Source organism: Salmo salar, chromosome ssa01, assembly GCF_905237065.1.
Source record: "Salmo salar chromosome ssa01, Ssal_v3.1, whole genome shotgun sequence".
Taxonomy (NCBI): Eukaryota; Metazoa; Chordata; class Actinopteri; order Salmoniformes; family Salmonidae; genus Salmo; species Salmo salar.
The window spans coordinates 938,743-1,082,921 of NC_059442.1; the positions used below are offsets into that span (position 1 = coordinate 938,743).

At 46.3% G+C, this 144,179-nt stretch overlaps 1 protein-coding gene, 1 long non-coding RNA gene and 1 other non-coding gene across 7 annotated transcripts; all 3 read left to right on the forward strand.

Annotated features, from left to right (window-relative positions):
• Positions 1-42,673: 42,673 nt before the first annotated feature.
• On the forward strand, positions 42,674-42,748 carry trnaa-cgc (transfer RNA alanine (anticodon CGC)). The gene has a single exon. It is a non-coding gene; the product is annotated as a tRNA-Ala (tRNA).
• Positions 42,749-46,352: 3,604 nt separating this feature from the next.
• On the forward strand, positions 46,353-110,625 carry LOC106565696 (uncharacterized). 5 transcript variants are annotated; one of them, XR_006761160.1, is made up of 7 exons: positions 46,356-47,032; positions 81,847-82,364; positions 86,921-87,437; positions 95,727-97,910; positions 105,202-105,346; positions 105,995-109,843; positions 109,881-110,625. XR_006761160.1 is itself a non-coding variant. In XM_045704379.1 (6 exons), the coding sequence occupies exons 1-6, from the start codon at positions 46,650-46,652 to the stop codon at positions 106,250-106,252; spliced, it is 3,603 nt and encodes a 1,200-aa protein (XP_045560335.1). In that variant the 5' UTR covers positions 46,353-46,649; the 3' UTR covers positions 106,253-109,891. The 5 variants fall into 5 exon arrangements, 3 of the variants coding, with proteins under 3 accessions (XP_045560335.1, XP_045560278.1, XP_045560308.1); XR_006761159.1 differs by having other exon boundaries at positions 105,995-108,436; positions 108,477-109,891; XM_045704379.1 differs by having other exon boundaries at positions 46,353-47,032; positions 81,847-81,962; positions 105,995-109,891.
• On the forward strand, positions 66,508-67,656 carry LOC123729543 (uncharacterized). Its single transcript, XR_006761167.1, has 2 exons — positions 66,508-66,946; positions 67,301-67,656. It is a non-coding gene; the product is annotated as an uncharacterized lncRNA (long non-coding RNA).
• Positions 110,626-144,179: the final 33,554 nt, after the last annotated feature.

Below are 144,179 nucleotides of genomic sequence, written 5' to 3' on the forward strand. Positions count from 1 at the left end.
TTAATAAAAAAACATTCTTTATGGGATTTAAAATATATATATATATATTATATTTATGAATGATGTTATGAATAGAAGTTATTGGAGTTGTGACATATGCAGTTATCAAAAATATATGGGAATATCTGCTCAATCCAATGCAGCACTACCACAAAATGGAGGAGGCAAGTGGAAAAGGGAGAAGGTAAGGAACTTGTTTGCCTGCCATATATTAAAGATACAAATTGGCTGAAAGGAACTGGCATAAATAGAAAATTATACCAGTTTCATCTGAGGACAAAAACGTTGACAGCTGTGCCATACAGGTTGCAAAATAAATGGAGATTTTCGATGTACCGAGTCCATGGCAAATGGTTTATGAACTGGTACAAAAAAACTACACTTGACTCAACACTTAGTTTTTCAATTTCAATTATTATATAAAATTCTTGCCACCAACATTGTCAATAGATATCCTTTTCCTACCCCCTCCTCCAGCTTTGGATGAATGGACCAACCAGACCCTCAAGACTGCCATGGGCAAGTCCCTTGATGGGTACCAGGAACAGTGGGAGGACAACCTGAAGGTAATTCAACAGCAGCGTCCAGGCCTCCATCGAGTATTCGCCTTATCGCCTGCTGTACGGACGGGAGCCGCAGTTGTTGACTGAGGTAAACAATGCAATTGTATATACAATTATATCATATACTGTAGTCTTTCAAATCTGTGATTGACATCATGTGTTGTTGTTTGCCTATTGCTGTTTTTTAAGAACGTACTTTCACATTACTGAAACTTAACCCTGATGTGGTAGAAGTTGTCTAACCAGATTAGAACGCCTTCGAGGACCACATTCAGGCATGGGCTGAGAAGGACGTGGAGGTTTTTGACCAGGTAAAAATGGTCTGCTGTTAATTCATTTTCTGGCCTTCCAAGAGATATGTAAGCAATGCATTTGTAATAATACATATTTGCATTTTATTTCTGTTTATCAATCAAGGTGAGACTGAACATGGACAAGGCGCAAGAGAAACAGAAGGAGAGCTACCGGAGGAGAATCAAGAAGAGGACCAAGTGCTTTGACATCCGGGAGAATTACTTGGTTTGGAAGAAAGACGAAAGGAAGGCGAGACCTGGGAAACCTCGCTGCTCTTTCACTCCTAGCTGAGGTCACCATCTGTTAAGGTGAATATAAAAAATTTGAATTTGCCCCCAAAATAACCTGAAGTTAGTTTTAGTTTCTCTAACAGTGACATTTTTATCTTTGTCTTCCTAGGGCTACCTCGGTGGAAGCCAACAATCTTCTACAGTTGGAGCAGTTGGACGGTCGACCACTGAAATCCCTGATGCCATGCACTTCAGTGAAGCCCAATAGACAAGGTATGTTAAGCTTTCATTGACATTTGAGAAAGCAAGATATGGTAGTTATGCTGAGCTTATAAAAATGTACCTCTCCAAATGACTTTAGGACCGTCAGCTCTCCGAGCCCCCCCCCAAGAGGTATCCCGTCCACCAGAACCAGTGAGTTCGGATCAGCCTGATTCTCTGTGCTCCGAGTCGGAGGGAGACCAGTTTGAAGTAGGCTATACTTTCAAAAACTGTTGAAAAGTACCTGTGTCCCATTCATAACACTGCACTCATCCATCAAGTGTTCTCACAGGTGGCTTACGTCGGACTGGAGGAACAGGGGCAGGTAAGGCCAGTCACTGGACTAGAAGACGCTAGTGAGGTTCTCATCACTAGTGTATAACAGGGACAGGTAAGGCCAGTGGCTGGACTAGAAGACGCTAGTGAGGTTCTCATCACTAGTGTATAACAGGGGCAGGTAAGGCCAGTGGCTGGACTAGAAGACGCTAGTGAGGTTCTCATCACTAGTGTATAACAGGGGCAGGTAAGGCCAGTGGCTGGACTAGAAGACGCTAGTGAGGTTCTCATCACTAGTGTATAACAGGGGCAGGTAAGGCCAGTGGCTGGACTAGAAGACGCTAGTGAGGTTCTCATCACTAGTGTATAACAGGGGCAGATAAGGCCAGCTGCTCTCGTTGGCTGGATGGAGGACCTTCGGGGGGGCCATTCTTCCGTCACACTCCTGGTTAGACAATTTTACAATTGATCACGCTTAAGCTCTTCTGCAGGTGCAGCAACCAGAAGTAGGAGGCTTCCTCGTGGTGGCTGCATCGCCATGCTGTCAGCAGTACCAACACTGGCCCAGGGGTTTGTCTAGATAGTTAATCTCAAGGCTAACCACTGGGTCACGGAAAGGAACCTCCGCTGCCAGGTAGGTACTGTTAAGGTGTATGACTCCAGTGGTCATGGAACCACCCTAGAGTTTATCTCACAACTCACCTCTCTCATCTTTTCTAGGGACCTCTGACTGTGGAGTGGCCGGTAGTCCAGGGACCTCTGACTGTGGAGTGGCCCGGCAGTCTAGGTATCTCTGACTGTGGAGTGGCCGGCAGTCCAGGGACCTCTCTGACTGTGGAGTGGCCCGGCAGTCCAGGGACCTCTGACTGTGGAGTGGCCGGCAGTCCAGGGACCTCTGACTGTGGAGTGGCCCGGTAGTCCAGGGACCTCTGACTGTGGAGTGGCTGGCAGTCCAGGGACCTCTGACTGTGGAGTGGCCCGGCAGTCCAGGGACCTCTCTGACTGTGGAGTGGCTGGCAGTCCAGGGACCTCTGACTGTGGAGTGGCTGGCAGTCCAGGGACCTCTGACTGTGGAGTGGCCGGTAGTCCAGGGACCTCTGTGACTGTGGAGTGCCCGGCAGTCCAGGGACCTCTGACTGTGGAGTGCCCGGCAGTCCAGGGACCTCTGTGACTGTGGAGTGCCCGGCAGTCCAGGGACCTCTCTGACTGTGGAGTGCCCGGCAGTCCAGGGACCTCTCTGACTGTGGAGTGGCCCGGCAGTCCAGGGACCTCTGACTGTGGAGTGGCTGGCAGTCCAGGGACCTCTGACTGTGGAGTGGCCGGCAGTCCAGGGACCTCTCTGACTGTGGAGTGGCTGGCAGTCCAGGGACCTCTGACTGTGGAGTGGCTGGCAGTCCAGGGACCTCTGACTGTGGAGTGGCCGGTAGTCCAGGGACCTCTGTGACTGTGGAGTGGCCGGCAGTCCAGGGACCTCTCTGACTGTGGAGTGGCCGGCAGTCCAGGGACCTCTGTGACTGTGGAGTGGCCGGCAGTCCAGGGACCTCTCTGACTGTGGAGTGGCCGGCAGTCCAGGGACCTCTCTGACTGTGGAGTGGCCCGGCAGTCCAGGGACCTCTGACTGTGGAGTGGCCCGGCAGTCCAGGGACCTCTCTGACTGTGGAGTGGCCCGGCAGTCTAGGGACCTCTCTGACTGTGGAGTGGCCCGCAGTCCAGGGACCTCTGACTGTGGAGTGGCCGGCAGTCCAGGGACCTCTCTGACTGTGGAGTGGCCGGCAGTCCAGGGACCTCTCTGACTGTGGAGTGGCCGGCAGTCCAGGGACCTCTCTGACTGTGGAGTGGCTCGGCAGTCCAGGGACCTCTCTGACTGTGGAGTGGCCGGCAGTCCAGGGACCTCTCTGACTGTGGAGTGGCCGGCAGTCCAGGGACCTCTCTGACTGTGGAGTGGCCGGCAGTCCAGCAGCAGAAAGGGGGCTGTTTGCTTTTGCTCTCTGCAGAGATGTGGAACCCTCCATGGCACGATACCATCAGAAAACCATAAAAAAACATATGTTCTCTTGTTTTCAGACTGGTTACTTGGCACCATTTCCCAGTCCCGATTCCAGTCTCCGTCCTGGGTCCAGGCCTCCCAAGGTGTCCACAACCTATACACAACAAGAGGTCAGCGTCCGCTGCTTCTGTCGGAAATACGTGAGAGAAGGTAAGGAGGTGGCCCGGTGCAGGAGATGCGGAAAGCATTTTCATGTGTCTTGTTTGTCTCATGTTGTCAATGTGTGTGAATTTGTCGTCTATCATGTCCATCGCCCGGCATCTGTTTTGTCTGACGTTTTCCCCACACTTGTTCTCACTGCTTGGCCGGCTCCCCACCTCAAGACGGTAGGTATTTTACCACTGCCTTGCCGGACCCTCACCTCAAGATGGTAGGTATTTTACCACTGCCTGGCCCGATCCCCACCTCAAGATGGTAGGTATTTTACCACTGCCTGGCCCGATCCCCACCTCAAGATGGTAGGTATTTTACCACTGCTTGGCCCGATCCCCACCTCAAGATGGTAGGTATTTTACCACTGCCTGGCCCGATCCCCACCTCAAGATGGTAGGTATTTTACCACTGCTTGGCCCGATCCCCACCTCAAGATGGTAGGTATTTTATCACTGCCTTGCCGGACCCTCACCTCAAGATGGTAGGTATTTTACCACTGCCTTGCCGCCTCCCCACCTCAAGACAGTAGGTATTTTACTACATTGCATCCTGTTGTAAATTGTATGTTATTGTAAATAACCTTAATGATGTAGTAGTATTGTTGTTCATTTCAATAAAGATGTTTTGTTGCAGACATTGGCTGTGAAGTTGGTAAGTTGATTGGCAAGTATATAGCACATGTATCTGTCTTGTATTGCAAGTAACATTTACAAGCATGTAAATATTTGTATATTATTCCATTTGTTTGCTGTTAAATATTTGAAACTTGCTTGAATTGGCTGTAAATGTCACATTTGCATTTTAAATGTATTCATTGCAAGTTACATTTTCAATTGACTGTTCAGTTTCCCAGTTCCTTACTGGTCCCCTTCTCCATAGCCATTCATCTTTTGTGTCCAATTCCAAATCAAATTTTAGGCCAGGGTTGGTATGGAATTGGACATTGGTTTTTAATTAATGTTTGTATCTCTGAAGGTTCTAGATTTGTGTTTGTAATAAGTCTCCCGGAGTCCATTACACAGCAGGGTGGAGTCATCACCGTATCGCTATACCTACCCAAGCCCCGTCAGGTCAAACACTACAAAGACAGGGTAGGGGGGTTAAAGGCCCTTCATTAAACTGGCCTGTACCTTGACGTGGTGAGAGGGCTTCCAACTCAACCAGGCCCATGTTATTGAAAATCAAGTATCCTTTATTTGCTTTTCCATCCCACCACACCTGACTGAGACTGGCTGCCTGTCCAGGACAAGTGGCCCCTGACTGAGACTGGCTGCCTGTCGAGGACAAGTGGCCCCTGACTGAGACTGGCTGCCTGTCCAGGACAAGTGGCCCCTGACTGAGACTGGCTGCCTGTCCAGGACAAGTGGCCCCTGACTGAGACTGGCTACCTGTCGAGGACAAGTGGCCCCTGACTGAGACTGACTGCCTGTCGAGGACAAGTGGCCCCTGACTGAGACTGGCTGCCTGTCCAGGACAACTGGACAGCCAACTGACACTTACTCTTGTGTTACTGACTTGTTGCACCCTCGACAACTACTATGATTATTATTATTTGACAATGCTGGTCATTTATGAACATTTGAACATCTTGGCCCATGTTCTGTTATAATCTCCACCCGGCACAGCCAGAAGAGGACTGGCCACCCCTCATAGCCTGGTTCCTCTCTAGGTTTCTTCCTAGATTTTGGCCTTTCTAGGGAGTTTTTCCTAGCCACCGTGCTTCTACACCTGCATTGCTTGCTGTTGGGGGGTTTTAGGCTGGGTTTCTGTACAGCACTTTGAGAATATCAGCTGATGTAAGGAGGGCTATATAAATACATTTGATTTGATTTGACAAGTGACCCCTGAATGAGAATGGCTGCCTGTCGAGGAAGGTAGAAAATCTCATCCACACAGCACCAACCTCTCTATTCCACACGCCAGAATTAAGTATTTCAGTCTGATTGCCATGCGAGTATACAACAACAACAAAAAAATCGGTGAAAATAAAATGAACTATCCCTGTACCACAAAAATATAAAAGTTTATATATTTAAATCGTAAATATTGCCAGCTTGGTTTTCACAGCTCTTTCACAAGGTGTTCATCGCTGTAAATTGTACCGTATCCCTTGATGATATTCTGTTAGTTCAACATCATTCATTGTTTTATCATAGGACCTATAATTTGTACATATATTTTCAACCACAGGGGTGTACTAATGAGCTATGCGAGACAGAAACATAATGAATCAGAGGAACAACAAGGCAAGAGCAGGTTAGAATAAAAACATGGCAGTCAGACAAGCCAGTGTTTGAAACAAACAGATTCACATATGAACGGAGTGGAAATTAGCTGACTTTGGGATCTGTAAGGTTAGAAACTTTAACATGTCAAGTAGGTTACACTTTCCGAAACATAACAACTTTGTAGACATGGATTTCATGTGGTAATGGTTACAAGTTACCCAAAAGTAGTTCAGAGACAGGGGCCCATCCCTTTAAAAAGAGAACATGAATCCTAGGGCCTTTATAGAGATAGGGGCCCATCCCTTTAAACAGAGAACATGGATCCTAGGGCCTTTAAGAGATAGGGGCCCATCCCTTTAAAAAGAGAACATGGATCCTAGGACCTTTAAGAGACAGGGGCCCATCCCTTTAAATAGAGAACATGGATCCTAGGGCCTTTAAGAGATAGGGGCCCATCCCTTTAAAAAGAGAACATGGATCCTAGGGCCTTTAAGAGACAGGGGCCCATCCCTTTAAAAAGAGAACATGGATCCTAGGGCCTTTAAGAGATAGGGGCCCATCCCTTTAAAAAGAGAACATGGATCCTAGGGCCTTTAAGAGACAGGGGCCCATCCCTTTAAAAAGAGAACACAGTGCTACCTACAGAACAGAAGCAGGTTAACAGCCAACAACATTTACACGGCTTTCGCCTTGACTGTATAAAACAAATAATAATTTAAAAAGGTTTGCATATCTTAATTAATTCCCACAACTGATGAATAATATGCGTAATAATATAAACACTTCCTACTAAAGGAGCGTCGCCTTTAACCAGGACTGGCAAAAATGATTCTTCATTTAATATTACAGCTTATACACTGTTCTCTGTCATTACCCCATAACAAGGGATGTGGGATGAAGACACTCCCACAAACACCTCTCCCCTTACACCCATAGTCTGACCTAACAACCACAGACACCCAGGTACACCCGACCACCAGCACAGGTGTTCCATCCCAGGTACACCCGACCACCAGCACAGGTGTTCCATCCCAGGTACACCCGACCACCAGCACAGGTGTTCCATCCCAGGTACACCCGACCACCAGCACAGGTGTTCCATCCCAGGTACACCCGACCACCAGCACAGGTGTTCCATCCCAGAGCCCAACTCAAGAGGAGACTTGATGTGTGAATGCGTAAACCACTGTAACTGTTTGAGAAGGCATGTCAAATTGAGCGGGAATGGGAATTTGATGGCATTTTTTTTAGGGGAGGGTGGGGTAAGTTGAGCCACCTTTCGTTTCTTGGAAACCATACACTACCGGTCAAAGGTTTTAGGACACCTACTCATTCAAGGGGTTTTCTTTATTTTTACTATTTTCTTCATTGTAGAATAATAGTGAAGACATCAAAACTATGAAATAACACATATGGAATCATGTAGTAACCAAAAAAATGTTCAACAAATCCAAATATATTTTATATTTGAGATTCTTCAAATAGCCACCCTTTGCCTTGATGACAGCTTTGCACACTCTTGGCATTCTCTCAACCAGCTTCACCTGGAATGCTTTTCCAACATATGCTGAGCACTTGTTGGCTGCTTTTCCTTCACTTTGGTCGACTCATCCCAAACCATCTCAATTTGGTTGAGGTCGGGGGATTGTGGATACCAGGTCATCAGATTCAGCACTCCATCACTCTCCTTCTTGGTCAAATAGCCCTTACACAGCCTGGAGGTGTGTTGGGTCATTGTTCTGTTGAAAAACAAATGATAGTCCCACTAAGCCCAAACCAGATGGGATGGCATATCGCTGCAAAATGCTGTGGTAGCCATGCTGGTTAAGTGTGCCTTGAATTATAAATAAATCACGAGATAATCATTTACATTGTTTACAAACATTAAAACAAGCTTCTATTCCGGTTGTGATGGACAGCTGAAGTGTCGTATCCCATCAATAATGAATGGGTATATATACACTGTATCATGAATTCATAAGTCCAGAAAACGGATGTAGAAACTAAGGGACTCGGGCATTAAATGTGATTTTGACTGTTGTATTGTGATTGCTCATCATGAATTGCCTCATCGAGGATATTAATGTTTTCTAAACTAAACGATAGAGGAAGAGAGGAAGACAGAACAAAACAAGGCATCTGTATATTCTGCGTTGAGTCTGGACCGCCTTGATAAGATGTAGTTTCTGTTCAGCCAGCCAGTCAGCCAGCCAGCCAGCCAGCCAGTCAGCCAGCCAGCCAGTCAGCCAGTCAGCCAGTCAGCCAGCCAGTCAGCCAGCCAGTCAGTCAGTCAGTCAGCCAGCCAGTCAGCCAGCCAGCCAGTCAGCCAGTCAGCCAGCCAGTCAGCCAGTCAGCCAGTCAGTCAGCCAGTCAGCCAGCCAGCCAGTCAGTCAGCCAGCCAGTCAGCCAGCCAGTCAGCCAGCCAGCCAGGCAGTCAGTCAGTCATTGAATGCATCCCAAATAGAACCCTATACCCTATAGTGAACAGGGCCCTGGTCAAAAGTAGTGCCCTAAGTAGCGAATCGGGTGCCATTTGGGACGCGTTCACTTTACTGAGTGACTGACTGAACAGAAACCCCCCTGAAAGGATCTGTGGAAGGAGATGAGAAACACCCAGCCCTTCTTCAACCACTGTCTTTAGTTATGACTCATTCTGACAAATCTAAACCCAGCTCTTCCCTGAACAAGGCAGTTAACCCGCTAAGGCAGCCCACCGCATCTCTCTGATTCAGAGGGGTTGGGTTAAATGCGGAAGACACATTTCAGTTGAATGCATTCAGTTGGACAACTGACTAGGTATCCCCCCTTTCCCCTTCCTTTCTTCAGCCACTGTCTTTATTTACGACTCATTCTGACAAAGCTAAAACCAGCTCTTCCCTGCCTTTCTTCAGCCACTGTCTTCAGCCATCGGATGTTTGGATGTATCCCAAATGGCAAGATGTTCCCTCTATAGTGCACTACTTTAGACCAGGGGCCATAGACCAGGGGTTAGGGTGACATTAGGGGGACACAGCCAGTGTTGTGAGAGGAAATACATGTCTCCACAGAAAAGGTCTTCTAAGAGCTATGATGAACAGAAGGCTACTCAGGCAGGTTGATATAACAGAAGGCTACTCAGGCAGGTTGATATAACAGAAGGCTACTCAGGCAGGTTGATATAACAGAAGGCTACTCAGGCAGGTTGATATAACAGAAGGCTACTCAGGCAGGTTTATATAACAGAAGGCTACTCAGGCAGGTTTATATAACAGAAGGCTACTCAGGCAGGTTTATATAACAGAAGGCTACTCAGGCAGGTTGATATAACAGAAGGCTACTCAGGCAGGTTGATATAACAGAAGGCTACTCAGGCAGGTTGATATAACAGAAGGCTACTCAGGCAGGTTGATATAACAGAAGGCTACTCAGGCAGGTTTACATAGCAGAAGGCTACTCAGGCAGGTTTATATAACAGAAGGCTACTCAGGCAGGTTTATATAACAGAAGGCTACTCAGGCAGGTTTATATAACAGAAGGCTACTCAGGCAGGTTGATATAACAGAAGGCTACTCAGGCAGGTTGATATAACAGAAGGCTACTCAGGCAGGTTTATATAACAGAAGGCTACTCAGGCAGGTTTATATAACAGAAGGCTACTCAGGCAGGTTTATATAACAGAAGGCTACTCAGGCAGGTTTATATAACAGAAGGCTACTCAGGCAGGTTTATATAACAGAAGGCTACTCAGGCAGGTTTATATAACAGAAGGCTACTCAGGCAGGTTGATATAACAGAAGGCTTCTCAGGCAGGTTGATATAACAGAAGGCTACTCAGGCAGGTTTATATAACAGAAGGCTACTCAGGCAGGTTTATATAACAGAAGGCTACTCAGGCAGGTTTATATAACAGAAGGCTACTCAGGCAGGTTGATATAACAGAAGGCTACTCAGGCAGGTTTATATAACAGAAGGCTACTCAGGCAGGTTTATATAACAGAAGGCTACTCAGGCAGGTTTATATAACAGAAGGCTACTCAGGCAGGTTGATATAACAGAAGGCTACTCAGGCAGGTTGATATAACAAAAGGCTACTCAGGCAGGTTTATATAACAGAAGGCTACTCAGGCAGGTTGATATAACAAAAGGCTACTCAGGCAGGTTGATATAACAGAAGGCTTCTCAGGCAGGTTGATATAACAGAAGGCTACTCAGGCAGGTTTATATAACAGAAGGCTTCTCAGGCAGGTTTACATTGCAGAAGGCTTCTCAGGCAGGTTTACATTGCAGACTGCTGCTAGTTGTCTGTCTCACATCTGTTATGGCATGTTCTGGGTTGTAATGTTTGTGTCCCAGTCTGCTCTTCCCTCCTGCCACCACAAGGTGGCACTGTTCTATTGCGTACTGTAGTGAGACATCTTCACCCCCTAATGGTGTGCATCATTTCAGTCTGCAATATAAACCTGCCTGAGTAGCCTTCTGTTATATCAACCTGCCTGAGTAGCCTTCTGTTATATCAACCTGCCTGAGTAGCCTTCTGTTATATCAACCTGCCTGAGTAGCCTTTTACCATCCTAATGTGCCTCGTTTGCCATATGTCCTTATAAGGATGTTTGGATTGCTGCAGATTCCCAGACCAATGCATGAGTCACCCCAGCAGGAGAGTTCATTCTACACATGCCAGTCCAGGTATCACGTGGGATGGCCAGCCATGTTTGTTAGCAAAAATAGGTACATCTGCACATCAGCCATTTCCAGACTACATTTTGGCTGTTGAATGGCCTCCTGATATGTCTCTAATAACTGCCAGATGAGAGGACTGATGGAGGGGGCCAATCCAGGACAGTTCTGGAAGATTCAGGGGAGGACTGATGGAGTGGGCCAATCCAGGACAGTTCTGGGATAGTCAGCATGGCATTGACATTGGAGAGGTGCAATTCCGTTTATGTAAAGGCCCACTAAGCAGATGGCATTTCTTGTTAGTGAGTGTCATGTTGTGTTTGTTCATTGTAGTGAACACCTGCTTTATGAGCTGTCATGAGTGGTTGCATCCTTCCCATACACCATAACGTCACCAAGGCAACTCCAGGGCAGACAACCAAGATGGTGGACATGGTTGTCTGGAAGAAGCAATGTGTCGGATCAACCCGAAACAGCACCAGAACATCCCAATGTGTCGGATCAACCCGAAACAGCACCAGAACATCCCAATGTGTCGGATCAACCCGAAACAGCACCAGAACATCCCAATGTGTCGGATCAACCCGAAACAGCACCAGAACATCCCAATGTGTCGGATCAACCCGAAACAGCACCAGAACATCCCAATGTGTCGGATCAACCCGAAACAGCACCAGAACATCCCAATGTGTCGGATCAACCCGAAACAGCACCAGAACATCCCAATGTGTCGGATCAACCCGAAACAGCACCAGAACATCCCAATGTGTCGGATCAACCCGAAACAGCACCAGAACATCCCAATGTGTCGGATCAACCCGAAACAGCACCAGAACATCCCAATGTGTCGGATCAACCCGAAACAGCACCAGAACATCCCAATGTGTCGGATCAACCCGAAACAGCACCAGAACATCCCAATGTGTCGGATCAACCCGAAACAGCACCAGAACATCCCAATGTGTCGGATCAACCCGAAACAGCACCAGAACATCCCAATGTGTCGGATCAACCCGAAACAGCACCAGAACATCCCAATGTGCATCACAAAATGTTGGATTCAAGACAGACGTATTAGACTAGCCATGAAACAAAGCTCGCGTATAAACGATAAGGAGGTGACTTAAGAGCCCAATCCTGGAGGGGTAAGTTGTAGAGCTAGGGAGAAAAGGATTAGAGTCATGGGGTGGATTTACAGTACTTTACATTACATCCTCCCAGTTGCCTCATTGATCCTCAAAGAGGCTTGTGACTGGGAATACTCGGTGTTGCCATGGAAAGCAGTCTGCTGCTTTTTCTATATCAGACAAAGGTGTTTGAGTGTCATTATGGTAGACCGGCTGGATTCCCGACATAGCTGAAGTACAGGTCATAAGTACAGTGCGCAAATTTGGAAAAAAGTGTCTCATTTAAAACGTGTACACACAGTATACAGGTGATTAAACCACCATTTAATGGTAATGTGGCAGCCATATTTGATTTTGTACGCCATAATGGATTTGCAGTCAAATCTAGTGGGGGGGAGGGCTAATGTAAGTTCAAGAGTAGGGGCTGCACGTATAAAATCCACAGAGGATCCTTTGACTGGAAAAAAAAAAGACCGTTTTCAGTGTCTGAGACCACTTGCCTTAGAGCCAATTACAATAGCCACAACATAAACACAACGTTTAGCTGTATGCATTCTGTCAGCCAGGACCATACAGCACTGAATGTGAGCACATTTGCCATGGAAAGTTGTCTATAGAATAGATGCCAAAAAGCTGTGTTATATATTCATAGTTTATATTTCCACCTATTGTATCTGTGTTTACAGGTCTATGTTTCCTTCATGTATTAAGATATCATAATATTGTTTGTTTGTGTATATAACCATATCATAATGTTTGTTTGTTTGTGTATATAGGGCAGACAGTTGACTACTTGTATTCCACATTTGAGCAATATCAGAGCTTGTAATATTGGGTTACATGAGTTTGTGTTGTCCAACTCTCTCCAGACAGGCATTATTCTGCACTTTTAAATTTAGGGGGTGTGTCACACACAATATCTATCAATTTAACCACTTTTGCAGTAAAATATGTATATTCAACGATCCATTTCATATATGGGAGAACTTAGAGATATGGAAAAACATGATTATGCTTTGTTATACCTCGGGTATCTAAAGCCCTTTTTGAGGATTGGGCCACTAGCCTGCAGACTAGTGTGCATCTATACGACGACGAGTGAAGGACTATGATTTTAGTCCTTCCTTTACCGGCTGAAAAAGTGTCACATCATAGACTAGTAAACAACTATATGCCACCATGGCCCCGAATAAGCGGAGCACAAAATAATTTCAAAATCAACCTTGTCCTCAATTACCGTGGCAAATGGATCACTTTAGATGGTCCCTTTTGGTAACTTTGTCAGTCTGAAACAACTTGGAAACGTGCAAACACTCACGCTGAATAAAGTTGGGTCTGGGGAGTGGGGGTCTGTACTATGCACATAAAGAGCAAAATGAAGAGGAAACGTGGTCGATGAAGAAAGAAAATACGTTCTTATTTCATCTAGATGAGCGGTATGTTCTCTCCTTTCCCGACGAGTCTAAATATGTTTGGATGTCTTTCTGCCGTTGTGCATAATGAAAACGGCTTATCACGATGGTGTCCCCGGGCGTGACTTCGACCTGTTCCATTTATCCGTGCTGAATTAAGTGACCAGTGAAAATCACAGCGGGACACCGTTTCACTCGTCTTCGGGGATTGAGAACAATAACGCTGAGAGAAAATAAAGAGTTAAATTGGAAAGCGATTAAAATGAATAGAAGCCATGTCTACATATTGAGACACATACTATTTCCTCATCTATTTAACGTTCATTGAATTGAATTATCCGTCCTGTTTGTCTTTAAATTGTCTGCATGTTTACCTTAAATATGCAAATGTATGTTTGCTGCAAGTGTTATATGCATACGGTACCGTCCCGAATTATTGGCACCCTAGGTAAATATGAACAAAAAAAGTCTGTGAAAAAAACGGTATTGTTCAAACATTTTTTGGGATGTTGTTATTAAGAAGTAAAAATTCTATTTAAAAAATATGAAGAATTCTTGGCAGGCCAGCATTTAGTACCTTGTGCCCCCTCCCTTTGATAACAGCTCTGAGTCGTCTCCTAGAATGTTTTGATGTGGTGAGAGAAAAACATAGGTTCTTGGTCCTCGCTTTTTGGTGTCTTTTCAGCTCACCCTACTGCTCCCCCTAATTCTGTGGTCAGTGAACCATTTTCGTGTGGATTTGGAGGTATGGTTTGGATCATTGTCCTGCTGGAAGATCCAACAACGACCCAGTTTTACTTCTTCTTGGCAGAGGCAGACAGGTTTTGGCCTAAAATCTCCTGGTACTTGGAGTCGATGATGCCGTTTATCCTGACAAGGTACCCAGGGCCTTTGGAAGTAAAACAGACCCAGAGCCCCACATCATCACAGATACACCACCATACTTCACAGTGGGGATTAGGTTCTTTTCAGCATGACCGTTGCTCTTTTAACACCAAACCTACTTCTGGTGTTTGTTGCCAAAAAGCTCTATTTTAGTCTCAATGACATTTAGCAAACTCCAGGCACTTACATTTGTGGTGTCACAGAGAGGTTTTTGTTCTCTATTTTGGGTAGGCCAGGGTGTGACTAGGGTGGGCATTCTATGTTCCTTTTTCTATGTTCTTTATTTTCTACGTTTTGGCCTTGTATGGTTCTCAATCAGGGACAGCTGCCTATCGTTGTCTCTGATTGGGAACCATACTTAGGTAGCCCTTTTTCCCTCCTTGTGTGGTGGGAAGTTGACTTTGTTTATTGGCACATAGCCTTTAGCTTCACGGTTTGTTTGGTAGTGTTTATTGTTTTGTTCGGCGTCTTTTCTAATAAAAAGAATATGTACGCTCACCACGCTGCACCTTGGTCCTCTCCTTCCAACCGACGTGACATTTGTGGTTTGGTGACAGCTGAAGCTTTCTTCTGGCAACACTTCCAAATAACTTGTTGTCATGGAGGCGGCATCCTATTGTAGTTCTGGAGACTTGGTGACCTCAAGATGTCATCAACTTCTGCAATTCTCCAACTGTAATCCTTGGAGATTGTTTTGCCACTTGAATCACCCTTCTCACTGTGCGTGGGGGCAAAATACACTTACGTCCTGTTCCAGGCAGGTTCATCACAGCTCCAGCTGTTTTAAATGTCTTAAGTATTGCCCTAATAGTGCAGATGGGTATTTTCAGGCGTGTAGCTATCATTTTATAACCATTGCCTGATATGTGAAGGTCAACAATATTTTGTCTCATTTCCTTTGTGTGTTCTCTGGCCTTTCCCATGTTGATGGCTGACTAAGGGAGTTTATCCCTGTGTGTCACCTCATATTTATACCCCAGGGAAACAGGAACTCATGGATGACCACGTAAGAGTTCCCAAAGACTCAGATGAACGTTAAAAAGTAAAAATCCGAATATACATCAATTAGATTTTGTTCCTAAGAATTTTTAGGGGTGTGAATAATTTTGACGCGCATGTTTTGAAATAAAACGATTTATTTTAGATTTTTTTTGTTTTGTTTTTACTCAATTAAAGTTTAGATTCATATGATATTAAGATCAAGCTGATAAACAACATTGCCATTTTTTTCACAGCCTTTTTTTGTTCATATTTACCTCGGGTGCCAATAATTCAGGAGGGCACTATGTCTCTCCGCTATTGCTATTTGAAGAGAGGAGGAGCAGAGAGAGATTAGTCTTATATTTGCTAATTGTTTCTTTAACTTTTCTATTTATTTTTCTGCACTTTGCCCAGAGCAAAGTCAGTTACATTTCAATCAAAATATTTAATTGTAAAGTCATTATACCAAACTATGCCCTGATAATTGTCTGTCACTACGCATAGCGGCGCCGTTCTCTGCCTCCAGGACAAACCACTGTGGCCTTTATCTGACGCTTTTAAGAAAAAAATAATGAACAATTTATCAATAATCTTCACTGGGAAATAATAACAAGTTAAATGTAATTTCCTGTTTTGTGCCTTTACAAATAGAGCCCCATTGTGGACGCGTAATAATGCCCATGAAAACTATCGGTCAAACACGGTAATGGTTCCAATCGTAAATACATTTTTTTCCCATAGGGGATTTTAGAACACCTCAAAACAAGGTCTGTTTTTTCATGTAGTCAGTAGCATGAGAACCCCTTTAAAACAAGGTCTGTGTTTCATGTAGTCAGTAGCATGAGAACCCCTTTAAAACAAGGTCTGTGTATCAAAAAGTTTCTACGTGTGCCAGCAAAGCCACTACACAAGACAACACAACACTAAATAGTACATTCATTGTACTGACAAATGGTGCCAACAAACTGTTAGGGGATCTATAAAGCTGTCTCAACAGCAGAGCTTTCTTTTCAGCACCATGTAGTGTCCTTACCACTGCTACACCTGGCTATCAGCAGAGCCTCATCTGGCAGCCAAACAGTTCATTACTGCCTTTTTTAAAAACATAGCTGATATGACTGACTTACTTAAACAAATGTGGTTTCTACTGGTAATTGAGATGTACAAACAATGGCATAAGGTGACGACGAGCGGATAAGAGGCGATCCGTAATTTAGATTAAAGTCCGACCTAGCTCACTCATTAATGTCTAAGTCAATAAAAATATTTGTTAAGAGATTAATTTTGAGTTAGTGTATGTTTCACCTCTGCGTCACGGTTTGTTGTTTTGTCATTCAGTTTATTTATGTATTGCATAGTTTCACAGTATAAATAAAATGTGGAACGACACAAACGCTGCACTTTGGTCCGCTCCTCCTTACGACAACCGTGACAGTGGAATTATGATTTTATTATATTTTCTACAAATTAATAAAAAATGAAAAGCTGAAAATGTAATGTCTTCAGTTAGTAAATATTCAACCCCTTTGTTATGGCAAGCCTAAATTAAGTTCAGGAGTATTTAATTTAATTTAATAATTTGCTTTACTATTCACATAATAAGCTACATTGACAGACTCAATCTGTGTGCAATAATAGTGTTCAACATGATTTTGGAATGACTACTAACAATATAACTAATCATTGATAATAATAATATCTAATCATTGCTAAACAGCCATTCTCAGGTCTTGCCATAGATTTTCAAGTAGATTTAGGCCTAAAATGTAACTATTCCACTCAGGAACATTCACTGTCTTCTTGGTGAGCAACTCCAGTGTAGATTTGGCCTTGTGTTTTAGGTTATTGTCCTGCTGAAAAGGTGAATTCATCTCCCAGTGTCTTGTGGAAAGCAGATTGAACCAGGTTTTCCTCTAGGATTTTGCCTGTGCTTAACTCCATTCTGTTTCTTTTGGCTCTGAAAAACTCCCCAGTCCTTAACGATTACAAGCATACCCATAACATGATGCAGCCACCACTATGCTTGAAAATATGGAGAGTGGTACTCAGTAATGTGTTGCATTGGATTTGCCCCCAAACATAACACTTTGTATTCAGGACAAAAAGTCAATTGCTTTGCCACATTTTTTGCAGTATTTAGTGCCTTGTCGCAAACAGGATGCATGTTTTGGAATATTATTCTGTACAGGCTTCCTTCTTTTCACTCTGTCAGTTAGGTTAGTATTGTGGAGTAACTACAACGTTGTTGATCCATCTTCAGTTCTATCACAGACATTTAACTCTGTAACTGTTTTTAAGTCACCATTGGCCTCATGGTGAAATCCCTGAGCGGTTTCCTTCCTCTCTGGCAACTGAGGGCACCCATCTACCAATAGATGCCCTCCTCTGCAAGGCATTGGAAAACCTCCCAGGTCTTTGTGGTTGAATCTATCTGTGTTTGAAATTCACTGCTAGACTGAGGAACTTTACAGATAATTGTATGTGTGGGGTACAGAGTCATTCCAAAAAAAAATTCTACACTATTGTACACAGAGTGAGTCCATGCAACTTATTTTGTGACTTGTTAAGCACATTTTTACTCCTGAACTTATTTAGCAAAGGGGTTGAATACTTAATCTAATGCAATTAAGTATTTGCATATGATCTCAGTGAACATTGTCCCATAGTATGTACTAGAGATACGAAACAGCTTAATACTAATCCTCGTTTAATTAAGAAGATAAAGTTTAAAAAGTATTCTACTCACAGGTTTTTACATGACATGTTCTACTCTGATTTAGACTCTGTCTTCTGTATTCCTGAACCTGAGTTGGCTCTAGAACATTTCTTCTGTATTCCTGAACCTGAGATGGCTCTAGAACATATATCTTGTATTCCTGACCCTGACATGGCTCTAGAACATTTCTCCTGTATTCCTGACCCTGAGATGGCTCTAGAACATTTATCCTGTATTCCTGACCCTGAGATGGCTCTAAAACATTTGTCCTGTATACCTGACCCTGAGATGGCTCTAGAACATTTATCCTGTATTCCTGACCCTGAGATGGCTCTAGAACGTTTCTCCTGTATTCCTGACCCTGAGATGGCTCTAGAACATGTCTCCTGTATTCCTGACCCTGAGATGGCTCTAGAACATTTCTCCTGTATTCCTGACCCTGAGATGGCTCTAGAACATTTCTCCTGTATTCCTGACCCTGAGATGGCTCTAGAACATTTCACCTCCATATTTATTCCTCTGGCAGTTAAACACGCCCCTTTTTTTAAACAATTCAGAGTCAAAGATAGAAAACCAAGGTATAGATCTTCGGGGCCATCTGAGCTCATTCAGATGGTAAATCAGACCAGGGCCAAAGCAAGGAAAACTGACACTGTAGTGAACTGGCAATCTTTCAGATAATTGAGAAACAGATGTACTATCTCGATGAAGGACGCTAAATCAACTTAGTTTTTAATAAGCTCTATCTCTGACTCGGTTGGTGATCCTTCTAAATGTTGGAAAACATTAAATGCACTGAAGCACTGAAGCGTACACATTCCTCTTCTTCCCCTGCCTAAGCAGGTTCTGTTTGACTCATAACTGAGGAGAATAGAATACGTGATACTTTCAATCATCATTTTATCTCGACAGGTTTTTTATTTGAGAGAAACAGTGGTTTAATTGACCCTGGTCAGTCCATCGACTGCTCTTCCCTCTGCCAGCCTCCAGCTGACTCAACGGTTAACCCGTCAACTTCTATTGAATCATTGTTTTCATTTCAACAGTGTACTATTTGTGATGTGCTAGATGCCTTGCTTAAGATTGATGTAAAAAATATATATATATATATCCACTGGGGCTGATGTGCTTGATCCATTGTTGCTGCTTTTCTCTGTCCCCCTGATAGCTGAATCATTAACCCATATTTTTAACCCAACGATTATATCTGGTACTATCCCCAAGGTTTAGAAGGTAGATCATGTACTCCCCCTTCACAGAGGTGGTGACCCTTGTGACTTAAATAATTGTTGACCTATTTGTCAACTTTCTTGCCTAGCTAAAATATTAGAATCCTTGATTAATTCTCAGCTAAGATCTTATCTTTGAACTGTATTCTAAATGTACATCAGTTGAGTTTTAGACCAGGTTATAGCTCCATCTCTGATGCATCCCTAGTTATAAACTATGCGGCTAACTATATGGATAAAAGGCAATGTTGTGCTGGCCTCTTCATTGACCTGTCAAAGGCTTACGATACTTCTGATCACTCGCTGCTAATTCAGAGGCTTTCCTCAATTGGTCTAGACCAGGCTGCATGTAACTGGTTAAAAAATGACTTGACAGATGGAACTCCATGTGTATCTACAGAGTTTTCCTGGATATTACGAAAGGTGTCCCGCAGGGGTCGATTCTGGGTCCTGTACTTTTTACTGTTTACATTATCAACTTGTCAGTAAAAATCTGTAACCTGCACTTGCATGCCGACGATACTGTTGTGTATGCTATTGACCCCACGGTTGACCAGGCTTAATCTGAACTACAGTCTGCCTTCATTGTATTACAGAAAAACTTTATTGACCTGAAACTAGTATTGAATGCAGGTAACACTAAGTACATGTTGTTCTCCAGAGCTCATCAAAATCACTCTGATGATTTAAGCATATGTACTGTTGCTGGTGTCCATATTGATCGTGTCCCTGCTTACCAATATCTGGGCATCTGGATAGATGAAAAGTTGTCTTCTAAAAAGCATATTGATGATTTAGTTAAGAAGCTGAGAATAAAATGGACATATTCTATAGGAATAGATCCTGCCTCTCGCTAAATAGTAGAATTCAGATCATTCAGTCGACGTTCCTATCTGTCCTAGACTAAAGCGACATCATCTATATGAATGCAGCTGCCGCTTCATTAAAAGCCGTTAGATGCAGTTTATCATAGCGCACTGCGCTTTATTACAGGTGACAATTTTAGTACTCATCACTGTATTCTCTACCAGACAGTTGGTTGGCCCTCTTTGATGTCGCGTAGGTTAATACATTGCTATGTTTTCATTTATAAAGCCCTTTTACAAAAAGTCCCATTGTACTTAACATCTTTACTAAGCTTTAAACATGCGAGTTACCACACCCGGCCTCAGGGACAGTTAACTCAGGGAATTATTTTGGTCTCTGCTGAGTGAGATAAATCAGCTTTTAGTGTTCTTGCTCCTTATTTGTGGAACAATCTTCAAAATGTTCTTACCTAGGGGAGGTCCCACACTATTCAACAGCCAGTGACAAATCAGAGCGCCAAATTTAAAACCACAAAATGTCAAAATTCAAAGTTCTCAAACATAGGACTATTTTACACCATTTTATAGATACACTTCTCCTGAATCGAACCACGTTGTCCAATTTCCAAAAGGCTTTACAGTGAAAGCAAAACATTTGATTATGGTAGGAGAGTACATAGACACAAAAAACCACACAGCCATTTCCAAGCAACTAGCACGCATCACAAAAACCAAAACCACAGCTAAATGCAGCACTAGCCTTTGATGATCTTCATCAGATGACACTCCTAGGACATTATGTTATACAATACATGCATGTTTTGTTCAATCAAGTTCATATTTATATCAAAAACCAGCTTTTTACATTAGCACGTGATGTTCAGAACTAGCATACCCACCGAAAACTTCCGGTGAATTTACTAAATTACTCACGATAAACGTTGACAAAATACATAACAATTATTTTAAGAATTATAGATACAGAACTCCTTTATGCAATCGCTATGTCCGATTTTAAAATAGCTTTTCGGCGAAAGCACATTTTGCAATATTCTGAGTACATAGCTCGGCCATCACGGCTAGCTAATTTGACACCCACCAAGTTTGGGACAACCTAAACTCAGAATTACTATTAGAAAAATTGGATTACCTTTGCTGTTCTTCGTCAGAATGCACTTCCAGGACTTCTACTTCAACAACAAATGTTGTTTTGATTCCAAATAATCCATAGTTATATTCAAATAGCGACGTTTTGTTTGTGCGTTCAGGTCACTATCTGAAGGGTAACGCGCAAGCGCATTTCGTGACAAAAAATGTCAAAATATTCCATTACCGTACTTAGAAGCATGTCAAACGCTGTTTAAAATCAGTTTTTATGCTACTTTTCTCGTAAAATAGCGATAATATTCCAACCGGGCAACGTTGTATTCATTCAAAGACTGAAAGAAAAAAATGGAGAAGTCTCGTGAACGCGCATCTCCAGTCTCACTGTCCCCAGGCTGACCACTTACAAACTCTGCTGCTGTACTTTGCCCAGAGACAGCAGACACCCCATTCCACTTTCTGGCGGCTTTAGAGAGCCAATGGAAGCCTTAGAAAGTGTCACGTTACAGCACAGATGCTGTAATGTCGATAGAGATGCAACAGAAGGACAACAAATTGTCAGACAGGGCACTCCCTGCATGGAATCTTCTCAGATTTTGGCCTGCCATATGAGTTCTGTTATACTCACAGACACTATTCAAACAGTTTTAGAAACTTTAGAGTGTTTTCTATCCAAATCTACTAATTATATGCATATTCTAGTTTCTGGGCAGGAGTAGTAACCAGATTAAATCGGGTACGTTTTTTATCCGGCCGTGAAAATACTGCCCCCTAGCCATAACAGGTTAAATGTGATCTTGTGGTACCTCGAGGTCAATTCAGAAAGCTGATTGAGGACCTTATTACTGATGAATGTTTGTTTTTTTATGAACGTGTTTTTCTCTCTGCTTGCATTTTGGATCTATATTTTGGATCTATATTTTGATGTATGAATTTTCTGTCATTTTTGTAATTCGGGGCTCATCAGTATAACTTACTGATTAAATATAGACACCCCTGTCTCAGTAGGACTAACTGATTAAATATAGACACCCCTGTCTCAGTAGGACTAACTGATTAAATATAGACACCCCTGTCTCAGTAGGACTAACTGATTAAATATAGACACCCCTGTCTCAGTAGGACTAACTGATTAAATATAGACACCCCTGTCTCAGTAGGACTCCCTGATAAAATATAGACACCCCTGTCTCAGTAGGACTAACTGATTAAATATAGACACCCCTGTCTCAGTAGGACTAACTGATTAAATATAGACACCCCTGTCTCAGTAGGACTAACTGATTAAATATAGACACCCCTGTCTCAGTAGGACTAACTGATTAAATATAGACACCCCTGTCTCAGTAGGACTAACTGATAAAATATAGACACCCCTGTCTCAGTAGGACTAACTGATAAAATAAAGGGTAAATAAACATACTGAACAAAAATATAAATCCAAAATGCAACAATTTCAACAGTTACAGGTCATAAAAGGACATCAGTCAATTGAAAAAAAATCATTAGGCCCTAATCTATGGATTTCACATGAACAGGGCAGGGGCACAGCCATGGGTGTTGGCATGGGAGGGCATAGGCCCACCCACTTGGGATGCCAGGCCAACCCACTGGGGAGCCTGGCCCAGACAATCAGAATGATTATTTCCCCACAAAGGGGCTTTATTACAGATAGAAACACTTCTCAGTTTCATCAGCTGTCCGGGTGGCTGGTCTCAGACGATCCCGCTGGTGAAGAAGCCGGATGTGGAGGTCCTGGGTTGGCATGGTTACGCACCATCAAAAGTTGTGTGGCATTGTGACAAAACTGCACATTTTAGAATGGCCTTTTATTGTCCCCAACACAAGGTGTGTAATGATCATGCTGTTTAATCAGCTTTTTGAAATGCTACACCTGTCAGGTGGATGGATTATCTTGGCAAAGGAGAAATGCTCACTAACAGGGATGTAAACAAATGTGTGCATACAATTTGAGAGAAATAAGCTTTTTGTGCATATGGAAAATTTCTGCGATCTTTAATTTCAGCTCATGAAATATAAGGCCAGCACTTTACATGTTGTGTTGATATTTCTGTTCAGTATAAATAAAAACTAGCTAGGTAGCCACAGCAGTCAACTAGCTAGGTAGCCACAACAGTCAACTAGCTTGGTAGCCACAGCAGTCAACTAGCTAGGTAGCCACAGCAGTCAACTAGCTAGGTAGCCACAGCAGTCAACTAGCTAGGTAGCCACAGCAGTCAACTAGCTAGGTAGCCACAACAGTCAACTAGCTAGGTAGCCACTGCAGTCAACTAGCTAGGTAGCCACTGCAGTCAACTAGCTAGGTAGCCACTGCAGTCAACTAGCTAGGTAGCCACAGCAGTCAACTAGCTAGGTAGCCACAGCAGTCAACTAGCCAGGTAGCCACTGCAGTCAACTAGCTAGCTAGCTGTTTAGCTTTCTACCACATTCACTAATTTGTTTGTAAACAATTAACAAGCTAGTTAGCTACCACATGTTCTTGTCAAACTGTCAACAGAGTAGCTAGTAAGCGACAAGATATGCCAAATAAGTATAAAAATCCCTTGAGTGCAAATAAATTCAATTTGACCGTTCAGACACAAGTCCGAAGTTGGTTTGAAATGTGGCTTGAAATATCAGATTCCATGTGCCTTTTGGCTTTTCCGACTGCAGGAAAAATAACAGATTCGAATCAGATATGCAAAGAAATTGGATTTGAGTCACTTCAAATGGCCAGTGTGAACACAGCTTAAGTACACTCTTAGGAAAAAAAGGGTTCCAAAAGGGTTCTTCGACTGTCTCCATAAAATAACCCTTTTTGGTTCTAGGTAGAAGAAGCCTTTTGGGTTCCTAATGTAGAACCCTCTGTGAAAAGGGTTCTACCTGGAACCAAAAAGTGTTCTTCAGCCCAAAAAAACTTTTTAGGTTCTAGATGTTACCTTTTATTCTAAGAGTGTAGGGTCAGGGTGTATATGTGGAGATGTGGTGTGAGTGGGGATGGGGATGAGGTGTGCGTATGGCTGGTGGCCCGCCGGGAGAGGATAAAACGCCAGGGCCGAACTCTTGTCCCAGTCCGCCCCTGTCTAGACCGAGCTGAGATTAGAAATTGGGATTGAATGTACAAGATGGGTTTGAGCAGGCCTACACTCTTTTGGTTTAATATGCAGGTTTAAATAGTTCACTCACCTCCTGTAAATTAAGCTGTGATAGAAAGTTTGTAATAGAAAATAAAACGTCATTTGGTCTGATGAAAATACTGCAATTTTCCAAATGAAAACATTTAAACCTTGGTGATTAGTATAACACTTTAATAATACGGTAACTCTCCTTATTTAACCAATGTTAGTCCAGTCTTTATTCAGTCAATAGAAGATGAATAAATAATTGACATGTGGAATGAGAAGGGGCATTATCATGTCTCCGAAAGGACGACATCCATTCCCATTCGATTACCGGATTACGTTCATTGCGAATGACGAGCGAGAATGACTCATTTAAAGGCAACAGTGGCCAGGGCGAACCTCTTTGAACAAAGATCAATGATCAGTCAGCCTATAGGGGACGACAGGCCCGTCACCGGGACGAAAGAACACTGGAGAAACAGAGATTAACAAAGCTATAAAAGTTTTGTTGACAAATAACCACTGAAATCCCGTGGGTGAAGGCACGCAGCCTCGTGGTTTTGGCTTTGACACTGGCCTGGCCAACGTGGCGACAGCGAGCAGTGCTGAAAGCTTCCTGTTGAAATAACAGGCCATACCAATCCTCATGGTTATTACGTGTGTGGTTGATCATCTGCTTCCATTTAGACACGTTTTCTCTCAATGATGATAGGATTTTAAGAGAAAATGAATAGTTCTGGGAACAGATTGGGAATATGACTGAATAATGAATAGGTCTTGGAACAGATTGGGAATATGACTGAATAATGAATAGTTCTTGGAACAGATTGGGAATATGACTGAATAATGAATAGGTCTTGGAACAGATTGGGAATATGACTGAATAATGAATAGGTCTTGGAACAGATTGGGAATATGACTGAATAATGAATAGGTCTTGGAACAGATTGGGAATATGACTGAATAATGAATAGGTCTTGGAACAGATTGGGAATATGACTGAATAATGAATAGGTCTTGGAACAGATTGGGAATATGACTGAATAATGAATAGGTCTTGGAACAGATTGGGAATATGACTGAATAATGAATAGGTCTTGGAACAGATTGGGAATATGACTGAATAATGAATAGGTCTTGGAACAGATTGGGAATATGACTGAATAATGAATAGGTCTTGGAACAGATTGGGAATATGACTGAATAATGAATAGGTCTTGGAACAGATTGGGAATATGACTGAATAATGAATAGGTCTTGGAACAGATTGGGAATATGACTGAATAATGAATAGGTCTTGGAACAGATTGGGAATATGACTGAATAATGAATAGGTCTTGGAACAGATTGGGAATATGACTGAATAATGAATAGGTCTTGGAACAGATTGGGAATATGACTGAATAATGAATAGGTCTTGGAACAGATTGGGAATATGACTGAATAATGAATAGGTCTTGGAACAGATTGGGAATAAGACTGAATAATGAATAGGTCTTGGAACAGATTGGGAATATGACTGAATAATGAATAGGTCTTGGAACAGATTGGGAATATGACTGAATAATGAATAGGTCTTGGAACAGATTGGGAATATGACTGAATAATGAATAGGTCTTGGAACAGATTGGGAATATGACTGAATAATGAATAGTTCTTGGAACAGATTGGGAATATGACTGAATAATGAATAGTTCTTGGAACAGATTGGGAATATGACTGAATAATGAATAGTTCTTGGAACAGATTGGGAATATGACTGAATAATGAATAGGTCTTGGAACAGATTGGGAATATGACTGAATAATGAATAGGTCTTGGAACAGATTGGGAATATGACTGAATAATGAATAGGTCTTGGAACAGATTGGGAATATGACTGAATAATGAATAGGTCTTGGAACAGATTGGGAATATGACTGAATAATGAATAGGTCTTGGAACAGATTGGGAATATGACTGAATAATGAATAGTTCTTGGAACAGATTGGGAATATGACTGAATAATGAATAGGTCTTGGAACAGATTGGGAATATGACTGAATAATGAATAGGTCTTGGAACAGATTGGGAATATGACTGAATAATGAATAGGTCTTGGAACAGATTGGGAATATGACTGAATAATGAATAGGTCTTGGAACAGATTGGGAATATGACTGAATAATGAATAGGTCTTGGAACAGATTGGGAATATGACTGAATAATGAATAGTTCTTGGAACAGATTGGGAATATGACTGAATAATGAATAGTTCTTGGAACAGATTGGGAATATGACTGAATAATGAATAGGTCTTGGAACAGATTGGGAATAAGACTGAATAACTAGAGATCTTTAAAAAAAAAAAAAAAATGTAAATGCTTTTTGAACAAATGGTAGGTTATATCAATTGTAGTTGCCCTGGCAACAACACCAGTAAAGTCGTTCAACGTGACGCTGACGATGACAGATGACGTGAAAAAATAATGAGAATTCCCGCTGAACTGAGATACATTTTTTTGTATTAATTTATTTCTCTATTCATTCGTATATATTTATTTTGTAATCTAATTGATCCTGCCCCTGGGTGCTGAGAGAACACCGCAGAATTCAATTACTGGGCTTCAGCTGTAACCTTCTCCGCTTGTCGCGGAACCTAACCGTTGATTATAATGGGAACCAACTACGGTTTATAATGGGATTGTTATTATGCTGTTATCACGAACAGCCTCAAAGGTTGACATGAAATGACAATAACTGCTTTGCTGTGGAAAATTAAAGTAGGACTTTCTTTGAAGAGGAAGTCATAGGTTAAAACCATAACGGGACAAATTGATTTCACTTCAATAGCCTAACTGTCCTCGATCATTTAGGGCTCAATATGTCATATTTTGTTTCTGTGTAACGATTGTTTCTAATTTTCTGGTTGAGAACAAATGTATGTTTCTCTCCAAATCACGAGGCTCCTTAGAAACGGCTAACCTTTCACAATTCAATGTTTCTGCCAAAGTTAAAACTTGACATCCTATAGGACAGAAATCAAATTAGGAAGTGAGTTAATGTTGATATTTATAACCATAAATATGCTATTAGTGACGCAGAAACCACCAAATTGAACAAGAGAGGTAACTAACCTTCCTATGCAGTTCCAGAGGAAGTGACACTGCATATTTACACAGTCTACTGTAGATCACACTGAAGGTTCATCTCTGAGGGTGAAGGTGACACCTCAGTCGCGGACTATCCTATCTCCATACTAATGCAGCCTTGATTTTTCATTAGAATGCGTGCATTTTCTCTAAACAGCCATAATGAATTAAGTTTAATTGGTCTAGGCTATTACCGGTAATTAACTAATTATAATATTATGGAAATGTCAAGGCTGCTAGCTGTAATAATTAGCTGAGAATTAAAAAAAAAAGAAACGCAGGCATTATTTGATGTTTGTCAGTGGATGGGTTGTTAGGTATACTATCCAGAATGAATCATAGCTCCAAAAGTACCTTTTATTTGGTTGAAATGAGGTTCGAGGATAAACAGGGAAACATAACATTGTAGTCATTTAGCAGACGCTCTTATCCAGAGCGACTTACAGTAGTGAACGCATACATTATTTATTTATTTATTGTATTTTTTGTACTGGCCCCCCCCGTGGGAATCGAACCCATAACCCTGGCGTTGCACATACCATGCTGGCGTTGCAAACACCATGCTCTACCAACTGAGCCACAGGGAAGCTAGCCACCGCCCTAAGGATTACCCCCCAAGGATTACCTCTGCTGGCCTTCAGCACAGAAGGATTTAAAAAGAAAATGGACCTAGTCATCTCTCCTTGTTACATTGTATCAGTCAGCTTCATGACCACAACAATGGCTGACCACCAACCGTCAGTGTGTCCGTTTGGGGGTCAATCGTCACGGTCATGACAAGGTGAAGTGGTGGACAACCCTTTGGTTCAGAGATGTCTGTGGGAGCAGGAACACAGGGACTGAGGGTCCTTTTGATCAGGCCCTTAGAGCAAGGAGATGGGTAGCAAACCCCAGGGACAGAGGGTCCTTTTGTTGGGGCCCTGAGAGCAGGGAGATGGGTAGCAGGCCCCAGGGACAGAGGGTCCTTTTGTTGGGGCCCTTAGAGCAGGGAGATGGGTAGCAGGCCCCAGGGACAGAGGGTCCTTTTGTTGGGGCCCTGAGAGCAGGGAGATGGGTAGCAGGCCCCAGGGACAGAGGGTCCTTTTGATCAGGCCCTTAGAGCAGGGAAGAGGGTGGTTATTGGACCCTGTCATGACAAATAATGTCCCCCAGACAAAAAGTGTCCCCAAGACAAATAATGTCCCCCAGACAAAAAGTGTCCCCTCCCGTGTCACAATGGGTTTCCCAAGAGTAATAAGACTTGTAATCCTGACCTTTCACAGCAGCCATGACATGAGGAGAGTTGATCGTGGTGGCTAAGGTGAGTATAAACATGATTAACACAGGACTTAAAACCAGGCCAAGCCCACGTACATAGACTTCTGGTGGGACAGGGACAGAAGCTGGGGCTGGACAGAAGCTGGGGCTGGACAGAGGCTGGGGCTGGACAGAAGCTGGGGCTGGACAGAGGCTGGAGCTGGACAGAGGCTGGGGCTGGACAGAGGCTGGGGCTGGACAGAGACTGGGGCTGGACAGAGGCTGGGGCTGGACAGAGGCTGGACAGTGGCTGGGGCTGGACAGAGGCTGGGGCTGGACAGAGGCTGGGGCTGGACAGAGGCTGAGGCTAGACAGAGGCTGGACAGTGGCTGGGGCTGGACAGAGGCTGGGGCTGGACAGAGGCTGGGGCTGGACAGAGGCTGGGGCTGGACAGAGGCTGGACAGTGGCTGGGGCTGGACAGAGGCTGGGGCTGGACAGAGGCTGGACAGAGGCTGAGGCTGGACAGTGGCTGGGGCTGGACAGTGGCTGGGGCTGGACAGTGGCTGGGGCTGGACAGAGGCTGGACAGTGGCTGGGGCTGGACAGTGGCTGGGGCTGGACAGTGGCTGGGGCTGGGGCTGGACAGAAGCTGAGGCTAGACAGAGGCTCTGAAGGCCAGGTCACCTGGATTCATGCTCCATCACGTTCATGTGCAACTCACTCACCCATGAGCAAGGCAGAATGCAACCCCTGGCCCTGCTCACAGAACGGGGCCGCCAAGTGCTGAAGTGCGTAAATGGTAAAAATCGTCTGTCCTCGATTGCAAAAATCACTACTGAGTTCCAAACTGCCTCCGGGGAGCAACGTCAGCATAAGAACTGCGCTTCATGAAATGGGTTTCCATGGCCGAGCAGCCGCACACAAGCCTAAGATCACCACGAGCGATGCCAAACGTCGGCTGAAGTGATGTAAAGCTTGCCACCATTGGACTCTGGAGCAGTGGAAACGCATTCTCTGGAGTGATGTGTCACGCTTCACCATCTGGCAGTCCAACGGACTAATCTGGATTTGGCGGATGCCAGGAGAACGCTACCTGCCCCAATGCATAGTGGCAACGGTAAAGTTTGGTGGAGGAGGAATGATGGTCTGGGGCTGTTTTTCATGGTTCGGGCCCCTTAGTTCCAGTGAAGGGAAATCTTAACGCTACAGCATACAATGACATTCTAGACGATTCTGTGCTTCCAACTTTGTGGCAACAGTTTGAGGAAGGCCCTTTCCTGTTTCAGCATGATCATGCCCCCGCGCACAAAGCGAGGTCCATACAGAAATGGTTTGTCGAGATCAGTGTGGAAGAACTTGACTGGTTTTTGGTCATGTAGTGTATCTCTCCTCAGTTACTGGGTTGACCGATCTCTCCTCAGTTACTGGGTTGACCGATCTCTCCTCAGCTACTGGGTCTACCGATCTCTCCTCAGTTACTGGGTGGACCGATCTCGCCTCAGCTACTGGGTTGACCGATCTCTCCTCAGCTACTGGGTCTACCGATCTCTCCTCAGTTACTGGGTGGACCGATCTCTCCTCAGCTACTGGGTCTACCGATCTCTCCTCAGCTACTGGGTGGACCGATCTCTCCTCAGCTACTGGGTCGACTGATCTCTCCTCAGCTACTGGGTCTACCGATCTCTCCTCAGTTACTGGGTCTACCGATCTCTCCTCAGCTACTGGGTCTACCGATCTCTCCTCAGTGACTGGGTCTACCGATCTCTCCTCAGTTACTGGGTCTACCGATCTCTCCTCAGTTACTGGGTCTACCGATCTCTCCTCAGCTACTGGGTCTACCGATCTCTCCTCAGTTACTGGGTCTACCGATCTCTCCTCAGTTACTGGGTCTACCGATCTCTCCTCAGTTACTGGGTGGACCGATCTCTCCTCAGCTACTGGGTCGACCGATCTCTCCTCCTTCTCACTCTCTTTCTCTCGATTTTTTCTCCTCTTTAACCCAGTGACTGACAGATTCCACCTCTTTAACCCAGTGACTGACAGATTCCACCTCTTTACCCCAGTGACTGACAGATTCCACCTCCTCCCCCCAGTGACTGACAGATTCCTCCTCCTCCCCCCAGTGACTGACAGATTCCACCTCCTCCCCCCCAGTGACTGACAGATTTGGAGGTCATTCCGCCATGCCCCCCAACCACAGTTTAGCGGATAATAAAAATATAAACCCAACCAAGACGACTAAGTCCTCTGTTAAATGGCACAAAGGATCCCACATCCCCGGGCTCTTAAACCAACACCAACGTTAAGTCCAGAAAGAAAAACACACCTCGTTCTGCATCCAGCTGCTCAGGACAAGAGTTCAGTGGCGTAGACGGGTCCCAGGCCGAAAGGCAGCAGGGAGGGGAGGCAGGGAGGGGGAGGGGAGGGAGGCAGGGAGGGGAAGGGGAGGCATGGAGGGGGAGGCAGGGAGGGGGAGGAATGGAAGGGGAGGGGAGGCAGGGAGGGGGAGGCATGAAGGGGGAGGGGAGGCAGGGAGGGGGAGGCAGGGAGGGAGGGGGAGGAATGGAAGGGGAGGGGAAGCAGGGAGTGGGAGGCATGGAGGGGGAGGCATGGAGGGGGGAGGCAGGGAGGGGGGAGGCATGGAGGGGGATTCAGGGAGTGGGAGGCAGGGAGGGGGAGGCATGGAGGGGGAGGCATGGACATGCCGCTCCGCTCTCCTCGGCGCCGGACGGATTCATCTGTTGTCCTGTTTAGACAGGATATCAGTTTTTATACCGACAGACAATGGTTGTGTCTCAAATGACACCCTATTCCCTTTATAGTGTAGTGACCAGGGCCTGTAGTGACCAGGGCCCGTAGTGACCAGGGCCCGTAGTGACCAGGGCCCGTAGTGACCAGGGCCCGTAGTGACCAGGGCCGTAGTGACCAGGGGTGGAGAAGTACAGCCTGGCTGAGAGTTGGAGAAGTACAGCCTGGCTGAGAGTTGGAGAAGTACAGCCTGGCTGAGGGGCAGAGTGCTACAGCAGGGCTGAGGGGTAGAGTGCTACAGCAGGGCTGAGGGGTAGAGTGCTACAGCAGGGCTGAGGGGTAGAGTGCTACAGCAGGGCTGAGGGGTAGAGTACTACAGCAAGGCTGAGGGGTAGAGTGCTACAGCAGGGCTGAGGGGTAGAGTGCTACAGCAGGGCTGAGGGTAGAGTGCTAAAGCAGGGCTGAGGTATGAATAAGTGGCAGGGTGGCGTCAGGCATGAATCATGGTGACGGGGTTAGGGGAGGTGAGGGGGTGTGAGGGGAGGTGAGGGGGTGTGAGGGGAGGTGAGGGGGTGTGAGGGGAGGGAGGGGGTGTGAGGGGGTGTGAGGGGGTGTGAGGTGAGGTGAGGTGAGGTGAGGTGAGGTTTGGAAGGACATCAGCTCCTACAAGAGTAGCAAGAATATTGTATGGCAGTTGATTCAATAGTATCTGTTAGTATTATATACCTGGGACAGTTGATTCAATGCAGTATCTGTTAGTATTATATACCTGGGACAGTTGATTCAGCAGTATCTGTTAGTATTATATACCTGGGACAGTTGATTCAGCAGTATCTGTTAGTATTATATACCTGGGACAGTTGATTCAGCAGTATCTGCTAGTATTGTCTTGCTAGGTGCTGTCTTTCCCTAGTAGCCTAGTTAATCCCTGCTGTTTGAACTGTTTGATTGTTCCGTACTGCCGGACTTAGATTAGTTGTAGGCCTATTTGTGTAACAGTCTTGCTAATTTGTGGGTGTGTTGTATTGTAGGGGGTGTTTTCTTCACCTGGGAGTGCTGGGAGGTGTCTTTCACCTCTGTTAGGCAGTTAGTGCTAGTACTCCAGTCTCCCCTGTTGTTCAGCAGTAGCTGTAAGCAGCGGTGTTGTCGCCAAAACGAAGACATTCTGCCGAGTTTTTCTGCGATGTTGTTTGAGGAAGGAAAGAAAGAGAGGAAGGCCTAGTTATTTACAGATGATCTAATTTTGCTCTTTTGTAGCTTTGTCAATTATGTGTGTGTGTTTTTCTATCCCAGTTTGCTTCTCTCCCTGCAGGTTTTACAGACAGGGCTGAACCCTTTCTAATTTAGTGTACTATCTGGTCTTTGCGGTGGTGTCACAGGGCTACTCATGCGCCGCCATAATATTTTCTCTATCTCCCAATACTCTCTCCTCTTCTATCCTCTTTCCCTTCTGCTAAATCCTTTTCCCTCTTATCTCCTGACTCCTGACCTGCCCGTTACTCCGGTGTGAAAACCTGAGATGAGGCTGACCGAGACCCCCAGACGTTCCATGAACGCTCTCCAGACCCTGGACGTGAACTGGGGACCCCGATCAGAGACTATGTCCTCAGGCACCCCGTAGTGTCAGAAGACGTGGGTGAACAGGGCCTCCGCAGTCTGTAGGGCCGTAGGGAGACCGGGCAAAGGGAGGAGACGGCAGGACTTAGAAAACCGATCCATAACGACCAGGATCGTGGTGTTACCCTGTGAGGGAGGAAGATCCGCCAGGAAGTCTACCGACAGGTGCGACCACGGCCGTTGTGGAACGGGTAAGGGTTGTAACTTCCCTCTGGGCAGGTGCCTGGGAGCCTTACACTGGGCGCACACCGAGCAGGAGGAGACATAAACCATCATGGCTATAGGCTACCAAGTTAATCTAAGCAAACCATGGCAACATTTAATTATAATCATAAACCCAGCCCTCCCTAGTGGTGCAGTGATCTAAGGCGCTGCATCGCAGTGCCACTAGAGACTCTGGGTTCGAGGCCAGGCTCTGTCGCAACCGGGAGACCGATGGGGCGGCTCAGTATTGGCCCAGCGTCGTCCGGGTTAGGGGAGGATTTGGCTGGCAGGGATGTCCTTGTCCTATCGCGCACTAGTGACCCCTGTGGCGGGCCGGGGGGCCAGGTGTAGGTGTTTCCTCCAACACATTTGTGCGGCTGTAACTACCAATTGGATCCCACGAAAGAGGGGTAAAAAAGAATTATAAACCCAGATTTATGTCTGTATTCTATGCCTATTGAAATGACAAGTCGATCTCTGAAATGGGCAATTTATAACGGTTCTTAGTCTTAACAACTGGCACATAACAGCACAATTTCCAGAAAATGCATTACGTGTTTTATAACATGATATTATTCAACAGCCTACAGTGTAAATGTTGATTGAGAAATTGTCATTTTATTTTATTTTTGTTCCGATACTTAAAGAAATAGCACTACATCACTGAGTATAATTGGTTGTCATTTTGTGTTTTTTGCTCCGGTACCTAAAGAAATAGCACTACATCACTGAGTATAATTGGTTGTCATTTTGTGTTTTTTGCTCCGGTACCTAAAGAAATAGCACTACATCACTGAGTATAATTGGTTGTCATTTTGTGTTTTTTGCTCCGGTACCTAAAGAAATAGCACTACATCACTGAGTATAATTGGTTGTCATTTTGTGTTTTTTGCTCCGGTACCTAAAGAAATAGCACTACATCACTGAGTATAATTGGTTGTCATTTTGTGTTTTTTGCTCCGGTACCTAAAGAAATAGCACTACATCACTGACTATAATTGGCTGTCATTTTGTGTTTTTTGCTCCGGTACCTAAAGAAATAGCACTACATCACTGAGTATAATTGGTTGTCATTTTGTGTTTTTTGCTCCGGTACCTAAAGAAATAGCACTACATCACTGAGTATAATTGGTTGTCATTTTTTATTTTTATTTTTTTTGCTCCGGTACCTAAAGAAATGAGTATAATTGGTTAAATCTGTAATGCCACTATAGTTACACATCTTTGTTTAGAATTTTACTTACTTTTAAAGTAAAGACTGAAAAGTCTCACCATAAAAGTATTTTGTTAAAACTGACTACTTGGCTCTTTGCTGGACATAATACATGGGATTTTACCTAAAGTGATGTGTTCAGGGCAGGTTTCCTGTAATTACATTTAAAAAAAAAAACAGAACAGAATATCATTATACAGTATATCATTGCAATCAGTAGAATCCAGGGAACACCCATATATATATGACTTTTTAGAGCATTTACATGTAAACTATTGGAACTAGGCATGAAAACGTTTACAAAAAACAGTAATTTGGCATGCGTTTTCACCACTAAAAGTTTAAAGGATACGTATAAATGGCATGTTGTGTTTATTGTGTTTTCCAGACCCCCTCAAATATTGTTTTATCATTGGGCTGTATGCACCTATTATTTATGGAGATATGGCCATGTAAATCCTGTCCAGTATGGCCCCATTCACCTGGTTGGTGGACATACTAGGAAAGGCCGCCAGGGGGGTAATGGACAAAATCTGTGACGGCACTATAGCCAAAAAGATACTTATTCAGACATACAGTAGCCCAGCTGTGTGTGAAATTTGGTAGCTCTTGTCACAAAGTCCAAAAAATGTTTCCCTGGACTGACCTCAATATGACCCACATGATGGTGTTAAGAGTATTTTATGATCACGATTATTGTCTATATTATCTGTGGGGTTTATTTAGTGGGTAGATAACATTAGAAAGTCCTTTGGATATTGTTCCGAATGAATTTAGCCAATTTTCTTCTAACAGGAAATACAGATGGCAGCCATTTTATTAAAATGGACACCATGGTTGACTGATAGGCTTCCTAGACTGCCTTCAGTCTTTAAAATGTTCCTTGTGGTACGATTAGACCCTTTTTTTTAAACCCCTGGTCCATCCAGCGAAAATCCGATCGCCATTAGGATAACGAAATTTAATATTTCTTTTTTTTTCAAATATAGGACTATGTTATATCGTTTTATAGATACACCTCTCCTGAATCGAACCACGTTGTCCGATTTCAAAAAGGCTTTACAGCAAAAGCAAAATATTAGATTATGTTAGAGGAGTATATCGTAAAAGTAGCCACATAGCCATTTTCCGACCAACCACATGCTTCACAAATAACCAAAAAACAGCTAAATGCAGCACTAACCTTTGACAATCTTCATCAGATGACACCCCTAGGACATCATGTTACACAATACATGCATTCTTTTGTTCGATAAAGTTCATATTTATATATAAAAACAGCATTTTAAATCGGCGCGTAACGTTGACTAACTATTTTCCCTCAAATGCATCCGGTGAAACAGCGCTACAATTTACAAAATTACTATTCGAAAACATTTTTAAAATGTAATATTGTCATTCTAAGATTTATAGATGAATATCTCTTGAAAGCACCTGTAATGCCAGATTTAAAAATAACTTTACTGGGTAATCACACTTTGCGATAAAAGGGGATGCGATACTCAGAAAATAGGCTTCCATTACAGGTCAGCGCCATCTTGGAACAATCGCATATCAAATCTAGTCTTGTATACTATTGTCAATAATCCCTTACCTTTGATTATCTTCATCAGAAAGCACTTCTAGGAATCCCAGGTCCACAACAAATGTATTTTCGTTTGAAAAAGTTAATCCTTTATGTTCCAATAGCTTGTTCTTGTTAGCGCGTTCTGAAGGCTGCACCAAAAGTTCCGTCGTGCGCGGGACTCCACTTTCGAAAAAAGGATATTTTTTTATTTATTTAGGTTCGTTCAAACATGTCAAACGTTGTATAACATAAATCTTTAGGGCCTTTTTCAACCAGAGCTCCAATAAGATTCGAGGAGGACGATTGCATTGTGTTTCAAAACGTTTCGAAAGGGGAGGGTAGCCAGGGGCGCCGGCGTCATAATGGAGATGGCCCTCTCCGTGTGACCACGTTCCACTGCGTCTCATTCATTCAGTTTTCACAGTAGAAGGCTCAAATCACTTTGTAAAGACTGGGGACATCTAGTGGAAGCAATAGGAAGTGCTCAATGAACCATTGCTCACTGTGTGATTTACAGGCAAACTGATGAATTTGAGTCCGCAATTCAGAATTCCACTTCCTGTTACGATCGGTCTCGGGGTTTTGACTGCCATCTGAGTTCTGTTATACTCACAGACACCATTCAAACAGTTTTAGAAACTTTAGGGTGTTTTCTATCCACAGGTATTAATTATATGCATATCCTAGCTTCTGAGTTTGAGTAGGAGGCCGTTTAAAATGGGCAGGAATTTTTTTCAAAAATCGCTTTAGCGCCCCCTATCCTAGGCGAATGACAAGAGGTTAAATTTTCGCCTAAACTGACATACCCAAATCTAACTTCCTGTAGCTCAGGACCTGAAGCAAAGATATGCATATTCTTGGGACCATTTGAAAGGAAACACTTTGAAGTTTATGGAAATGTGAAAGGAATGTAGTAGAATATAACACAACATGTGGTAAAAGATAATTCAAAGAAAAACCAACCATTCTTTTGTATTTTTTTTGTACTATCATCTTTGAAATGCAAGAGAAAGGCCATAATGTATTATTCCAGCCCAGGTGAAATGTAGATGTTGGCCACTAGATGGCATCAGTGTATGTGCAAAGTTATAGAATGATCCAATAAACCATTGCATTATTGATAGATTTTATATCAAGACTGCCCAAATGTGCCTAATTTGTTCATGAATAACTTTTCATGTTCAAAATTGTGTACTCTCCTCAAACAATAGCATGGTATTATTTCACTGTAATAGCTACTATCAATTGGACAGTGCATTTAGATGAACAAGAATGTAAGATTTCTGCCAATATCAGATATGTCTATTTTCTGGGAAATGTTCTTGTTACTTACAACCTCATGCTAATCACATTAGCCTACGTAAGCTCAACCGTCTCGTGGAAGGGACACCAATCCCAAAGAAGTCATTAAGGTATCTAGTATTAGCGTACCAAGTTTGATACTTGTATCATAAAGTGGAACGATCTTGGGTATATTTGGTTCTTATCCACTGTCAAAGTACCAGGCAAATAGACCCAGGTAGCAGGGAGGCCTTCATATGTCTACACAAATACCACAATGGCGAAGATCTGACTACTTTGTCTTACAAGTCATCTCCTGGTCATTCTAACTACAATAATTCATCATGCTTGTCTTGATCTATTCTGCACTCTATGCCCACATTCGCTTGCCCTACTATTCCGGAAATATTAACTGTATAATTCTTACAGGAAATAGAAAAGCTACATTGAGGCGGCAGGTAGCCTAGTGGTTTGAGCGTTGGGCCAGTAACCAAAAGGTTGCTGGATTGAATCCCTGAGCTGACAAGGTAAAAATCTGTCTTTCTACCCCTGAACAAGGCAGTTAACCCACTGTTTCCCGGTAGGCCGTCATTGTAAGTAAGAATTTGTTCTTAACTGACTTGCCTAGTTAAATAAAGGTTATATATTCTTTTTTTTTATGGATAAGGCCCATTATACCAGGGTTTCCTGATCTGAATGTAACCGATGTGAAATGGCTAGTTAGTTAGCGGTGGTGCGCGCTAATAGCGTTTCAATCGGTGACGTCACTCGCTCTGAGACTTGAAGTAGGGTTGCCCCTTGCGTTGCAAGGGCCGCGGCTTTTGTGGCGCGATGGGTAACGATGCTTCGTGGGGTGTCAGTTGTTGATGTGTGCAAGGGTCCCTGATTCGAGCCCGGGTTGGGGCGAAGAGAGGGACGGAACCTACACTGTTACATGAATTAGCTGTGTAGTGCTAGGGCAAAAACTGAAACGTGTTTGGGAAACCCTGTATTATGCCATAAAGAACTACAGTTAATATAAAGAACTACAGTTCCCATAGTCCTTTGCAGGGCAGGTTTAAAGCCAGTTTTAAGTGGCTCAAATCCTATTTATTGCATATCTGACTCGAATCTGTTCTTTGTCCTGCAGTCTGAACAACCAAAAAGCCACTTTTCTTTTGTAACCAAAATTATTTTCCAATCGTTTAGTTCTGAACAGAACCATTATTTGTTTTTGTTCCGTTCCACTGTTCCAAAAGCAAAATAAAGTTCTGAACCAAAACAAAGTACCGGTTTATATTCTTTTCTTTATGTTCCTTTTTAAACCTCTGAAATCAATTATTATTATTTTTTTTTACATTTAGCTCCACATTAAATTATTTCACCAATCAGTGAGTGCTATGCAGTCGGTAAGCAATTTAATCTGCATAGGAAAGTCGTTAAGAGCTAATTGTATTTTGCCATAGCTGCATGGTTTAATCATAATGAAAGTGTGTCTGTGCTGCCAGTCACTGTGTAGGGCGCGTTATTAACCGGTTCCCACACATTTAAAATAACGGTTCTGTTCCGGAACACTATAGATCACTTTAGTTTCCGGTTCGGGTTCTGTTCCTAAAATAATACATTTTTCGGTTCTGCTCCCTCAACCAGTTCCAACCCTTGATTTCAAGACACATTTCAAACCACCTTCGTAGGTGGTTTAAATTCAGAAACAAATCTGATTTCTGGCCATGCGACTTGTCAAATCGGATTTATTTGCCCTCAAGTGGTCTTTAGACTCTTATTTGGCATATCTTGTTGCTTACTAGCTACTCTGTTGACAGTTTGAAAAGAACATGTGGTAGCTAACTAGCTTGTTAATTGTTTACAAACAAATGAGTGAATGCGGTAGAAAGCTAAACAGCTACCTAGCTAGTTGACTGCTGTGGCTGCCTAGCTAGTTGACTGCTGTGGCTACCTAGCTAGTTAACTGCTGTGGCTACCTAGCTAGTTGACTGCTGTGGCTAGCTAGCTAGTTGACTGCTGTGGCTAGCTAGCTAGTTGACTGCAGTGGCTAGCTAGCTAGTTGACTGCTGTGGCTAGCTAGCTAGTTGACTGCTGTGGCTAGCTAGCTAGTTGACTGCTGTGGCTACCTAGCTAGTTGACTGCTGTGGCTAGCTAGCTAGTTGACTGCTGTGGCTAGCTAGCTAGTTGACTGCAGTGGCTACCTAGCTAGTTGACTGCAGTGGCTACCTAGCTAGTTGACTGCTGTGGCTAGTTGACTGCTGTGGCTACCTAGCTAGTTGACTGCAGTGGCTACCTAGCTAGTTGACTGCAGTGGCTAGCTGGCTAGTTGACTGCTGTGGCTAGCTAGCTAGTTGACTGCAGTGGCTACCTAGCTAGTTGACTGCAGTGGCTACCTAGCTAGTTGACTGCTGTGGCTACCTAGCTAGTTGACTGCTGTGGCTACCTAGCTAGTTGACTGCTGTGGCTACCTAGCTAGTTGACTGCTGTGGCTACCTAGCTAGTTGACTGCTGTGGCTACCTAGTTAGTTGACTGCAGTGGCTACCTAGCTAGTTGACTGCAGTGGCTACCTAGCTAGTTGACTGCAGTGGCTACCTAGCTAGTTGACTGCTGTGGCTACGTTTTGAAAGTTTGATCATTTTATCCTTTTGAGGCTTTCGTACAATATGATTTTGAGCATTCAAAGACACTTGGAAACGTCCATGGCAGGCATTGTTGTCACTTTAGCTTTAGCTATATAAATTCTGAGTGATAGAAAGCACGAGTACCACCACCAATCAGCCTACACCACTGCACATACACCTGTTGTTACTATGACAACTAGTGTAGACATTTCAGCAAATGACTGCTGTCTGAACACATAAATCTGATTCGGTCACTTGTAACTTGCTGTTTGGACAGTCATTATTCTAAAACAGATTTGAAAAACCAAACTGATTTGAGCATTAAAGCCTGCAGTGTGAACAAGGCTTTAGACACAGGCAGAAGTGCTGACACATAACATTGGCAGTACAGTACAGTATAGTAAAGGCCTGCAGTGTGAACAAGACTTTAGTCTCACATCGACCTCTACATGGAATAGGATTATTATACAACTTCTTTCCAGAAGAGCAGTAACTCTAGCAGAGGTCCAATAGAACTTCCAGAAGAGCAGTAACTCTAGCAGAGGTCCAATAGTCCTTCCAGAAGAGCAGTAACTCTAGCAGAGGTCCAATAGTCTTTCCAGAAGAGCACTAACTCTAGCAGAGGTCCAATAGTCCTTCCAGAAGAGCAGTAACTCTAGCAGAGGTCTAATAGTCCTTCCAGAAGAGCAGTAACTCTAGCAGAGGTCCAATAGTCTTTCCAGAAGAGCAGTAACTCTAGCAGAGGTCCAATAGTCTTTCCAGAAGAGCAGTAACTCTAGCAGAGGTCCAATAGTCTTTCCAGAAGAGCAGTAACTCTAGCAGAGGTCCAATAGTCCTTCCAGAAGAGCAGTAATTCTAGCAGAGGTCCAATAGTCCTTCCAGAAGAGCAGTAACTCTAGCAGAGGTCCAATAGAACTTCCAGAAGAGCAGTAATTCTAGCAGAGGTCTAATAGTCTTTCCAGAAGAGCAGTAACTCTAGCAGAGGTCCAATAGTCTTTCCAGAAGAGCAGTAACTCTAGCAGAGGTCCAATAGTCCTTCCAGAAGAGCAGTAACTCTAGCAGAGGTCCAATAGAACTTCCAGAAGAGCAGTAACTCTAGCAGAGGTCCAATAGAACTTCCAGAAGAGCAGTAACTCTAGCAGAGGTCCAATAGAACTTCCAGAAGAGCAGTAACTCTAGCAGAGGTCCAATAGTCTTTCCAGAAGAGCAGTAACTCTAGCAGAGGTCCAATAGTCTTTCCAGAAGAGCAGTAACTCTAGCAGAGGTCCAGTAGTCCTTCCAGAAGAGCAGTAACTCTAGCAGAGGTCCAATAGAACTTCCAGAAGAGCAGTAACTCTAGCAGAGGTCCAATAGAACTTCCAGAAGAGCAGTAACTCTAGCAGAGGTCCAATAGTCTTTCCAGAAGAGCAGTAACTCTAGCAGAGGTCCAATAGTCCTTCCAGAAGAGCAGTAACTCTAGCAGAGGTCCAATAGTCCTTCCAGAAGAGCAGTAACTCTAGCAGAGGTCCAATAGTCCTTCCAGAAGAGCAGTAACTCTAGCAGAGGTCCAATAGTCCTTCCAGAAGAGCAGTAACTCTAGCAGAGGTCCAATAGTCCTTCCAGAAGAGCAGTAACTCTAGCAGAGGTCCAATAGACCTTCCAGAAGAGAAGTAACTCTAGCAGAGGTCCAATAGACCTTCCAGAAGAGCAGTAACTCTAGCAGAGGTCCAATAGTCTTTCCAGAAGAGCAGTAACTCTAGCAGAGGTCCAATAGTCTTTCCAGAAGAGCAGTAACTCTAGCAGAGGTCCAATAGTATTTCCAGAAGAGCAGTAACTCTAGCAGAGGTCCAATAGTCCTTCCAGAAGAGCAGTAACTCTAGCAGAGGTCCAATAGAACTTCCAGAAGAGCAGTAACTCTAGCAGAGGTCCAATAGTCTTTCCAGAAGAGCAGTAACTCTAGCAGAGGTCCAATAGTCCTTCCAGAAGAGCAGTAACTCTAGCAGAGGTCTAATAGTCCTTCCAGAAGAGCAGTAACTCTAGCAGAGGTCCAATAGTCCTTCCAGAAGAGCAGTAACTCTAGCAGAGGTCCAATAGTCCTTCCAGAAGAGCAGTAACTCTAGCAGAGGTCTAATAGTCCTTCCAGAAGAGCAGTAACTCTAGCAGAGGTCCAATAGTCTTTCCAGAAGAGCAGTAACTTTAGCAGAGGTCCAATAGTCCTTCCAGAAGAGCAGTAACTCTAGCAGAGGTCTAATAGTCCTTCCAGAAGAGCAGTAACTCTAGCAGAGGTCCAATAGTCCTTCCAGAAGAGCAGTAACTCTAGCAGAGGTCCAATAGTCTTTCCAGAAGAGCAGTAACTCTAGCAGAGGTCCAATAGTCCTTCCAGAAGAGCAGTAACTCTAGCAGAGGTGCTGAAGTCTCCATGTTGGTTTAACTGTATAAGGACTTAGTACATCTGCTGAGCTTTCTACCAGCTATGTTATGCGCTTCACTACTTTTTTTTTTGCCCTAGAACTAACACTTGATTAAAATAATAAACTTATCATCAAGCATTTGATTTGAATCATGTGTATTAGTCCAGCCCTTTGGGTGCCCAGGACCAGGATTAGAACCAGGACCAGAATGCACTGCCTCTGTTATAACGTCACACGTTGGCGCTGAGCAGTGAGAGAACAGAACCCAGTAGCCAGCCACGCTTCACTGACCTGGTGGTAAAATTCTCTTCTTCCATAACGGCATAAAGACACTAATGAAATCAGCTAAATGATTTAAACCCTTCCTCACTACTCTGCTCTCTCACTCTTTCCCTCTCTGTCTCTTTTTTTTCTGCAACTCATCTGTCAGCTACAGCAGACAATAGGAATATAACTGACTGTCACTATACAATCTCACTGGATTCTCTCCTGCTGCTATATAGTAGACCTGGGGTGTCAAATTTATTCCATGGAGGTGCAAGTGCTGGTTTTTCTTTTTCAATGAAGCCCTAGACAACCAGGTGAGGCCTTCCCTGTGGCTCAGTTGGTAGAGCATGGTGTTCGCAACGCCAGGGTTGTGGGTTCGATTCCCACGGGGGACCAGTACTAAAAAAAATGCATGTAATGAAATGTATGCATTCACTACTGTAAGTCGCTCTGGATAAGAGCGTCTGCTAAATGACTAAAATGTAAAAAAAAAAAATGTAAAAAATGGGAGTTCCTTACTAATTAGTGACCTTCATTCATCAATCAAGGACAAGGACGGAGCAAAAAAACACAGACACTCAGCCCTCTGTGGAATGAGTTTAACACGTACTGTAGGCCACAGTGTGTGTATATATATATTTTTTTTATTTAACCTTTATTTAACTAGGCAAGTCAGTTAAGAGCACATTCTTATTTACAATGACGGCCTACCAAAAGGCCTCCTGCGGGGACGGGGGCTGAGATTAAAAATAAAATATAAAATTAAAATTTAGGACAAAACACACATCAAGACAAGAGAGACAACACAACACTACATAAAGAGAGACCTAAGACAGCAACATAGCAAGGTAGCAACACATGACAACACAGCATGGCAGCAACACAACATGACAACACAGCATGGTAGCAACACAACATGACAACACAGCATGGCAGCAACACAACATGACAACAACATGGTAGCAGCACAACATGGTAGCAGCACAAAACATGGTACAAACATTATTGGGCACAGACAACAGCACAAAGGGCAAGAAGGTAGAGACAACAATACATCACGCAAAGCAGCCACAGCGGTCAGTAAGGGTGTCCATGCACAAAGCATCCACAGCGGTCAGTAAGGGTGTCCATGCACAAAGCAGCCACAGCGGTCAGTAAGGGTGTCCATGCACAAAGCATCCACAGCGGTCAGTAAGGGTGTCCATGCACAAAGCATCCACGGCGGTCAGTAAGGGTGTCCATGCACAAAGCATCCACAGCGGTCAGTAAGGGTGTCCATGCACAAAGCAGCCACAGCGGTCAGTAAGGGTGTCCATGCACAAAGCAGCCACAGCGGTCAGTAAGGGTGTCCATGCACAAAGCATCCACAGCGGTCAGTAAGGGTGTCCATGCACAAAGCAGCCACAGCGGTCAGTAAGGGTGTCCATGCACAAAGCATCCACAGCGGTCAGTAAGGGTGTCCATGCACAAAGCATCCACAGCGGTCAGTAAGGGTGTCCATGCACAAAGCAGCCACAGCGGTCAGTAAGGGTGTCCATGCACAAAGCATCCACAGCGGTCAGTAAGGGTGTCCATGCACAAAGCATCCACAGCGGTCAGTAAGGGTGTCCATGCACAAAGCATCCACAGCGGTCAGTAAGGGTGTCCATGCACAAAGCATCCACAGCGGTCAGTAAGGGTGTCCATGCACAAAGCATCCACGGCGGTCAGTAAGGGTGTCCATGCACAAAGCATCCACGGCCAGTAAGAGTGTCCATGCACAAAGCATCCACGGCCAGTAAGAGTGTCCATGCACAAAGCATCCACAGCGGTCAGTAAGGGTGTCCATGCACAAAGCATCCACAGCGGTCAGTAAGGGTGTCCATGCACAAAGCATCCACAGCGGTCAGTAAGGGTGTCCATGCACAAAGCATCCACAGCGGTCAGTAAGGGTGTCCATGCACAAAGCATCCACAGCCAGTAAGAGTGTCCATGATTGATTCTTTGAATGAAGAGTTGGAACTTTACGGAGGTTTGGCTGTTCCACTGGATATCATAAAGGTGAATGCACCAATTTGTAAGTCGCTCTGGATAAGAGCGTCTGCTAAATGACTTAAATGTAAATGGCTGCCAGGTGACATCATTATTAGACTGCTGTCTAATAAAGCAATGAGAGGCCCTAGACTAAGGACCAATATAGAGGGTGGCTGGCTTACATTTAAGGGCCAATCTGGAATTGATATATACATTTTACCAGCATCATCCCTCAACTGTTTATCAAAAAAAAAAGTGGCTGGGTTTCCACTTTGTTAAATCCCAGATTTCCCCTTTAAAGTGTAGGCTAAATTGTTGAATAGCATGTGTTGCTTAGTTTGAAGACTAGGCTAAAGGCTTGTATTTTCCATCTATGAAAACTTCCCACTGGCTGTAAGGGTGTACCACCACTCTGGACTACAATAGTCCTGGTTGGGAGATAAAACACGAATTTGACAGTGTGTCCATTCTTTTTTTTTAGAGTTCAAACGTACTACTGGCTTGACAAACCACAACAACAACTATCCATGTTGGCCCTGCAGAAGGAGTGACAGAGAGTATCCATGTTGGCCCTGCAGAAGGAGTGACAGAGAGTATCCATGTTAGAAGGAGTGACAGAGAGTATCCATGTTGGCCCTGCAGAAGGAGTGACAGAGAGTATCCATGTTAGAAGGAGTGACAGAGAGTATCCATGTTGGCCCTGCAGAAGGAGTGACAGAGAGTATCCATGTTAGAAGGAGTGACAGAGAGTATCCATGTTGGCCCTGCAGAAGGAGTGACAGAGAGTATCCATGTTGGCCCTGCAGAAGGAGTGACAGAGAGTATCCATGTTAGAAGGAGTGACAGAGAGTATCCATGTTGGCCCTGCAGAAGGAGTGACAGAGAGTATCCATGTTGGCCCTGCAGAAGGAGTGACAGAGAGTATCCATGTTAGAAGGAGTGACAGAGAGTATCCATGTTGGCCCTGCAGAAGGAGTGACAGAGAGTATCCATGTTGGCCCTGCAGAAGGAGTGACAGAGAGTATCCATGTTGGCCCTGCAGAAGGAGTGACAGAGAGTATCCATGTTAGAAGGAGTGACAGAGAGTACCCAGAGAAGTTGTCTTTCCTACCGATCATCTGGCGGACCCTCTGGGCATAGACATCTAGAGTTGTCAACTAACTTGAAATAATTGTTTTTTTTAATTTTTACTTTAAGTTAAAAGTTGAGTAAAAACTAAATACGAAATTCCCTAACATTGATAACTTTTTTTTCCCCAAATCCAATTAGATATACACTTTGATTCAATGTCATCAACAGATTGATTTTTTTTTTAAATTCTTTTCTTCCAGTTGAAATGACGTGGAAACAACGTTGATTCAACCCATTTTCTGCCCAGTGGGGAGCAACGGAGCATCTGCAATGTTATGTCATCCCAGGGCTGTGTGTACTACTCTAGAACTGTTCTCACAGCGCAGTACCCCGAGGGGAACGAAGGTGGTTCCCCTACTTCCAAGTGGGTCTGATCTGAGAGACAGGCCGCAGGCTGAATAGGATAGTTATCACTGCAACTCTTTTAAAACAACAAAAAAAAGGATCGTTGTAATGTATATTTCCACGTTATCACATTACTAGAGATGCTGATAAACTGAGCCACGGGTGATTGTGGTGGAAGCTGTTTTCTACTTGCGTCTGTCTTCCTGTAGAGAGAAGTATAAAGGCGCCGCCTTGGTTTCAACCATAGAGAATAATAGAGAAAACATTCTTATATAGTTCTATTATGGCGTCTGTAAGCGCATGGGCAAAGCCAATGAGACAATCTCCATTTTGAAGAAGTCCATTTTATTCTTTACGATTGGCTGATCCCTCCTGATGGGTCACCAGGAGGAATCAACCAATGAAGTTGAAACGTCCCACCCAGTTGAAAATGATGGAATCCCTCAATAGCGCTGCGCATTCGACGATGGCCTTGTGTCCACTAGAGACCTCTATAATTGTCTATGGTTAGAACAATTCTGACCGCAGAGAGGAGGGGGCGCTTTACTCGGGCGCGTCGTACGGTTGATATCCTTTATTACCATAGCCGAGCATACGCCACCGAACACATGCTGGGGCAACGAACAGTCAGGACACTCCAGACAGACCCAACAATACCGACAAAACTTAAAGGATACAATAATGCCGAGCAGCCTTGTCGCGGACTAGCTGTGTATCTCTGAGAGACGGCGGAGGGAAACGGCTGGGTATCATACCATTTCCACCTTTAGATTTGAGCCTGTCTCTCTCTCTGTTGTGTTTATTTGGACATGTCCTCGCTAAATATAGACGACGACGACCAGAGATGGGTTCCTACACACGTCCAGGTCACCGTTCTGCGGGGAAAAGGTTTGCGGGCGAAGGGTAAACACGGTACCAGCGACGTCTACACCATTATCCAGGTGGGCAAGGAGAAATACTCGACTTGTGTTCTGGAAAAGACCACTGCTCCCGAATGGAAAGAGGAATGTTGTTTCGAGTTATTACCCGGTGTTCTGGAGCAGGTTGGGGACGGGGGCGCATACCCACCCGGGAGCAGCGACTTGGTCCTCACGGTGATGCACCGGGCGCTCATGGGACTGGACGTGTTTCTGGGCCAAGCCGTCATCCCCCTGGATAAGGTGTTTCAGGACAGAATATGCATGAAAAACGAGTAGGTTTCATTTTTTTGAGGTTTGAAGTCTTTTGCTGTATATTCCATTTGATTTCAGCGCTTCAGGGGGAGATTTAGACAACACCGGCCCCTTTCCTTCACGGTGGTCTGTTCTAGAAAGAGTCCTGCAGTGTTTCAAAGAGAGACAGATTATTATTATTATTTGTAACTCGAAAGCCTTACATTCTACAACACATTAGTACACTTGACCTTTCTTTATTGGGGTTATTAGAGGGTTTTATTCTAAAGTTGACTTTTATAAACACAGCAACTGTCAGATCATGCTGCAGCTTTTACCCAGGGCCTCTGCACTACCAGACACGCCCTCTACATGCAGACTAGTTTGTTAAACGGACTATGGAGAGGGGACTATGGAGAGGGGACTATGGAGAGGGGACTATGGAGAGGGGACTATGGGGACTATGGAGAGGGGACTATGGAGAGGGGACTATGGAGAGGGGACTATGGAGAGGGGACTATGGAGAGGGGACTATGGGGACTATGGAGAGGGGACTATGGAGAGGGGACTATGGAGAGGGGACTATGGAGAGGGGACTATGGGGACTATGGAGAGGGGACTATGGACAGGGGACAGGGAACTATTGACAGGGAACTATGGACAGGGGACTATGGAGAGGGAACTATGCTATCTGATAGCCATTCTAGACAGCCATGTTATTACTTTTCAGGCTGTGTTAGGCTACAAGAGGTTAGCTTACAGAGCTGGGCTATAATGAGGGAGGTTAGCCTACAGAGCTGGGTTATAATGAGGGAGGTTAGCTTACAGAGCTGGGCTATAATGAGGGAGGTTAGCCTACAGAGCTGGGCTATAATGAGGGAGGTTAGCTTATAGAGCTGGGCTATAATGAGGGAGGTTAGCTTACAGAGCTGGGCTATAATGAGGGAGGTTAGCCTATAGAGCTGGGCTATGATGAGGGAGGTTAGCCTACAGAGCTGGGCTGAGGGAGTTTAGCCTATAGAGCCGGGCTATGATGAGGGAGGTTAGCCTATAGAGCTGGGCGATAATGAGGAGAGGTTAGTTTACAGAGCTGGGTTATAATGAGGGAGGTTAGCTTACAGAGCTGGGCTATAATGAGGGAGGTTAGCCTACAGAGCTGGGCTATAATGAGGGAGGTTAGCCTACAGAGCTGGGCTATAATGAGGAGAGGTTAGCCTACAGAGCTGGGCTATAATGAGGAGAGGTTAGCCTACAGAGCTGGGCTATGATGAGGGAGGTTAGCTTACAGAGCTGGGCTATAATGAGGGAGGTTAGCTTACAGAGCTGGGCTATAATGAGGGAGGTTAGCTTACAGAGCTGGGCTATAATGAGGGAGGTTAGCTTACAGAGCTGGGCTATAATGAGGGAGGTTAGCTTACAGAGCTGGGCTATAATGAGGGAGTTTAGCCTATAGAGCTGGGCTATAATGAGGCAGGTTAGCCTATAGAGCTGGGCTATGATGAGGAGAGGTTAGCCTACAGAGCCGGGCTATAATGAGGGAGAATAGCTTACAGAGCCGGGCTATAATGAGGGAGGTTTGCTTACAGAGCTGGGCTATAATGAGGGAGGTTAGCTTACAGAGCTGGGCTATAATGAGGGAGGTTAGCCTACAGAGCTGGGCTATAATGAGGAGAGGTTAGCCTACAGAGCTTGGCTATGATGAGGGAGGATAGCCTACAGAGCTGGGCTATAATGAGGGAGCAGCCTACAGAGCTGGGCTATAATGAGGGAGGTTAGCTTACAGAGCTGGGCTATAATGAGGGAGGTAAGCTTACAGAGCTGGGCTATAATGAGGGAGGTTAGCCTATAGAGCTGGGTTATAATGAGGGAGGTTAGCCTATAGAGCTGGGCTATAATGAGGGAGGTTAGCCTACAGAGCTGGGCTATGATGAGGGAGGTTAGCCTACAGAGCCGGGCTATGATGAGGGAGGTTAGCCTACAGAGCTGGGCTACGATGAGGGAGGTTAGCCTACAGAGCTGGGCTACGATGAGGGAGGTTAGCCTACAGAGCTGGGCTATGATGAGGGAGGTTAGCCTACAGAGCTGGGCTATAGTGAGGGAGGTTAGCCTACAGAGCTGGGCTATAATGAGGGAGGTTAGCCTACAGAGCTGGGCTATAATGAGGAGAGTTTAGCCTACAGAGCTGGGCTATGATGAGGGAGGTTAGCCTATAGAGCTGGGTTATAATGAGGGAGGTTAGCTCACAGAGCTGGGCTATGATGAGGGAGATTAGCCTTCTGAGCTGGGCTATAATGAGGGAGGTTTGGCTACAGAGCTGTGCTATAATGAGGGAGGTTAGCCTACAGAGCTGGGCTGTGGGAGGTCTGCTTTTCTTACCTGAAATGTGGGCCGAACTCTGTTCTTCTATGCAGAGAGTAATTCTAAATTCCAGAGGTGGAATAACGTGTTATTCTCTGTAGTCTGTATTGTGGCCCCAGGCAGGACTATGGCAGGATGTGAAATTACTGAGGATTAGCGTTTGTCCCAATTCTCAGGATAATCCACTGGTCTCATGGCCTGAAAGCTCTGGGTTACATCCCAAATGGCACGCGATTTATAGTGTAATACTGTTGACCAGGGCCCATGTGGGGGGATGGAGCCTGACCAGGGCCCATGGGGGGGATGGAGCCTGACCAGGGCCTATGGGGGGGGGTGGAGCCTGACCAGGGCCCATGGGGGGGGGGTGGAGCCTGACCAGGGCCCATGGGGGGGGGGGGATGGAGCCTGACCAGGGCCCATGGGGGAGCCTGACCAGGGCCCATGGGGGTGGAGCCTGACCAGGGCCCATGGGGGGATGGAGCCTGACCAGGGCCCATGGGGGGGATGGAGCCTGACCAGGGCCCATGGGGGGGGGATGGAGCCTGACCAGGGCCCATGGGGGGGGATGGAGCCTGACCAGGGCCCATGGGGGTGGGGATGGAGCCTGACCAGGGCCCATGGGGGGGTGGAGCCTGACCAGGGCCCATGGGGGGGATGGAGCCTGACCAGGGCCCATGGGGGTGGGGATGGAGCCTGACCAGGGCCCATGGGGGGGGGATGGAGCCTGACCAGGGCCCATGGGGGGGATGGAGCCTGACCAGGGCCCATGGGGGGTGGGGATGGAGCCTGACCAGGGCCCATGGGGGGTGGAGCCTGACCAGGGCCCATGGGGGGGGATGGAGCCTGACCAGGGCCCATGGGGGGGGGGGAGGGAGCCTGGCCAGGGCCCATGGGGGGGTGGAGCCTGACCAGGGCCCATGGGGGGGATGGAGCCTGACCAGGGCCCATGGGGGGGGGGGATGGAGCCTGACCAGGGCCCATGGGGGGCCTGACCAGGGCCCATGGGGGGCCTGACCAGGGCCCATGGGGGGGGGGAATGGAGCCTTGTTATAAAGCCTATCCTTCCTTCCGTGGATCACAGAAAGAGTGCTGTAGTTTGGTGGTGAACAGCAAAGAACTCCCTCTATGAACATTGCAGTAATATTGGCACCTCCCGTTCAGTTGTTGTTGCTCAGGCCGGTCATATCAGCTGTTTGAGGAGTTTTGGTCACTAATTTAGGAGACCGTTCGTTATGAAAAGCTGACGTCTTGTATTTGACGTGTCATTGACTAAACACTGATGGACTTCCAAGATATAAACATGTAGACAAACCTTTAATACAGTGGTCGGTTAGGCTGGTAGACAAACCTTTTATATAGTGGTCGGTTAGGCTGGTAGACAAACCGTTTATGCAGTGGTCGGTTAGGCTGGTAGACAAACCTTTTATATAGTGGTCGGTTAGGCTGGTAGACAAACCTGTTATACAGTGGTCGGTTAGGCTGGTAGACAAACCTTTAATACAGTGGTCGGTTAGGCTGGTAGACAAACCTTTAATACAGTGGTCGGTTAGGCTGGTAGACAAACCTGTTATACAGTGGTCGGTTAGGCTGGTAGACAAACCTTTAATACAGTGGTCGGTTAGGCTGGTAGACAAACCTTTAATACAGTGGTCGGTTAGGCTGGTAGACAAACCTTTAATACAGTGGTCGGTTAGACTGGTAGACAAACCTTTTATACAGTGGTCGGTTAGGCTGGTAGACAAACCGTTTATACAGTGGTCGGTTAGGCTGGTAGACAAACCGTTTATGCAGTGGTCGGTTAGGCTGGTAGACAAACCTTTAATACAGTGGTCGGTTAGGCTGGTAGACAAACCGTTTATACAGTGGTCGGTTAGGCTGGTAGACAAACCGTTTATGCAGTGGTCGGTTAGGCTGGTAGACAAACCTTTAATACAGTGGTCGGTTAGACTGGTAGACAAACCTTTTATACAGTGGTCGGTTAGACTGGTAGACAAACCTTTAATACAGTGGTCGGTTAGACTGGTAGACAAACCTGTTATACAGTGGTCGGTTAGGCTGGTAGACAAACCTGTTATACAGTGGTCGGTTAGGCTGGTAGACAAACCTTTAATACAGTGGTCGGTTAGGCTGGTAGACAAACCTTTAATACAGTGGTCGGTTAGGCTGGTAGACAAACCTGTAATACAGTGGTCGGTTAGGCTGGTAGACAAACCGTTTATACAGTGGTCGGTTAGGCTGGTAGACAAACCGTTTATACAGTGGTCGGTTAGGCTGGTAGACAAACCGTTTATGCAGTGGTCGGTTAGGCTGGTAGACAAACCGTTTATACAGTGGTCGGTTAGGCTGGTAGACAAACCGTTTATGCAGTGGTCGGTTAGGCTGGTAGACAAACCTTTTATATAGTGGTCGGTTAGGCTGGTAGACAAACCTGTTATATAGTGGTCGGTTAGGCTGGTAGACAAACCTTTAATACAGTGGTCGGTTAGGCTGGTAGACAAACCTTTAATACAGTGGTCGGTTAGGCTGGTAGACAAACCTTTAATACAGTGGTCGGTTAGGCTGGTAGACAAACCTTTAATACAGTGGTCGGTTAGGCTGGTAGACAAACCTTTAATACAGTGGTCGGTTAGGCTGGTAGACAAACCTTTAATACAGTGGTCGGTTAGACTGGTAGACAAACCTTTTATACAGTGGTCGGTTAGGCTGGTAGACAAACCGTTTATACAGTGGTCGGTTAGGCTGGTAGACAAACCGTTTATGCAGTGGTCGGTTAGGCTGGTAGACAAACCGTTTATACAGTTGTCGGTTAGGCTGGTAGACAAACCGTTTATGCAGTGGTCGGTTAGGCTGGTAGACAAACCTTTTATATAGTGGTCGGTTAGGCTGGTAGACAAACCTGTTATACAGTGGTCGGTTAGGCTGGTAGACAAACCTTTAATACAGTGGTCGGTTAGGCTGGTAGACAAACCTTTAATACAGTGGTCGGTTAGGCTGGTAGACAAACCTGTTATACAGTGGTCGGTTAGGCTGGTAGACAAACCTTTAATACAGTGGTCGGTTAGGCTGGTAGACAAACCTTTAATACAGTGGTCGGTTAGGCTGGTAGACAAACCTGTTATACAGTGGTCGGTTAGGCTGGTAGACAAACCTGTTATACAGTGGTCGGTTAGGCTGGTAGACAAACCTGTTATACAGTGGTCGGTTAGGCTGGTAGACAAACCTGTTATACAGTGGTCTCGTCCCTTCAGTCTGTCCCTCCTTGTAAACAACATTTTATAGAATGTTTAGGCTGTACCGTTTTTACCATAACTGAAGATGAACTGTAGCCTGGTCTCAGATCTATCCGTGCTCATTGTGATTGGGAATCCCATAGGGCTGCGCACAATCGGCCCAGCGTCGTCAGGGGTTTGGCCCCGGGGGGGGTAGGCCGTCATTGTAAATAAGAATTTGTTCTTGACTTGACTTGTTAAGTAAAAAATAAATGTGTTTGACATTGACAATCAGTGACAGACTGACGTTTGGGCTACATCGTGAGGGTAATCCTAAAGAATTTTGATGAGAGGTCAGTTGTCATTGTTGTGTCTAGTTGTAGTGACGACCCGGGCCTTCCTCCTACTATCAGGTGATAGACGTTGTAGGGACGACCCGGGCCTGTCTCGTACTATCAGGTGATAGACCTGTTACATACTATTAGGTGATAGACGTTGTAGGGACGACCCGGGCCTTCCTCGTACTATCAGGTGATAGACGTTGTAGTGACGACCCGGGCCTTCCTCGTACTATCAGGTGATGTACGTTGTAGTGACGACCCGGGCCTGTCTCCTACTATCAGGTGATGTATGTTGTACTGACGACCCGGGTCTGTCTCCAACTATCAGGTGATGTATGTTGTACTGACGACCCGGGTCTGTCTCCAACTATCAGGTGATGTACAGTGCATTCGGAAAGTATTCAGACACCTTTCCCTTTCTCACATTTTGTTGTTGTTACACCCTTATTCTAAAATGAATTTAAAAAATACTCAATCTACACACAATACCCAAAAATGACAAAGTAAAACAGGTTTTTAGAAAGATTAGCAAATTTGATGTGAGGTTTAACATTTTTTTGTAAAAATGTTTTCTATAAGTATTCAGACCCTTTGCTATGAGACTCTAAATTGAGCTCAGGTGCTTCCTGTTTCCATTGATCATCCTTGAGATGTTTCTACAACTTGATTGGAGTCCACCTGTGGTAAATTCAATTGATTGGACATGATTTGGAAAGGCACACACCTGTCTATATAAGGTCCCACAGTTGACAGTGCATGTCAGAGCAAAAACCAAGCCATGAGGTTGAAGGAATTGTCCTTAGAGCTCCGAGACAGGATTGTGTCGAGGCATAAATCTGGGGAAGGGTACCAAAACATTTCTGCAACATTGAAGCTCCCCAGGAACACAGTGGCCTCCATCATTCTTAAATGGAAGAAGTTTGGAACCACCAAGACTCTTCCTAGAGCTGGCCGCCCTGCCAAACTGAGCAATCAGGGGAGAAGGGACTCGGTCAGGGAGGTGACCAAGAACCTGATGGTCATTCTGATAGAGTTCCTCTGTAGAGATGGGAGAACCTTCCAGAAGGATAACCATTTCTGCAGCACTCCATCAATCAGGCCTTTATGGTTAGAGTGGCCAGACGGAAGCCACTCCTCAGTAAAAGCCACATGACAGCCCGCTTGGAGTTTTCCAAAAGGCACCTAAAGGACTCTCAGACCATGATAAACAAGATTCTTTGGTCTGATGAAACCAAGACTGAACTTTTTAGCCTGAATGCCAAGCGTCCCGTCTGGAGGAAAGCTGGCACCATCCCTACGGTGAAGCATGGTGGTGGCGGCAAAATGCTGTGGGAATGGTTTTTCAGCGGCAGGGACTGGGGGACTAGTCAGGATTGAGGGAAAGATGAATGGCGCAAAGTACAGAAAGATCCTTGATGAAAACCTGCTCCAGAGCGCAGGTTCACCTTCCAACAGGACAACAACCCTAAGCACACAGCCAAGACAACTCAGGAGTGGCTTCGGGTCAAGTCTCTGAATGTCCTTGAGTGACCCAGCCAGAGCCCGGACTTGAACCGATCTAACATCTCTGGAGAGACCTGAAAATAGCTGTGCAGCGACGCTCCCCATCCAACTTGACAGAGCTTAAGAGGATCTGCAGAGAAGAATGGGAGAAACTCCCCAAATACAGGTGTGCCAAGATTGTAGCATCATACCCAAGAAGACTTGAGGCTGTAATCGCTGCCAAAGGTGCTTCTACAAAGTACTGAGTAAAGGGTCTGAATACTTATGTAAATGTGATATTTCCATTTTTTTGAATTTTAATTTAAATTTTTTACCCAATTTCCCCAATTTCATGGTATCCAATTGGTAGTTTCAGTCTTGTCTCATCACTGCAACTCCCTTCTGTACTCAGGAGAGGCGAAGGTCGAGAGCCATGCGTCCTCCGAAACACAACCCAGCCGCACTGCTTCTTGACACAACACCCACTTAACCCGGAAGCCAGCCGCACAAATGTGATGGAGGAAACACCGTACAACTGGCGACCGTGTCAGCGTGCACTGCCCCCGGCCCGCCACAGGAGTCGCTAGTGCGCGATGGGACAAGGACATCCCTGCCGGCCAAACCCTCCCCTAACCTGGACGACGCTGGGCCAATTGTGCGCCGCTCCATGTGTCTCCCTGTCGCAGTTGGCTGAGACAGAGTCTGGACTCGAACCCAGAATCTCTAGTGGCACAGCTAGCACTGGGATGCAGTACCTTAGACCACTGCACCACTCGGGAGGCCCCCAAATTTGTTATACATTTGCAAAGATTTCTAAAACAATTTTTGCTTTGTCATTATGGGGTATTGTGATGTCATTATGGGGTATTGTGATGTCATTATGGGGTATTGTGATGTCATTATGGGGTATTGTATGTAGATGGCTGAGGATTTTTATTTATTTAATCCATTTTTAGAATAAGGCTGTAACGTAACAAACTTTGGAAAGGTCAAGGGGTCTGAATACTTTCCGAATGCGCTGTATATTCTAGATATGAGTGTGTTCCTTCATATAGATTGATGGTGCGTATTGCAGGGAATGATGACCGAGGCGTGCCTGGACCCAGCTCTGCCAAAGACCTGTCACATAACTATTTCTGATATTTATAAAGCCCTTACAGAGGAGGAGGGGCTTAATGTTTGTATAGCTCAGCCACTTTAGGCACTGGGACATACTGTATATTCCACAACCAGGAAACCAGGGAACTGGGACATACTGTATATTCCACAACCAGGAAACCAGGGAACTGGGACATACTGTATATTCCACAACCAGGAAACCAGGGCACTGGGACATACTGTATCTTCCACAACCAGGAAACCAGGGCACTGGGACATACTGTATATTCCACAACCAGAGCACTGGGACATACTGTATATTCCACAACCAGGAAACCAGGGCACTGGGACATACTGTATATTCCACAACCAGGGAACTGGGACATACTGTATATTCCACAACCAGGAAACCAGGGAACTGGGGCATACTGTGTATTCCACAACCAGGAAACCAGGGCACTGGGACATACTGTATATTCCACAACCAGGAAACCAGGGCACTGGGACATACTGTATATTCCACAACCAGGAAACCAGGGCACTGGGACATACTGTATATTCCACAACCAGGAAACCAGGGCACTGGGACATACTGTATATTCCACAACCAGAGCACTGGGACATACTGTATATTCCACAACCAGGAAACCAGGGCACTGGGACATACTGTATATTCCACAACCAGGAAACCAGGGCACTGGGACATACTGTATATTCCACAACCAGGGCACTGGGACATACTGTATATTCCACAACCAGGGAACTGGGACATACTGTATATTCCACAACCAGGAAACCAGGGAACTGGGGCATACTGTGTATTCCACAACCAGGAAACCAGGGCACTGGGACATACTGTATATTCCACAACCAGGAAACCAGGGCACTGGGACATACTGTATATTCCACAACCAGGAAACCAGGGCACTGGGACATACTGTATATTCCACAACCAGGAAACCAGGGCACTGGGACATACTGTATATTCCACAACCAGGGAACTGGGACATACTGTATATTCCACAACCAGGAAACCAGGGCACTGGGACATACTGTATATTCCACAACCAGGGCACTGGGACATACTGTATATTCCACAACCAGGAAACCAGGGCACTGGGACATACTGTATATTCCACAACCAGGAAACCAGGGCACTGGGACATACTGTATATTCCACAACCAGGGCACTGGGACATACTGTATATTCCACAACCAGGGAACTGGGACATACTGTATATTCCACAACCAGGAAACCAGGGAACTGGGGCATACTGTGTATTCCACAACCAGGAAACCAGGGCACTGGGACATACTGTATATTCCACAACCAGGAAACCAGGGCACTGGGACATACTGTATATTCCACAACCAGGAAACCAGGGCACTGGGACATACTGTATATTCCACAACCAGGAAACCAGGGCACTGGGACATACTGTATATTCCACAACCAGGGAACTGGGACATACTGTATATTCCACAACCAGGAAACCAGGGCACTGGGACATACTGTATATTCCACAACCAGGAAACCAGGGCACTGGGACATACTGTATATTCCACAACCAGGGCACTGGGACATACTGTATATTCCACAACCAGGGAACTGGGGCATACTGTATATTCCACAACCAGGGCACTGGGACATACTGTATATTCCACAACCAGGGCACTGGGACATACTGTATATTCCACAACCAGGAAACCAGGGCACTGGGACATACTGTATATTCCACAACCAGGGCACTGGGACATACTGTATATTCCACAACCAGGAAACCAGGGCACTGGGACATACTGTATATTCCACAACCAGGAAACCAGGGCACTGGGACATACTGTATATTCCAGAATTCCAGTCATCCATCTCTATCCATCTCTATTCATTTCTAGTCATCCATCTCTATTCATCTCTAGTCATCCATCTCTAGTCATCCATCTCTATTCATTTCTCGTCATCCATCTCTATTCATCCATCTCTAGTCATCCATTTCTAGTCATCCATCTCTATCCATCTCTATTCATCTCTAGTCATCCATTTCTAGTCATCCATCTCTAGTCATCCATCTCTAGTCATCCATCTCTAGTCATCCATCTCTAGTCATCCATCTCTATTCATCTCTAGTCATCAATCTCTATTCATCTCTAGTCATCCATCTCTAGTCATCCATTTCTAGTCATCCATCTCTATCCATCTCTAGTCATCCATCTCTTCATCTCTAGTCATCCATCTCTAGTCATCCATTTCTAGTCATCCATCTCTATCCATCTCTAGTCATCCATCTCTTCATCTCTAGTCATCCATCTCTATTCATCTCTAGTTATCCATCTCTATCCATCTCTAGTCATCCATCTCTATTCATCTCTAGTTATCATCTCTATCCATCTCTAGTCATCCATCTCTATTCATCTCTAGTCATCCATCTCTATCCATCTCTATTCATCCATCTCTATCCATCTCTAGTCATCCATCTCTATTCATCTCTAGTTATCCATCTCTATCCATCTCTATTCATCCATCTCTATTCATCTCTAGTCATCCATCTCTAGTCATCCATCTCTATTCATCCATCTCTATTCATCTCTAGTCATCCATCTCTAGTCATCCATCTCTATTCATCTCTAGTCATCCATCTCTAGTCATCCATCTCTAGTCATCCATCTCTATTCATTTCTAGTCATCCATTTCTAGTCATCCATCTCTATTCATTTCTAGTCATCCATTTCTAGTCATCCATCTCTATTCATTTCTAGTTATCCATCTCTAGTCATCCATCTCTATTCATTTCTAGTTATCCATCTCTAGTCATCCATCTCTATTCATTTCTAGTTATCCATCTCTATTCATCTCTAGTCATCCATCTCTATTCATCTCTAGTCATCCATCTCTAGTTATCCATCTCTAGTCATCCATCTCTATTCATCTCTAGTTATCCATCTCTAGTTATCCATCTCTATTCATCTCTAGTCATTAATCTCGATCTCTAGTCATCCATCTCTATTCAGCTATAGTCATGCATCTCTAGTCATTTATCTCTAGTCATCCATCTCTATTCAGCTATAGTCATGCATCTCTAGTCATTTATCTCTAGTCATCTTTTGCAGAGCAGAACGATGCAATGCAACTTCATAGTGCAGGTTGAGGTCGAGAGAGATGTAGTTTATTAATCAATCCTGTCTGTCCTCCATTGCTAAACTGCTAAACAACATGAACTAGCCTTTGCAATGAACTAACCTGTCTTTTGAAAGACTTAACCGCTGGTCCACTCCATGATATAATGTAACTATTATCTGGCTATATTGTGAGAGTGGCGAGCAGTAGTTTATTTTGTAATTTTTTTTATTGAACCTTTATTTAACTAGGCAAGTCAGTGAAGAACAAATTCTTATTTATAATGATGGCCTACACCGGCCAAACCCGGACGACGCTGGGCCAATTGTGCGGCGCCCTATGGGATTCCCAGTCACGGCCGGCTGGGAAACAGCCTGGATAGTAGTGGGGGAGGGGCTCTCATCACATCCAGATGTGGAATGTGTTTCTCCTCCCATGTCCATTGTGGTTTCTGACTTTACAGCCTGTCCTGCTGAGGAGGCCTGTAGTTTTACAGCCTGTCCCGCTGAGGAGGCTGTAGTTTTACAGCCTGTCCTGCTGAGGAGGCCTGTAGTTTTACAGCCTGTCCTGCTGAGGAGGCCTGTAGTTTTACAGCCTGTCCTGCTGAGGAGGCCTGTAGTTTTACAGCCTGTCCCGCTGAGGAGGCCTGTAGTTTTACAGCCTGTCCCGCTGAGGAGGCTGTAGTTTTACAGCCTGTCCCGCTGAGGAGGCCTGTAGTTTTACAGCCTGTCCTGCTGAGGAGGCCTGTAGTTTTACAGCCTGTCCTGCTGAGGAGCCTGTAGTTTTACAGCCTGTCCCGCTGAGGAGGCCTGTAGTTTTACAGCCTGTCCCGCTGAGGAGGCCTGTAGTTTTACAGCCTGTCCCGCTGAGGAGCCTGTAGTTTTACAGCCTGTCCCGCTGAGGAGGCCTGTAGTTTTACAGCCTGTCCCGCTGAGGAGGCCTGTAGTTTTATAGCCTGTCCTGCTGAGGAGGCTGTAGTTTTACAGCCTGTCCCGCTGAGGAGGCCTGTAGTTTTACAGCCTGTCCCGCTGAGGAGGCCTGTAGTTTTACAGCCTGTCCCGCTGAGGAGCCTGTAGTTTTATAGCCTGTCCTGCTGAGGAGGCCTGTAGTTTTACAGCCTGTCCTGCTGAGGAGGCCTGTAGTTTTACAGCCTGTCCTGCTGAGGAGCCTGGAGTTTTACAGCCTGTCCCGCTGAGGAGCCTGTAGTTTTACAGCCTGTCCTGCTGAGGAGGCCTGTAGTTTTACAGCCTGTCCTGCTGAGGAGCCTGTAGTTTTACCGCCTGTCCTGCTGAGGAGGCTGTAGTTTTACAGCCTGTCCTGCTGAGGAGGCCTGTAGTTTTACAGCCTGTCCTGCTGAGGAGGCCTGTAGTTTTACAGCCTGTCCCGCTGAGGAGCCTGTAGTTTTACAGCCTGTCCTGCTGAGGAGCCTGTAGTTTTACAGCCTGTCCTGCTGAGGAGCCTGGAGTTTTGGAAGTGAACATGCGTCCCAAATGGCACCCTATTCCCTTCGTAGTGTACTACTCTGGTCAACAGTAGGGCACTATACTGTAAAGGACTCTGGTCAACAGTAGGGCACTATACTGTAAAGGACTCTGGTCAACAGTAGGGCACTATACTGTAAAGGACTCTGGTCAACAGTAGGGCACTATACTGTAAAGGACTCTGGTCAACAGTAGGGCACTATACTGTAAAGGACTCTGGTCAACAGTAGGGCACTATACTGTAAAGGTCAACAGTAGGGCACTATACTGTAAAGGTCAACAGTAGGGCACTATACTGTAAAGGTCAACAGTAGGGCACTATACTGTAAAGGTCAACAGTAGGGCACTATACTGTAAAGGACTCTGGTCAACAGTAGGGCACTATACTGTAAAGGTCAACAGTAGGGCACTATACTGTAAAGGTCAACAGTAGGGCACTATACTGTAAAGGACTCTGGTCAACAGTAGGGCACTATACTGTAAAGGACTCTGGTCAACAGTAGGGCACTATACTGTAAAGGACTCTGGTCAACAGTAGGGCACTATACTGTAAAGGGTCAACAGTAGGGCACTATACTGTAAAGGGTCAACAGTAGGGCACTATACTGTAAAGGTCAACAGTAGGGCACTATACTGTAAAGGTCAACAGTAGGGCACTATACTGTAAAGGTCAACAGTAGGGCACTATACTGTAAAGGTCAACAGTAGGGCACTATACTGTAAAGGACTCTGGTCAACAGTAGGGCACTATACTGTAAAGGACTCTGGTCAACAGTAGGGCACTATACTGTAAAGGTCAACAGTAGGGCACTATACTGTAAAGGTCAACAGTAGGGCACTATACTGTAAAGGTCAACAGTAGGGCACTATACTGTAAAGGACTCTGGTCAACAGTAGGGCACTATACTGTAAAACTCGGTCAACAGTAGGGCACTATACTGTAAAGGTCAACAGTAGGGCACTATACTGTAAAGGTCAACAGTAGGGCACTATACTGTAAAGGACTCTGGTCAACAGTAGGGCACTATACTGTAAAGGTCAACAGTAGGGCACTATACTGTAAAGGTCAACAGTAGGGCACTATACTGTAAAGGACTCTGGTCAACAGTAGGGCACTATACTGTAAAGGTCAACAGTAGGGCACTATACTGTAAAGGTCAACAGTAGGGCACTATACTGTAAAGGACTCTGGTCAACAGTAGGGCACTATACTGTAAAGGTCAACAGTAGGGCACTATACTGTAAAGGACTCTGGTCAACAGTAGGGCACTATAAAGGGAATAGGGTGGTACGAAGACGTGAGGTTTCCAGCTCTGTTTTACTCCAAGAACAATCTAAAACTACTGTACCTACAGTGTATCTAACTACTGTACTACCAACCCCAGCTATACAGAGTGAGGTGGAAGCAGTGTATCTAACTACTGTACTACCAACCCCAGCTATACAGAGTGAGGTGGAAGCAGTGTATCTGACTACTGTACTACCAACCCCAGCTATACAGAGTGAGGTGGAAGCAGGGTATCTGACTACTGTACTACCAACCCCAGCTATACAGAGTGAGGTGGAAGCAGGTTATCTGACTACTGTACTACCAACCCCAGCTATACAGAGTGAGGTGGAAGCAGTGTATCTAACTACTGTACTACCAACCCCAGCTATACAGAGTGAGGTGGAAGCAGTGTATCTGACTACTGTACTACCAACCCCAGCTATACAGAGTGAGGTGGAAGCAGGTTATCTAACTACTGTACTACCAACCCCAGCTATACAGAGTGAGGTGGAAGCAGTGTATCTGACTACTGTACTACCAACCCCAGCTATACAGAGTGAGGTGGAAGCAGGTTATCTAACTACTGTACTACCAACCCCAGCTATACAGAGTGAGGTGGAAGCAGGTTATCTGACTACTGTACTACCAACCCCAGCTATACAGAGTGAGGTGGAAGCAGGTTATCTGACTACTGTACTACCAACCCCAGCTATACAGAGTGAGGTGGAAGCAGGTTATCTGACTACTGTACTACCAACCCCAGCTATACAGAGTGAGGTGGAAGCAGGTTATCTGACTACTGTACTACCAACCCCAGCTATACAGAGTGAGGTGGAAGCAGGTTATCTGACTACTGTACTACCAACCCCAGCTATACAGAGTGAGGTGGAAGCAGGTTATCTGACTACTGTACTACCAACCCCAGCTATACAGAGTGAGGTGGAAGCAGGTCATCTGACTACTGTACTACCAACCCCAGCTATACAGAGTGAGGTGGAAGCAGGTTATCTGACTACTGTACTACCAACCCCAGCTATACAGAGTGAGGTGGAAGCAGGTTATCTGACTACTGTACTACCAACCCCAGCTATACAGAGTGAGGTGGAAGCAGGTTATCTGACTACTGTACTACCAACCCCAGCTATACAGAGTGAGGTGGAAGCAGGTTATCTGACTACTGTACTACCAACCCCAGCTATACAGAGTGAGGTGGAAGCAGGTCATCTGACTACTGTACTACCAACCCCAGCTATACAGAGTGAGGTGGAAGCAGTGTATCTAACTACTGTACTACCAACCCCAGCTATACAGAGTGAGGTGGAAGCAGTGTATCTAACTACTGTACTACCAACCCCAGCTATACAGAGTGAGGTGGAAGCAGGTTATCTAACTACTGTACTACCAACCCCAGCTATACAGAGTGAGGTGGAAGCAGGTTATCTAACTACTGTACTACCAACCCCAGCTATACAGAGTGAGGTGGAAGCAGGGTATCTAACTACTGTACTACCAACCCCAGCTATACAGAGTGAGGTGGAAGCAGTGTTATCTAACTACTGTACTACCAACCCCAGCTATACAGAGTGAGGTGGAAGCAGTAAATCTGACTGAACCGTTTACCCCTTGTCTTACCAGAGCTCACTGGCGCAGGAAACTCTTGAGGGCCCAGAATAGTTGATACAATAATGCAGGTTTGCTATGGGCTGGACCCAGTTGATAGTTGAAGTTAGTTTGCTACAGGATATGCGTAGCTAATGTGATTTGATAGGATATATATATATATTTTTTTTAATCAGGTTTGCTATGGGCCGGACCCAGTTGATAGTTGATACATTGTTTCAAGTTAGGTTCAGACAGGATATGCGTAGCCAATGTGATTTATAGATTTGTAAAATTGTATTTATTTATTTTTTGCTATTTTTATCTAGTTGGCAATAGAAGTAACTTTTCGATTTGTTTAGTTTAGAATTTAGAGTAACCAGATGACAATGATTTTGAGACCTGAAGATGTTATTCAAATTTAAACAGTTCCTCGAAAATGTGCATGCTAACATTTTATGACAAGTTTCATGTAATTCTACTCATTTTGCCATGGGGCAATGATAACATTTTTGCAGTTTTTAAAGTTAATTTCCTGCAGTTCTACACATTTTGCCATGATTTATGCCATGTTAATTATATCTGAGCGCGAGTGACTAACAACGTCGAAGGGGGCCCCCTGTAGGTCAAACATATTCCCTGCGTGACCGACCGGTTCCGTAGTCGTCCATGATTACTACAGGTTTAAATATCTGGGTAAACTAACTTACCGATCTAAAAATGGTTACTTGATTTCTATTAAAACAGGGTGTGTCTATGGAAAAATACGTAGAAATAATTCAATAGTGGAACAATTTCCCCTAGTTAAATGCCTCTGGATGCTGCTCATTAGTGGAAGTTATCGTTCCATTTGTTAACTGTCTCTGTTAGACAGGCTGTAGCCTGAGTGTCAATGTTAAACCGCTACGCCAGTGAATATCTTTCTCTCTTCGGTGTGGATCAGAGAGAGAGGGAGTGAGGAGGAAAGCGTCCCAATTGGCACCCTATTCCCTATATAGTGCATGTCAAAAGTAGTGCACTATAAAGGTAAAAGTGCTATTTGGGATGCAGACGGGAGATGGTCATGGATAGGGAGATGGGGACAGGGTGGAGCGTTGTAGTTTCCTGTTTTGGGGAGATTCCGGAACAGATGGGGAGTGTTTACAATCTGTCTGTACAGACTCCCAGAAATACCCAGGAGCAGGCAGCCCCATACCCGTCCTTCAGCCCCATACCCGTCCTTCAGCCCCATACCCGTCCTTCAGCCCCATACCCGTCCTTCAGCCCCATACCCGTCCTTCTGCCCCATACCCGTCCTTCTGCCCCATACCCGTCCTTCTGCCCCATACCCGTCCTTCTGCCCCATACCCGTCCTTCTGCCCCACACCTGTCCTTCTGCCCCACTACGGACCTGTACTGTCTCTCCTGTGTGTTCCAGTTACAAAACTATTTGCCTTAACAGCAGTTCTACTTTCGATTACATTTTATTTATTTTATTTTTTATTTTTTTAACATTTTATTCAAGCATCACATGATTCTATGCAGCTGCAAGGCCACAAATAGACCATGCAGCTTTATTTTGCACATAGCAAAGATTGCAACTATTTGAACAAAAATGAAAACAGAAGCTGCAGACCCTTGTTTATCCACACTCAAGTATCATTTTTCCCTCACTTTTATTGAAAATTAAACACAGAAAAATATCTAATTCATTCAATAAGTAGGAAATCCTCCAACAAGGACTTGTGGAAAATAAAAAACAAGTTGGGAACCCCTAGATTCAGATATTACGATCGGGAAAAGTATTGTACTGTTTCAGATGTATTGTTAATACCAGGCTATGTTCTGTACTGTTTCAGATGTATTGTTAATACCAGGCTAAGAACGGTCTGGGTGACACTGCTTCTCCAACATGCTTCGTCCTTCCTTCCACTGTGCATTATTAAATCGACACGGTTTATAATAGAGACAAAATAATGCATAGAAACATGATTTATTATAGCAACAATACAATGCATAGACACATGCTGGTACTTGACTCCCATCTGTCTGTCTCTGCCCCTGTATGTCCCCCCTCATTCCCTGCGCTTGAGCTAAAGCATGCTAATAATAATGCTGTCAGGTGTGTTACTAAAGGGATATATAACGTATCTACAGCGTACAGTTGAAGTCGGAAGTTTACATCCACTTAGGTTGGAGTCATTTAAAACTTGTTTTTCAACCATTCCACAAATGTCTTGTTAACAAACTATAGTTTTGGCAAGTCGGTTAGGACATCTACTTTGTGCATGACACAAGTAATTTTTCCAACAATTATTTAGAGACAGATTATTTCACTTATAATTCACTGTATCACAATTCCAGTGGGTCAGAAGTTTACATCCACTAAGTTGACTGGTGCCTTTAAACTGCTTGGAAAATTCCAGAAAATGATGTCATGGCTTTAGAAGCTTCTGATGGGCTAATTGACATAATTTGAGTAAATTGGAGGTGTACCTGTGGATGTATTTCAAGGCCTGCCTTCAAACTCAGTGCCTCTTTGCTTGACATCATGGGAAAATCAAAAGAAATCAGCCAAGACCTCAGAAAGAAATTAGTAGACCTCTACAAGTCTGGTTCATCCTTGGGAGCAATTTCCAAATGCCTGAAGGTACCACGTTCATCTGTACAAACAATAGTACGCAAGTATAAACACCATGGGACCACGCAGCCGTCATACCGCTCAGGAAGGAGACGCGTTCTGTCTCCTAGAGATGAACGTACTTTGTGGCGAAAAGTGCAAATCAATGCTGGAGGAAACGGGTACAAAAGTATCTTTATCCACAGTAAAAGGAGTCCTATGTTGACATGACCTGAAAGGCCGCTCAGCAAGGAAGAAGCCACTGCTCCAAAACCGCCATAAAAAAGCCAGACTACGGTTTGCAACTGCACGAAGATCATACTTTTTTGGAGAAATGTCCTCTGGTATGATGAAACAAAAATATAACTGTTTGGCCATAATGACCATCGTTATGTTTGGAGGAAAAAGGGGGGGCTTGCAAGCCGAAGAACACCATCCCAACTGTGAAGCACAGGAGTGGCAGCATCATGTTGTGGGGGTGTTTTGCTGCAGGATGGACTGGTGCACTTCACAAAATAGATGGCATCATGAGGGAGGAAAATTATGTGAATATATTGAAGCAACATCTCAAGACATCAGTCAGGAAGTTAAAGCTTGGTCGCAAATGGGTCTTCCAAATGGACAATGACCCCAAGCATACTTCCAAAGTTGTGGCAAAATGGCTTAAGGACAACAAAGTCAAGGTATTGGAGTGGCCATCACAAAGCCTTGACCTCAATCCTATAGAAATTGTGTGGGCAGAACTGAAAAAGCGTGTGTGAGCAAGGAGGTCTACAAACCTGACTCAGTTACACCAGCTCTGTGAGGAGGAATGGGCCAAAATTCCCCCAATTTATTGTGGAAAGCTTGTGGAAGGCTACCCGAAACATTTGACCCAAGTTAAACAATTTAAAGGCAATGCTACCAAATACTAATTGAGTGTATGTAAACTTTTGACCCGCTGGGAATGTGATGAATGTGATGAAAGAAATAAAAGCTGAAATAAATCATTCTCTCTACTATTATTCTGACATTTCACATTCTTAAAATAAAGTGGTGATCCTAACTGACCTAAGACAGTGAATTTTTACTAGGATTAAATGTCAGGAATTGTGAAAAACTGAGTTTTTAAATTTATTTGGCTAAGGTGTATGTAAACTTCCGACTTCAACTGAATATGCCATATTGAAATGCCAAATGCTGCCTTATTGTTTTTCCTTAATGTTCCAGTTCACAGTTTGGTTCCAGAATAGCACTTCATTTCACCTAAAAGGAGATTGGGACACATAAAGAAAAAGTCAAGCCATTATCCCGTGACTGTTTATTTGTCACAGGACACAACGCTTTGCTTTGTTGCAATGTTATTTATTTAGTTGTTTTAGTTCATCACACAAGAAGAAACCCCATTGTGTGCATACTAACAGGTTATGGGCAGAAACCCCATTGTGTGCATACTAACAGGTTATGAGCAGAAGAAACCCCATTGTGTGCATACTAACAGGTTATGGGCAGAAGAAACCCCATTGTGTGCATACTAACAGGTTATGAGCAGAAGAAACCCCATTGTGTGCATACTAAGAGGTTATGAGCAGAAGAAACCCCATTGTGTGCATACTAAGAGGTTATGAGCAGAAGAAACCCCATTGTGTGCATACTAAGAGGTTATGAGCAGAAACCCCATTGTGTGCATACTAAGAGGTTATGAGCAGAAGAAACCCCATTGTGTGCATACTAAGAGGTTATGAGCAGAAGAAACCCCATTGTGTGCATACTAAGAGGTTATGGGCAGAAACCCCATTGTGTGCATACTAAGAGGTTATGGGCAGAAGAAACCCCATTGTGTGCATACTAAGAGGTTATGAGCAGAAGAAACCCCATTGTGTGCATACTAAGAGGTTATGAGCAGAAGAAACCCCATTGTGTGCATACTAAGAGGTTATGGGCAGAAGAAACCCCATTGTGTGCATACTAAGAGATTATCGGCAGAAACCCCATTGTGTGCATACTAAGAGGTTATGAGCAGAAACCCCATTGTGTGCATACTAAGAGGTTATGAGCAGAAACCCCATTGTGTGCATACTAAGAGGTTATGAGCAGAAACCCCATTGTGTGCATACTAAGAGGTTATGAGCAGTGTGGAATGCCAAAAAGCCAAACCTTGATACCTAATGAACATATGGAGGTTTGATTCACTGTAATTATTGAATTATGACGCCACTGTTGCTAAATGTGTTCCAGTCTGTTGAGCTGTCATTCCCTTTCCATTGTCATAGTGGAATGTTAGCACAAACGGACTGGATTTCTCCAGGCTAAACTGTTACAGCATTTCTAGATGTTCTTGCACTACCTTCCTCTTCACAAGCGTGGAAATATAATGATGGTCAGAACATACAGTGCCTTCGGAAAGTATTCAACCACCTTGACTTGTTCTACATTTTGTTGTGTTACAAAGTGGGATTAAAATGGATTTGTCATTTTTTGTCAATCTATACAAAGTTCTCTGTTAAAGTGGAAGAATAAAACACCAATATATCTTGATTAGTTAAGTGTTCAACCCCCTGAGTCAATACCTGTTAGAATCACCTTTAGCAGCGACTACAGCTGTGAGTCTTTCTGAGTCTCTCTAAAAGCTTTTCACACCGGGATTGTTCAGCATTTTGCCCAATATCCTTTTAAAAACTCTGTCTAGCTGGTTGTTGATCATTGCTAGACAACCATTTAAGTGTTGCCATAGATTTCCAAGCTGATTTTAAGTAAAAGGTTTAACTTGGCCACTCAGGAACCTTCAATGTCGTCTTGATAAGCAACTCCAGTAAGCCTGGACGGGTGTTGGCCTTGTGTTCTAGGTTATTGTCCTGCTGAAAGGTGAATTAATCTCCCAGTGTCTGGTGGAAAGCAGACTGAACCGGGTTTTCCTCTAAGATTTTGCCTGTGTTTATGGCAAGCATACCCATAACATGATGCAACCACCACCATGCTTGAAAATATAAAGAGTGGTATTCAGTAATGTGTTAGATTTGCCCCAAACATACCGCTTTTTATTCAGAACAAAACGTTTGTTTCTTTACCATTTTTTTTTTTCTTCAGTATTACTTAAGTGCCTTATTGCAAACAGGATGCATGTTTTGAAATATGTTCTATTCTCTACAGGCTTCCTGTTGTTCACTCTGTCAGTTAGATTAGTATTGTGGAGTAACTACAATGTTGTTGATCCATCCTCAGTTCTCCTATGACAGCCAATAAACACTGTAACTGTTTTAAAGTTACCATTGGCCTCATGGTGAAATCCCTGAGTTGGTTAAATCTGTGTTTGGAATTTACTGCTGGACTGTGGGACCTTTTACAGATAATTGTATGTGTGGAGGTACAGAGATGAGGTAGTCATTCAACCATCATGTTAAACACTTACTGCTCACAGAGTCCATGCAACTTATTATGTGAGTTGTTAAGCACATTTTTACTCCTGAACTTATTTAGCTAATTGTAGACTTGCGTAATAAAGGGAATTGAATACTTATTGACTCAAAATATATTTTTGCTTTTCTTTTGTAATTCATTTGTAAAAAAAAAAAAAAAAAATATAAAAAAATACATTCTAAAAAACAGGATTCTACTTTGTCAGTATTGTGATCAGTGACACAATGTCAATATTATCCATTTTAAATTCAGGCTGTAACACAACAACAACATGTGGAATATGTCAAAGGGTGTGAACACTTCCTGACAGCCACTGTATAGGATGGTATGCATAACACTGCATGACTTGTTCTTCCACCACACCTTGCTTAAAATGATAACACAGCTTCTATTTTTGTCTGAATACAGAAGAGCTTTTTTTAACCTTTTTAGAGGTTGGTTTTGTCAGAGTGTTTTTTTTTCTGGGTCTTAGGGCCTTTTCTCATTGACGAGAAGGACTGGGATGAAATTTCAATTGACATATGTAGATACATTTTTATCATTTACATTTGTGACGGGAGTGTAATGAGCCTAGAGTAGCCTAAGCTAAGCTAAGCATTCATTGCAAAGTATTGAACTATTAGCTAAGATTCAAACTGTTTTTTTTTTTTTAATGCATCTACCATATGACACTCTTGAATAATGCAACAATTCACAAGCCAAAAAAAAATAAAGAAATGTCTTTTTTTTCAGGACCCTGTCTTTCAAAGATAATTTGTAAAAATCCAAATAACTTCACAGATCTTCATTGTAAAGGGTTTAAACACTGTTTCCCCATGCTTGTTCAATGAACCATAAACAATTAATGTGGAACAGTCGTTAAAATAAGACGCTTACAAATGGTAGGCAATTATGGTCAAAGTTATGAAAACCTAGGACACTAAAGGGGCCTTTCTACTGACTCTGAAAAACACCAAAAGAAAGATGCCCAGGGTCCCTGCTCATCTGTGTTAACGTGCCTTAGGAATGCTGCAAGGAGGCATGAGGACTGCAGATGTGGCCAGGGCAATAAATTGCAATGTCCGTACTGTGAGACACCTAAGACAGCACTACAGGGAGACGGGATGGACAGCTGATCGTCCTCGCAGTGGCAGACCACGTGTAACAACACCTGCACAGGATCGGTACATCCGAACATCACACCTGTGGGACAGGTACAGGATGGCAACAACAACTGCTCGAGTCACACCATGAACGCACAATCCCTCCATCAGTGCTCAGACTGTCCGCAATAGGCTGAGAGAGGCTGGACTGAGGGCTTGTAAACCTGTTGTAAGGCAGGTCCTCACCAGACATCACCGGCACAATGCCGCCTATGGGCACAAACCCACCGTCGCTGGACCAGACAGGCCTGGCAAAAAATGCTCTTTACTGACGAGTTGCGGTTTTGTCTCACCAGGGGTGATGGTCGGATTTGCGTTTATCGTCAAAGGAATGAGCGTTACACCGAGGCCTGTACTCTGGAGCGGGATCGATTTGGAGGTCCTGACATGACCCTCCAGCATGACAATGCCACCAGCCATACTGCTCGTTTTGTGTGTGATTTCCTGCAAGACAGGAATGTCAGTGTTTTGCCATGGCCAGCGAAGAGCCTGGATCTCAATCCCATTGAGCACGTCTGGGACCTGTTGGATTGGAGGGTGAGGGCTATGGCCATTCCCCCAGAAATGTCCGGGAACTTGCAGGTGCCTTGGTGGAAGAGTGGGGTAACATCTCACAGCAAGAACTGGCAAAATCTGGTGCAGTCAATGAGGAGGAGATGCACTGCAGTACTTAATGCAGCTGGTGGCCACACCACATACTGACTGTTACTTTAGATTTTGACCCCCCCTTTGTTCAGGGACACATTATTCAATTTCTGTTAGTGTCATGTCTGTGGAACTTGTTCAGTTTATGTCTCAGTTGTTGAATCTTGTTATGTTAATACAAATATTTACACGTGTTAATAAGTTTGCTGAAAATAAACGCAGTTGACAGCGAGAGGACGTTTCTTTTTGTTGTTGTTGCTAAGGTTCCATTGTGATGTCACACCTGTCAGAGGTTTGCTTCTCTCAGATGTCTCTGGGTAATAAGATGGAGGGACCTCTGGTCGTGGATCTGCTATCAACGGGACTCTTTCTAACTGCAATATTCTCTGCTTTTCTGAAACATGGATTCCGGGACTAGATAAGCCCACATTGCTATCCAACTCGATAGATTCTCCATTCACCGAGTTGACAGAACATTTTGTATTTGTGGAAATCGAGAGTTGGAGGGGTATGCCTCTTCGTCAACAGCCAATGGTGTGCTGACCGTCGTTCACTCGTCTTGGAATACCTGATGGTCAAATGCCGACCCTTCTACCTCCCCCTGAGAGAGTTTTCATCTGTTGTCGTGACTGCTGTATATATTCTACCTCCGGGACAAGAAAAACAACAAGCTAGCACTTAACAAACTGTACAAGGCTATAAACATGCAGGAATCCATTAGTGCTGAGCGATTTTTAACCGATATTTTCACATCTGTAATCATTAAGCGCTTTGAAAGGTTGGTTATGACACATCGACTTCATCATCCCAGATACCCTATTGCTCTCCACACTGCCTTCACCCACTTTAGATAAGATGAATACCTAATGTGAGAACGCTGTTCATTGACTATAGCTCGGTGTTCAACACCATAGTCCCCTACCAAGCTGAACACCTCCCTCTGCAGCGTAGATCCTAGACTTCCTGATGGGCTGACCACAAGGGTAGTGAACATCACCTCCTCCACACTGATCCTCAACACGGGTGCCCTGGCTCTTCATGCTGACTCTATATACACATGCTAATATACCATCGTAATTTACGCTGCTGTGCTGCTACTCTGTTTATCATATCTATCCTGATGCCTGGTCACCTTACCCCTATACTTATCTAACCCTACCACTCCAGTATAGTGGGTACAGTGTGTGTGTAGTGGGTATAGTGTGTGGGTAGTGGGTATAGTGTGTGTGTGTGTAGTGGGTATAGTGCGTGTGTGTGTAGTGGGTATAGTGCGTGTGTGTGTGTGTGTGTGTAGTGGGTATAGTGTTTGGGTATAGTGGGTATAGTGTTTGGGTATAGTGTGTGTCTAGTGGGTATAGTGCGTGTGTAGTGGGTATAGTGCGTGTGTAGTGGGTATAGTGTGTGTGTAGTGGGTATAGTGTTTGGGTATAGTGTGTGTGTAGTGGGTATGGTGTGTGGGTAGTGGGTATAGTGTGTGGGTAGTGGGTATAGTGTGTGTGTAGTGGGTATAGTGTGTGGGTAGTGGGTATAGTGTGTGTGTAGTGGGTATAGTGTGTGTGTAGTGGGTATAGTGCGTGTGTATCCCTGCACATTGGAAATATGGTACTGTTACTGACTCTGGAACTGACCCTGTATACACTCTATGGTTTACTTTCTCATGTTCTTATTTCTCATGTGTTTTTGTTCTACTTGACTTTTTTTTGTGTATTTATTGATCGTTGGGAAAGAAAGAGTTAGCTAGAAAGGCATTTCATTGTACTTGTGCACGTAACAAAGAACTATCTTTTTTTTTAGGTTATGTTTCAGAGGTGTATTTCTGGTGGGGAAATTCTCTTTTACCAGTCATACTCCTGTGATCTGGCTGTCAGCCAGTCATATTAGAGCAGATGATTCTTTCCCATGAGTCATTCTGTATGTCACTGAGTTCAACTGTATCACACCAGTTTATTAGGTATACCACCCCATTAACACAAAAAAATTGTTCGCATACAGACAGTGAGTCACGTGGCTTGCTACATGAAGCAGGCAGACAGGCATTCAGTTACTGTTCGATTGAACGTTAGAATGAGCAAAACAAGTGACCTAAGCGACTTTGAGCGTGGTATGATCGTTCGGTGCCAGGCGCTCCTGTTCCAGTATCTCAGAAATATCCGACAAGGAAAATAATTCCAGTCAGCAGCAGTCCTGTGGGCGATGAGAGGTCGAAAGAGAATGGCAAGAATTGTTCAAGCTAACATGTGGGCTACAAACAGGCAAGTAATGGCATCTCGGAACGCACAACTCGTGCAAAATGGACTATTGCAGCAGTTGACCACCCCGGGTTCCACTCTTATCAGCTAAAAACAAGAAGAAGTGGCTCCAGGGATCCAGGACACGATCACCAACACTGGACAATTGAGGAGTGGATAAGCCTTGCCTGGTCCAACGAATCCCGGCTCTTGTTGCATCATGCTGATGCATCATGCTGATGAAGGGTTTGGCGTAAAGAGCATCAGTCCATGGCCCCAACCCCCATGGTGGTGGCGGTGGTGTAATGGTTTGGGGAATGTTTTTTTTCCTGGCAAATTTTAGGTCTCTTTTATATCAATTGAACAATTTTTCCATGTCCCGAAGAATTCAGGCCATTCTGGAGACAGAGGGGTCCGACCTGGTACTAGATGGGTGTACATCTAGCTGGTTTTTCAATGCATCGGCAGGTCAGAACGGCAGCGTCGGGTAAGCTCAAGGAGGAAGTGTGTGTTTGTTATTTAACAACAGCTGGTGAACGATCTCTAATATTAAGGAAGTCTTGAGGTACTGCTCTCCTGAGTTAAAATAACTCATGATAAGCTGTTGACCATACTATTTACCAAGAGAGTTTTCATCTATATTCTTTTGTAGTTGTCTATTTACCACCACAAACTGATGCTGGCACTAAGACCACAGTCAACCAGCTGTATACGGTCATAAGCAAACAAGAAAATACTAATCCAGAGGCGGCGCTCCTAGTGGCCGGGGATTTTAATGCAGGGAAACTTAAATCAGTTTTATCTCATTTCTACCAGCATGTCACATGTGCAATTAGAGGCAAAAACTCCACACACAAACGCATACAAAGCTCTCCCTCGCCCTCCATTTGGCAAATCTGACCATAACTCTATTCTCCTGATTCCTGCTTACATGCAAAAACTCAAACAGGAAGTACCAGTAACGGGCTCAATATGAAACTGGTCCGATGAAGCAGAAGCTAGGCTACAGGACTGTTTCACTAGCGCATACTGGAATATATTCCAGGATTCATCCGATGGTATTGAGGAGTTACACCACCTCAGTCATCGGCTTCATCAATAAGTGCATCGACGACGTCGTCCCTACAGTGACCATACGTACATATCCCAACCAGAAGCCATGGATTACAGACAGCATCCACACTGAGCTAAAGGCAAGAGCTACCGCCTTCAAGGAGCTGGACACAAATTCGGACGCTTATAAGAAATCACGCAAACAGTCAAAGTGTCAATACACGACTAAGATCAAATCGTACTACACCAGCTCTGATGCTCGTTGGATGTGGCAGGGCTTGCAAACAATAGATTACAAAGGGAAACCCAGCCGTGAGCTGCCCAGTAATGTGAGCCTACCAGAAAAGCTAAATGCCTTCTATGCTCGCTCAAGCAATGCTGAACGATGCATGAGAGCACCAGCTGTTCCGGACGACTGTGATCACGCTCTCTGTAGCCGACGTGAGTAAGACTTTAAACAGGTCAACATTCACAAGGCTGCGGGGCCAGACGGATTACCAGGACGCGTACTCAGAGCATGCGCTGACCAACTGGCAAGTGTCTTCACTGACATTTTCAACCTCTTCCTGACCCAATCTGTAATACCTACATGTTTCAACCAGACCACCATAGTCCCTGTACACAAGAACGCCAAGGTAATCTGTCTAATTGACTCTCGTCCCATAGCACTCACATCTGTAGCCATGAAATGCTTTTGAAAGGCTGGTCATTGCATCATCCCAGACACCCTGGAACCTATGTGAGAATACTGTTCATTGACTAGAGCTCAGCGTTCAACACCATATTGTCCTCCAAGCTCATCACTAAGCTAAGGACCCTGGGACTAAACACCTCCCTCTGCAACTGGATCCTGGACTTGCTGACGGGCACGTCTCCCAACAACATCATTAAGTTTTCCATTGACATGACAGTGGTGACGATGAGACAGCCTATAGGGAGGAGGTTGGCGACCTGGCAGTGTGGTGCCAGGACAACAACCTGTCCCTCGACGTCAGCAAGACAATGGAGCTGATCGTGGACAACAGGAAACAGAGGTTCCGTCTACATCGCGGGGCTGTTTTGGAGCAGGTCGAGAGCTTCATGTTCCTCGGTGTCCACATTACTAAGGATCTATCGTGGTCCATACACCAACAATGTCGTGAAGAGGGGAAAACAAAGCCTATTCCCCCTCCAGGAGGTTGAAAAGATTTGGCATGGGCCCTCAGATCCACAAAAGGTTCTACAGCTGCACCATTGAGAGCATATTGACTCTTTGCATCACCGCTTGGTACGGAAAACTGCTTAGCATCCTACCGCAAGGCGCTACAGAGTGTAGTGTGTACGGCCCAGTACATCACTGGGGCTGAGCTCACTGCCATCCAAGACCTGCTTTCAAGGCAGTGTCAGAGGAAAACCAAAAAAATGTTCAAAGACGCCAGCCAGCCAAGTCATACTGTTCTCTCTGCAACTGCACAGCAAGCGGTAACAGTTTTGTCACACAACATAATGCCACAGATGTCTCAAGTTTTGAGGGAGCGCGCAATTGGCATGCTGACTGCAGGAATGTTCACCAGAGCTGTTGCCAGAGAATTTAATGTTCATATCTACTATAAGCCGCCTCCAATGTCATTTTTTGAGAATTTGTCCAGTACGTCCATCTGGCCTCACAACCGTAACCACACCAGTCCAGGACCTCCACATCTGGCTTCTTCACCTGTGGTATAATCTGAGACCAGCCACCCGGACAGCTGATGAAACTGAGAAGTATTTCTGTCTGTAATAATGCCCTTTTGTGGGGGGAAAACTAAATTCAGATTTGCTGAGCTAGCTGCCCAGTGGGTGGGCCTGGCTCCCAAGTGGGTGGGCCTATGCCCTCCCAGGCCCACCCATGGTTGCGCCCCTACCCAGTCATGTGAAATCCATAGATTAGGGCCTCTGTCACGCTTGTCGTTGGAAATGGAGGACCAAAACGCAGCAGGTATGTGTATGCTCATTTTGCTCTTTTAATAAATACAAAATGAACACCAAAATAACAAAGAACGAACAATCGACAAAAAACCAGTCTGGTAAGGCACAAGGCTAAACACAGAATAATCACCCACCAATCACACAAACACACCCTCATATATGGGACTCTCAATCAAAGGCAGATAGACAACACCTGCCTTCAACTGAGAGTCCCAACCCCAATTAACCAAACATAGAAACACACACACTAGACTAACCATAGAATACAAACACATTAGACCATCAACCAAAAACCCCGGAAATACTAAATCAAACACCCTTTACACAAACACACCACCCCGAACCACATAAAACAAATACCCTCTGCCACGTCCTGACCAAACTACAAAAACAACCTTATACTGGCCAGGACGTGACAGCCTCATTCATTTATTTAAATTTAAATTGTTGTATGTTTTGCGTTTTTTATATTTTTGTTCCATATAGTTAGTTCTGGTAGCTATTAGTTAAATAGTTAAACAATCTGCATTTTCTGCACAAACTTTTTACCTCAGCACATACACCGCTGATACTGTTTATCTGTGACTTTATTCCTAGTTATACAGTATTTACCTCAGTCACCTCGTACCCCTGCACATTGACTGTACTGGTACTCTGTGTATATAGCCATGTTATTACCTCGTACCCCTGCCATGTTATCATTGACTCAGTACTGGTACCCAGTGTATAGAGCCATGTTATCATTGACTCAGTACTGGTGCCCAGTGTATAGAGCCATGTTATTACCTCGTACCCCTGCCATGTTATCATTGACTCAGTACTGGTACCCAGTGTATAGAGCCATGTTATCATTGACTCAGTACTGGTACCCAGTGTATAGAGCCATGTTATCATTGACTCAGTACTGGTACCCAGTGTATATAGCCATGTTATCATTGACTCAGTACTGGTACCCAGTGTATAGAGCCATGTTATCATTGACTCAGTACTGGTACCCAGTGTATAGAGCCATGTTATCATTGACTCAGTACTGGTACCCAGTGTATAGAGCCATGTTATCATTGACTCAGTACTGGTACCCAGTGTATAGAGCCATGTTATCATTGACTCAGTACTGGTACCCAGTGTATATAGCCATGTTATCATTGACTCAGTACTGGTACCCAGTGTATAGAGCCATGTTATCATTGACTCAGTACTGGTACCCAGTGTATAGAGCCATGTTATCATTGACTCAGTACTGGTACCCAGTGTATAGAGCCATGTTATCATTGACTCAGTACTGGTACCCAGTGTATAGAGCCATGTTATCATTGACTCAGTACTGGTATCCAGTGTATAGAGCCATGTTATCATTGACTCAGTACTGGTACCCAGTGTATAGAGCCATGTTATCATTCACTCAGTACTGGTACCCAGTGTATAGAGCCATGTTGTCATTGACTCAGTACTGGTATCCAGTGTATAGAGCCATGTTATCATTGACTCAGTACTGGTACCCAGTGTATATAGCCATGTTATCATTGACTCAGTACTGGTACCCAGTGTATAGAGCCATGTTATCATTGACTCAGTACTGGTACCCAGTGTATATAGCCATGTTATCATTGACTCAGTACTGGTACCCAGTGTATAGAGCCATGTTATCATCGACTCAGTACTGGTACCCAGTGTATATAGCCATGTTATCATTGACTCAGTACTGGTACCCAGTGTATAGAGCCATGTTATCATTGACTCAGTACTGGTACCCAGTGTATAGAGCCATGTTATCATTGACTCAGTACTGGTACCCAGTGTATAGAGCCATGTTATCATTGACTCAGTACTGGTACCCAGTGTATAGAGCCATGTTATCATTGACTCAGTACTGGTACCCAGTGTATAGAGCCATGTTATCATTGACTCAGTACTGGTACCCAGTGTATAGAGCCATGTTATCATTGACTCAGTACTGGTACCCAGTGTATAGAGCCATGTTATCATTGACTCAGTACTGGTACCCAGTGTATAGAGCCATGTTATCATTGACTCAGTACTGGTACCCAGTGTATATAGCCATGTTATCATTGACTCAGTACTGGTACCCAGTGTATAGAGCCATGTTATCATTGACTCAGTACTGGTACCCAGTGTATAGAGCCATGTTATCATTGACTCAGTACTGGTACCCAGTGTATAGAGCCATGTTATCATTGACTCAGTACTGGTACCCAGTGTATAGAGCCATGTTATCATTGACTCAGTACTGGTATCCAGTGTATAGAGCCATGTTATCATTGACTCAGTACTGGTACCCAGTGTATAGAGCCATGTTATCATTCACTCAGTACTGGTACCCAGTGTATAGAGCCATGTTGTCATTGACTCAGTACTGGTATCCAGTGTATAGAGCCATGTTATCATTGACTCAGTACTGGTACCCAGTGTATATAGCCATGTTATCATTGACTCAGTACTGGTACCCAGTGTATAGAGCCATGTTATCATTGACTCAGTACTGGTACCCAGTGTATATAGCCATGTTATCATTGACTCAGTACTGGTACCCAGTGTATAGAGCCATGTTATCATCGACTCAGTACTGGTACCCAGTGTATATAGCCATGTTATCATTGACTCAGTACTGGTACCCAGTGTATAGAGCCATGTTATCATTGACTCAGTACTGGTACCCAGTGTATAGAGCCATGTTATCATTGACTCAGTACTGGTACCCAGTGTATAGAGCCATGTTATCATTGACTCAGTACTGGTACCCAGTGTATAGAGCCATGTTATCATTGACTCAGTACTGGTACCCAGTGTATAGAGCCATGTTATCATTGACTCAGTACTGGTACCCAGTGCATAGAGCCATGTTATCATTGACTCAGTACTGGTACCCAGTGTATAGAGCCATGTTATCATTGACTCAGTACTGGTACCCAGTGTATAGAGCCATGTTATCATTGACTCAGTACTGGTATCCAGTGTATAGAGCCATGTTATCATTGACTCAGTACTGGTACCCAGTGTATAGAGCCATGTTATTGTTACTCATTGTGTATTTGTTATTACATGTTTTACTTTTCTATTAATTCTCTATTTTCTTTCTCTCTACTTTGTTGGGAAGGGCCTGGGAGTAAGCATTTCACTGCTAGTCCACACCTAGCGTCTGATTTAAGTGGTTCAGATCTGCCTGCCAGTTACTATAACACTAGCTAATAGCAGCTGGGCTGGTTTCAACAGCAGCGTGTCTACACAATGAATCTGAGAATTTCCCATGAGTCATTCAGTACCTGACACAGTTCAAGGCTACGGCCTGTTTTAGAGCTACGGCCTGTTTTAGAGCTACGGCCTGTTTTAGAGCTACGGCCCGTTTTAGAGCTACTGCCTGTTTTAAAGCTACGGCCCGTTTTAGAGCTACTGCCTGTTTTAGAGCTACGGCCTGTTTTAGAGCTACTGCCTGTTTTAAAGCTACGGCCCGTTTTAGAGCTACTGCCTGTTTTAGAGCTACGGCCCGTTTTAGAGCTACTGCCTGTTTTAGAGCTACGGCCTGTTTTAGAGCTACGGCCTGTTTTAAAGCTACGGCCTGTTTTAGAGCTACTGCCTGTTTTAGTTTAGAGCTACTGCCTGTTTTAGAGCTACGGCCCGTTTTAGAGCTACTGCCTGTTTTAGAGCTACGGCCTGTTTTAGTTTAGAGCTACTGCCTGTTTTAGTTTAGAGCTACGGCCCGTTTTAGAGCTACGACCCGTTTTAGAGCGACGACCCGTTTTAGAGCTACGGCCCGTTTTAGAGCTACTGCATGTAGCTGTTTTTAAAACTATATTTTATTAGCAGCAGCCTAATATATGAATGGTTAAGTCGTCTCCTGTTTGTAGCTGCTACCTTTTTCGGGATGTTTTCAGCAGCACAGCGGCATGTCTGTGAATGGCCTGCCAGTAACGGTGACCGTGTTGTGCTGTTCTGACATGGCCATTGTATCAAGGCCAGCCACTCATTGTTAAAGTGTTTTCCTGGTGGTTGTTTTGCCAGGGTTTAGAAGAGGATGTGTCCCAAATGGCACCCTATTCTCTACGTAGTTGCCCTTTATTACTACTTTTGTTTTTACCAGAACCCTATGTAGGGAATAGGGTGCCATTTGGGATGCACAATATGTCTGGGAGAGGAAAACAGGTCTGATAACAATAACAAGGTGCCAGAATGTATCATGGGAAATCTGAACACACACACACACACACACACACACACACACACACACACACACACACACACACACACACACACACACACTGGAGCGGGGTCGCGGGGTCGCGGGGTGTGTGTTCAGTCCCTCCCTGGACGTGAGGCCAGATTAACCTCATTACGATGAACAATAGTTTCATTCAGTCTCTCCTCGGTCTTACCTGACACCTTTATGTCTCCAGCTCGAGGAAACAGACCATTAATGCACTCTATTGGAGTTTAATGGGGTATTTGTTTGCATAGTTATGTTTTGAGACTAGATCTGTTGAAATTCAATGGGGGTAATCTCAGTTGTCGTCTCTTAACTATTGATGTGTAAAATAACGAAATGCTAGACAATCCGTTTAAAGCACTCCTCCTACATACAGAACCAGTCAAAAGTTTGGACACACCTACTCAGTCAAAGGTTTTTATTTTAATTTCTACATTGTAGAATAATAGTGAAGACATACAAACTATGAAATAACACATATGGAATCATGTAGTAACCAAAAAAGTGTTGGAACAAATCAAAATATATTTGAGATTCTTCAAAGTTGCCACCCTTTCACTTGATGACAACTTTGCAAACTCTAGGCATTCTCTCAACCAGCTTCATGAGGTATTATCAGGTATTAACAGGTGTGCCTTTAATGAGGACCGCCACAGGAAAGGAAGACCCAGAGTTACCTCTGCTGCAGAGCCTCAGAAATTGCAACCCAAATGAATGCTTCAGAGTTAAAGTAACAGACACATCTCAACATCAACTGTTCAGAGAAGACTGCGTGAATCAGGCCTTCATGGTCGAATTGCTGCAAAGAAACCACTGCTAAAGGACACCAATAATAAGAGACTTGCTTGGGCCAAGAAACACGAGCAATGGACAATAGACCGGTGGAAATATGTCCTTTTTGTCTGAGAACAAATTTGAGATTTTTGGTTCCAATTGCCGTGTCTTTGTGAGATGCAGAGTAGGTGAACGGATGATCTCTGCATGTGTGGTTCCCACAGTGAAGCATGGAGGAGGAGGTGGGATGGTGTGGGGGTGCTTTGCATCCCATCTGGTTTGCGCTTAGTGGGACTATCATTTTTGTTTTTCAACAGGATAATGACCCAACACACATCCAGGCTGTGAAAGGGCTATTTGACCAAGAAGGAGAGTGATGGAGTGCTGCATCAGATGACCTTTCATCCACAATCACCCAACCTCAACCCAATAGAGATGGTTTGGGATGACCGCAGAGTGAAGGAAAAGCAGCCAACAAGTGCTCAGAATATGTGGGAACTCCTTCAAGACTGCTGGAAAAGCATTCCAGGTGAAGCTGGTTGAGAGAATGCTAAGAGTGTGCAAAGCTGTCATCAAGGCAAAGGGTGGCTACTTTAAAGAATCTAAAATATGAAATATATTTGGATTTGTTTAATACTTTTTTGGTTACTACATAGTTCCATATGTGTTATTTCATAGTTTTGATGTCTTCGATATTATTCTAGTAATAAATCAAGAAAAACCCTTGAATGAGTAGGTGTTTCCAAACTTTTGACTGGTATTGTATGTTTATAAATGTCTCTTGCCATCTCTACCTATTGAAGTTAAACTATAACTAGAACAAATCCTTGTTCATTAAGCCCTCTACATATGATCCAGTATGAAGTGATCTTATTCCCGTCCCTCTTTCTCTATTCCAGGTGGTACAAGCTGAACTCCAAGACTGGGAAGAAAGAGAAGGAGCGAGGGGACATCCAGGTGACGGTGCAGTTCACCAAGAACAACCTGACAGCCAGCATGTACGACCTCTCCCTGGGTAAGGACAAGCCCCGGTCCACCTTCGGCAAGATCAAGGACCGCATCAAGGGCAAGAAGAGGAGCAGCAAGGACTCTGATGAAGACTCTGCTTCCACTATTGTGGGCGGCTACGGACCCGTTTCCCGCATGAGGAACCGGTTGCCGAGCGATGGCGGCGGGGAGGAAGACTATGAGGACGATGAAGGAGGGGAGGGGCGGAGGAGTAAGATGAGGAACTTCTTCCTGCGAGGGAAACTGAGGAAGTCGTCCGATACGAGGTCGAGCACGTCGCTAGGGTCGGAGAGTAGTGAGTCGTCGTCGAGGGGAGGGAGTCTCAGTCCCACCGCTGGGATCTCTGTAGTGGTGTCTGACCTGTCTAACTCGCCTAGCAACAGCAGCAACTTCACAGCAGACAGCCCTGGTGAGAGGAAATCATCATATATATATATACCTAGTTATTCCTTCTAGTGGAATATAACAAGAGTACATGGCCATTAAGGCCATATTGTTCTTCAAGATGTTCAAGTGTTTATAGATGACCAGCAGGGTCAGATAATAATCACAGTGGTTGTCGAGGGTGAAACAGGTCAGCACCTCTGGAGTAAATGTCAGTTGGCTTATCATAGCTGAGCATTCGTGGGCGGCAGGGTAGCCTAGTGGTTAGAGCATTGGACTAGTAACCGAAAGGTTTGCAAGTTCGAATCCCCGAGCTGACAAGGTACAAATCTGTCGTTCTGCCCCTGAACAAGGCGGTTAACCCACTGTTCCTAGGCCGTCATTGAAAATAAGAATTTGTTCTTAACTGACTTGCCTAGTAAAGGTAAAAAAAAAAAAAAAAAAAATTCTAGAGAGAGTCACTCTGTCAAAAACAGCAGGTCCGGGACAAGGTAGCACGTCCGGTAATCAGGTCAGGGTTCCATAGCCGCAGGCAGCAGTTGAAACTGGAGCACCAGCACGACCAGGTGGATTGGGCATAGTCAGGAGTCATCAGGCCAGGTAGTGCTGAGGCATGGTCCTCAGGTCCTCCGGGAGGGAGAGAGTTGTGAGAGACCGCTGTAGAGCTCATCACTCCGTCTAACTGGTAGTGGGCCAGAGGCAATTTCTCAATGCCAACACATCTTTCTAGCTAATTTACACGCTGAAGCTATGTTGCGCTCGGTGACCTCTGACTGTTTTATCCTAACATCGTTGGTGCCAACGTGGATAACAATATCTCTATACTCTCTACACTCGCCAGTTTTAGCTTTAGCCAGCACCGTCTTCAGATTAGCCTTAACGTCGGTAGCCCTGCCCCCTGGTAAACAGTGTATGATCGCTGGATGATTCGTTTTAAGTCTAATACTGCGGGTAATGGAGTCGCCAATTTGTCAGATGGTGGGAGGCTTCGGCGTCTCAGACCCCGTAACGGGAGGAGTAGAGACCAGAGAAGGCTCAGCCTCTGATTCGTTGCTTAATGGGGAGAACCGGTTGAAGTTTGTCGCTCCTCCCCACCAGCCTCCACTGAGAGAGAGATGGATAGATAGATATATCTAAGTGTACAAAACATTATGAACACCTTCCTAATATTGAGTTGCTCCCCTTTTTGCCCTCAGAACAGCTTTAATTCTTCGGGGTATGGACTCTACAAGGTGTCAAGCGTTCCACAGGGATGCTGGCCCATGTTGACTCCAATGCTTCCCACAGTTGTATCAAGTTGTCTGGATGTCCTTTTGGTGCTGGACCATTCCCAATACACACGGGAAACAGTTGAGCGTGAAAAACCCAGCAGAGTTGCGGCCTTCCCCAAACTGTTGCCACAAAGTTGGAAGCACATAATCGTCTAGAATGTCATTGTATGCTGTGGCGTTAAGATTTCCCTTCACTGGAACTAAGGGGCCTGAACCATGAAAAACAGCTCCAGACCATTATTCCTCCTCCACCAAACTTTACAGTTGGCACTATGCATTCGGGCAGGTAGCGTTCTCCTGGCATCTGGCATCCCAGATTCGTCTGTCGGAGTGCCAGATGGTGATGCTCCGGAGTCAGTTTACAGTCTACACATGATTTATTATTTCGGTCCAGCCCCCGTGACCATCCGATCAAATGGACTGAATCTAGTTGATCCCTGTTGTTTACCCACCATCAACCAACCTAAACCACCCACTACCACCATCCACCACCCCACTACCACCATCCACCACCCCACTACCACCACCCCACTACCACCACCCCACTACCACCATCCACCACCCCACTACCACCATCCACCACCACCCCACTACCACCACCCCACTACCACCCCACTACCACCATTTACCACCCCACTACCACCATTTACCACCCCACTACCACCATCCACCACCCCACTACCACCATCCACCACCCAACTACCACCACCCCACTACCACCATCCACCACCCCACTACCACCATCCACCACCCCACTACCACCACCCCACTACCACCATCCACCACCCCACTACCACCATCCACCACCCCACTACCACCCCACTACCACCATCTACCATTTTTTATTATTTATTTTTTTTAAACATTTTTAGTCATTTAGCAGACGCTCTTATCCAGAGCGACTTACAGTAGTGAATGCATACATTTCATTTCATGCATTTTTTTGTACTGGCCCCCCGTGGGAATCGAACCCACAACCCTGGCGTTGCACACACCATGCTGGCGTTCCAAACACCATGCTCTACCAACTGAGCCACACCCTGAGCCACACCCCACACCCCACTACCACCATTTACCACCCCACTACCACCATCTACCACCCCACTACCACCATTTACCACCCCACTACCACCACCATCTACCACCCCACTACCACCATCTACCACCATCTACCACCCCACTACCACCATTTACCACCCCACTACCACCACCATCTACCACCCCACTACCACCATCTACCACCATCTACCACCCCACTACCACCATTTACCACCCCACTACCACCATCTACCACCCCACTACCACCATTTACCACCCCACTACACCACCCAACTACCACCATTTACCACCCCACTACCACCATCTACCACCCCACTACCACCATTTACCACCATCTACCACCCCACTAGCACCATCTACCACCCCACTACCACCATCTACCACCCCACTACCACCATCTACCACCCCACTACCACCATTTACCACCCCACTACCACCATCTACCACCATTTACCACCCCACTACCACATCTACCACCCCACTACCACCCCACTACCACCATTTACCACCCCACCCCACTACCACCATCTACCACCCCACTACCACCGTCTACCACCCCACTACCACCATTTACCACCCCACTACACCACCCCACTACCACCATCTACCACCCCACTACCACCATCTACCACCATTTACCACCCCACTACCACCATCTACCACCCTACTACCACCATTTACCACCCCACCCCACTACACCACCCACTACCACCATTTACCACCCCACTACCACCATCCACCACCCCTCTACCACCCCACTACACCACCCCACTACCACTCCACTACCACATACCACCCCACTACCACCATTTACCACCCCACTACACCACCCCACTACACCACCCCACTCCCACCATCTACCACCCCTCTACCACCATCCACCACCCCACTCCCACCATCTACCACCCCACTACCACCATCTAGCACCATTTACCACCCCACTACCACCATCTACCACCCCACTACCACCATTTACCACCCCACCCCACTACACCACCCCGCTACCACCATCTACCACCCCGCTACCACCATTTACCACACCACTACCACCATTTACCACCCCACTACCACCGTCTACCACCATCACCACCCCACTACCACCATTTACCACCCCACTACCACCATCTACCACCCCACTACCACCATCTACCACCCCACTACCACCATCTACCACCCCACTACCACCATCTACCACCGCACTACCACCACCCCACTACCACCATCTACCACCCCACTACCACCATTTACTACCCCACTACCACCATTTACCACCCCACACCACCATCTACCACCCCACTACCACCATCTACCACCCCACTACCACCATTTACCACCCCACCCCACTACACCACCCCGCTACCACCATCTACCACCCCGCTACCACCATTTACCACACCACTACCACCATTTACCACCCCACTACCACCGTCTACCACCCTCACCACCCCACTACCACCATCACCACCCCACTACCACCATTTACCACCCCACTACCACCATTTACCACCCCACTACCACCATCTACCACCCCACTACCACCATCTACCACCCCACTACCACCATTTACCACCCCACTACCACCATCCACCACCCCACTACCACCCCACTAGCACCATCTACCACCCCACTACCACCATCTACCACCCCACTACCACCATCTACCACCCCACTACCACCATTTACCACCCCACTACCACCATCTACCACCATTTACCACCCCACTACCACATCTACCACCCCACTACCACCCCACTACCACCATTTACCACCCCACCCCACTACCACCATCTACCACCCCACTACCACCGTCTACCACCCCACTACCACCATTTACCACCCCACTACCACCCCACTACCACCATCTACCACCCCACTACCACCATTTACCACCCCACTACCATTATTTACCACCCCACACCACCATCTACCACCCCACTACCACCATCTACCACCCCTCTACCACCATCCACCACCCCACTACCACCATCTACCACCCCTCTACCACCATCCACCACCCCACCACCCTCTATCAGAGTAATAGTAGTGTAACATTTCAGTGAATCAGCGATTCGTAACGTTAATAGATTTTCTGAGTGATGCATGCTTCATTTTGATCGGGACCGATGTGAATCGTCACATCCCTACTTTAAACGTTTCATTACATACATTGTCGCTCTCTGCTTGACTTTTCCTGTCATGAAAAGACATACTGTTCAAGCACTAGCATCTCTCTCTCTTTCCCCCTCCACAGATCATACGGCAGAGTCGTCTCCCAAGCTGGCCTCCTATACATGCGAGTTCACTGACGAGTCTGGAGAGATCAACATCCCTGTGCCTCAGCCTGTCTGCATCAATGGAAGCCATGTGTACAACACCATCCTGGACCCTTGCCCGGGGAACCCCGTAGTACCCTTAGATCCTCTAGCCCTGGTGAAGAAGAACCTTCCTCTTTCCCAATCCCTCCAGAACCTCAGCCAGCGGAGAGAGGAGCTCCCTGTCCTCCTCCCTAAAGGTCCCGCTGCGGACGGCCGGCGCTGGTCTTTTGACAAGGCAGGGGAGGAGGAGAAGGTGGTCATCGCAGCGGCCCTGGAGCAGGCTGGCCAGGGGATGGGCGAGGGGGCCAGGGAGGAGTCAGACAGAGACAGCCAGGGGAGGAAACGGAGCAGGGACTGTCTGGATGAGTCTGAACAGGCCTCGAACTCTGACTCTGGCCCAGGCGAGAAACACAAAGGATGGTTTGGATCAAAGGACAACCATAACAAACCCAGGTGAGAAAGAATGACCACTACTGGGTGTTAACAGGTTAGAACACAGAGTGACGTAAACAGCTCAGAAAGATGGGGGGGAACCTCCACTGACAATATTATAGATGACAACTGGTTTGTCCCAAAGATGTCCACACACAACCCAGGATAAGTTTGTATCATGTTACTAGAAAACCAAAGAAAAGGATTTAAAGGATATGATATGTAAGGGATGGTTAGCCTTATTAGACTGTTGACAACTGGTTGAAGTGCCAAAGGTTTCTACTCGGGGCAGGTTGGAGTCCTTGAGTCATGTTGTTGAAGTGCCAAAGGTTTCTACTCGGGGCAGGTTGGAGTCATTGAGTCATGTTGTTGAAGTGCCAAAGGTTTCTACTCGGGGCGGTTGGAGTCCTTGAGTCATGTTGTTGAAGTGCCAAAGGTTTCTACTCGGGGCAGGTTGGAGTCCTTGAGTCATGTTGTTGAAGTGCCAAAGGTTTCTACTCGGGGCAGGTTGGAGTCCTTGAGTCATGTTGTTGAAGTGCCAAAGGTTTCTACTCGGGGCAGGTTGGAGTCCTTGAGTCATGTTGTTGAAGTGCCAAAGGTTTCTACTCGGGGCAGGTTGGAGTCATTGAGTCATGTTGTTGAAGTGCCAAAGGTTTCTACTCGGGGCAGGTTGGAGTCCTTGAGTCATGTTGTTGAAGTGCCAAAGGTTTCTACTCGGGGCGGTTGGAGTCCTTGAGTCATGTTGTTGAAGTGCCAAAGGTTTCTACTCGGGGCAGGTTGGAGTCCTTGAGTCATGTTGTTGAAGTGCCAAAGGTTTCTACTCGGGGCAGGTTGGAGTCCTTGAGTCATGTTGTTGAAGTGCCAAAGGTTTCTACTCGGGGCAGGTTGGAGTCCTTGAGTCATGTTGTTGAAGTGCCAAAGGTTTCTACTCGGGGCAGGTTGGAGTCCTTGAGTCATGTTGTTGAAGTGCCAAAGGTTTCTACTCGGGGCAGGTTGGAGTCATTGAGTCATGTTGTTGAAGTGCCAAAGGTTTCTACTCGGGGCAGGTTGGAGTCATTGAGTCATGTTGTTGAAGTGCCAAAGGTTTCTACTCGGGGCAGGTTGGAGTTAGTGACCATGTTTCCATCCACAGTTTTAATGCTAGTATTCATACCATATAAAAATACATCATATCCGGCAACAGGAAGTTTTTGGTACAATTTTATAAATGCAGACAGATCAAAATGAATTATGCGAGAAATGGCAGTGGAAATGCCTTTATGCACAAATATTGAAGTCAACTTGGGAGTTACGTAAAGTTTCAGCATAATGCACAGCCATGTCACAAGGATCTGTACACAATTCCTGGAAGTTGAAAATGTCCCAGTTCTTCCATGGCCTGCATACTCACCAGACATGTCACCCATTGAGCATGTTTGGGATGCTCTGGATCGACGTGTACGACAGCGTGTTTCCAGTTCCTGCCAATATCCAGTAACTTCACACAGCCATTGAAGAGGAGTGGGACCAACATTCCACAGGCCACAATCAACAGCCTGATCAACTCAATGTGAAGGAGATGTGTCGCGCTGCATGAGACAAATGGTGGTCACACCAGATACTGACTGGTTTTCTGATCCACACCCCTACCTTTTTTTATATGTGATGAACAGATGCATATCTGTAATCAGTCATTTGAAATCCATAGATTAGAGCCTAATGAATTTATTTCAATTGACTGATTTCCTTCTATGAACTGTAACTCAGTAAAATATTTGAAATTGTTGCATATTGCGCTGATGTTTTTGTGTGAAAATCTGCTGCTGATGGAGCTCATGAGCTGGGCCTCTCTGAGCTGGGCCTCTCTGAGCTGGGCCTCTCTGAGCTGGGCCTCTCTGAGCTGGGCCTCTCTGAGCTGGGCCTCTCTGAGCTGGATCCATCTAAACTGGTATGTGTCTATTGTGTATGTAGACACCTGGGCCTTGAGGGAGACTGGACCTCTACCTGGGCCATGAGGGAGACATTACTGAGTACCACTCTCCATATTTTCAAGCATAGTGGTGGCTGCATCATGTTATGGGTATGCTTGTAAATCATTAATGACTTGGGAGTTTTTCAGGATAAAAAATAAACAGAATGGAGCTAAGTACAGGCAAAATCCTAGAGGAGAACCTGGTTCAGTCTGCTCTCCACCAGCCACTGGGGGATGAATTCACCTTTCAGCAGGACAATAACCTAAAACACCAGACCAAATCTACACTTGATATGCTTACCAAGAAGACAGTGGCCTAGTTACAGTTCTGACATAAATCTACTTGATAATCTATGGCAACACATGAACATAGCAATGATCAACGACCAATGTGACAGAATGTGAAGAATTTTGAAAAGAATAATGGTCAAATGTTGCACAATCCAGGTGTTTAAAGCTCTTAGAGAATTACCCAGAAACACCCACAGCTGTAATCGCTGCCAAAGGTGCTTCTACAACCGGTTGATCGTGATAGACTGGTCGATCTCCCAAGGCATTCCTAGTCAGTCACCAAACATTTCTGTTAAAACAACAACAACGATAAAGCCTCGCGTTATCACGAAGGTAGAACTCCGCCTACCCGGCAGGCCCAGAGAGCCAATCAGAGGTCAGATCACCGTGTCAACAGTTTCCTCGCACCAATAGAAAGAAGCCTCGAACACACAGCCAATCAGAGGTCAGATCACCGTGTCAACAGTTTCCTCACACCAATAGAAAGAAGCCTCGAACACACAGCCAATCAGAGGTCAGATCACCGTGTCAACAGTTTCCTCACACCAATAGAAAGAAGCCTCGAACACACAGCCAATCAGAGGTCAGATCACCGTGTCAACAGTTTCCTCACACCAATAGAAAGAAGCCTCGAACACACAGCCAATCAGAGGTCAGATCACCGTGTCAACAGTTTCCTCACACCAATAGAAAGAAGCCTCGAACACACAGCCAATCAGAGGTCAGATCACCGTGTCAACAGTTTCCTCACACCAATAGAAAGAAGCCTCGAACACACAGCCAATCAGAGGTCAGATCACCGTGTCAACAGTTTCATCACACCAATAGACTGTAAAAATAAGCCTTGGAACGCACAGCAAAGTTGTTATTGTCGGAATTTCTAAACTTTTAAAACCACGACTAGAGAGACTCAATGAATACAGCAAAGAGCTGCTGTTTTTATGAGTAAGTTCATGTTTAAGTTGTTTTTCAGCACTGTCAACACTTTGTTCAACACTTTATTTATAAGAATGTATGTTTTCCCCTGAATGAGCATCGAAAAGTTTTTCGATAATCTAGCGTTATTAAACTCAGCAAAAAAAGGAACGTCCCTTTTTCAGAAGAAATCTTTTTTTTCAAAGATAATTCGTAAAAATCAACAACAAAAATATCCATTACAATGAAGATCTGTGAAGTGATTTTGATTTTTACGAATGATCTTTGAAAGACAGGGTCCTGAAAAAGGGACGTTCCTTTTTTTGCTGAGTTTAATAACGCTAGATTATCTAAACACTTTTCTGGGTAAGACACTGTTTCCCATGCTTGTTCAATGAAACATAAACAATTAATGAACATGCACCTGTGGAACGGTCGTTAAGACACTAACAGCTTACAGACGGTAGGCAATTAAGGTCACAGTTCTGAAAACTTAGGACACTAAAGAGGCCTTTCTACCGACTCTGAAAAACACCAAAAGAAAGATGCCCAGGGTCCCTGCACATCTGCGTGAACGTGCCTTAGGCATGCTGCAAGGAGGCATGAGGACTGCAGATGTGGCCAGGGCAATAAATTGCAATGTCCGTACTGTGAGGCGCCTAAGACAGCGCTACAGGGAGACAGGACGGACAGCTGATTGTCCTCACAGTGGCAGACCACGTGTAACAACACCTGCACAGGATCGGTACATTCGAACATCACACCTGCGGGACAGGTACAGGATGGCAACAACAACTGCCCGAGTTACACCAGGAACGCACAATCCCTCCATCAGTGCTCAGACTGTCCGCAATAGGCTGAGAGAGGCTGGACTGAGGGCTTGTAGGCCTGTTGTAAGGCAGGTCCTCACCAGACATCACCGGCAACAACATTGCCAATGGGCACAAATCCACCGTCACTGGACCGTGCTCTTCACTGACGACTCGCGGTTTTGTCTCACCAGGGGTGATGGTCGGATTCGCGTTTATCAAATCAAATTTATTTGTCACATACACATGGTTAGCAGGTGTTAATGCAAGTTTTCGGGAAATACCCAAAATTATTCAAAGCGATCAAGGTTCCAACTTCACTTCTCACGTATATTTTCACAGGTGTTACGCCAACTTCGCATCAGACACAATCTTGCGACCGCATATCATATCATACACAGAGTCAGGGAGCCCTGGGACGGTTCCATCAGACCTTGAAGTCGTCGTTGCTTACTGGACTGAGTTGGACCGAGACTGGACGGAGGCTCTTGCCCTGATCTGGGCTCTACAACACTTCGGGTGTAGTACCTCCTAGTTGTGTATATACTGATCATAACCCACTCACATTTTTTTTACACTCGTTGCAGTGTCCTGAACCAGAGGTTGATGCGGTGGTACCTTCAAGCTTTTCCCCTCGAGATTCGTCATACTAAAGGGGGTGGACGATGTTTTGGCGGATTCGTCGTCCCGTGTGCCGTTTCCTAAGTCGTCCTGTTTTAATACTGTGTTGTCTGTTCTCCGACAATTTGGTCTCTCTCTCTCTTGGTCTCTCTCTCTCTTCCTCTCTTTTTCTTAATTTGCGTCCAGGCGCCATGGTTACTAAAGCTGGTGTTGTGGGTTAAGCGGTGGACCTGTGTGGTTGGCTGTCTAGGGAGTGCAAGTACATTTCTATTGTTTATTGCGTGTGTTTATTAAAACATTTTTGGTTTTGTTTTTCGAGGACATGGGAGGTCCCCGTTTTTATGGGTGGTGGTGTGACGGTCCCTCCCTGCTCTGTCTACTGGGTTTTGCTGTGCTGACTTCCTGCGGGAGATTGGTGGGTGGGCGGAGCTGGGAGAGTGGTCAGTGCTGATTGGGTACACCTGTGAAAGCTCAGCTGTGGCATAAAGCCACTGTTCCCCCCCCCCCATTCAGCAAGAGATTCCTCTCTCCATGCATACCTTTGGTTGTTTCGTTGTGGCTTTGGCAGTTGACACCTAATTTAGTGACCTTCATGCCTCATCTGATTATTGTTGTGAGTGTTTTACTTTATTTATGGAAGAAATTCATTTACTCAGTGTGGGGTTTCCCATTGTTACAATCTTGAGACAGGTTGTAACAGACCCCCACCACTGAAATCTCCTCATATGCTACATATGAATCGTCTGTAGAAAGCACAGAGTGCTGATCTGGGGTCAGGTCGTCCCCCCCCTCCACTCTCCATATAAGGAACTGATCCCATGATGTCATCACTCTGAGACTGTGGATATGTCCCCTGGTTTCATAATGGGTTTGAAGCCTACTAACCCTTCCTGTATACTGAGCATGACGGCCCCAGATCACAGAAATGGAATGTTATTCTTTTTCATGCTCTTTTCTCTGGATATGGATTTTCTGACCTTGAACTGAAGCACAAGAATAGCAATGTTTTTACGGTTTATAAATACTTTCCTAAACCTAATAAATACAATATAAATATAGGCCAAAACACACATCACAACAAGAGAGACACAGCACTACACAGAGACCTAAGACGACAACATAGCAAGGCAGAAACACATGACAACACAGCATGGTAGCAACACAACATGACAACAACATGGTAAAAACACAACATGACAACACAGCATGGTAGAAACACAACATGACAACAACATGGTAGAAACACAACATGACATCACAGCATGGTAGAAACACAACATGACAACAACATGGTAGCAACACAACATGACAACACAACATGGTAGAAACACAACATGACAACAACATGGTAGAAACACAACATGACAACAACATGGTAGAAACACAACATGACAACACAACATGGTAGCAACACAACATGACAACAACATGGTAAAAACACAACATGACATCACAGCATGGTAGAAACACAACATGACAACACAGCATGGTAGAAACACAACATGACAACACAGCATGGTAGAAACACAACATGACAACACAGCATGGTAGAAACACAACATGACAACAACATGGTAGAAACACAACATGACAACACAACATGGTAGCAACACAACATGACAACACAACATGGTAGCAACACAACATGACAACACAGCATGGTAGAAACACAACATGACAACACAGCATGGTAGAAACACAACATGACAACACAGCATGGTAGAAACACAACATGACAACACAGCATGGTAGAAACACAACATGACAACACAGCATGGTAGAAACACAACATGACAACACAGCATGGTAGCAACACAACATGACAACACAGCATGGTAGAAACACAACATGACAACACAGCATGGTAGCAACACAACATGACAACACAGCATGGTAGAAACACAGCATGGTAGCAACACAGCATGGTAGAAACACAGCATGGTAGCAACACAGCATGGTAGAAACACAGCATGGTAGAAACACAGCATGGTAGAAACACAGCATGGTAGAAACACAACATGACAACACAGCATGGTAGAAACACAACATGACAACACAGCATGGTAGAAACACAACATGACAACACAGCATGGTAGCAACACAACATGACAACACAGCATGGTAGAAACACAACATGACAACACAGCATGGTAGAAACACAGCATGGTAGAAACACAACATGACAACACAGCATGGTAGAAACACAACATGACAACACAGCATGGTAGCAGCACAACATGACAACAACATGGTAGAAACACAACATGACAACACAGCATGGTAGCCACACAACATGACAACAACATGGTAGAAACACAACATGACAACACAGCATGGTAGCCACACAACATGACAACAACATGGTAGAAACACATGGTAGCATCACAAAACATGGTACAAACGTTATTGGGCACAGACAACAGCACAAAGGTCAAGAAGGTAGAGACAACAATACATCACGCAAAGCAGCCACAACTGTCAGTAAGAGTCTCCATGATTTGAGTCTTTGAATGAAGAGATGGAGATAAAACTGTCCAGTTTGAGTGTTTGTTGCAGCTCGTTCCAGTCGCTAGCTGCAGAGAACTGAAAAGAGGAGCGTCCCAGGGATGTGTGTTGCTTTGGGAACCTTTAACAGAATGTGACTGTCAGAACGGGTGTTGTATGTGGAGGATGAGGGCTGCAGTAGATATCTCAGATAGGGGGGAGTAAAAACCGTCATTGCTTTATTTACATGGCTTTTTTAAATTGATCTCAGAACCCGTTCTCTCCATGTAATCTAGTCTGTCGACAACATTAAAAGGTGTGCAGTATTTTAAAAGGATGGCTTCAGATATTTAAAGGGATGGCTTCAGATATTTAAAGGGATGGCTTCAGATATTTAAAGGGATGGCTTCAGATATTTAAAGGGATGGCTTCAGATATTTAAAGGGATGGCTTCAGATAAATGTACTGAAAACCCTATTGAATTAAAAACTCCACGAGAAAACCTGTTGGCCAGCAAGTGGGAGGGTTTTCAGCAGTTGAATTACGTTTATTCAGAGCGTTGCAACGAAACCACGCCTGCAAAACCTGTTATAAGCACCTGCATCAGGTGAGTCTGAACACCAAATATTGAGAAGTGCGTAGGAAAGGCGTAAATTCCTGAAGCGGTTCCTAATGAGGTGTGTACTTTTTGTAAGACCTGTTTATAATACAACGAAGGTTCAGACGGATGAGGGTCCTGTATGTTTGGACTCCCATCAGAGTCCGATCTGGCACCAGGCTACAAACGGGTCTACGACTACACATCCCCATGTTCTCCAGTACGGTGGTAGTGGTACCGCTCAGTCATGGTGCATCATCTCTCAGGCTAAACATTACGTCATCTGTCTTTCGCTCAACATCTTGTCACAGGACTGGAGTTAAAAGCCAGACTGACTTTGATTAAAGGGGTTGAGGTACAGGACAGGTATGGGGGACATTGAAAGCTATTCAGTTTTACTACATCAGGCCGACCACTGGTTGGTTTAGTCTGTCGGGGGATAATGCCTCAGAGTTTTACATGCTAAGGAATGACCTTTTTATTTAATAATTTTTAAATTCAGAATTCAAGGTATTATCCACTCAACATTTGCAGTTGATTTGGTGTACCACTGACAATGTCCAGTACAACTGCAGGTCTGAGGTTAGCCTTGTAAACAAACATCACTAATCGAGAGGACTGTGTGTGCCTTCCTTTCACAGCCCGGTGGTGTCACCTAGCTCAGGCCCTCACCTCACTCCCCATACCCCTAGTCTCACCCCTCTTACCCCTGGTCTCACTCCCCATACCCCTAGTCTCACCCCTCTTACCCCTGGTCTCACCCCCCATACCCCTGGTCTGCTGTCCTGGGGCCCCCCTCACCTCCCTGTAGATCCTAACTCACTGGGCACCTCACTCCGTCACACTAACCCCTTCAGCCCGTCTCCTCCCACAATGTCTCCCTCCAACCCGTTCCTCTCTCTCCTCCAGTGTAACCCTTTCTATGAGGAACTCTTAGCTGACCGAGCTCTAAACCTTAACTCTGCCCAGCCCCATCTGCCCCCCTGTTGTTCTAGCTTCACCTCCCGTATCTCAGTAGCACCGCAAACCTGGTCTACCAACCCTAACCCCGTACCCATCCTGCCCCTAACACAAGACTGCACTAACACTGGTATGAAGGAACAAAGACCCTTCCTAAAACCTCCTCCAGAAGAGAAGAGTGCCAACACTAAGGACAAAGAAGAAGAAGCAGCAACAGTCAAAACTAGCCAGAGATCGCTCCCTCCGCTCCCGAAGACTGAGAGGATGTCCTCTGCTGACACTCCCCTCTGTGAGGAAGACATGTCCTACACTAAGGCTGAGAAGATGTCCTCTGCTAACTCTCCCCTCTGTGAGGAAGACATGTCCTACACTAAGGCTGAGAAGATGTCCTCTGCTAACTCTCCCCTCTGTGAGGAAGACATGTCCTACACTAAGGCTGAGACGATGTCCTCTGCTAACACTCCCCTCTGTGAGGAAGACATGTCCTACACTAAGGCTGAGAAGATGTCCTCTGCTAACTCTCCCCTCTGTGAGGAAGACATGTCCTACACTAAGGCTGAGAAGATGTCCTCTGCTAACACTCCCCTCTGTGAGGAAGACATGTCCTACACTAAGGCTGAGAAGATGTCCTCTGCTGACACTCCCCTCTGTGAGGAAGACATGTCCTACACTAAGGCTGAGAGGATGTCCTCTGCTGACACTCCCCTCTGTGAGGAAGACATGTCCTACACTAAGGCTGAGAAGATGTCCTCTGCTGACACTCCCCTCTGTGAGGAAGACATGTCCTACACTAAGGCTGAGACGATGTCCTCTGCTGACACTCCCCTCTGTGAGGAAGACATGTCCTACACTAAGGCTGAGAAGATGTCCTCTGCTGACACTCCCCTCTGTGAGGAAGACATGTCCTACACTAAGGCTGAGAAGATGTCCTCTGCTGACACTCCCCTCTGTGAGGAAGACATGTCCTACACTAAGGCTGAGAAGATGTCCTCTGCTAACTCTCCCCTCTGTGAGGAAGACATGTCCTACACTAAGGCTGAGACGATGTCCTCTGCTAACACTCCCCTCTGTGAGGAAGACATGTCCTACACTAAGGCTGAGACTGCATCATTCCACTCTGCCACTGGCTCAGACAACATGGCTGCTTTAGACTTGATGGGGGAGTTCTCTGACGATCGATGCTGGGCCGCTCTTGATGATGTCATCCAGTCGGACACATTAGATCGAGCCACGTCCCACCTGGGAGCCATGCGTGTTGATAAAGAGAAGACCACTTCCTCTGAAGCAAGGATAGACTGGCCAATCGGCATGGACTTAAAATCATATAACTCAGCAGAACTTTCCGATGCACTTCTACACTCTTTCAGCTCTCAAGCTCACAGTCCACTAAAAACATTTCAGTCCAGTACTGGGACATCTAGTGGTGAGAAGGTCAATGAAGACATTGAGGATTACAAATCAGAGGACCAATACTCAGAACACCCTCGTGTGGAGTCCGTTGTAGTCCAACGGTCCCTCTCAGAGGGCACAAGTATGAACAGCGTTGAGGACCTGACTCCATCGTTCGGCAGCGACCCCGGCGTTGTAACCCTGGGGTCGTTGTCCTTTGTCCAGCAGCATGACACTTCTGACCTCCTCGCAGCCTCCTCCTTCTTCTTCTCCGCTCCTTCCTCTCTAACTGCTGAAAGTAACACCTCTTCCTGTCCAGCTCTCTCCTCTCTCCCTGCCCCGCCCCCTGCTACTGTGAGGTCATCGGTAAGCACTGTCTCGGCCGCACCCCTTTTCTCCACTGCGCAGCCAGTGATTGGTGCGTCGCATGCTGGCATGCCCCAGGAGACGCATCCGCCAGCCAATCAGCAGATCAGGTGAGGTCACATGTTTACTGGGAAGTTGGGGGGGGGTGTGTCTCAACAGGGCCTCAGCTTCTTCTTCTTCTCTCAGCGACTGCCACAGTTGATGCAACGATGAGCCCTCTATTTATCTCTATGGCAACTGACTATCTGCTGTTCCCTCCCGCTGCTTCCACTGCCTCTCCTCTGCAACCTGTCTTCGGGTTCTTCGTTTTCTTCCGTGTGAAAATCTTCTCCTCTATTTGTCAACACACACCAGACTCCTGTGTTTCTTGTCTCTTTGGTCAGTGTGATGGGCCCCCCCCCAATGAAAGGTAGTATAGAGCCCTTTATGTGTTTGTTACACGAGGGCGACACGCGCAAGTTGGTGGCAGAACAAGTGGGAGTTATTCTGTAGAAAGCCAGCAAAAAAAAGCCTATGTTTACATGTTGCTTATGAGTGCATTTCACACTACTTTTGGATTATGATTTGGATTTTAAGACTCGTATGAATGTCCTACTTAATGTAATGTTTGTGTCATCATCGCAAATCAACTGCATTATACTTAAAATACACTTCAACCAGTAAAATGGCTCTTCGGCTAGCTTTTGCTACACCCTACATCAATGAGCGTTAGCATTATAGCTAATAACTGCTGCGTCCAAAATGAATTATTTTGCAAAGATCACAACCAAGTATAATCTTAGAGACCTGTTCAAGCAAGAATAAAAACATCATTGTAAGCGTATGAGAACCCCCCCCAAAATTATTTTGTTTAGAAGTAATAACGTAAATCTAACGGGGGAGTACTGGAGGACAGGTCCCAATAACAGCTAGGAGGGGGGGGGTACTGGAGGACAGGTCCCAATAACAGCTAGGAGGGGGGAGTACTGGAGGACAGGTCCCAATAACAGCTAGGAGGGGGGAGTACTGGAGGACAGGTCCCAATAACAGCTAGGAGGGGGGGAGTACTGGAGGACAGGTCCCAATAACAGCTAGGAGGGGGGGAGTACTGGAGGACAGGTCCCAATAACAGCTAGGAGGGGGGAGTACTGGAGGACAGGTCCCAATAACAGCTAGGAGGGGGGGAGTACTGGAGGACAGGTCCCAATAACAGCTAGGAGGGGGGAGTACTGGAGGACAGGTCCCAATAACAGCTAGGAGGGGGAGTACTGGAGGACAGGTCCCAATAACAGCTAGGAGGGGGGAGTACTGGAGGACAGGTCCCAATAACAGCTAGGAGGGGGGGAGTACTGGAGGACAGGTCACAATAACAGCTAGGAGGGGGGGAGTACTGGAGGACAGGTCCCAATAACAGCTAGGAGGGGGGAGTACTGGAGGACAGGTCCCAGTAACAGCTAGGAGGGGGGGGAGTACTGGAGGACAGGTCCCAATAACAGCTAGGAGGGGGGGAGTACTGGAGGACAGGTGCCAATAACAGCTAGGAGGGGGGGAGTACTGGAGGACAGGTCCCAATAACAGCTAGGAGGGGGGAGTACTGGAGGACAGGTCCCAATAACAGCTAGGAGGGGGGAGTACTGGAGGACAGGTCCCAATAACAGCTAGGAGGGGGGGAGTACTGGAGGACAGGTCCCAATAACAGCTAGGAGGGGGGGAGTACTGGAGGACAGGTCCCAATAACAGCTAGGAGGGGGGAGTACTGGAGGACAGGTCCCAGTAACAGCTAGGAGGGGGGGAGTACTGGAGGACAGGTCCCAATAACAGCTAGGAGGGGGGGAGTACTGGAGGACAGGTCCCAATAACAGCTAGGAGGGGGGAGTACTGGAGGACAGGTCCCAATAACAGCTAGGAGGGGGGGAGTACTGGAGGACAGGTCCCAATAACAGCTAGGAGGGGGGGAGTACTGGCGGACAGGTCCCAATAACAGCTAGGAGGGGGGAGTACTGGAGAACAGGTCCCAATAACAGCTAGGAGGGGGGAGTACTGGAGGACAGGTCCCAATAACAGCTAGGAGGGGGGGGAGTACTGGAGGACAGGTCCCAATAACAGCTAGGAGGGGGGGTACTGGAGGACAGGTCCCAATAACAGCTAGGAGGGGGGAGTACTGGAGGACAGGTCACAATAACAGCTAGGAGGGGGGAGTACTGGAGGACAGGTCCCAATAACAGCTAGGAGGGGGGAGTACTGGAGGACAGGTCCCAATAACAGCTAGGAGGGGGGAGTACTGGAGGACAGGTCCCAATAACAGCTAGGAGGGGGGAGTACTGGAGGACAGGTCCCAATAACAGCTAGGAGGGGGGAGTACTGGAGGACAGGTCCCAATAACAGCTAGGAGGGGGGAGTACTGGAGGACAGGTCCCAGTAACAGCTAGGAGGGGGGAGTACTGGAGGACAGGTCCCAATAACAGCTAGGAGGGGGGGGAGTACTGGAGGACAGGTCCCAGTAACAGCTAGGAGGGGGGAGTACTGGAGGACAGGTCCCAGTAACAGCTAGGAGGGGGGGAGTACTGGAGGACAGGTCCCAATAACAGCTAGGAGGGGGGAGTACTGGAGGACAGGTCCCAGTAACAGCTAGGAGGGGGGAGTACTGGAGGACAGGTCCCAGTAACAGCTAGGAGGGGGGGAGTACTGGAGGACAGGTCCCAATAACAGCTAGGAGGGGGGAGTACTGGAGGACAGGTCCCAGTAACAGCTAGGAGGGGGGAGTACTGGAGGACAGGTCCCAGTAACAGCTAGGAGGGGGGAGTACTGGAGGACAGGTCCCAATAACAGCTAGGAGGGGGGAGTACTGGAGGACAGGTCCCAATAACAGCTAGGAGGGGGGGAGTACTGGAGGACAGGTCCCAATAACAGCTAGGAGGGGGGGGAGTACTGGAGGACAGGTCCCAGTAACAGCTAGGAGGGGGGGAGTACTGGAGGACAGGTCCCAGTAACAGCTAGGAGGGGGGAGTACTGGAGGACAGGTCCCAATAACAGCTAGGAGTGGGGGAGTACTGGAGGACAGGTCCCAGTAACAGCTAGGAGGGGGGGAGTACTGGAGGACAGGTCCCAATAACAGCTAGGAGGGGGGGAGTACTGGAGGACAGGTCCCAATAACAGCTAGGATTGGGGAGTACTGGAGGACAGATCCCAGTAACAGCTAGGAGGGGGGAGTACTGGAGGACAGGTCCCAATAACAGCTAGGAGGGGGGAGTACTGGAGGACAGGTCCCAATAACAGCTAGGAGGGGGAGTACTGGAGGACAGGTCCCAATAACAGCTAGGAGGGGGGGAGTACTGGAGGACAGGTCCCAGTAACAGCTAGGAGGGGGGAGTACTGGAGGACAGGTCCCAGTAACAGCTAGGAGGGGGGGAGTACTGGAGGACAGGTCCCAATAACAGCTAGGAGGGGGGGAGTACTGGAGGACAGGTCCCAATAACAGCTAGGAGGGGGGGAGTACTGGAGGACAGGTCCCAATAACAGCTAGGAGGGGGGGAGTACTGGAGGACAGGTCCCAATAACAGCTAGGAGGGGGGGAGTACTGGAGGACAGGTCCCAATAACAGCTAGGAGGGGGGAGTACTGGAGGACAGGTCCCAATAACAGCTAGGAGGGGGGGAGTACTGGAGGACAGGTCCCAATAACAGCTAGGAGGGGGGGAGTACTGGAGGACAGGTCCCAATAACAGCTAGGAGGGGGGAGTACTGGAGGACAGGTCCCAATAACAGCTAGGAGGGGGGAGTACTGGAGGACAGGTCCCAATAACAGCTAGGAGGGGGGAGTACTGGAGGACAGGTCCCAATAACAGCTAGGAGGGGGGGAGTACTGGAGGACAGGTCCCAATAACTGCTAGGAGGGGGAGTACTGGAGGACAGCTCCCAATAACAGCTAGGAGGGGGGGGAGTACTGGAGGACAGGTCCCAATAACAGCAAGGAGGGGGGGAGTACTGGAGGACAGGTCCCAGTAACAGCTAGGAGGGGGGGAGTACTGGAGGACAGGTCCCAGTAACAGCTAGGAGGGGGGGGAGTACTGGAGGACAGGTCCCAGTAACAGCTAGGAGGGGGGAGTACTGGAGGACAGGTCCCAGTAACAGCTAGGAGGGGGGGAGTACTGGAGGACAGGTCCCAATAACAGCTAGGAGGGGGAGTACTGGAGGACAGGTCCCAATAACAGCTAGGAGGGGGGAGTACTGGAGGACAGGTCCCAATAACAGCTAGGAGGGGGGGAGTACTGGAGGACAGGTCCCAATAACAGCTAGGAGGGGGGGAGTACTGGAGGACAGGTCCCAATAACAGCTAGGAGGGGCGGAGTACTGGAGGACAGGTCCCAATAACAGCTAGGAGGGGGGAGTACTGGAGGACAGGTCCCAATAACAGCTAGGAGGGGGGGAGTACTGGAGGACAGGTCCCAATAACAGCTAGGAGGGGGGGGAGTACTGGAGGACAGGTCCCAATAACAGCTAGGAGGGGGGGAGTACTGGAGGACAGGTCCCAATAACAGCTAGGGGGGGGAGTACTGGAGGACAGGTCCCAGTAACAGCTAGGAGGGGGGAGTACTGGAGGACAGGTCCCAGTAACAGCTAGGAGGGGGGAGTACTGGAGGACAGGTCCCAATAACAGCTAGGAGGGGGGAGTACTGGAGGACAGCTCCCAATAACAGCTAGGAGGGGGGAGTACTGGAGGACAGGTCCCAATAACAGCAAGGAGGGGGGAGTACTGGAGGACAGGTCCCAGTAACAGCTAGGAGGGGGGAGTACTGGAGGACAGGTCCCAGTAACAGCTAGGAGGGGGGGAGTACTGGAGGACAGGTCCCAGTAACAGCTAGGAGGGGGGGAGTACTGGAGGACAGGTCCCAGTAACAGCTAGGAGGGGGGGAGTACTGGAGGACAGGTCCCAATAACAGCTAGGAGGGGGAGTACTGGAGGACAGGTCCCAATAACAGCTAGGAGGGGGGGAGTACTGGAGGACAGGTCCCAATAACAGCTAGGAGGGGGGAGTACTGGAGGACAGGTCCCAATAACAGCTAGGAGGGGGGGAGTACTGGAGGACAGGTCCCAATAACAGCTAGGAGGGGGGGAGTACTGGAGGACAGGTCCCAATAACAGCTAGGAGGGGGGGAGTACTGGAGGACAGGTCCCAATAACAGCTAGGAGGGGGGGAGTACTGGAGGACAGGTCCCAGTAACAGCTAGGAGGGGGGGAGTACTGGAGGACAGGTCCCAATAACAGCTAGGAGGGGGGAGTACTGGAGGACAGGTCCCAATAACAGCTAGGAGGGGGGGAGTACTGGAGGACAGGTCCCAATAACAGCTAGGAGGGGGGGGAGTACTGGAGGACAGGTCCCAGTAACAGCTAGGAGGGGGGGAGTACTGGAGGACAGGTCCCAATAACAGCTAGGAGGGGGGGAGTACTGGAGGACAGGTCCCAATAACAGCTAGGAGGGGGGGAGTACTGGAGGACAGGTCCCAATAACAGCTAGGAGGGGGGGAGTACTGGAGGACAGGTCCCAATAACAGCTAGGAGGGGGGAGTACTGGAGGACAGGTCCCAATAACAGCTAGGAGGGGGGGAGTACTGGAGGACAGGTCCCAATAACAGCTAGGAGGGGGGAGTACTGGAGGACAGGTCCCAATAACAGCTAGGAGGGGGGGAGTACTGGAGGACAGGTCCCAATAACAGCTAGGAGGGGGGGAGTACTGGAGGACAGGTCCCAATAACAGCTAGGAGGGGGGAGTACTGGAGGACAGGTCCCAATAACAGCTAGGAGGGGGGGAGTACTGGAGGACAGGTCCCAATAACAGCTAGGGGGGGGGGAGTACTGGAGGACAGGTCCCAATAACAGCTAGGGGGGGGGAGTACTGGAGGACAGGTCCCAATAACAGCTAGGGGGGGAGTACTGGAGGACAGGTCCCAATAACAGCTAGGAGGGGGGGAGTACTGGAGGACAGGTCCCAATAACAGCTAGGAGGGGGGGAGTACTGGAGGACAGGTCCCAATAACAGCAAGGAGGGGGGGAGTACTGGAGGACAGGTCCCAGTAACAGCTAGGAGGGGGGAGTACTGGAGGACAGGTCCCAGTAACAGCTAGGAGGGGGGGAGTACTGGAGGACAGGTCCCAGTAACAGCTAGGAGGGGGGAGTACTGGAGGACAGGTCCCAGTAACAGCTAGGAGGGGGGAGTACTGGAGGACAGGTCCCAATAACAGCTAGGAGGGGGGAGTACTGGAGGACAGGTCCCAATAACAGCTAGGAGGGGGGGAGTACTGGAGGACAGGTCCCAATAACAGCTAGGAGGGGGGGAGTACTGGAGGACAGGTCCCAATAACAGCTAGGAGGGGGGAGTACTGGAGGACAGGTCCCAATAACAGCTAGGAGGGGGGAGTACTGGAGGACAGGTCCCAATAACAGCTAGGAGGGGGGAGTACTGGAGGACAGGTCCCAATAACAGCTAGGGGGGGGGAGTACTGGAGGACAGGTCCCAATAACAGCTAGGGGGGGAGTACTGGAGGACAGGTCCCAATAACAGCTAGGAGGGGGGAGTACTGGAGGACAGGTCCCAATAACAGCTAGGAGGGGGGGAGTACTGGAGGACAGGTCCCAATAACAGCAAGGAGGGGGGAGTACTGGAGGACAGGTCCCAGTAACAGCTAGGAGGGGGGGAGTACTGGAGGACAGGTCCCAGTAACAGCTAGGAGGGGGGGAGTACTGGAGGACAGGTCCCAGTAACAGCTAGGAGGGGGGGAGTACTGGAGGACAGGTCCCAGTAACAGCTAGGAGGGGGGGAGTACTGGAGGACAGGTCCCAATAACAGCTAGGAGGGGGGAGTACTGGAGGACAGGTCCCAATAACAGCTAGGAGGGGGGAGTACTGGAGGACAGGTCCCAATAACAGCTAGGAGGGGGGGAGTACTGGAGGACAGGTCCCAATAACAGCTAGGAGGGGGGAGTACTGGAGGACAGGTCCCAATAACAGCTAGGAGGGGGGGAGTACTGGAGGACAGGTCCCAATAACAGCTAGGAGGGGGAGTACTGGAGGACAGGTCCCAGTAACAGCTAGGAGGGGGGGAGTACTGGAGGACAGGTCCCAGTAACAGCTAGGAGGGGGGGAGTACTGGAGGACAGGTCCCAATAACAGCTAGGAGGGGGGGAGTACTGGAGGACAGGTCCCAGTAACAGCTAGGAGGGGGGAGTACTGGAGGACAGGTCCCAGTAACAGCTAGGAGGGGGGAGTACTGGAGGACAGGTCCCAATAACAGCTTTCTCTGTGAAACTATCTTCAGTGGGTCGTCTCAAAGTGGACAGTTCAAGTCTGGAGACTAAAAGAAGGACTTAAAAAAAAAAAATAGTTCCCTTTTCCATCAGTGACTCATTTTACTGTATGTCCCTTTACAGTCCTCACCCAGTGAAGCCCCTGACCCCAGAGGAGAGGAGGAGGGCGGAACTTTCCGAGGGGCGGTCGGTGCTGGACAAACTGAAGTCCTCCATCCACCCTGGGTGGAGCAGCCAGCCCACCGAGCAGCAGCCTGAGAAGAAGAAGGTACAGCAGAGAGCTGGCACATACCACACATAAGTACAACACAGAAAGAACAAACTGAAGCAATTGGCAGTTTCTCTGTTTAACTTAATCCAACCTCTGTTTCCACTCTTTTTCTCTCTCTCTCTTTTTCTCTCTCTCTTGCTCTCTCACATGTTGTTGTTTTAACCTCTCCTCTCTCCCCCCTCTCTCTCTCATTGTTTTTACCGTGGCCTGTCTCTCTCTCTCTCTGTCTCTCTCTCTCTCTCGTTGTCTTTGCCTCTCCTCTCTCTCCCCACTCTCTCTCTCATTGTTTTTACCTCTCCTCTCTCCCCCCTCTCTCTCTCATTGTTTTTTACCTTGGCCTCTCTCTCTCTCTTTCGTTGTCTTTACCTCACGTCACTCTCCCCTCCCTCTCTCTCTCTCGTTTTTACCTCGCCTCTCTCTCTCGTTTTTACCTCGCCTCTCTCTCTTGTTTTTACCTCGCCTCTCTCTCGTTGTTTTTACCTCGCCTCTCTCTCGTTGTTTTTACCTCGCCTCTCTCTCGTTGTTTTTACCTCGCCTCTCTCTCCCCTCCGCCTCTCTTGTTGTTTTTACCTCTCTTCTCTCCCCTCCCTCTCTCTCTCGTTGTTTTTTACCTCTCCTCTCTCCCCCTCTTTCTTTCTCTCCAAGTCTCTGACTGAGGGAGCTGGGCCTTACTACCACCTGACCCACAGTGAGCTGGTCGCCCTCCTCCTCCAACGGGAGGCAGACCTACACCGGCAGAGGGCGGAGTTTGACCAACAGGGGGCGTTGCTAGCGAAGCGGGAGGCGGAGTTGAAGAAGATGAAGCCCCAGGTTAGGGATCTGGAGGACTACATAGACACGCTGCTGGTTCGCATTATGGAGCAGACTCCCACCATCCTGCAGGTCGGCACCAAGCTCAAGTGACCGATTGAGGGACTGATGGAATGGGGGGTAAATAGCACCTAGGGGGGGGGGGGGGTTGTGACGTTCCCAGGTTTTTCAGACATCCTGGTTGGAAGATTCCCGGAATATCAGGAGGGAATAAGCAGGGAATCCAGGAATACTCTTAACTGGGATTGCTGGAACACCTGAGAATTTTGTTTGCCGCAATTTTGCAACTCTGCTTGCACCTCTTTACTCTGACCTCCCTCCCCCCCTCCTCCATAACAACCTCTACTCTGACCGCCCCCATAACAACACAACAACAATTAGCTGTCTTCTTTTTAGTCTGTTCACTGCTGTACTTCTGACATAATACTGTAGCTAGAGAACACAGCACTGACAAAAGGGGATGGTTTGGAATTGACTTCACTTGTATCGGAACGTGCCGTCCCTGTTTCGAAGGGGTTTGGGTTGGAGCGGCGGTGGGTTTGGGTTGTGGTTTGTTTTCAGGTATACCCAGTTGGTATTGCGCTAAGAGACCAAAACCCAGATCACTCCGATACTGAATGACTTCCTCTTTATCACCTAGGTTACATCCAAAATGGCACCCTAGATCCTGTGTAGTGCACTACTTTTGATCAGGGACCAAAGGGAAAACCCATATAGGGCTCTGGTCAATAGTAGTGCACTATATAGGGAATAGGGTGCCATTTGGAATGCGGACCCAGTCACTTCACACAACCTAGACATTTTTGCCCTGCAGACAAGTGCACCTACAACAGTTGTCGAGCTACAAACCAAATGAGTGATAGTTCCTATCACTCATGTGTTATGGGGCTGTGTCCCTAAAAGTAGTGCACTATGTAGGGAATAGGTTGCCATTTAGGATGCAAAAATGATGTGCAAATGAAATGGAATGGGAAGTGGTTTTAGGTTCAAAAGTGTTCTTACAAAAACAAACAGGTGAATAGTTTGATCTTTGACGCGAAGTTCAGCTTGATATGCTTTTTTCTTTCATTTCTTACGTATTACAGACAGACAGACAGACAGACAGACAGACAGACAGACAGACAGACAGACAGACAGACAGACAGACAGACAGACAGACAGACAGACAGACAGACAGACAGACAGACAGACAGACAGACAGACAGAATGTGTTGATACCATCAAGATAAGTACTGTAGGTCTCAATGTTAGGCCTATTACCAGGCTAGATACTGTACTGTTTCAGATGATACTACCAGGCTAAGAAATTGAGTGGTGTGTGTAGTGCAGATAGACATGGACAGAATGTATTGATACGATCAGGTTAAGTATTGTACTGTTTCAGATAGTGTGGCAAAAATTCTGATCGCGTTTTCCAGAAATCCAGGTTGGAATATTCCGGGATTCGCGAAGGGAATAAGTAGGAAATCTGGAATCCTCCAACAAGGACTTGTGGAAAATAATAAAAATTATTTTGTTGGGAACCCCTAGATTCAGATATTACGATCAGGAAAAGTATTGTACTGTTTCAGATGTATTGTTAATACCAGGCTATGTTCTGTACAGTTTCAGATGTATTGTTAATACCAGGCTATGTTCTGTACAGTTTCAGATGTATTGTTAATACCAGGCTATGTTCTGTACTGTTTCAGATGTATTGTTAATACCAGGCTAAGAACGGTCTGGGTGACACTGCTTCTCCAACATGCTTCGTCCTTCCTTCCACTGTGCATTATTAAATCGACACGGTTTATAATAGAGACAAAATAATGCATAGAAACATGATTTATTATAGCAACAATACAATGCATAGACACATGCTGGTACTTGACTCCCCTCTGTCTGTCTCTGCCCCTGTATGTCCCCCCTCATTCCCTGCGCTTGAGCTAAAGCATGCTAATAATAATGCTGTCAGGTGTGTTACTAAAGGGATATATAACGTATCTACAGTGTATATGCCATATTGAAATGCCAAATGCTGCCTTATTGTTTTTCCTTAATGTTCCAGTTCACAGTTTGGTTCCAGAATAGCACTTCATTTCACCTAAAGGAGATTGGGACACATAAAGAAAAAGTCAAGCCATTATCCCGTGACTGTTTATTTGTCACAGGACACAACGCTTTGCTTTGTTGCAATGTTATTTATTTAGTTGTTTTAGTTCATCACACAAGAAGAAACCCCATTGTGTGCATACTAACAGGTTATGGGCAGAAACCCCATTGTGTGCATACTAACAGGTTATGAGCAGAAGAAACCCCATTGTGTGCATACTAACAGGTTATGGGCAGAAACCCCATTGTGTGCATACTAAGAGGTTATGGGCAGAAGAAACCCCATTGTGTGCATACTAACAGGTTATGGGCAGAAACCCCATTGTGTGCATACTAACAGGTTATGAGCAGAAGAAACCCCATTGTGTGCATACTAAGAGGTTATGGGCAGAAACCCCATTGTGTGCATACTAAGAGGTTATGAGCAGAAGAAACCCCATTGTGTGCATACTAAGAGGTTATGAGCAGAAGAATCCCCATTGTGTGCATACTAAGAGGTTATGGCAGAAGAAACCCCATTGTGTGCATACTAACAGGTTATGAGCAGAAGAAACCCCATTGTGTGCATACTAAGAGGTTATGAGCAGAAGAAACCCCATTGTGTGCATACTAACAGGTTATGGACAGAAACCCCATTGTGTGCATACTAAGAGGTTATGGGCAGAAACCCCAATGTGTGCATACTAAGAGTTTATGGGCAGAAACCCCATTGTGTGCATACTAAGAGGTTATGAGCAGAAGAAACCCCATTGTGTGCATACTAAGAGGTTATGAGCAGAAGAAACCCCATTGTGTGCATACTAACAGGTTATGGACAGAAACCCCATTGTGTGCATACTAAGAGTTTATGGGCAGAAACCCCATTGTGTGCATACTAAGAGGTTATGGGCAGAAACCCCATTGTGTGCATACTAAGAGGTTATGAGCAGAAGAATCCCCATTGTGTGCATACTTAGAGGTTATGAGCAGAAGAAACCCCATTGTGTGCATACTAACAGGTTATGAGCAGAAACCCCATTGTGTGCATACTAAGAGGTTATGGGCAGAAACCCCATTGTGTGCATACTAAGAGGTTATGGACAGAAACCCCATTGTGTGCATACTAAGAGGTTATGGGCAGAAACCCCATTGTGTGCATACTAAGAGGTTATGGGCAGAAACCCCATTGTGTGCATACTAAGAGGTTATGAGCAGAAACCCCATTGTGTGCATACTAAGAGGTTATGAGCAGAAGAAACCCCATTGTGTGCATACTAAGAGGTTATGGGCAGAAACCCCATTGTGTGCATACTAAGAGGTTATGGGCAGAAACCCCATTGTGTGCATACTAACAGGTTATGGGCAGAAACCCCATTGTGTGCATACTAAGAGGTTATGGGCAGAAACCCCATTGTGTGCATACTAAGAGGTTATGGGCAGAAACCCCATTGTGTGCATACTAAGAGGTTATGGGCAGAAACCCCATTGTGTGCATACTAAGAGGTTATGAGCAGAAACCCCATTGTGTGCATACTAAGAGGTTATGAGCAGAAACCCCATTGTGTGCATACTAAGAGGTTATGAGCAGAAACCCCATTGTGTGCATACTAAGAGGTTATGAGCAGAAACCCCATTGTGTGCATACTAAGAGGTTATGAGCAGTGTGGAATGCCAAAAAGCCAAACCTTGATACCTAATGAACATATGGAGGTTTGATTCACTGTAATTATTGAATTATGACACCACTGTTGCTAAATGTGTTCCAGTCTGTTGAGCTGTCATTCCCTTTCCATTGTCATAGTGGAATGTTAGCACAAACGGACTGGATTTCTCCAGGCTAAACTGTTACAGCATTTCTAGATGTTCTTGCACTACCTTCCTCTTCACAAGCGTGGAAATATAATGATGGTCAGAACATACAGTGCCTTCGGAAAGTATTTAACCACCTTGACTTGTTCTACATTTTGTTGTGTTACAAAGTGGGATTAAAATGGATTTGTCATTTTTTGTCAACAATCTATACAAAGTTCCCTGTTAAAGTGGAAGAATAAAACACCAATATATCTTGATTAGTTAAGTGTTCAACCCCCTGAGTCAATACCTGTTAGAATCACCTTTAGCAGCGACTACAGCTGTGAGTCTTTCTGAGTCTCTCTAAAAGCCTTGTGTTCTAGGTTATTGTCCTGCTGAAAGGTGAATTAATCTCCCCGTGTCTGTTGGAAAGCAGACTGAACCGGGTTTTCCTCTAAGATTTTGCCTGTGTTTTAGCTCTATTCTGTACATTTTTATCCTGAAAAACTCCCCAGTCCTTATCGATGACAAGCATACCCATAACAAGATGCAGACAGCACTTTGCTTGAAAATATAAAGATTGGGACTCAGTAACGCTTTTTATTCAGAACAAAATGTTTGATTCTTTACCAATTTTTTTGCAGTATTACTTTAGTGCCTTATTGCAAACAGGATGCATGTTTTGAAATATGTTCTATTCTCTACAGGCTTCCTGTTGTTCACTCTGTCAGTTAGATTAGTATTGTGGAGTAACTACAATGTTGTTGATCCATCCTCAGTTCTCTCCTATCACAGCCATTAAACTCTTAAAATCACATTGTAGTGAAATCCCTGAGTGGTTTCCTCTTCGGTAACTAAGTTCGGAAGGACATAGCTTCATGCTCAAAGGGATATTCAATGTCTGCTTTTTTTTCCCCATCTACAGTGGGGGAAAAAAGTATTTAGTCAGCTACCAATTGTGCAAGTTCTCCCCCTTAAAAAGATGAGAGAGGCCTGTAATTTTCATCATAGGTACACGTCAACAATGACAGACAAAATGAATTTTTTTTTTCTTCAGAAAATCACATTGTAGGATTTTTAATGAATTTATTTGCAAATTATGGTGGAAAATAAGTATTTGGTAAATAACAAAAGTTTATCTCAATACTTTGTTATATACCCTTTGTTGGCAATGACACAGGTCAAACGTTTTCTGTAAGTCTTCACAAGGTTTTCACACACTGTTGCTGGTATTTTGGCCCATTCCTCCATGCAGATCTCCTCTAGAGCAGTGATGTTTTGGGGCTGTCGCTGGGCAACACGGACTTTCAACTCCCTCCAAAGATTTTCTATGGGGTTGAGATCTGGAGACTGGCTAGGCCACTCCAGGACCTTGAAATGCTTCTTACGAAGCCACTCCTTCGTTGCCCGGGCGGTGTGTTTGGGATCATTGTCATGCTGAAAGACCCAGCCACGTTTCATCTTCAATGCACTTGCTGATGGAAGGAGATTTTCACTCAAAATCTCACGATATATGGCCCCATTCATTCTTTCCTTTACACGGATCAGTCGTCCTGGTCCCTTTGCAGAAAAACAGCCCCAAAGCATGATGTTTCCACCCCCATGCTTCACAGTAGGTATGTTGTTCTTTGGATGCAACTCAGCATTCTTTGTCCTCCAAACACGACGAGTTGAGTTTTTACCAAAAAGTTATATTTTGGTTTCATCTGACCATATGACATTCTCCCAATCCTCTTCTGGATCATCCAAATGCTCTCTAGCAAACTTCAGACGGGCCTGGACATGTACTGGCTTAAGCAGGGGGACACGTCTGGCACTGCAGGATTTGAGTCCCTGGCGCCGTAGTGTGTTACTGATGGTAGGCTTTGTTACTTTGGTCCCAGCTCTCTGCAGGTCATTCACTAGGTCCCCCCGTGTGCTTCTGGGATTTTTGCTCACCGTTCTTGTGATCATTTTGACCCCACGGGGTGAGATCTTGCGTGGAGCCCCAGATCGAGGGAGATTATCAGTGGTCTTGTATGTCTTCCATTTCCTAATAATTGCTCCCACAGTTGATTTCTTCAAACCAAGCTGCTTACCTATTGCAGATTCAGTCTTCCCAGCCTGGTGCAAGTCTACAATTTTGTTTCTGGTGTCCTTTGACAGCTCTTTGGTCTTGGCCACAGTGGAGTTTGGAGTGTGACTGTTTGAGGTTGTGGACAGGTGTCTTTTATTCTGATAACAAGTTCAAACAGGTCCCATTAATACAGGTAACGAGTGGAGGACAGAGGAGCCTCTTAAAGACGAAGTTTCGGTTACCAGTCCAACGCTCTAACCACTAGGCTACCTGCCGCCCCTACCTCACAGATAATTGTATGTGTGGAGGTACAGAGATGAGGTAGTCATTCAACCATCATGTTAAACACTTACTGCTCACAGAGTCCATGCAACTTATTATGTGACTTGTTAAGCACATTTTTACTCCTGAACTTATTTAGGCTCCTTACCATAACAAAGGGGTTGAATACTTATTGACTCAAGACATTTCAGCTTTAAAATGTGGTATTAAATTGTTTAACAAAAATCTACAAACCAAAATTCCACTTGGACCTAATTGGGTATTGTGTGTAAAATCAGTGACACAAACATCTCAATTAATCGATTTTAAATTCAGACTTTAACAACGAAAAACGTCAAAGGGGGTTGAATACTTTCTGGAGGCACTGTACTAATACTCATGGGCCTTGTTCACTTTCTACCTGATCCTTCTGCTTCACTGGGCTTCTTCTTCTTCTACACCTCCAGAAGTTGTTTAGCCAAAAAGGTTTCTATCCAGTTTTAAAGCACATCGATTCTGAATAGTGTAATAATGCCTCATCTCAAGTTCTGCTGTATGAATGCAGGGTCTACACTATTCCCAAGTGCACTACTTTTGGCCTGAGCCCTGGTCAAAAGTAGTGCACTATGTTTTGGAATAGAGTACCATTTTAGCTGCAGATATTAAATGTGACTCTGCATTTATCTAAACTGCTAACGTTTCGTCTTCCTCCTTGTCTTCCGTTTTTTTAAGTTAATTTCAGTTCAACTGATTTGTGTATTTTGTCTCTGTTTTAGCTGGTGGAATGTGCATAAGTTAGTCAAAGATTGGAAAGTTTACAATTCGTGATACGATTGTTTCACAAATTTTATATATTTAATAAAAATGATTTTGTGTTTCTTGCTCACTATATGTTTGGCTGTTTAAACTTTCTTTTAACACACACACACACAGAGAAAAATATGGATAGGCTGTAGTGGTAGTAAAATATTATATTATACACAATGGATATAAAGGACTGGTAGTAACCACTACAGTATCAGGTTAGACTGGTAGTAACCACTACAGTATCAGGTTAGACTGGTAGTAACCACTACAGTATCAGGTTAGACTGGTAGTAACCACTACAGTGTCAGGTTAGACTGGTAGTAACCACTACAGTGTCAGGTTAGACTGGTAGTAACCACTACAGTGTCAGGTTAGACTGGTAGTAACCACTACAGTGTCAGGTTAGACTGGTAGTAACCACTACAGTGTCAGGTTAGACTGGTAGTAACCACTACAGTATCAGGTTAGTAGGTTTAGACTGGTAGTAACCACTACAGTATCAGGTTAGACTGGTAGTAACCACTACAGTATCAGGTTAGTAAACGAATGTACATATTATACACAATGGATATAAAGGACTATAAATATATAAAGGACTTGGTAACACTTCCTTTTAAGGGGTCCTTAGAGTGTAATTACCTGTTTAATTACACTAACAAGTATCGTAGTTAATTAACAACTCGTAGTTAGTGCAGTAACGTGTAGCTGGTAGTAATTGTGTTCTGTAATTACAGAAGTGTAACAAAGAATGTGGAAGTGGACCAAAATGCAGCAGGTACGTGAATGCTCATATTTATTTTATTACGAACACCACACAAAAACAACAAAACGAAAAAACGAACGACGGCTAACAGTTCTGCAGGCTAAACATAGCAGTGCACAAATACAACTTCCCACAAAGGGACAGGTGAAAACAGGCTACCTAAGTATGACTCTCAAACAGCAACAACGATGTACAGCTGTCCCTGATTGAGAGCCATACCAGGCCAACACAAAGAAATACACAACATAGATAGAACCTAGAATACGACACATAGAACATAACCCAAAACCCGGAATACTCAAACCAAACACCCCTCTACATAAACACACACCCCGAACCACATAAAACAAACACCCCCTGCCACGTCCTGACCAAACTACAATAACAAATGACCCCTTTACTGGTCAGAAAGTGACAGAATGCTCGTTATAAATGGGCAGGTTTCCACTAAAATTCACCAATTTACTGTTTTGCTTATTCTCTGATTGCATCTGATTGATTCCTTGACAACTGGGACGTGTGGCTGCATTGGGTTTCGTAGCTTATTTTCAATAGGCTCTAATTATTTACCCGGGAATGTGCGCTGTTCAAAATATATCTCCAGTCAACGTTGTTGCTAGCACTTGCCCCCAAAATAAACCATCTGGGTTAACTTGGTTGAGTTTTCGAAAACAGATTGTAATATCTGCAGAAGTACAATGTAATTACTAGTTCTTACACTTCATTTTAACAAGCTAAATCTTGTGTACCTTGAGAGGTACTTACTTGTAATTATAGTGTACTTAAAAAGTACGTTACACATTTCTGACAGTCTAATCGTCATTTTCTGAAAGCGCCATCCAAGTGGGAAATAAACACACTAGTACATCATAAACACAACTTCTATATAACTACTCAGGCCAACTACTCATTACTAATTGAAAACTCCGTCAAAACAATAGATGAGCTTCTACTTTATTGTAGCATGTAAAAAAATACCTCACATTTCTTATAAAATAATAAGGACTTTTGTTAGATTAATAATTTGATTCATTTCATTAAACGAAGAAGGTAAAAATAACTATTCCAGTGGTGACTAAGATCTGTAGCCTGTAGAGAGTAGCCTAGATAGCTCATTTAGAAACACGGGATTGTCTTTCTCCTCTTTTTAACGATGCAAGTAACAATAGAAATCAACAACTCTGTCTCTGTCTTCATATGTTTCTTTATTGTAAGTATTTTTCCCCCATTTTTCCCCCATCTGAGACCTGGTGGAAATCTGTGGAAAAGAAGAAACATCTATGACAATTTAGCATTAGAAACTACGTTAATCCTATCCTAGTTATCATAATCATGCGTTCTATAGTTTAGACCAGGGTCTCCCAAACTCAGTCCTGGCCTTCTAAACGTCTCACATTTTAGAAACTTGGGCAAAGGGAGTGCACTCTGTTTGCTAAATATTAGAGTTTTGGGAACAGAAAACGATTGAGATCAAATGTTTCATCGATGAGAAAATCGTCAGAATGTCAGCCCAGTTCCATCTCGCTCCATACTCTCCCGCTGCCGGCCAATGAGCTTTCTCTCCCTACCGTATTTGTCGGGAGAGGAAACTCCAACCGGGTGCTTCATATTTATACTTCCGGTGAAACATCTGGACCATTGTTCTATCAGTGCTAACACTAATAAGTTAGCTAGTGTTTAGAACCGTAAATTCCACTGTTGTTGCTAACTTCACTGAAAGGTGAGCCGAGCTAGCTAGCTGAGTGCTGAAGCGCGTAAAAAATAGTCTGTCCTCGGTTGCAACACTCACTAGAGTTCCAACTTCAGCACAAGAACTGTTCGTCGGGAGCTTCATGAAGTGGGTTTCCATGGCCGAGCAGCCGCACACAAGCCTAAGATCACCATGCTCACAATGCCAAGCATCGGCTGGAGTGGTGTAAAGCTCGCCACCATTGGAATATGAAGCAGTGGAAACATGTTGTCTGGAGTGATGAATCACGCTTCACCTTCTGGATGCCAGGAGAACGCTACCTGCCCGAATGTATAGTGCCAACTGTAAAGTTTGGTGTAGGAGGAATAATGGTCTGGGGCTGTTTTTCATGGTTCAGGCCCCTTAGTTCCAGTGCCGGGAAATCTTAACGCTACAGCATACAATGACATTTTAGACTATTCTGTGCTTCCAACTTTGTGGCAACAGTTTGGGGAAGGCCCTTTCCTGTTTCAGCATGACAATGCCCCCGTGCACAAAGCGAGGTCCATACAGAAATGGTTGATCGAGATTGGTGTGGAAGAACTTGACTGGTCTGCACAGGGCCCTGACCTCAACCTGGGGTGGCAGGGTAGCCTAGTGGTTAGAGCGTTGGACTAGTAGCCGAAAGGTTGCAAGTTCGAATCCCTGAGCTGACAAGGTACAAATCTGTCGTTCTGCCCCTGAACAGGCAGTTAACCCACTGTTCCTAGGCCGTCATTGAAAATAAGAATTTGTTCTTAACTGACTTGCCTAGTTAAATAAAGGTAAAAAAAAACATACAATACCTTTGGGATGAATTGGAATGCCGACTGCGAGCCAGGCCTAATCGCTCAACATCAGTGTGTGACCTTACTAATCTTCTTGTGACTGAATGGAAGCAGGTCCCCACAGCTTCTGTGGAAAAGCTTTCCGAGAAGAATGGAGGCTGTCAATAGCAGTAAAGGGAGGATTAATGCCTATGATTTTGATGTTTGACGAGAAGTTGTCCCAGATACGTTTTATCATGTAACTTAGCTAACTAGTTAAAATTAGAAAACTATCTAACTAGTGTGCTAGCTTTAAAAAAAAAAAATGTTTTAACCTTTATTTAACTAGGCAAGTCAGTTAATGAACAAATTCTTATTTACAATGACAGCCTACCCCAGACAACACTGGGCCAATTGTGCACTGCCCTATGGGACTCCCAATCACAGCCAGATGTGATGCGGCCTGGATTCGAACCAGGGACTGCAGTGATGCCTCTTGCACTGAGCCCGCTGCGCCATTCGGAAGCCCTAGCTAATACAAGGAAACTCAACAGATTGCATGGAAAGTCTATTCTGTAGAACGCGCTATGGTAACTACTATAGTTAATACAAAAATGCCTGAAATGAAATGTATGAAATGTATGCATTCACTACTGTAAGTCGCTCTGGATAAGAGCGTCTGCTAAATGACAAAAATGTAAAATGTAGTTAGCTAGCTAACCTAGTTGGTAGGCCTAACAAAAACTCCAGCTAACATTAGCTAGTTAGCCAGAGCCATATATGGCTAGCGAGCTAACTTCCTATGGTAAATTGTCCAGCAGAATTGATGTATCCCCCCAAAAAACTAAACAAATTGCATGAAACTTACTTTTTCACTCCTGTCTTGTCGCTTTTGTCTAGTCTACAACTATTTTTTATTTTATTTCACTGCAATCTATCATGTCTGGATTTTGCACACTGACCTTCTCGACCTTTTACAAAGACACACGTTTGAGGTCATCGTTATTTAGAGCATGTTGTGCAGATGGGCAGACATTAAGCCTTCATTTCTTGACCTTCATTCCTGGGATAAATAAATAAGTGCAACAATTCATCACATCCAAAACTCCAAATGTTCTTCAACAGTACAAGGTTACATGATGGAATAAAAGTTTCTCTTATGACCATTTTAAGCCAGCAGCATACCACCCTGCATCCCACTGTTGGCTTACCCTCTAAAACAATGCAGGGTTGGTCTTGGATGGGAGACCAGATGTTGCTGGAAGTGATGTTGGAGGGGCCAGTAGGAGGCACTGTTTCCTCTGGTCTAAATGATTTTTAATCCCAATTCCCCAAGAAAGTGATTGGGACCATTGCTCTGTGTAGGGTGCAGCCTTTTCAGATGGGATGTTATACGGGTGTCATGACTCTCTGTGTTTCTGTCCCCCAAAAAATGATTGATGGTTAAAGGAATTGACCCATTGTTAAATCATTTAATTGTATCTGACAATAATAAATGTTATATATATGTGAACCAGTTCAGGCAAGGAATGCACACTGTATTTCGTGTTCACCCACGACTGCATGGCCAAACACGACTCCAACACCATCATTAAGTTTGCTGACGACACAACAGTGGTGATCACCGACAACGATGAGACAGCCTATAGGGAGGAGGTCAGAGACCTGGCAGTGTGGTGCCAGGACAACAACCTCTCCCTCAATGTGAGCAAGACAAAGGAGCTGATCGTGGACTACAGGAAAAGGCTGGCTGAACATGACCCCATTCTCATCGATGGGGCTGTAGTGGAGCAGGTTGAGAGTTTCAAGTTCCTTGGTGTCCACATCACCAACGAGGTGCTGACTTCCTCTATAGGTTTCTAATCTCCACCCCTCTTCCTAGGTTCTGGCCTTTCTAGGGAGTTTTTCCTAGCCACCGTGCTTCTACACCTGCATTGCTTGCTGTTTGGGGGGTTTTAGGCTGGGTTTCTGTACAGCACTTTGTGACATCAGCTGATGTAAGAAGGGCTATATAAATACATTTGATTTCATTTGATTTGCTTGTTTGATGGTTCGTCTGAGGGCATACAGGATTTCTTATAAGCGTCTGGATTAGTCTCCCGCTCCTTGAAAGCGGCAGCTCTCCCTTTCACCATAGATGGGATGTCTCGTGGTCTGACAAACACCTCTCTAGCACTGCCACCTTTCACCGCAGATGCGGAAGTGCGAATACGGAAGTGCGGCAGATGTGGGGGATTGAGATTCGTCCAATGCAACAAAAAAAAACATATCTCTAAGCTTAAAATTACGTATTTTGATTTTTTATTATTTTACTTAGATTGACGCACAGGTGCGTCACTTGACTCTAGGGGGTTAAAATGTGGGTCAAAAGGGAAATTAAAGTATTATCTTAGTTTTTCGGGGGCGACGGACACTGTCTACCGGTGTCCTAGCTTACTGCCGGTGTTGCACCTGCCTTCTGTGTACCGGAATCCTCCTAGCTAGCACACAGATCCCTTCTCCCCCGTCATTAATAGAACTGCAGGAAAACAGTGCCCGACAGACGGGGGCGAAGGACACTGTCTACCGGTGTCCTAGCTAGATACCGGCCTTGTCGTCCCTGCCTCTCCTTCTGTGAGTTTATTGGCAGTTGGTGTTCAATGTTATGGTGCATTACTGCCACCTACTGTACTGGAGCGCCCCGCCTCCCACCTGTGTACCGGAGCCTCCCACCTGTGTACCGGAGCCTCCCACCTGTGTACCGGAGCCTCCCACCTGTGTACCGGAGCCTCCCACCTGTGTACCGGAGCCTCCCACCTGTGTACCGGAGTCCTAGTATAGAACTAGACCAATAGAAGTATAGAGGGGTTCCTGCACATGGTTGAATGCTCACATGCAGGAACGCCCTGGAATTGTGGGCCGCAATTGCATCCTTCTCGAAAAATAACGACCGACGATGTCACACCCATTTCCCAAAAACATCATGCAGTGCACTGGTTACAGGCGTTGTCCCGTGCTGGAAATGATTCCAGAACATAGGCTAAAGAGCTCACTGTTGCTCTTCAATGATCCATGGCTATTCAGTCATTTAAAAAAAAAATAGGTCTGCAGTACAGAGTAAAAGCAACAAAATGTGTCACTGTCCCAATTATTATGGAGGGCACTGTACCTCACAACATTTTCCCATTGACTCCTCTCTGTCTGATTCCTCCCTGTCTACAGTATGCTGTCTGATTCCTCCCTGTCTTCAGTATGCTGTCTGATTCCTCCCTGTCTTCAGCATGCTGTCTGATTCCTCCCTGTCTTCAGCATGCTGTCTGATTCCTCCCTGTCTGCAGTATGCTGTCTGATTCCTCCCTGTCTTCAGTATGCTGTCTGATTCCTCCCTGTCTTCAGTATGCTGTCTGATTCCTCCCTGTCTTCAGTATGCTGTCTGATTCCTCCCTGTCTACAGCATGCTGTCTGATTCCTCCCTGTCTTCAGCATGCTGTCTGATTCCTCCCTGTCTTCAGTATGCTGTCTGATTCCTCCCTGTCTTCAGTATGCTGTCTGATTCCTCCCTGTCTTCAGCATGCTGTCTGATTCCTCCCTGTCTTCAGCATGCTGTCTGATTCCTCCCTGTCTTCAGTATGCTGTCTGATTCCTCCCCTGTCTACAGTATGCTGTCTGATTCCTCCTGTCTTCAGCATGCTGTCTGATTCCTCCCTGTCTTCAGCATGCTGTCTGATTCCTCCCTGTCTTCAGTATGCTGTCTGATTCCTCCCCTGTCTTCAGCATGCTGTCTGATTCCTCCCTGTCTTCAGCATGCTGTCTGATTCCTCCCTGTCTACAGTATGCTGTCTGATTCCTCCCTGTCTTCAGTATGCTGTCTGATTCCTCCCTGTCTACAGCATGCTGTCTGATTCCTCCCTGTCTTCAGTATGCTGTCTGATTCCTCCCTGTCTTCAGTATGCTCTCTGATTCCTCCCTGTCTTCAGTATGCTGTCTGATTCCTCCCTGTCTTCAGCATGCTGTCTGATTCCTCCCTGTCTTCAGTATGCTGTCTGATTCCTCCCTGTCTTCAGTATGCTGTCTGATTCCTCCCTGTCTACAGCATGCTGTCTGATTCCTCCCTGTCTACAGTACGCTGTCTGATTCCTCCCTGTCTTCAGTATGCTGTCTGATTCCTCCCCTGTCTACAGTACGCTGTCTGATTCCTCCCTGTCTTCAGTACACTGTCTGATTCCTCCCTGTCTTCAGCATGCTGTCTGATTCCTCCCCTGTCTACAGCATGCTGTCTGATTCCTCCCTGTCTTCAGTATGCTGTCTGATTCCTCCCTGTCTTCAGTATGCTGTCTGATTCCTCCCTGTCTTCAGCATGCTGTCTGATTCCTCCCTGTCTTCAGTATGCTGTCTGATTCCTCCCTGTCTTCAGTATGCTGTCTGATTCCTCCCTGTCTTCAGTATGCTGTCTGATTCCTCCCCTGTCTACAGCATGCTGTCTGATTCCTCCCTGTCTTCAGTACGCTGTCTGATTCCTCCCTGTCTTCAGTATGCTGTCTGATTCCTCCCTGTCTTCAGTATGCTGTCTGATTCCTCCCTGTCTTCAGTATGCTGTCTGATTCCTCCCTGTCTACAGTATGCTGTCTGATTCCTCCCTGTCTTCAGCATGCTGTCTGATTCCTCCATGTCTTCAGCATGCTGTCTGATTCCTCCCTGTCTTCAGTATGCTGTCTGATTCCTCCCTGTCTTCAGTATGCTGTCTGATTCCTCCCTGTCTTCAGCATGCTGTCTGATTCCTCCCCTGTCTTCAGTATGCTGTCTGATTCCTCCCCTGTCTTCAGTATGCTGTCTGATTCCTCCCTGTCTTCAGCATGCTGTCTGATTCCTCCCTGTCTTCAGTATGCTGTCTGATTCCTCCCTGTCTTCAGTATGCTGTCTGATTCCTCCCTGTCTTCAGTATGCTGTCTGATTCCTCCCTGTCTTCAGTATGCTGTCTGATTCCTCCCTGTCTTCAGTATGCTGTCTGATTCCTCCCTGTCTTCAGTATATTGTCTGATTCCTCCCTGTCTACAGTATGCTGTCTGATTCCTCCCCTGTCTACAGTATGCTGTCTGATTCCTCCCTGTCTACAGCATGCTGTCTGATTCCTCCCTGTCTTCAGTATGCTGTCTGATTCCTCCCTGTCTTCAGCATGCTGTCTGATTCCTCCCCTGTCTTCAGCATGCTGTCTGATTCCTCCCTGTCTTCAGTATGCTGTCTGATTCCTCCCTGTCTTCAGTATGCTGTCTGATTCCTCCCCTGTCTACAGTATGCTGTCTGATTCCTCCTGTCTACAGTATGCTGTCTGATTCCTCCCTGTCTTCAGCATGCTGTCTGATTCCTCCCTCTCTTCAGTACGCTGTCTGATTCCTCCCTGTCTACAGCATGCTGTCTGATTCCTCCCTGTCTTCAGTATGCTGTCTGATTCCTCCCTGTCTTCAGTATGCTGTCTGATTCCTCCCTGTCTACAGCATGCTGTCTGATTCCTCCCCTGTCTTCAGCATGCTGTCTGATTCCTCACTGTCTTCAGTATGCTGTCTGATTCCTCCCTGTCTTCAGTATGCTGTCTGATTCCTCCCCTGTCTACAGTATGCTGTCTGATTCCTCCTGTCTACAGTATGCTGTCTGATTCCTCCCTGTCTTCAGCATGCTGTCTGATTCCTCCCTGTCTACAGTACACTGTCTGATTCCTCCCTGTCTTCAGCATGCTGTCTGATTCCTCCCTGTCTACAGTACACTGTCTGATTTCTCCCTGTCTTCAGCATGCTGTCTGATTCCTCCCTGTCTACAGTACACTGTCTGATTCCTCCCTGTCTTCAGTACGCTGTCTGATTCCTCCCTGTCTACAGCATGCTGTCTGATTCCTCCCCTGTCTACAGCATGCTGTCTGATTCCTCCCTGTCTTCAGTATGCTGTCTGATTCCTCCCTGTCTTCAGTATGCTGTCTGATTCCTCCCCTGTCTACAGTATGCTGTCTGATTCCTCCCCTGTCTTCAGTATGCTCTCTGATTCCTCCCTGTCTTCAGTATGCTGTCTGATTCCTCCCTGTCTACAGCATGCTGTCTGATTCCTCCCTGTCTTCAGTATGCTGTCTGATTCCTCCCTGTCTACAGCATGCTGTCTGATTCCTCCCCTGTCTACAGCATGCTGTCTGATTCCTCCCTGTCTACAGCATGCTGTCTGATTCCTCCCTGTCTACAGTATGCTGTCTGATTCCTCCCTGTCTTCAGTACACTGTCTGATTCCTCCCTGTCTTCAGTATGCTGTCTGATTCCTCCCCTGTCTACAGCATGCTGTCTGATTCCTCCCTGTCTTCAGTATGCTGTCTGATTCCTCCCTGTCTTCAGTATGCTGTCTGATTCCTCCCTGTCTTCAGTATGCTGTCTGATTCCTCCCTGTCTTCAGTATGCTGTCTGATTCCTCCCCTGTCTACAGCATGCTGTCTGATTCCTCCCTGTCTTCAGTATGCTGTCTGATTCCTCCCTGTCTTCAGCATGCTGTCTGATTCCTCCCTGTCTTCAGTATGCTGTCTGATTCCTCCCTGTCTTCAGTATGCTGTCTGATTCCTCCCTGTCTACAGTATGCTGTCTGATTCCTCCCCTGTCTACAGTATGCTGTCTGATTCCTCCTGTCTTCAGTATGCTGTCTGATTCCTCCCTGTCTTCAGTATGCTGTCTGATTCCTCCCCTGTCTTCAGCATGCTGTCTGATTCCTCCTGTCTACAGTATGCTGTCTGATTCCTCCTGTCTTCAGTATGCTGTCTGATTCCTCCCTGTCTTCAGTATGCTGTCTGATTCCTCCCTGTCTTCAGCATGCTGTCTGATTCCTCCCTGTCTTCAGCATGCTCTCTGATTCCTCCCTGTCTTCAGTATGCTCTCTGATTCCTCCCCTGTCTTCAGTATGCTGTCTGATTCCTCCCTGTCTACAGTATGCTGTCTGATTCCTCCCCTGTCTTCAGTATGCTGTCTGATTCCTCCCTGTCTACAGTATGCTGTCTGATTCCTCCCTGTCTTCAGTATGCTGTCTGATTCCTCCCTGTCTACAGTATGCTGTCTGATTCCTCCCTGTCTACAGTATGCTGTCTGATTCCTCCCCTGTCTTCAGTATGCTGTCTGATTCCTCCCCTGTCTACAGTATGCTGTCTGATTCCTCCCTGTCTTCAGCATGCTGTCTGATTCCTCCCTGTCTTCAGTATGCTGTCTGATTCCTCCCTGTCTTCAGCATGCTGTCTGATTCCTCCCTGTCTTCAGCATGCTGTCTGATTCCTCCCTGTCTTCAGTATGCTGTCTGATTCCTCCCTGTCTTCAGTATGCTGTCTGATTCCTCCCTGTCTTCAGCATGCTGTCTGATTCCTCCCCTGTCTTCAGTATGCTGTCTGATTCCTCCCTGTCTACAGTATGCTGTCTGATTCCCCCTGTCTTCAGTATGCTGTCTGATTCCTCCCTGTCTTCAGTATGCTGTCTGATTCCTCCCTGTCTACAGTATGCTGTCTGATTCCTCCCTGTCTTCAGTATGCTCTCTGATTCCTCCCTGTCTACAGTATGCTGTCTGATTCCTCCCTGTCTACAGTATGCTGTCTGATTCCTCCCTGTCTTCAGTATGCTGTCTGATTCCTCCCTGTCTACAGTATGCTGTCTGATTCCTCCCCTGTCTACAGCATGCTGTCTGATTCCTCCCTGTCTTCAGTATGCTGTCTGATTCCTCCCTGTCTTCAGTATGCTGTCTGATTCCTCCCTGTCTTCAGTATGCTGTCTGATTCCTCCCTGTCTTCAGTATGCTGTCTGATTCCTCCCTGTCTACAGTATGCTGTCTGATTCCTCCCTGTCTTCAGTATGCTGTCTGATTCCTCCCTGTCTTCAGTATGCTGTCTGATTCCTCCCTGTCTACAGTATGCTGTCTGATTCCTCCCCTGTCTTCAGTATGCTGTCTGATTCCTCCCTGTCTTCAGTATGCTGTCTGATTCCTCCCTGTCTACCAGTATGCTGTCTGATTCCTCCCTGTCTACAGTATGCTGTCTGATTCCTCCCTGTCTTCAGTATGCTGTCTGATTCCTCCCTGTCTTCAGTATGCTGTCTGATTCCTCCCTGTCTTCAGTATGCTGTCTGATTCCTCCCTGTCTTCAGCATGCTGTCTGATTCCTCCCTGTCTTCAGTATGCTGTCTGATTCCTCCCTGTCTACAGTATGCTGTCTGATTCCTCCCTGTCTTCAGTATGCTGTCTGATTCCTCCCTGTCTACAGTATGCTGTCTGATTCCTCCCTGTCTTCAGCATGCTGTCTGATTCCTCCCTGTCTTCAGTATACTGTCTGATTCCTCCCCTGTCTTCAGCATGCTGTCTGATTCCTCCCTGTCTTCAGTATGCTGTCTGATTCCTCCCCTGTCTTCAGCATGCTGTCTGATTCCTCCCCTGTCTACAGTATGCTGTCTGATTCCTCCCCTGTCTTCAGCATGCTGTCTGATTCCTCCCTGTCTTCAGTATGCTGTCTGATTCCTCCTGTCTTCAGTATGCTGTCTGATTCCTCCCTGTCTTCAGTATGCTGTCTGATTCCTCCCTGTCTTCAGCATGCTGTCTGATTCCTCCCTGTCTTCAGTATGCTGTCTGATTCCTCCCTGTCTTCAGTATGCTGTCTGATTCCTCCCCTGTCTTCAGTATGCTGTCTGATTCCTCCCTGTCTTCAGTATGCTGTCTGATTCCTCCCTGTCTTCAGTATGCTGTCTGATTCCTCCCTGTCTTCAGCATGCTGTCTGATTCCTCCCTGTCTTCAGTATGCTGTCTGATTCCTCCCCTGTCTTCAGTATGCTGTCTGATTCCTCCCTGTCTACAGTACGCTGTCTGATTCCTCCCTGTCTTCAGTATGCTGTCTGATTCCTCCCTGTCTACAGCATGCTGTCTGATTCCTCCCTGTCTTCAGTATGCTGTCTGATTCCTCCCTGTCTACAGTATGCTGTCTGATTCCTCCCTGTCTACAGTATGCTGTCTGATTCCTCCCCTGTCTTCAGCATGCTATCTGATTCCTCCCCTGTCTACAGTATGCTGTCTGATTCCTCCCTGTCTTCAGCATGCTGTCTGATTCCTCCCCTGTCTTCAGTATGCTGTCTGATTCCTCCCTGTCTTCAGTATGCTGTCTGATTCCTCCCTGTCTTCAGTATGCTGTCTGATTCCTCCCTGTCTTCAGTATGCTGTCTGATTCCTCCCTGTCTTCAGCATGCTGTCTGATTCCTCCCTGTCTTCAGTATGCTGTCTGATTCCTCCCTGTCTACAGTATGCTGTCTGATTCCTCCCTGTCTTCAGTATGCTGTCTGATTCCTCCCTGTCTTCAGTATGCTGTCTGATTCCTCCCTGTCTTCAGTATGCTGTCTGATTCCTCCCTGTCTTCAGTATGCTGTCTGATTCCTCCCCTGTCTACAGTATGCTGTCTGATTCCTCCCTGTCTACAGTATGCTGTCTGATTCCTCCCTGTCTACAGTATGCTGTCTGATTCCTCCCCTGTCTTCAGTATGCTGTCTGATTCCTCCCTGTCTTCAGTATGCTGTCTGATTCCTCCCTGTCTTCAGTATGCTGTCTGATTCCTCCCTGTCTTCAGTATGCTGTCTGATTCCTCCCTGTCTTCAGTATGCTGTCTGATTCCTCCCCTGTCTACAGTATGCTGTCTGATTCCTCCCCTGTCTTCAGTATGCTGTCTGATTCCTCCCTGTCTTCAGTATGCTGTCTGATTCCTCCCCTGTCTTCAGCATGCTGTCTGATTCCTCCCCTGTCTTCAGTATGCTGTCTGATTCCTCCCTGTCTACAGTATGCTGTCTGATTCCTCCCTGTCTTCAGTATGCTGTCTGATTCCTCCCCTGTCTTCAGTATGCTGTCTGATTCCTCCCTGTCTACAGTATGCTGTCTGATTCCTCCCTGTCTTCAGCATGCTGTCTGATTCCTCCCTGTCTTCAGTATACTGTCTGATTCCTCCCCTGTCTTCAGTATGCTGTCTGATTCCTCCCTGTCTTCAGCATGCTGTCTGATTCCTCCCTGTCTTCAGTATGCTGTCTGATTCCTCCCTGTCTTCAGTATGCTGTCTGATTCCTCCCCTGTCTTCAGTATGCTGTCTGATTCCTCCCTGTCTTCAGCATGCTGTCTGATTCCTCCCTGTCTACAGTATGCTGTCTGATTCCTCCCCTGTCTTCAGTATGCTGTCTGATTCCTCCCTGTCTTCAGTATGCTGTCTGATTCCTCCCTGTCTTCAGTATGCTGTCTGATTCCTCCCTGTCTACAGTATGCTGTCTGATTCCTCCCCTGTCTTCAGTATGCTGTCTGATTCCTCCCTGTCTTCAGCATGCTGTCTGATTCCTCCCCTGTCTTCAGCATGCTGTCTGATTCCTCCCTGTCTTCAGTATGCTGTCTGATTCCTCCCTGTCTTCAGTATGCTGTCTGATTCCTCCCCTGTCTTCAGTATGCTGTCTGATTCCTCCCTGTCTTCAGTATGCTGTCTGATTCCTCCCCTGTCTTCAGTATGCTGTCTGATTCCTCCCTGTCTTCAGTATGCTGTCTGATTCCTCCCCTGTCTTCAGTATGCTGTCTGATTCCTCCCTGTCTACAGTATGCTGTCTGATTCCTCCCTGTCTACAGTATGCTGTCTGATTCCTCCCTGTCTTCAGTATGCTGTCTGATTCCTCCCTGTCTTCAGTATGCTGTCTGATTCCTCCCCTGTCTTCAGTATGCTGTCTGATTCCTCCCTGTCTTCAGTATGCTGTCTGATTCCTCCTGTCTTCAGTATGCTGTCTGATTCCTCCTGTCTTCAGTATGCTGTCTGATTCCTCCTGTCTTCAGTATGCTGTCTGATTCCTCCCTGTCTTCAGCATGCTGTCTGATTCCTCCCTGTCTTCAGTATGCTGTCTGATTCCTCCCTGTCTTCAGTATGCTGTCTGATTCCTCCCTGTCTTCAGTATGCTGTCTGATTCCTCCCTGTCTTCAGCATGCTGTCTGATTCCTCCCTGTCTTCAGTATGCTGTCTGATTCCTCCCTGTCTTCAGTATGCTGTCTGATTCCTCCCTGTCTTCAGTATGCTGTCTGATTCCTCCTGTCTACAGCATGCTGTCTGATTCCTCCTGTCTTCAGTATGCTGTCTGATTCCTCCCTGTCTTCAGTATGCTGTCTGATTCCTCCCCTGTCTTCAGTATGCTGTCTGATTCCTCCCTGTCTTCAGTATGCTGTCTGATTCCTCCCTGTCTACAGTATGCTGTCTGATTCCTCCCCTGTCTTCAGTATGCTGTCTGATTCCTCCCTGTCTTCAGTATGCTGTCTGATTCCTCCCTGTCTTCAGTATGCTGTCTGATTCCTCCCCTGTCTTCAGTATGCTGTCTGATTCCTCCCTGTCTACAGTATGCTGTCTGATTCCTCCCTGTCTTCAGCATGCTGTCTGATTCCTCCCCTGTCTTCAGCATGCTGTCTGATTCCTCCCTGTCTTCAGCATGCTGTCTGATTCCTCCCTGTCTTCAGTATGCTGTCTGATTCCTCCCTGTCTTCAGTATGCTGTCTGATTCCTCCCCTGTCTTCAGTATGCTGTCTGATTCCTCCCTGTCTTCAGCATGCTGTCTGATTCCTCCCTGTCTTCAGTATGCTGTCTGATTCCTCTCCTGTCTACAGTATGCTGTCTGATTCCTCCCTGTCTTCAGTATGCTGTCTGATTCCTCCCTGTCTTCAGTATGCTGTCTGATTCCTCCCTGTCTTCAGCATGCTGTCTGATTCCTCCCCTGTCTTCAGTATGCTGTCTGATTCCTCCCTGTCTTCAGTATGCTGTCTGATTCCTCCCCTGTCTTCAGTATGCTGTCTGATTCCTCCCTGTCTTCAGCATGCTGTCTGATTCCTCCCTGTCTTCAGTATGCTGTCTGATTCCTCCCCTGTCTTCAGTATGCTGTCTGATTCCTCCCTGTCTTCAGTATGCTGTCTGATTCCTCCCTGTCTTCAGTATGCTGTCTGATTCCTCCCCTGTCTTCAGCATGCTGTCTGATTCCTCCCTGTCTTCAGTATGCTGTCTGATTCCTCCTGTCTTCAGTATGCTGTCTGATTCCTCCCTGTCTTCAGTATGCTGTCTGATTCCTCCCTGTCTTCAGTATGCTGTCTGATTCCTCCCTGTCTTCAGCATGCTGTCTGATTCCTCCCTGTCTTCAGTATGCTGTCTGATTCCTCCCTGTCTACAGTATGCTGTCTGATTCCTCCCTGTCTTCAGTATGCTGTCTGATTCCTCCCTGTCTACAGTATGCTGTCTGATTCCTCCCTGTCTTCAGTATGCTGTCTGATTCCTCCCTGTCTTCAGTATGCTGTCTGATTCCTCCCCTGTCTTCAGCATGCTGTCTGATTCCTCCTGTCTTCAGCATGCTGTCTGATTCCTCCCTGTCTTCAGTATGCTGTCTGATTCCTCCCTGTCTTCAGTATGCTGTCTGATTCCTCCCTGTCTACAGTATGCTGTCTGATTCCTCCCTGTCTACAGTATGCTGTCTGATTCCTCCCTGTCTTCAGTATGCTGTCTGATTCCTCCCCTGTCTTCAGTATGCTGTCTGATTCCTCCCTGTCTTCAGTATGCTGTCTGATTCCTCCCTGTCTTCAGTATGCTGTCTGATTCCTCCCCTGTCTTCAGTATGCTGTCTGATTCCTCCCTGTCTACAGTATGCTGTCTGATTCCTCCCTGTCTTCAGTATGCTGTCTGATTCCTCCCTGTCTTCAGTATGCTGTCTGATTCCTCCCTGTCTACAGCATGCTGTCTGATTCCTCCCTGTCTTCAGTATGCTGTCTGATTCCTCCCTGTCTTCAGTATGCTGTCTGATTCCTCCCTGTCTTCAGTATGCTGTCTGATTCCTCCCTGTCTTCAGTATGCTGTCTGATTCCTCCCTGTCTTCAGTATGCTGTCTGATTCCTCCCTGTCTTCAGTATGCTGTCTGATTCCTCCCTGTCTTCAGTATGCTGTCTGATTCCTCCCTGTCTTCAGTATGCTGTCTGATTCCTCCCTGTCTTCAGTATGCTGTCTGATTCCTCCCTGTCTTCAGTATGCTGTCTGATTCCTCCCTGTCTTCAGCATGCTGTCTGATTCCTCCCTGTCTTCAGCATGCTGTCTGATTCCTCCTGTCTTCAGTATGCTGTCTGATTCCTCCCCTGTCTTCAGTATGCTGTCTGATTCCTCCCTGTCTTCAGTATGCTGTCTGATTCCTCCCTGTCTTCAGTATGCTGTCTGATTCCTCCCCTGTCTTCAGTATGCTGTCTGATTCCTCCCTGTCTACAGTATGCTGTCTGATTCCTCCCTGTCTTCAGTATGCTGTCTGATTCCTCCCTGTCTACAGTATGCTGTCTGATTCCTCCCTGTCTACAGTATGCTGTCTGATTCCTCCCTGTCTTCAGTATGCTGTCTGATTCCTCCCTGTCTTCAGTATGCTGTCTGATTCCTCCCTGTCTTCCAGTATGCTGTCTGATTCCTCCCCTGTCTTCAGTATGCTGTCTGATTCCTCCCTGTCTTCAGTATGCTGTCTGATTCCTCCCTGTCTTCAGTATGCTGTCTGATTCCTCCCTGTCTTCAGTATGCTGTCTGATTCCTCCCTGTCTTCAGTATGCTGTCTGATTCCTCCCTGTCTTCAGTATGCTGTCTGATTCCTCCCTGTCTTCAGTATGCTGTCTGATTCCTCCCTGTCTTCAGTATGCTGTCTGATTCCTTCCCTGTCTTCAGTATGCTGTCTGATTCCTCCCTGTCTTCAGTATGCTGTCTGATTCCTCCCCTGTCTTCAGTATGCTGTCTGATTCCTCCCCTGTCTTCAGTATGCTGTCTGATTCCTCCCTGTCTTCAGATGCTGTCTGATTCCTCCCTGTCTTCAGTATGCTGTCTGATTCCTCCCTGTCTTCGTATGCTGTCTGATTCCTCCCTGTCTTCAGTATGCTGTCTGATTCCTCCCTGTCTTCAGTATGCTGTCTGATTCCTCCCTGTCTTCAGTATGCTGTCTGATTCCTCCCTGTCTTCAGTATGCTGTCTGATTCCTCCCTGTCTTCAGTATGCTGTCTGATTCCTCCCTGTCTTCAGCATGCTGTCTGATTCCTCCTGTCTACAGTATGCTGTCTGATTCCTCCTGTCTACAGTATGCTGTCTGATTCCTCCCTGTCTACAGTATGCTGTCTGATTCCTCCCTGTCTTCAGTATGCTGTCTGATTCCTCCCTGTCTTCAGCATGCTGTCTGATTCCTCCCTGTCTTCAGTATGCTGTCTGATTCCTCCCTGTCTTCAGTATGCTGTCTGATTCCTCCCCTGTCTACAGTATGCTGTCTGATTCCTCCCTGTCTTCAGTATGCTGTCTGATTCCTCCCTGTCTTCAGTATGCTGTCTGATTCCTCCCTGTCTTCAGCATGCTGTCTGATTCCTCCCCTGTCTTCAGTATGCCGTCTGATTCCTCCCTGTCTTCAGTATGCCGTCTGATTCCTCCCCTGTCTACAGTATGCTGTCTGATTCCTCCTGTCTTCAGTATGCTGTCTGATTCCTCCTGTCTTCGTATGCTGTCTGATTCCTCCTGTCTTCAGTATGCTGTCTGATTCCTCCCTGTCTTCAGTATGCTGTCTGATTCCTCCCTGTCTTCGGTATGCTGTCTGATTCCTCCTGTCTTCAGCATGCTGTCTGATTCCTCCCTGTCTTCAGCATGCTGTCTGATTCCTCCCTGTCTTCAGTATGCTGTCTGATTCCTCCTGTCTTCAGTATGCTGTCTGATTCCTCCTGTCTTCAGTATGCTGTCTGATTCCTCCCCTGTCTTCAGTATGCTGTCTGATTCCTCCCCTGTCTTCAGTATGCTGTCTGATTCCTCCCCTGTCTACAGTATGCTGTCTGATTCCTCCCTGTCTTCAGTATGCTGTCTGATTCCTCCCCTGTCTTCAGTATGCTGTCTGATTCCTCCCTGTCTTCAGTATGCTGTCTGATTCCTCCCTGTCTTCAGCATGCTGTCTGATTCCTCCCTGTCTTCAGTATGCTGTCTGATTCCTCCCCTGTCTTCAGTATGCTGTCTGATTCCTCCCCTGTCTTCAGTATGCTGTCTGATTCCTCCCTGTCTTCAGTATGCTGTCTGATTCCTCCCCTGTCTTCAGTATGCTGTCTGATTCCTCCCTGTCTTCAGTATGCTGTCTGATTCCTCCCCTGTCTTCAGTATGCTGTCTGATTCCTCCCTGTCTTCAGTATGCTGTCTGATTCCTCCCCGTCTTCAGTATGCTGTCTGATTCCTCCCTGTCTACAGTATGCTGTCTGATTCCTCCCTGTCTTCAGTATGCTGTCTGATTCCTCCCTGTCTTCAGTATGCTGTCTGATTCCTCCCTGTCTTCAGTTGCTGTCTGATTCCTCCCTGTCTTCAGTATGCTGTCTGATTCCTCCCCTGTCTACAGTATGCTGTCTGATTCCTCCCTGTCTTCAGTATGCTGTCTGATTCCTCCCTGTCTTCAGTATGCTGTCTGATTCCTCCCCTGTCTTCAGTATGCTGTCTGATTCCTCCCTGTCTTCAGTATGCTGTCTGATTCTCCTGTCTTCAGTATGCTGTCTGATTCCTCCTTGTCTTCAGTATGCTGTCTGATTCCTCCCTGTCTTCAGTATGCTGTCTGATTCCTCCCCTGTCTACAGTATGCTGTCTGATTCCTCCTGTCTTCAGTATGCTGTCTGATTCCTCCCTGTCTACAGCATGCTGTCTGATTCCTCCCTGTCTACAGTATGCTGTCTGATTCTCCCTGTCTTCAGTATGCTGTCTGATTCCTCCCTGTCTTCAGTATGCTGTCTGATTCCTCCCTGTCTTCAGTATGCTGTCTGATTCCTCCCTGTCTTCAGTATGCTGTCTGATTCCTCCCTGTCTTCAGTATGCTGTCTGATTCCTCCCCTGTCTTCAGTATGCTGTCTGATTCTCCCTGTCTTCAGTATGCTGTCTGATTCCTCCCCTGTCTTCAGTATGCTGTCTGATTCCTCCCTGTCTTCAGTATGCTGTCTGATTCCTCCCCTGTCTTCAGTATGCTGTCTGATTCCTCCCTGTCTTCAGTATGCTGTCTGATTCCTCCCTGTCTTCAGTATGCTGTCTGATTCCTTCCCTGTCTTCAGTATGCTGTCTGATTCCTCCCTGTCTTGCAGTATGCTGTCTGATTCCTCCCTGTCTTCAGTATGCTGTCTGATTCCTCCCCTGTCTTCAGTATGCTGTCTGATTCCTCCCTGTCTTCAGTATGCTGTCTGATTCCTCCCTGTCTTCAGCATGCTGTCTGATTCTCCCTGTCTTCAGCATGCTGTCTGATTCCTCCCTGTCTTCAGTATGCTGTCTGATTCCTCCCTGTCTACAGTATGCTGTCTGATTCCTCCTGTCTTCAGTATGCTGTCTGATTCCTCCCTGTCTTCAGTATGCTGTCTGATTCCTCCCTGTCTTCAGTATGCTGTCCGATTCCTCCCTGTCTACAGTATGCTGTCTGATTCCTCCCTGTCTTCAGTATGCTGTCTGATTCCTCCCTGTCTGCAGTATGCTGTCTGATTCCTCCCTGTCTACAGTATGCTGTCTGATTCCTCCCCTGTCTTCCAGCATGCTGTCTGATTCCTCCCTGTCTTCAGTACGCTGTCTGATTCTCCCTGTCTTCAGTATGCTGTCTGATTCCTCCCCTGTCTTCAGTATGCTGTCTGATTCCTCCCCTGTCTTCGGTATGCTGTCTGATTCCTCCCTGTCTTCAGCATGCTGTCTGATTCCTCCCCTGTCTTCAGTATGCTGTCTGATTCCTCCTGTCTTCAGTATGCTGTCTGATTCCTCCCCTGTCTTCAGTATGCTGTCTGATTCCTCCCTGTCTTCAGTATGCTGTCTGATTCCTCCCTGTCTTCAGTATGCTGTCTGATTCTCCCCTGTCTTCAGTATGCTGTCTGATTCCTCCCTGTCTACAGTATGCTTGTCTGATTCCTCCCTGTCTTCAGTATGCTGTCTGATTCCTCCCTGTCTTCAGTATGCTGTCTGATTCCTCCCCTGTCTTCAGCATGCTGTCTGATTCCTCCCCTGTCTTCAGTATGCTGTCTGATTCCTCCCTGTCTTCAGTATGCTGTCTGATTCCTCCCCTGTCTTCAGTATGCTGTCTGATTCCTCCCTGTCTTCAGTATGCTGTCTGATTCCTCCCTGTCTTCAGTATGCTGTCTGATTCCTCCCTGTCTTCAGTATGCTGTCTGATTCCTCCCTGTCTTCAGTATGCTGTCTGATTCCTCCCTGTCTTCAGTATGCTGTCTGATTCCTCCCTGTCTACAGCATGCTGTCTGATTCCTCCTGTCTTCAGTATGCTGTCTGATTCCTCCCTGTCTTCAGTATGCTGTCTGATTCCTCCCTGTCTTCAGCATGCTGTCTGATTCCTCCCTGTCTTCAGTATGCTGTCTGATTCCTCCCTGTCTACAGTATGCTGTCTGATTCCTCCCTGTCTTCACAGTATGCTGTCTGATTCCTCCCTGTCTTCAGTATGCTGTCTGATTCCTCCCTGTCTTCAGTATGCTGTCTGATTCCTCCCCTGTCTTACAGTATGCTGTCTGATTCCTCCCCTGTCTACAGTATGCTGTCTGATTCCTCCCTGTCTTCAGTATGCTGTCTGATTCCTCCCTGTCTACAGTATGCTGTCTGATTCCTCCCCTGTCTTCAGTATGCTATCTGATTCCTCCCCTGTCTTCAGTATGCTGTCTGATTCCTCCCTGTCTTCAGTATGCTGTCTGATTCCTCCCTGTCTTCAGCATGCTGTCTGATTCCTCCCTGTCTTCAGTATGCTGTCTGATTCCTCCCCTGTCTTCAGTATGCTGTCTGATTCCTCCCTGTCTTCAGCATGCTGTCTGATTCCTCCCTGTCTTCAGCATGCTGTCTGATTCCTCCCTGTCTTCAGTATGCTGTCTGATTCCTCCCCTGTCTTCAGTATGCTGTCTGATTCCTCCCTGTCTTCAGTATGCTGTCTGATTCTCCCTGTCTTCAGTATGCTGTCTGATTCCTCCCCTGTCTTCAGTATGCTGTCTGATTCCTCCCCTGTCTTCCAGCATGCTGTCTGATTCCTCCCCTGTCTTCAGTATGCTGTCTGATTCCTCCCTGTCTTCAGTATGCTGTCTGATTCCTCCCTGTCTTCAGTATGCTGTCTGATTCCTCCCTGTCTTCAGCATGCTGTCTGATTCCTCCCTGTCTTCAGTATGCTGTCTGATTCCTCCCTGTCTACAGTATGCTGTCTGATTCCTCCCTGTCTTCCAGTATGCTGTCTGATTCCTCCTGTCTACAGTATGCTGTCTGATTCCTTCCTGTCTACAGTATGCTGTCGATTCCTCCCTGTCTTCAGCATGCTTCTGATTCCTCCCTGTCTTCAGTATGCTGTCTGATTCCTCCCTGTCTTCAGTATGCTGTCTGATTCCTCCCCTGTCTTCAGTATGCTGTCTGATTCCTCCCCTGTCTTCAGTATGCTGTCTGATTCTCCCCTGTCTTCAGTATGCTGTCTGATTCCTCCCCTGTCTTCAGTATGCTGTCTGATTCCTCCCTGTCTTCAGTATGCTGTCTGATTCCTCCCTGTCTTCAGTATGCTGTCTGATTCCTCCCTGTCTTCAGTATGCTGTCTGATTCCTCCCCTGTCTTCAGTATGCTGTCTGATTCCTCCCTGTCTTCAGTATGCTGTCTGATTCCTCCCTGTCTTCAGTATGCTGTCTGATTCCTCCCTGTCTTCAGTATGCTGTCTGATTCCTCCCCTGTCTTCAGTATGCTGTCTGATTCCTCCCTGTCTTCAGTATGCTGTCTGATTCCTCCCTGTCTTCAGTATGCTGTCTGATTCCTCCCTGTCTTCAGTATGCTGTCTGATTCCTCCCTGTCTTCAGTATGCTGTCTGATTCCTCCCTGTCTTCAGTATGCTGTCTGATTCCTCCCTGTCTTCAGTATGCTGTCTGATTCCTCCCTGTCTTCAGTATGCTGTCTGATTCCTCCCCTGTCTTCAGTATGCTGTCTGATTCCTCCCTGTCTTCAGTATGCTGTCTGATTCCTCCCCTGTCTTCAGTATGCTGTCTGATTCCTCCCTGTCTTCAGTATGCTGTCTGATTCCTCCCCTGTCTTCAGTATACTGTCTGATTCCTCCCTGTCTTCAGTATGCTGTCTGATTCCTCCCTGTCTTCAGTATGCTGTCTGATTCCTCCCCTGTCTTCAGTATGCTGTCTGATTCCTCCCCTGTCTTCAGTATGCTGTCTGATTCCTCCCTGTCTTCAGCATGCTGTCTGATTCCTCCCCTGTCTTCAGCATGCTGTCTGATTCCTCCCCTGTCTTCAGTATGCTGTCTGATTCCTCCCTGTCTTCAGTATGCTGTCTGATTCCTCCCCTGTCTTCAGTATGCTGTCTGATTCCTCCCCTGTCTTCAGTATGCTGTCTGATTCCTCCCTGTCTTCAGTATGCTGTCTGATTCCTCCCCTGTCTTCAGTATGCTGTCTGATTCCTCCCTGTCTTCAGCATGCTGTCTGATTCCTCCCTGTCTTCAGTATGCTGTCTGATTCCTCCCTGTCTTCAGTATGCTGTCTGATTCCTCCCCTGTCTTCAGTATGCTGTCTGATTCCTCCCTGTCTTCAGTATGCTGTCTGATTTCCTCCCTGTCTACAGCATGCTGTCTGATTCCTCCCTGTCTTCAGTATGCTGTCTGATTCCTCCCTGTCTACAGTATGCTGTCTGATTCCTCCCTGTCTTCAGTATGCTGTCTGATTCCTCCCCTGTCTACAGTATGCTGTCTGATTCCTCCCTGTCTTCAGTATGCTGTCTGATTCCTCCCTGTCTTCAGCATGCTGTCTGATTCCTCCCTGTCTTCAGTATGCTGTCTGATTCCTCCCTGTCTACAGTATGCTGTCTGATTCCTCCCCTGTCTTCAGCATGCTGTCTGATTCCTCCCTGTCTTCAGCATGCTGTCTGATTCCTCCCTGTCTTCAGCATGCTGTCTGATTCCTCCCTGTCTTCAGCATGCTGTCTGATTCCTCCCTGTCTTCAGCATGCTGTCTGATTCCTCCCTGTCTTCAGTATGCTGTCTGATTCCTCCCCTGTCTACAGCATGCTGTCTGATTCCTCCCTGTCTTCAGTATGCTGTCTGATTCCTCCCTGTCTACAGTATGCTGTCTGATTCCTCCCTGTCTACAGTATGCTGTCTGATTCCTCCCCTGTCTACAGTATGCTGTCTGATTCCTCCCCTGTCTTCAGCATGCTCTCTGATTCCTCCCTGTCTTCAGTACACTGTCTGATTCCTCCCTGTCTTCAGTATGCTGTCTGATTCCTCCCTGTCTTCAGCATGCTGTCTGATTCCTCCCTGTCTTCAGTATGCTGTCTGATTCCTCCCTGTCTACAGTATGCTGTCTGATTCCTCCCTGTCTTCAGCATGCTGTCTGATTCCTCCCTGTCTTCAGCACGCTGTCTGATTCCTCCCTGTCTTCAGCATGCTGTCTGATTCCTCCCTGTCTTCAGCATGCTGTCTGATTCCTCCCTGTCTTCAGCATGCTGTCTGATTCCTCCCTGTCTTCAGTATGCTGTCTGATTCCTCCCTGTCTACAGTATGCTGTCTGATTCCTCCTGTCTACAGTATGCTGTCTGATTCCTCCCTGTCTACAGTATGCTGTCTGATTCCTCCCTGTCTTCAGTATGCTGTCTGATTCCTCCCTGTCTTCAGTATGCTGTCTGATTCCTCCCTGTCTTCAGTATGCTGTCTGATTCCTCCCTGTCTTCAGTATGCTGTCTGATTCCTCCCTGTCTTCAGCATGCTGTCTGATTCCTCCCTGTCTTCAGCATGCTGTCTGATTCCTCCCCTGTCTTCAGTATGCTGTCTGATTCCTCCCCTGTCTACAGTATGCTGTCTGATTCCTCCCCTGTCTTCAGCATGCTCTCTGATTCCTCCCTGTCTTCAGTACACTGTCTGATTCCTCCCCTGTCTTCAGTATGCTGTCTGATTCCTCCCTGTCTTCAGCATGCTGTCTGATTCCTCCCCTGTCTTCAGCATGCTCTCTGATTCCTCCCTGTCTACAGTACGCTGTCTGATTCCTCCCTGTCTTCAGCATGCTGTCTGATTCCTCCCTGTCTTCAGCATGCTGTCTGATTCCTCCCTGTCTTCAGCATGCTGTCTGATTCCTCCCTGTCTTCAGTATGCTGTCTGATTCCTCCCTGTCTTCAGCATGCTGTCTGATTCCTCCCTGTCTTCAGTATGCTGTCTGATTCCTCCCTGTCTTCAGTATGCTGTCTGATTCCTCCCTGTCTACAGTATGCTGTCTGATTCCTCCTGTCTACAGTATGCTGTCTGATTCCTCCCTGTCTACAGTATGCTGTCTGATTCCTCCCTGTCTACAGTATGCTGTCTGATTCCTCCCTGTCTACAGTATGCTGTCTGATTCCTCCCTGTCTTCAGTATGCTGTCTGATTCCCCCCTGTCTTCAGCATGCTGTCTGATTCCTCCCTGTCTTCAGCATGCTCTCTGATTCCTCCCTGTCTACAGTATGCTGTCTGATTCCTCCCTGTCTACAGTATGCTGTCTGATTCCTCCCTGTCTTCAGTACACTGTCTGATTCCTCCCTGTCTTCAGCATGCTGTCTGATTCCTCCCTGTCTTCAGCATGCTGTCTGATTCCTCCCTGTCTACAGTATGCTGTCTGATTCCTCCCTGTCTACAGTATGCTGTCTGATTCCTCCCTGTCTACAGTATGCTGTCTGATTCCTCCCCTGTCTACAGTATGCTGTCTGATTCCTCCCCTGTCTTCAGCATGCTCTCTGATTCCTCCCTGTCTTCAGTACACTGTCTGATTCCTCCATGTCTTCAGCATGCTGTCTGATTCCTCCCCTGTCTTCAGTATGCTGTCTGATTCCTCCCTGTCTTCAGTATGCTGTCTGATTCCTCCCCTGTCTTCAGCATGCTGTCTGATTCCTCCCTGTCTTCAGTATGCTGTCTGATTCCTCCCTGTCTTCAGTATGCTGTCTGATTCCTCCCTGTCTTCAGCATGCTGTCTGATTCCTCCCTGTCTTCAGTATGCTGTCTGATTCCTCCCTGTCTTCAGTATGCTGTCTGATTCCCCCCTGTCTTCAGCATGCTGTCTGATTCCTCCCTGTCTTCAGCATGCTCTCTGATTCCTCCCCTGTCTACAGTATGCTGTCTGATTCCTCCCTGTCTACAGTATGCTGTCTGATTCCTCCCCTGTCTTCAGTACACTGTCTGATTCCTCCCTGTCTTCAGCATGCTGTCTGAGTTCCTCCCTGTCTTCGGCATGCTGTCTGATTCCTCCCTGTCTAACAGTATGCTGTCTGATTCCTCCCTGTCTACAGTATGCTGTCTGATTCCTCCTGTCTACAGTATGCTGTCTGATTCCTCCCCTGTCTACAGTATGCTGTCTGATTCCTCCCCTGTCTTCAGCATGCTCTCTGATTCCTCCCTGTCTTCAGTACACTGTCTGATTCCTCCCTGTCTTCAGCATGCTGTCTGATTCCTCCCCTGTCTTCAGTATGCTGTCTGATTCCTCCCTGTCTTCAGTATGCTGTCTGATTCCTCCCCTGTCTTCAGCATGCTGTCTGATTCCTCCCTGTCTTCAGTATGCTGTCTGATTCCTCCCTGTCTTCAGTATGCTGTCTGATTCCTCCCCTGTCTTCAGCATGCTGTCTGATTCCTCCCTGTCTTCAGTATGCTGTCTGATTCCTCCCTGTCTACAGTATGCTGTCTGATTCCTCCTGTCTACAGTATGCTGTCTGATTCCTCCCTGTCTACAGTATGCTGTCTGATTCCTCCTGTCTACAGTATGCTGTCTGATTCCTCCCTGTCTACAGTATGCTGTCTGATTCCTCCCTGTCTACAGTATGCTGTCTGATTCCTCCCTGTCTTCAGTATGCTGTCTGATTCCCCCCTGTCTTCAGCATGCTGTCTGATTCCTCCCTGTCTTCAGCATGCTCTCTGATTCCTCCCTGTCTTCAGTATGCTGTCTGATTCCTCCCTGTCTACAGTATGCTGTCTGATTCCTCCCTGTCTTCAGTATGCTGTCTGATTCCTCCCTGTCTTCAGCATGCTGTCTGATTCCTCCCTGTCTTCAGCATGCTGTCTGATTCCTCCCTGTCTACAGCATGCTGTCTGATTCCTCCCTGTCTTCAGTATGCTGTCTGATTCCTCCCTGTCTTCAGTATGCTGTCTGATTCCTCCTGTCTTCAGTATGCTGTCTGATTCCTCCCTGTCTTCAGTATGCTGTCTGATTCCTCCCTGTCTTCAGTATGCTGTCTGATTCCTCCCCTGTCTTCAGCATGCTGTCTGATTCCTCCCTGTCTTCAGTACGCTGTCTGATTCCTCCCTGTCTTCAGTATGCTGTCTGATTCCTCCCTGTCTTCAGTATGCTGTCTGATTCCTCCCTGTCTTCAGTATGCTGTCTGATTCCTCCCTGTCTACAGCATGCTGTCTGATTCCTCCCTGTCTTCAGCATGCTGTCTGATTCCTCCCTGTCTTCAGCATGCTGTCTGATTCCTCCCTGTCTTCAGTATGCTGTCTGATTCCTCCCTGTCTTCAGTATGCTGTCTGATTCCTCCCTGTCTTCAGCATGCTGTCTGATTCCTCCCCTGTCTTCAGCATGCTGTCTGATTCCTCCCTGTCTTCAGTATGCTGTCTTATTCCTCCCTGTCTTCAGCATGCTGTCTGATTCCTCCCTGTCTTCAGTATGCTGTCTGATTCCGCCCTGTCTTCAGTATGCTGTCTGATTCCTCCCTGTCTTCAGTATGCTGTCTGATTCCTCCCTGTCTTCAGTATGCTGTCTGATTCCTCCCTGTCTTCAGTATGCTGTCTGATTCCTCCCTGTCTACAGCATGCTGTCTGATTCCTCCCCTGTCTACAGCATGCTGTCTGATTCCTCCCTGTCTACAGCATGCTGTCTGATTCCTCCCTGTCTACAGTATGCTGTCTGATTCCTCCCTGTCTTCAGTACGCTGTCTGATTCCTCCCTGTCTTCAGTATGCTGTCTGATTCCTCCCTGTCTACAGCATGCTGTCTGATTCCTCCCTGTCTTCAGCATGCTGTCTGATTCCTCCCTGTCTTCAGTATGCTGTCTGATTCCTCCCTGTCTTCAGTATGCTGTCTGATTCCTCCCTGTCTTCAGTATGCTGTCTGATTCCTCCCCTGTCTACAGCATGCTGTCTGATTCCTCCCTGTCTTCAGTATGCTGTCTGATTCCTCCCTGTCTTCAGCATGCTGTCTGATTCCTCCCTGTCTTCAGTATGCTGTCTGATTCCTCCCTGTCTTCAGTATGCTGTCTGATTCCTCCCTGTCTACAGTATGCTGTCTGATTCCTCCCCTGTCTACAGTATGCTGTCTGATTCCTCCTGTCTTCAGTATGCTGTCTGATTCCTCCCCTGTCTTCAGTATGCTGTCTGATTCCTCCCCTGTCTTCAGCATGCTGTCTGATTCCTCCTGTCTACAGTATGCTGTCTGATTCCTCCTGTCTTCAGTATGCTGTCTGATTCCTCCCTGTCTTCAGTATGCTGTCTGATTCCTCCCTGTCTTCAGCATGCTCTCTGATTCCTCCCTGTCTTCAGCATGCTGTCTGATTCCTCCCTGTCTACAGCATGCTGTCTGATTCCTCCCTGTCTACAGTATGCTGTCTGATTCCTCCCTGTCTTCAGTATGCTGTCTGATTCCTCCCTGTCTACAGTATGCTGTCTGATTCCCCCCTGTCTACAGTACGCTGTCTGATTCCTCCCTGTCTACAGTATGCTGTCTGATTCCTCCCTGTCTACAGTATGCTGTCTGATTCCTCCCCTGTCTACAGTATGCTGTCTGATTCCTCCCTGTCTACAGTATGCTGTCTGATTCCTCCCTGTCTTCAGCATGCTGTCTGATTCCTCCCCTGTCTACAGTATGCTGTCTGATTCCTCCTGTCTTCAGCATGCTGTCTGATTCCTCCCCTGTCTACAGTATGCTGTCTGATTCCTCCTGTCTACAGTATGCTGTCTGATTCCTCCCTGTCTTCAGTATGCTGTCTGATTCCTCCCTGTCTTCAGTATGCTGTCTGATTCCTCCCCTGTCTACAGTATGCTGTCTGATTCCCCCTGTCTACAGTATGCTGTCTGATTCCTCCCTGTCTACAGTATGCTGTCTGATTCCTCCCTGTCTTCAGTATGCTGTCTGATTCCTCCTGTCTACAGTATGCTGTCTGATTCCTCCCTGTCTTCAGCATGCTGTCTGATTCCTCCCTGTCTTCAGTATGCTGTCTGATTCCTCCCCTGTCTACAGTACGCTGTCTGATTCCTCCCTGTCTTCAGCATGCTGTCTGATTCCTCCCTGTCTTCAGCATGCTGTCTGATTCCTCCCTGTCTTCAGCATGCTGTCTGATTCCTCCCTGTCTTCAGTATGCTGTCTGATTCCTCCCCTGTCTTCAGCATGCTGTCTGATTCCTCCCCTGTCTTCAGTATGCTGTCTGATTCCTCCCTGTCTTCAGTATGCTGTCTGATTCCTCCCTGTCTACAGTATGCTGTCTGATTCCTCCTGTCTACAGTATGCTGTCTGATTCCTCCCTGTCTACAGTATGCTGTCTGATTCCTCCCTGTCTACAGTATGCTGTCTGATTCCTCCCTGTCTTCAGTATGCTGTCTGATTCCCCCCTGTCTTCAGCATGCTGTCTGATTCCTCCCTGTCTTCAGCATGCTCTCTGATTCCTCCCTGTCTTCAGTATGCTGTCTGATTCCTCCCTGTCTACAGTATGCTGTCTGATTCCTCCCTGTCTTCAGTATGCTGTCTGATTCCTCCCTGTCTTCAGCATGCTGTCTGATTCCTCCCTGTCTTCAGCATGCTGTCTGATTCCTCCCTGTCTACAGCATGCTGTCTGATTCCTCCCTGTCTTCAGTATGCTGTCTGATTCCTCCCTGTCTTCAGTATGCTGTCTGATTCCTCCTGTCTTCAGTATGCTGTCTGATTCCTCCCTGTCTTCAGTATGCTGTCTGATTCCTCCCTGTCTTCAGTATGCTGTCTGATTCCTCCCCTGTCTTCAGCATGCTGTCTGATTCCTCCCTGTCTTCAGTACGCTGTCTGATTCCTCCCTGTCTTCAGTATGCTGTCTGATTCCTCCCTGTCTTCAGTATGCTGTCTGATTCCTCCCTGTCTTCAGTATGCTGTCTGATTCCTCCCTGTCTACAGCATGCTGTCTGATTCCTCCCTGTCTTCAGCATGCTGTCTGATTCCTCCCTGTCTTCAGCATGCTGTCTGATTCCTCCCCTGTCTTCAGTATGCTGTCTGATTCCTCCCCTGTCTTCAGTATGCTGTCTGATTCCTCCCTGTCTTCAGCATGCTGTCTGATTCCTCCTGTCTTCAGCATGCTGTCTTATTCCTCCCTGTCTTCAGTATGCTGTCTTATTCCTCCCTGTCTTCAGCATGCTGTCTGATTCCTCCCTGTCTTCAGCATGCTGTCTGATTCCGCCCTGTCTTCAGTTTGCTGTCTGATTCCTCCCTGTCTTCAGTATGCTGTCTGATTCCTCCCTGTCTTCAGTATGCTGTCTGATTCCTCCCTGTCTTCAGTATGCTGTCTGATTCCTCCCTGTCTACAGCATGCTGTCTGATTCCTCCCCTGTCTACAGCATGCTGTCTGATTCCTCCCTGTCTACAGCATGCTGTCTGATTCCTCCCTGTCTACAGCATGCTGTCTGATTCCTCCCTGTCTTCAGTATGCTGTCTGATTCCTCCCTGTCTTCAGTATGCTGTCTGATTCCTCCCTGTCTACAGTATGCTGTCTGATTCCTCCCCTGTCTACAGTATGCTGTCTGATTCCTCCTGTCTTCAGTATGCTGTCTGATTCCTCCCTGTCTTCAGTATGCTGTCTGATTCCTCCCCTGTCTTCAGCATGCTGTCTGATTCCTCCTGTCTACAGTATGCTGTCTGATTCCTCCTGTCTTCAGTATGCTGTCTGATTCCTCCCTGTCTTCAGTATGCTGTCTGATTCCTCCCTGTCTTCAGCATGCTCTCTGATTCCTCCCTGTCTTCAGCATGCTGTCTGATTCCTCCCTGTCTACAGCATGCTGTCTGATTCCTCCTGTCTACAGTATGCTGTCTGATTCCTCCCTGTCTTCAGTATGCTGTCTGATTCCTCCCTGTCTACAGTATGCTGTCTGATTCCCCCCTGTCTACAGTACGCTGTCTGATTCCTCCCTGTCTACAGTATGCTGTCTGATTCCTCCCTGTCTACAGTATGCTGTCTGATTCCTCCCCTGTCTACAGTATGCTGTCTGATTCCTCCCCTGTCTACAGTATGCTGTCTGATTCCTCCCTGTCTTCAGCATGCTGTCTGATTCCTCCCCTGTCTACAGTATGCTGTCTGATTCCTCCTGTCTTCAGCATGCTGTCTGATTCCTCCCCTGTCTACAGTATGCTGTCTGATTCCTCCTGTCTACAGTATGCTGTCTGATTCCTCCCTGTCTTCAGTATGCTGTCTGATTCCTCCCTGTCTTCAGTATGCTGTCTGATTCCTCCCCTGTCTACAGTATGCTGTCTGATTCCCCCTGTCTACAGTATGCTGTCTGATTCCTCCCTGTCTACAGTATGCTGTCTGATTCCTCCCTGTCTTCAGTATGCTGTCTGATTCCTCCTGTCTACAGTATGCTGTCTGATTCCTCCCTGTCTTCAGCATGCTGTCTGATTCCTCCCTGTCTTCAGTATGCTGTCTGATTCCTCCCCTGTCTACAGTATGCTGTCTGATTCCTCCCTGTCTTCAGCATGCTGTCTGATTCCTCCCCTGTCTACAGCATGCTGTCTGATTCCTCCCTGTCTGCAGCATGCTGTCTGATTCCTCCCCTGTCTTCAGTATGCTGTCTGATTCCTCCCTGTCTACAGC

Excerpts from the sequence above, each read along its gene's own strand:
- LOC106565696 (XM_045704322.1), top strand. The coding sequence starts at position 46,650 with ATGTCCTCGCTAAATATAGACGACGACGACCAGAGATGGGTTCCTACA. Across the intron at positions 87,438-95,726 it reads GACAACCATAACAAACCCAG|CCCGGTGGTGTCACCTAGCT; the intron begins GTGAGAAAGAAT and ends TTCCTTTCACAG. Across the intron at positions 97,911-105,201 it reads CCAGCCAATCAGCAGATCAG|TCCTCACCCAGTGAAGCCCC; the intron begins GTGAGGTCACAT and ends GTCCCTTTACAG.